Raw genomic sequence first — 144,179 nt, 5'->3', positions numbered from 1 at the left:
CTTTTCTCATTGCAGATGAATTTTAGGAATGATTTCTCTAGGTCTGTGAGGTATGCTAGTGGTGTTTTGATTAGGATTGCATTAAATCTGTACAGCAATTTTGTGAGAATGGCTATTTTCACAATATGTGTTCTTCCTATCCATGAACAAGGGATGTCTTTCTATTTTCTGAGGTCATCTTCAATTTCTTTTCCATAATATTATATTTTTACCTGAATAGATCTTGTACTTCTTTTGTTAGATTGACTCCTCCATATTTCATTATTTTAGATGCTAGTGTGAGGAGTGTGGTTTCTCTTATATCTCTCTCAGTGGTTTTGTTGTTAGTGTATAGGAATACTATTGATTTTTGAGTGCTGACTTTGTAACTAGCTACAATACTGAATCTATTTATTATACCTATGAGTCTTTCAATGGAGTTTTGGTCATTCTCTATGTGGAGTATCAAAACATCTCCAAATAGTGATAATTTAACTTCTTTTCCTTTTTATTTCTCTGTCTTGTCTAAAAGCTCTGGCTAGTATTTCCAGCACTAGATTAAATAGGAGCGGTGATGATGGACATCCTTGTCTTGTGCCTGATTTTATGGTAAAGGCTTTCAGTTTGGGGGCATTTAATATGATGTTGGCTGTTGGTTTGTCATAGCTACCTTTTATCATATTAAGTTAAAGACCGTCTATTCCAATTTTCTGTAAATTCCTTATCATGAATAATTGTTGGTCCTTATCAAAATCTTTTTTTGCCTCTATAGAAATGATTGTGTGATTTGTATTTTTGGCTGTAATTGTTATGATGGATTACACTTTTTGATTTGCATATGTTGAACAATCCCTGCATTCCTGGATAAATCCCACTTTGTCATGGTGTATAATCTTCTTAATGATTTGCTGTATTCCATTTGCCAATATTTTATTAAGAATTTTTGTATTTATGTTCATTAAGGAGATTAACCTGTATGTAGGTTTTCATTTCTGGTTGAGTATCTCTCAGGTTTTAGTATTAGAGTAATGTTTGATTCCAGGAATCAGTTAGGGAGAATTACTTCCCTTTCAGTTTCATTGAATAGATTGAGGAGTGTCGGCATTAAATCTTCTTTAAATTACTTGTAGAATTCTTCAGTGAATACATCTAGAAATTAGATTTTCTTTGTTGGTAAAAATTCTACTACATTTTGTAAAATATTAATTGAAATTTGGTTATTCAGCAGGTTTACATCTTTTTGACACAGCTTTGGTAATTCATATGTTTCTAGAAATCTGTCCTTTTTTGTGTGTCATCAAGCCTATAAGAGTAGAGGTGTTTGAAATAGGTATTGATGATTGTCTGTATTTGTAAGGGGTCTGTAATGCTTTCAAACTTCTCATTTCTTATTGCATGAATCTGAGTTTTTTCTTTGCTTTTTATAATAAGGTTTGCTAGGGGTTTCTCAATTTTATTTATTCTTTTAAAGAACCAACCCTTTGATCCATTGATTCTTTGTATTATTAGTCTCTATTGCATTTGATTTCAGCTTGATTTTCATGAATTCCTCCTTTCTTTTGGCTTTGGTCTTGACCTGCTCTTCTTTTTCTAGAAGCTTGAGGTGTAACATCAGGTTGTTTATTTCTGTTCCTTTTGTTTTCCTGATGTGGGAATTCACCTCAATATGTTTTCCTCTGAGGACTGCTCTCCTGACCCCAGTTTCTGGTAAGATATATTTATATTTTCATTTGCTTGTAGATATCGCTTGATTTCTTCTTTAATTTCCTCTGTCCCACTGATTGCTCAGGAGTGTGTTATTCAATTTCCATATGTTTTGGCATTTCTTTGCAGTTTCTTTTGCTGTTAATTTCTAGTTTCAAAGATTTGGTTTTGTGGTCATGAAGTTCTTCAGCTGTTCTTTGTCATGGAAGTATCTTATTTCTCCATCTATTTTGAAGGACAGTTTTTGAAAGGTACATCAGTCTGCATGGGAAGTTGTTTTCCTTCAGGCACTGAAATACTTCACTCCATGCTCTTCTTGACTTCATGTTTGTATTAAGAAGTCTGCTGTGATTCTGATAGGCTTTCCTTTTAAGTGATCTATCTCTTCTCTCTAGCAACTTTTAATATTCTGTTTTATGTTGGATTTCAGGGATGTTTATTATATGTCTGAGTGTAGTTTTATTTTGGTTATTGTTCTTTGGAGTTTTATATGTTTCAGTGATCTATGTGTCTTAATTCATTCTCATGTTTGGGAAATTTTCAGCTATAACATTTGTGAATACCTTCTTGGTATCATTTGTTTTGTCACTTTCTTTTTCATTTACACCTATCAATCTTAAGTTGTTTTTCTTTGCATCACCTTGCAGCTGTTGAATTGTTAATTCCTGATTCCTTGTTATATTTACAGTATCTTTCCTCTGCTGTTCACTAGCTGCAATCTTCAAAGTCTGAAATTTTATCTTCACTTTTGTTGAGGCAGTTTTGCCAACTTTCAATGGAATTTTTGATCTCATATATATTTATTTGAATCTGCTTCATTCACTCTGTTTGTGTCTTATATTATTCATTCAGGATATCTATCTTTTTGCAATGTTCTTCCAATTTTTACCTATGTCTACTTTAGGTGTTTTCAGCATCTCTTTCATTACATTCATCATTTCTTCTTTTAAATTGGAGATTATTTCTGATCTTAGTTCTTTTGTAGCTTCTTGGAGTTGTTTCTTTACTTCAGTGGTTATCATCTCAGGTGTATGGCTTACATTTTCTTCTATGTCCATGTCTCCTAGGCTTGCTTGTGTTGGGCTGGATGCTTCAGATTGCATTTTGCTCTTTCACTTTGTCATTTTCCTATGCTTCTGGGTTTTTAGCTATATTACAAAGCTTCCCCCATGTGCTGTGAATAACCTGGCTCACTTTTGGCTCCTGAGGTACACTGCAGGCAAATGTTAGCCAGTTGTAGGTCACTGGGCATGGCCCAGTTAGGCCCATGTGGACCTCCTGTGGATCCTCTGGTGATTTGGAGGTCTTACCAACTCGAAGAGAAGTTTCACATCATCCTCCATATCTCAGGAATCAACTCATGTACTTTAGGCTCCCAGAGCTTAAAAGGAAAAATATCTTTAAAATAGCAACAAACTGCAAGATTATGCAAAGGAGGACATATAATTGATTGAAATCAGTGGGAATGATGGAAACAGAGCAAAAGCCATCAAGAGTCTTCACAGAAGTATTTAACTTGGCTGAATAAAGGACACACATTGAAGATTCTGAGTAAATCAACTAAAAATATGGACAATTCAAAGAAATGAAGAGATATATATCCATATACTTAAACCAATCTGAAATGAGGGACTTGTAGTAAAACTTTTGTAAAGAGATAAACCAGTCCTCTGGGCTACCTGTTGGTCTCCAGCTGGCAAAATTTTCATCAGACCAGGAACTGCCATTTCCAGGAAGACTCCTTCCTTCAAAATTGGAGAGATGACAAGGGTGTGGCAAACTCAATCCATACAGAATAGACCTAGAATGTAAGGCCCAAAGCCCTTATAATTTCCTGCAAATAGTGGACACTGAGACATGAAAACAAATTTCACTGGCAAATATAGAGGTGAATGACAGCTCCCGCCCCAATAGTCTACCAGGTTTTTTTTTTTTTCTTTCCACTACTTTTTCTTTACATTTTTTCAAGGAACATAATCATTAATGGGATCTTCCAGGGTAAAAAGAGGGACCATACATGGCATGGAGGATTGGTTGTGAAACAACACAACTAGTCCTGTTCTACCAGTCATGCAAGAACAGAAGAACCATCACATGTCAGCTGGGACAATTACTTCTCTTCTCTTTGAGCAGCAACAGAAACACAAGCACATCTGGGCTGGGAAGTCAGGAACTGCTTCTAACTTGTAATCTGCAGTGTGAGGATAAGGAATGAGAAACCCGCACTTTTCCAACCATGGCAAACATCACAAGCCCTCTTGGGTCAAGAATCCAAACTCCGTCTGAATTTTGACAAGCAGCATCTGAAAAACAAGGTGGAGTGTGAGAGAAGGCAGCAATATGGAATGGGGCAGGCTGTGTAAGCTCTAGGAGGTGTCAATTGTATCCAGGACTGGGAGCAGTCTTAGGCTGAACCTGTTGGAGGATTCCACAACAAATAGGAGATCAAAGCAGAGAAAAACAGGGTAAGGATTGATGAGCAGGTTGAACAGAATGCTGCAGGCAATAGACTGGTCAATCATCCATATTTGGTGGCCAACATCAAACCCATGTCTAATCCAGCAAGAATCTACTACAAAATTGATAGGATAGTGATTGGGACAATATCACAGAGCAGTGGACAACAGAGCAATTTTATTTTTTTTATTTTTGTATGTAGACTTATTATATATGGTCCATTGCTCCCTTTACTTTTCTGCAAATGGTGACATTACAGCCTGAAAACAGATTTTGCTGGCAAACACAGGGGTGTGTGTTTATTTTCCAGGAGTGTTCTGTTTGATTGGCATTTTGATTCCTTGTTTATTCAGGGGCATTTTTCATTTTTTACATGTATACTTTTCTTTTCTATCCTTTTTGTCTTATTTTCACTCTCTCCTCAATTACCATGCTGATTCTTATAGTCTTCATGTGGGTAAATATTGTACAGTAACTTTTATGATTCACTTCAATAAACTTCTGCTTTCTCCATCATTATTTCTCTCCTGCCTTCTTCTACACCTTCCCAAAGCTTGAATAATCATCCCACATCCTCCAGCTTTCCTCTGACGTTTCTTTTCGGTGCTTTTTTCTTTTGCCTCCTATATTTCCTAAAGCCTCCCCAGAAAATAATCACTCTACTCAAAGGAAAGTCATTGTATAATGTTCCCAATTTGTGTTGAGTTTTCTTAGAGAATTTCCCTCCTTGGCTGGGTGGCCTGGAGTGAGTGTCCCTGCACCATCCACCAAGCTCAAGGAGTATGAGATCCTTGCTTAGGCCCCAGCCAGGGAACTTTGCTGCTTCCTGCTGCACTGGACCAACTCAGCGGGTCATCAGCCCACCTGCACCAACTGCCCTGCTTCCTTCCCTGCGTGGAGGACTCTGGGGTTTTGATCCTGCCAGCGCCCTAAATTCTGGAAACTGGGCAGCCTGAGATGAGTTTCCCTGCACCATCCAGAACCAGGGTGTATGGGATCAATGCTCACACGATCCAAGGAACTTCACAGCATCCTGCCACACTCAAACTGCACCATAGGGCTTGGGACTGCCTGCCCCATTCCCAGTGACCCTCTCTCAATCCGGGGAACTGGGCAGAAAGAGTCCAGGAGATGAGCACATAGAAGAGGATTTCCAACAGTCCCTGGAGAAGCCTTGGAATAACACTTGAAACACAGAAATATAGGAAAATGACAAACAAAAGACCAAAATGCAATCTCAAACCTCTAGCCCATCCCAAGAAACCTTATATACACAGAAGAAAATATATGCCATACATAATAAATACCTAACAGAATAGCAACTGAAATAAAGGAATTCAAACCAGAAATAACCTCCCAAGTAAAAGAAGAAATGAAAAAAAATCAAGGAGATGCCGAATATATCTAAAAAAGACACAGTTAAAAAATCCGAAGAACTAAACAAAAAAGTAGAATTCCTGCATGAACAATATAAGAAACAAACAGAATACATAAAGCAGATGCAAAAAGACATACAAGATATCAAAAATTACACTAAAAGTTGTCAAAATCACCTCAGTGAAAGTGAAGGTAGAATTTCAGATCTCAAAGGCAAGACTGCAGCTAGTGAACAGAAAAAGAAACATATCTTAAACATAACAAGAAATCAGGAAATAACAATCCAACAGACACAAGATGACTCAAAAAATACAATATAATATTGATAGGGATAAATGAAAAAGAAGGGGACAACATAAAGGATGTCAAGAGGATAGTTAGAGAAGCAACAGCTGAAAATTTCCCAAAGATGAGAATGGAAACTGACATCAGGGTCAGTGAAGCATATAGAACTCCAAATATCCATAACCAAAGTAAAACTACACCCCAACATATAATAATCATCATTCCAGAAATTCAACATAAGAATAGAATATTAAAAGCTGTCAGAGACAAAAGACAGATCACCTATAAAGGAAAACCTATCAAAATCACAGCACACTTCTCAGCATAAATAATAAGTTCAAAAAGAGGATGGAGTGAAGTATTTCAGATCCTAAAGGAAAATGATTTCCAACCTAGACTGATGTACCCTTCAAAAAAATGGATGGAGAAATAAAATACTTCCATGACAAAGAACAGCTGAAGAACTTCATGATCACCAAGCCAATCTGCAAAGAATACTGGAAGACAGATTAGATACATTTAGGAAAAAAACACCAAGCAAAGCAGACAATTAAACAGAATGAAAAGATAAAGATGCAATAGCAGCAAGATAAAATGTCAACATTAAACCAACATATAACAATTATAACCATTAATGTAAATGATCTCATTGCACCAATTAAAAAAAAACAGACTGGCAGAATGGATCAAGAAACACCATCCAACTATATGCTGTCGACAGGAAAGCCATATTATACAGAGAGTATCACTTTGGGTTAGAATGGCTTTTTATAGACAGCCTTAGTCAAAGGATGGAAAACAACACTTCATGTAATAGGAATCCCCCCCCCTCGACAAAAAAAGCAGGGTAGCTACTCTGTTTAAAAACAATGTGAACTTTAAACCAATAATGATCAGAAGAGATAAAGGTTACTACATACTGTTTAAGGGAAAACTTCAAGAGTAAGAGATAACAATGTTAAATATATGCACCAAATTCCAGGGCACCCAGTTATATACAGCAAGTATTAACAGAAATTAATAGCCAAATTAGCAGTAACACAATTAAAAGAAGAGACATTAACACACTATTGACATCAAAGGACAGATCAACCAGACAGAAAATCAGGAAAGAAATAACACAACAGAATCACACCTGTGAACAAATGGACTTGATAGACATACAGAGTGTTCCATTCCACAACATCAGAGTACATATTCTTCTCAGCAGTACATGGGATGCTTTCTAAAATAAAGCATATGTTAACTCACAGAACATATTTAAATAAATGCAAAAAGTTGAAATTATCCCATGCATGTTTTCAGATCATAGCATCATGAAATTAGAAATTAATGATAAAAGATACTGCAAAATTCCCATAAACAGATGGAAACTGAACAATACACTTGCATAATCAGTAGGTCACAAGGAAAATTAAAGAAGAAATTAAACAACACCTACAAGCAAACAAAATTACAAATACAACTTATTGGAATTTGTGGGATGCAATGAAAGCTGTCTTCCGAGGAAAATTTATTGCATTGAGTTACCATATTGGTAAAGCAGGGTGAATTAAAATAAAAACCCTGATGTTACACCTCAAACATCTATAAAAAGAAGAGCAAGTCAAGCCCAAGGCCAAAAGAAGGGAGGAAATTATAAAAATCAGAGCAGAAATTAATGCAATAAAGACCAAGAAATAAATCCAAAGAATCAATGCCTCAAAGAGTTGGTTCTTTGAAAGAATAAATAAAATTGATAAGCCCCTAGCCAACCTTATTAAAAAAGGGAAGAAAAAGCTCAAATTCATGCAATAAAGAATGAAAAAGGCAAAATCACTACAGACTCTGTAGAAATACAGAAGGTCAACACCTATTTCAAAAACCTCTACTCTCAAAAGTCTGATAACACAGAAGAAATAAACAGGTTTCTAGAAACATGTGAAGTACCAAAGCTAGGTCAAGAAGATGTAATAGTGCTGAAAAACCCAATTTCTACTAATGAAATTTAAAATGCAATTAAGTCTTTATCTACAAAGAAGAGCCCAGGCCCAGATGGATTCACTGCAAAATTCTACAAGAAGTACAAAAAAGAATTAATGCTGACACTCCTCAAACTCCTCATTGAAATTGAAGAGGAAGCAATCCTTCCTAAGTCATTCCTGGAAGCAAATATTACTCTAGCACCAAAACCTGAGAAAGACTCAACTAAAAAGGAAAACTACAGGACAATCTCCCTAATGAACACAGATACAAATATCTTCAATAAAATATTGGCAAATGCAATGCAGCAAATCATCAAGATTATACAGTAAAAACAAGTGGAATTCATCCCAGTCATACAGGGATGGTTCAACATATGTAAATCAATAAATATAATCTACCATATCAATAAAGCGAAAAGTAGGAATCACATGATCATGTATTATAGGTGCAGAAAATGCTTTTGATAAGGTCCAACATTCATTTATGATAAGAACCATACAGAAAATTGGAATAGATCATCTTTACTTCAACATAATAAAGGCCATCTATGACAAACCAACAACCAGTATCATACTAAATGGCCAAAAACTGAAAACTTTTAAGATAAGGCCTTTACTTTAAAATCACACAGAAGACAAGGATGTCCCTTATCACTGCTCCTTTTAATACACTACTGGAAATACTAGCCAGAGCAAGTAGACAACAGAGAGAATTAAAAGGGTTAAAGATAGGAAAAGAAGAAGTTAAATTATCATTTTTTGCAGATGACATGATACCCTACATGGAAGACCACCAAAAATCCATTGAAAGAATTCCAGATATAATAAATAAATTTAGCAATGTAGATGAATACAAAATAAATACACAAAAATCAAAAGCATTTCTATACACCAACAACAAAATGACAGAGAAAGAAATAAGTGAAACCACACTTCTAACACTACAAACACCAGAAATGTAATATTTAGGAATTATTCTCATGAAAGAAGTGAAAGTTCTATATAGGGAAAATTATAATACAGTAAAATATGAGATTGAAGGGAATCTCAAAAAATGGAAAGATATAACTTGCTCATGGATAGGAAGAATAAATATTGTGAAAATGGCCATTCTCCAAAAACAGTTACACAGATTCAATGCAATCCCAATAAAAATACCATTAACACACATCATAGATCTAGAGAAATCACTCCTAAAATTCATCTGGAACCACAGAAGACCTAGAATAGCAAAGACAATTCGAAGCAGCAAAGGCAAGGGCAGAGGCATCGCAATCCCTGATTTAAGTTATATGACAAAGCAACTATAGTAAAATCAACATGGTAGTGGAATAAAAAGAGATCTGAAGATCAATGGAATAGATTATAAGATACAACCACAAATACCAACACACTCAACCACCTTATATTTGATAAAGGGGCCAAACATGTTCACTGGAAGAATGACAGTCTCTTTAATAAATGGTGTTGGTAAAACTGGCTCTTTATATGCAGAAAACTAAAACTGGACCCAAGCCTATCACCATGTATTAAATTAAAATCTAAATGGCTCAAAGTTCTGAATATTAAAATAGAAACACTAAATGTATTGGAGGACAAATTGGGTGAAAACTTTGAAGACATAAGGGTAGGTAGAGAATTCATAAACAGCAATCAAACCGCATGGTAAATACTTCCTAGAATCAATAACTGGGATCACCTCTTATTAAAAAGCTTTTTGCATATCAAAAGAAATCTCCAGCATAATGAAAAGAAAACCCATCACCTGGAAAATGTCTTAATGGACTGTCCCTCATACAAAGGATTTCTGTCTAAAACATATAAAGAATATAAAAATCAGGTCCTAGAAATTCAAAGATCCAATGCAAAAATGATTATCTGAGATTAATACACAATTCTCAGATGAAGAAATAAAAATGGCAAATAAATATATGAAAAAATATTCATCATCATTACTCATTAGGGAAATGCAAATTAAAACCACACTGAGATTTCATCTCACTCCTGAAAGAATGGGCTGGATCAAGAAAACCAACAACAACAAATGCTGGAGAGGCTGTGGGGAAAAAGGAACTCTCCTGCACTGTTGGTGGGAGTGTAGACTGGTACAACCTTTGTGGAGGTCAATCTGGAGATTTCTCAAAATGCTGAGATTGGAAGTCCCATTTGTTCCAGCTATTCCACTTCTAGGCATATTCCCAAAAGAACTGAAAGCATCATACCACAGTGATATGTGCACCTATGTTTATAGCAGCACAATTTGTAATTGCCATATCTTGGAAACAACCCAAGTGTCCATCAACTGAGGAAGGCATAAAAAAGTTGTGGTATTTCTATAAAATGGAGTATTACTCAGCTATAAAGAAGGATCACATTGAGATATTTATCAATAAATGAGCGCAGCTTGAGACCAAACTCATAAGCGAAATAAATCAAACTCACATGTATAAATACCGAATATTTTCCCTAGTGTCAGAAATACTAAGAATACATAAAAGTATGTGGTAATCATGATTCCCCATTTTATTATTTTGAAGCCTTATAATGTTTTCATTCATTAATTGGAATGTTTTTATTCTGGGTTGTTTGATTTTACTGTCTGATAGTATGAACAGTTATTTTGAAGAAAACAAGACATTATAATAGCTAGTGCTGATTTAACGTTAGGTTGTTTTGAAGTCCAATAAAGCTTGTCTTCTTCTATCTCCATCGGTTTTTTCATGTTGTATCTTAATGGATTTTATTATATGTGGTAATATAAACAATATTTTTATAGACAAGGAGATACTATAGAAACTATTGTTCATTTTCTGTTGATTGATTCTAAATACTCTGTAATACTTTCATCCTCTTGAATGGTTTTAACCTGTCTTGTTATGTTTGATGGTGCAGTGTATGAAGGCACACTCAAATATTTCAAGGAAAGAGATACTATGGTAACTACTGTTATGTGGTGTTATTTTGTGGTAAAACACTATGTTGCTTAAATTGTTCTTTTCTGACCTGTGTTGTTATGTCCTCTTTTACCTTAATCTCCTTTGTTTTTAAATAAAAAATTCCCCTCCTTGAAGAACTTGCTGATTCATGATACCAAGTTGAGATTTACCACAATTTGGAAATTTCTAGGGTGTACATGATCATATTGTTATTACTAATTATAATACTTATCCAGTATGTCATATTGTAGTCAGTTGTTCTCCTTTCTATATTAATACTGTGACTATTTATGCTCATAAACATCACCATTATCCAATACCAAGAAACTGTGTTTGAGTCAAATTGATGGCATTTTCCCATCCTTGTGAAATTAGAGAGTTAGGAACCTGCAACAGGCACAAATCCCATGAATTTCCTAAACATAGAAGACCTGTCAAAACAACACACATTTCTTAGGGAGGCTTCAATATTAGTGACAAAACCATCTACTGTAATATACAGGCATCAACACAGGAAAAAATACAATAAAGTAAAATAATAGAAAGTGAATAGAAGCAAAACCCAACCTGAGAGATTCAGCTAAGAAGGAAATGCCCAACTGACAATTAGGTAGAATAAAATGGAAGCCACCTATTTGACAATTCTGAAGTTTGTGGTTGAAGTTCAAAAACACATGCAGAATTCCACAATTGGGATCTGATCAGGTTAAATAAAAGTGGTATCCACAATGAAAAACTTACTCACCAAGGGGAGAGTAAACATAGATTAAAAAAGAAATAGAGCAGCACAGGAAAATAACGGAAATGAATAATACAGAATATAGGAATAAATGGAATCCATGAGACAGATACAAAGAAATATTCAGGAAATAAAAAATTCTATTCAAGATTGCAAAATCTCCTCAATGAAAGTGAACACAGAATAGAAGACCTGGAAGACAAAATTACAGCTAGTGATCATGTAACACATTATCTTTTCAAAATAAGGAGTGGCCATGAATATATTCCAATAGCTGAAAAAAATAGTATCATGTTGACTGGAAACAAAAGTGGCAGGCAGCACAAATGACATTAAAAAACACTGTTTATAGAAGTAATGGCAGAAATCTTCCCAGCTATAGAAAAAGAATTCCACAAAGAATTTAAGCATATTGATTTCCAGTTAGTCAGTGACAAAATTAGTATGCACGAAGCCATATGATAATTACAATGAAAGAAATTTAGAACAATATCTGAAAATTAAAATATAAGAGAAAAGATACAAATCATCTGTAAATTAAGCCCATCAGAACTATAGAAGTTTTCTCAACATAAAGGCTTAAGTTATGGAGAGCTTTCAGTGACATATTCAAGTCCTGAAAGAAAATAACTTCCAACACAGATTGAAGTATCTTGCAAAACAATCTATCATGTTTAATGGAAATATAAGACACATTCATGCCTGAAAACAACTGAAGGAATTCATGACCAAAAACCAGAAGGGCTACGATGTGTTCTGAAAGTTATTTTATAAAAAGATAATGTGCACAAATCCAAAATACCAAATAAAGAAGGCACCACGCAGGGCAAGTGATTAAATAGAGGGGAAAGACAAGAAACCAGCAGCATATAATAATATAACAAGGATGAGTCCATCCATGTCAGTTATAAGCATCTGTGAAAATGGTCTCAATTCACCAATCAAAAATAATAGACTGGCAACATGCATAAAAAATAAGATTCAAAAATATGCTGTGCAAAACCAAAACACTAACTCAAAAAAATAGATGGACTTAAGGCCAAAAGATGGAAAAAATATTCCATGTGGCAGAAATGTAGCAGTAGGACTGTTTTTTGGAGAGAATCTTAATGTCAAACTAAGACAGATCAAAAGAGATTTTTCATTAAAAACGCCATTACATTTTTGTTAAAGGAAAAGGTCAAGAAGAGGAGATAAAAATAATAGGTATATAAGTACCAAATATAGGAAATCACAGGGCCATTCCTGATCAGTTCTGATTGGTTCGGATCAGTTTAATACTACAGTGTTTGGTACATATTCAATGTGTGTAAATATATGGGCAATAATTTGGAAGAAAACAAGAAATAATATAATAGACAGTGAGGACCTTTGGTGCTCTTGCTTTGAAATCTGTGTTTCTTAAATTGATTTCTTATGAATTGTTTTGTTGTGTTTAATTTTACGCTCTTTAAAATAAAAAATATTTTTTAAAGGCCATTACATTTTTGATAAAGAAAAAGGTCAAGAATAGGAGATAACAATCATGGATTTGTAAATACAAAATATAGAAGATTTCAGGTCCACTTCTCCATTTCTGTATAGTCATCAAATTTGTTTGCTAATGACATCCTGAATTCCTGTATTTTGTAGAGGGAGCATGAATTTCTCTGTACAATCAGGCTTGATAGCTTGCTTGTTATATACAGAGAGAAAACTTGGCACTTTCTTATGGCTAATTTGGTACCGATAAACGGAAATTATAGGTAGCCTTTTTAGGAGAAAAATTTTGAGGAAATTAGGCTCAATTAAGAAACTGATTTAGCAAAGAGAAGTGAGCTCAGAAAATCCTGAGGTGTGATCCCATTAAGCAGCGATACTTTCAAGAAAGATTTTCAGGAAGGAAAACAAATAAGAGGCTCAAAAAGTGTTATCAGGTGTCTGTAACCTGTGTGGGTATTGCCATGTTATGGATGAGAGAATGGACTCAGGTCCGCCTAGGGCCCTGTTCATGGAACACAAGCAGCTAGAGAGCTACAGCGTGCCACTTTGCATGAGTGAAAATCCTGCACAACACAGTCCATCTAACTGTGCATCACTGGTGCAACACTTTGAACACGGTAGTGCCCCAGGCAGTGGCCTGAGGCAGCCAGAGAGCTTTGATATGCCACGTGGTGCAAGTAGAAGGCCTGCACAATGTTCTCCACCTAAACTTGCTTCCCTAGTACACCAATCAGAATCTTGTAGGGCACTGCCCAGTGAACCTAAGAAGCTGGGGAACCTAGTCTGACTGTGCAGGGTGAGATAAAAGTTTGCACCATATACTACACCTCGCTGTGTAGCACTGGTGAATCACTCAGAACCTTGTATGGTATCACCCAGAAACCCTAAACAGTGCATAAACATAGTTTCAATAGGCAGGGTGAACTGAAGCCCTGCACAGTGGACTCCACCAAGTCATGTGGTCTTAGTGTGAGGATTGGAACCTGGTGAACTTTCCAAGTGAACCCAACAGTAAGGGAAACTTGCTAGGCCATTGTAGACTTGGTAGTGCCCTGCCCAGCAACCCCAAGCAGCCAAAGAACTTCAGTGCAATAAATGTGGCAAGCAGAAGGCCTGCACCAAATACTTTTCTAACAATGAAGCCTTAGTGCACTGCTTGGAACTTGGCAAGGGCCTACCTACTGACTCCCATTAGACAGGGAGGCATGGTGTGCCACTCTGGACCTGGTAAGGCCCATCTGCTGACATTAAGCAGCTGAAAAACATAGGTGTGTCTATTTGGGTCACTTGAAAGCTTGTAAAGCATACTCCATTTATTTGTGCAGTTCTAGTGCAACTCTCAAGATATCATAGGTTCCTACTTGGTGAACCCAAGGAACTGATGACCACTGTTATGAAACTGGGCATATGCTGAAGCCCTGCACAGCATACTATACTTAGCCATATAATCTTGGTGGCCATTTGGAACTTGGTATGGGCCCACAGAGTGACCAGAAAAAGTGACTGAGAATCAATGTGTCATGCTCAGAATGTTGAAGGGCCAACAAATATACTTTAACCATTTTGGGGATTTCCAAGGGCTACTTGGTACATACTAAGGCCTGCCTAATAAGCTCTACTGAGCTGGAGAACCCATTCCAGTACAGACAGACAGCCTCAATGCAGGAAGCAACTGAGAGTTTAGATTTAGCTGTCTGAGGAAAATACTGGGAAATTACAAAAGGAAAAGTGCAAAATGCAACCTGAAATCTCTAGACTAGCCATTACAAGGCCTTGGAGACATGGGCATAGAAAAAATTATAAGTCAAACACCCAAAACTTCTGATATAATAGAACTAAAGAAACAACTCCATGAATACTTTTAAAAAATCAGATCAGAAATAATTTCCCAGGTAAAACATGAATTGTTAAATAGCATGAAAGAAATATTGAACACATTTAAAGAAGACCTAGTATAAAACATAGAGGGGCACTGCTAAATGATGGAAACCATGAATAAAACATATATTAAAGAAAAAGATTAAAACACACAAAGAGCTACCCAGGAATTCAAAAATTCCATTAAAAGTGGCCAAAACCACACAAATGCACGTGAAGACAGACTTTGAGACTTTGAAGATAAGATTGCAGCTGTTGAACAGGGAAGGAAAGATTTAAAAGCAACAAGGAATCAGGAAATAACAGCAATTTTTTTTTTATTTAAGAGGAAAAAGAGAAAAACACAAAACAAAACAAAGCAGTGTAAGGTTACATATAATACAGAACTACAAAAAAAAGCATAACAGTAAGAAATCACCTGTTAATAGATTACATATTATCATCTTGGAAATAGTTGCTCAAATCACAGTATCAAAGAATACAAAGTAGACATTCAAACAGAGAGACTACAAACAGCTGTGTTCAATGATCCAAAAACATTAATATAGTCAGCTATTCAACATCCCTATACACACTTGCTGTTATATCCGTTAGAGCTCTTTTTTCCCCTTCCTCTCTTTTTACAACAAAATTTACACATTTTAGATTTTATTACTCCTTAGTTCTTATTACTTTTTTTGGGGGGGGGGGAGAATAAAGTCAAATATGGCAGAACAAAGCTGTCAGTGAAAACCAAGGATAGACTTAGCACATGATGTAGAACAGAGTATACAGTTATTAACAATAGTTATCAACGTTGTCTCTTGTTTCCTTAAAAAGATTTGTCTATCTCATTAGATATTATAAAGTTGGACAAAACAGTAGAGAACAAGACCAATAAAACTTAGACATTGTAAACATTACAGGACTTCCAAAGGAGACAATAGTCAAACCAGAATGGGCATCTTAGTGAATCTTACTGCCTTCAAAGTAGTTGCCTATACCCTCGGACCTGATACTATCCCACAGAATGGAACAGAGTCTAATCAGTCAAAACAAGATCGTGGGAGCATTACAGGACTTCAAAACAAGTTAATAGGAAATCGAAAAGAGTTACTATTATATATCCTAATTTTTTAAATTTTTCCCTTAATTAAAATAAACATAAGAAATAACTAAATAATTTTTTTTAAAGAATAATAGTTACCATAGTGTCTGTCTTTTTCCTTGAGATATTTGGATAAAACTTCATATACTATAGCTTCAAATATTTCCATATCAAGAAGCCCGGAATAAAGCCTTTCTAATTAATAAGTGAAAATTTTATAAGGCTTCAAGGCCACATAATGGGAAATCATGATTGCCACATATTTTCATATATTTGAATCATTACTTACATTAGGGAAACTATTCGGTATTCATACATGCGAGATTGATTTATTTCACTTATGAGTATAGTCTCAAGCTGCGCCCATTTATTGATAAATATCTCAATGTGATCCTTCTTTATAGCTGAATAATATTCCATTGTATAGAAATACCACAACTTTTTTATCCATTCCTCAGTTGATGGACACTTGGGTTGTTTCCAAGATCTGGCGATTACAAATTGTGCTGCTATAAACATAGGTGCACATAAATCACTGTGGTATGATGCTTTCAGTTCTTCTGGGAATATGCCTAGAAGTGGAATAGCTGGAGTAAATGGGATTTCCAATCCCAACTTTTTGAGAAACCTCCAGACAGACCTCCACAAAGGCTGTACCAGTCTACACTCCCACCAACAGTGCAGGAGAGTTCCTTTTTCCCCACATCCTCTCCAGCATTTGTTGTTGTTGGTTTTCTTGATCCTGGCCATTCTTTCAGGAGTGAGATGGAATCTCAGTGTGGTTTTAATTTGCATTTCTCTGATGACCAATGATGATGAGCATGTTTTCATATATTTATTTGCCATTTGCATTTCTTCATCTGAGAATTTGCGTATTCATCTCAGATGCCCATTTTTGGATTGGATCTTTGAATTTTGGAGGTCTGAGTTTTTTTAATTCTTTATATGTTTTAGACAAGAGTCCCTTGTCTGAGAGAGAGTTCACTAAAATCTTTTCCCAGTTTGTGGGTTTTCTTTTCACTATGCTGGAGATTTCTTTTGACATGCAGAAACTTTTTTATAAGATGTGGTCCCAGTTATTGATTCTGGGAAGTGTTTCCCGTGCGGTTTGAGTCCTGTTCATGAATTCTCTACCTACTCCTATGTCTCCAAGGTTTCTACCCACTTTGTCTTCCAATAGATTTAGTGTTTCAATAACAGCAATTTTTGAAAGACTATGCAAAGAAAAATAATGTAAGATTGATAGGTGTCTGTGAAAACAAGGTGACAACACAAAAAATGCTATTTGTAGCACAAGAGACTATTTATAGAAGGAATGGCTGAAAATTTCCCAAAGATGGGAAAAGAAACTGACATAGAGATAAGTGAAGCATAGCAAACTCCAATAAGCCATTACAAAATAAATCTTCACTCTGGCATACAATGATCAACATCCTGGAAACGTTATATAAAGACAGAGTATTGAAAGCTATTAGGGAAGAGGAAAGAAACAAATCATTGGTAAAGGAAAGCCCACCGAAATCTTAGCAAAATTTTCAACACAAATATCAAGTAAAGAAGATAATGATGTATTTCAAATCTTTCATGAAAATGAATTTGAACGGAGATTGACATGCCTTGTAATATCGTCCTTCAAAATCAATGCAGAAATAAGATACTTTCATGACAAAGAACAGCAGAAAAACTTTATGAAAAGAAAACCAACCATACAAACAATACTAAAAGATATTAAAGATAGACATGAAAGAACTATTAGTCCAAGAACAAAAACAAGAAAAGCCACCATGCAGGGTAATAAACCTAACAGAGCAGAAAGTTAAAGAACCAAAGCAGAAAGTTAACATGATAAAAATAAGCCAATATAAATTACTAATGACCACTAATGTAACTGGCCTCAATTAAAGAAACAGAAGGGCAAAATGAATCAAGAAACAACATTCATCGCTATGCTATATGCAAGAAACCCATATAACCCATAAGGAAATTCATAGATTGATAGTCAAAGAATGGAAAAGAATGCCTCATGCAGCAGAAACTCAAAGAAATCAGGGTTAGCTACTCTGTTCAAACACAATGTGAACTTCAAATCAAGCAGGATTAAAAGAGATAAAGAAGGTCACTAAATTCTGGTTAGGGAAAATTTTCAAAAGGAAGAGATAACAAGCTGAAATATATATGCAAAAATTTGGAATCATCTACCTATATAAAACAAATATTAGTAAAATGAAAAATCAAATCAGCAATAACACAATCATAACAGGGAAACTTAATACATCATTAACACAAGGAGACTGATCAACTAGACAAAAATCAACTAAGAAATAGAACTGAAACAAAGTGGTGAACAAATAAACTTAGTAATTGTGTACAGAGTGTTCCACCAACAGCATCAGCCTATATATTTTTTTCATCTTCACACAGAATATTCTTTAAGACAGGTCATTTACTAGCACATAGAACATGCTTAAGTAAATGGAAAACAATCAAAATTATCCCATGCATATTATCTGATTATACTGCCATGAAAATGGAAATTAATGACAAAAGAAACTGTAAACACTCCATCAATACACGGATATTAAATAATACTCTCCTGAGAGGTTCACGGCTTTCAGATGAAATTAAAGAAGACATTAAGTGATATCTTCAAGAAAACTAAATTGCAAATACAACTTACTCAAACCTGTGGGATGAAATCAAAGTTGTCCTCTTAGGGAAATTTATTGTGGTAAACTCCCATGTCTGGAAGAAACAACAAACACAAATGAATAACCTGATGCTACATCTCACGCATCTAGAAAAAGAAGAGCAGTCTAAGTTTAAATTCAGAATAAGGAAGGAAACTCTAAAGATCAGAGCACAAATTAATGCATTTGAGACACAAAGAATTAATGAATCAAAGTGTTGGTTCCTTGAAAGAATAAATACAATTGATATGTGCCTATTCATCCTTAAAAACTCAAGTTCATATAATATGTAACAAAAATGGTGAAATTAGTAGACAAATTGTGTAAATGCAGAAGACGATCAATATCTATTTCAAAACCTTTTACTCTCATGGATTTAATAACACAGAAGTAATGGACAGATTCCTAGGAATATATCAAATACAAAATCTTGATCTAGATGTAAATAACTGTGAATAACTCAATTTCAGTTAATGAAATTGAAAATATAGTTAGAATCTTATCGACAAAGAAAAGCCCAGGTCTTAATGCATTCACAGCTGAAGTCTGCAAGAAATGCAAGGAAGACTTAACACCAACATTACAAAAAATCTTCCCTGAAATTGGATGGGAATCAATTCTCCCTAACTGATTCATGGAAGCAAGTATTACCCTGATACCAAAACCAGAGAAAGACTCAACCAAAAAGAGAACTACAGGCAATTTCCTTAATGAACAAAGGAGCAAAAATCCTCAATAAAATATTGGCAAATAGAATGCAGCAAGTTATAGAATGACAAAGTGGGATTCTTCTTGGGAATGCAGGAATGATTCAACATATGCAAATCAATAAATATAATAAATCTTATTAATAGAGCCAAATATAAGAATCACATGATCATCTCAATGTTTCCAGAAAACCTTTTGGTAGAGTCATTGGTTTAACATATACAAATCAATAAACATAATAAATCTCATGAATAGAGCCAAAGATAAGAATCACATGATCACCTCAATAGATGAAAAAACTTTTTTAAAGTCACTCATTCATCATGAGAACCGGGTGGAACATTGGAATAGGAGGTTCTTACTTCGTTGTGATAAAAGCTATCTAGGACAAACCAACAGCAGGCCTCATATTAAATGGTATGAAATCAGGAAGAAAACAAAACTGTCCATTTTCGACACTCCTATTCACAGTAGTGCTAGAAAGTTTAGTCAGAGCAATTAGAAACCAGAGAGAAATAAAAAGAATAAGGATACTTAATTAAGAAGCTAAATGATCATTTGCAGATGTCATGATACTTTACATAGCATACCCCCAAAACCCGACTGAATGTCTTCTAGATGTAATAATCAAATTCAGTAACGTACCTGGATACAAATCCAACACTAAAAAATTAATAGTATTATGATACATAAACAACAAACTCACAGAGAGAGAAATCACACCCTTCACAATATCATCCAGAAAAAGTACTTAGGAATCAATCTAACAAAGGAAGTAATAGATCTATGCATCAAAAATTGCAGTATTCTCAAAAAAGTAATTGAAGTATATTTTAGAAAATAGAAAGACATTCCTTGGACATGGAGAAGAATAAACATCGTGAAAGCGGATATTTTCCCAAAATTTTTATACAGATTTAATGCAGTTCCAATTAGAATGCCAGTAGCATATGTCTTAATACTAGTGAAATCATTCCTAAAATACATCTGGTTCTAGAAGAGGCCTGCAATAGAAAAGGCCATTCTTGGCAACAAATACAAGGCAGGAAGCATCACAATCCCTGACCTGAAGATACACTACAAAGACACTGTGATAAAATCAGCATGGTATTGAAATGAAAATACACCTATAGATCAATGGTATAGTTAGATGATAAACAAACTCAGTCAACTTATATTTGACAAAAGTCCAAGCATTTTCATTGGAAGAAAGATAGCCTCTCTATTATGTGGTGCTAGAAAACCTGGCTTTCCATATGCCAAAAATTAAAACTAGACCCAATCCTATCAATATGCAATAAACTAAAGAAAAAATGGATGAGAGATGTAAATATTTAAACAAAAACACTAAATCTGCTGGAAGACAAAGTATTCAGAAACATTAAGATATATGAGTAGGCAGAGAATTCATGTGCAAAATCAAACTGCACCAGAACTTCTCAATATCAACACCTGGGATCTCATCATATGAAAAAATTTTTGCATGCCAAAAGAAATCTCCAATGGAGTGTGATAGAATTGTGGCGTGGCTGAAAAGAGCAGTATGAAATATAAATGACCTTTATTTTAAGAATGTGGGGAGAGACCCCCTGACCCTGTGGGGTCTCTGGGGGCTGGCATTCTCTCCAGGGTCAGGCAATCTCTCCGTCAGACACGTGGAGTGGGGGCATACATGTAGCTTAGGTTTGGGGTGGTGCCTAAGGGGCATTAGTCATGCGCAGGTAGCCCACTAGTATTCATTTCATGCCACAGGTAAATTCCTAGGGGCAGGGAAGGTAGAGCTCAAGATAGAGCCCCTAGTTCCACCTCCAAAGCTTTACACTGGCTACAGTGTCCAGTCTGGGCCAAAATCCTTTCAGTCCCATTTTTTGAACATTAGGAAAAAGGGCAAAGATTTTTTTTTTGTTGCTTCCTGTTGGAAGGGAGCACTGTACTGGGGTTTAGGAATGTTGACAGGATGAAGTTTGATGCCCATGTGCAAGCTGGTGCCTGGTGTTTTAGCCAGGACAACATTATCCGCAGTGAATGCCTGTATGTTAGACTGGAAAAACAAAAAGACAAGGTGTTATGAGGAGGCATGGCACTGTCATATTTAAGGACCCAGGTGAGGTAGAGGGAAGGACCACTTTGAGATAGAATCATTGCCATGGTAAGGTAAAATTTTAAAAAAATAAATGTGGGGTTATAAGAGGTGATTATTCACCCATCTGAAAGGGTAAAAGTTAAGAGGGTAGGTAGGAAAGACTTGTCTCTGGTATGCATGATGTAGGAGTCTTTAGGAAATACTGTTGAGAGTCCTGCTGTAAAGGATAAGAAATTAGGAACACCATTAGATAACAAAACATGACTTAACCTGAGAGTTGTGGCTGTGAGGCCTTGGTGAGTTGGAGATGAGTAGGCAAAAGGATGGTTAGGTCTAGGGCTGGAAGGGCACCATTTAGCCTGAGTGATGTGAAACCAGGATGGCAGTCTAGCAGCTTTGGCCATTGTTGAGGTTATCAAGAAGACCAGGTATGGGTCGCTTTAATTTGGTTGTAGTCCTTGTGATGATTTGCTGTAACAGGACTTTAGTAAGTATATCAGCAGTCTCCCTGGTTGTGGGAAAAGCATTTATTTATCCTGAAAAAGGATAAACAAAGTGAGAAGACAGAATTTATCTGTCAGTCTTGACCAGGGCTGTGTCTGAGAAATTGGTGAATAAGAAAGGAAGGGGTGGTATATATCACTGAGGAGAGGTTTACTAGTGATAACAGGTGTAAGCTGCTGAGGCCTCAGTGTCTGGGTCAGTCTGTATAAACACAAGTTAGTAAAAAGCATTTCTAAGATTTAGGACTGTAAAGTGCATGGTGGGGGGAAGATTTGGGACTGGGTGGATTGTGAAGAAGCAGTCTGGAACCTGCATGAAAATAGGCCCTGTTTGTAAATGACATATGTTGGCCATCATAAAACTCAGCCTGAAAACCCAGGAAGAACTCTAAGTATATGGCCTCTATGTCCACAAGTATAGAAAAATGTCTTACCTGAGACTTTTAGTGGGACTTAGGACTCTGAGGAGGTCACCTTAAAGGGGGCTGTTGTTGGCCCTGAGACCCCTCCGTATTCAGCAACAAGTTTAAGCAGATCTGTCAGCAATAAATCTGGCAGTGTTGGCATTTCCTGTGAGGACTAGAAGTTAGGATGTCTTACCCACTCTCTGGTGGCTAGGACAGTACAGTAGCCATGGGGTAAGATCTCAAAGGAATGCCAGGATGTGGCACTCTCTTGCCCAATGTCCTTCTACTGCATTTGAGGCATGGTCCATGGGGGGCCCCAGGCAGCTCCACCTTGTGTCAGTTTACCTATCTCAGAGCTCTAAGTGTCACTGTTATCTCTGTTATTGAAAACACCAAAAGCCCTATTAAAGAGATCTCTGTGGGGTTTGAGGGTCAAGTTTTGCCTATTGTCTTGGGATCTGGTCTACAGCAGAAGGTATCTATAGAATTTAATTAAGTATGCAGGAGTCAAATAATATAATCAACAGGGTATTTATGACTTTAGTAACGGCTTCCCATAAGGAGGACAAGGTCCAGGGAATTTTAGGAACTGACATGTTATTTATGTTATATATAAGTATCTCTTTATGTTATTAAAAATGTCTAATGCCATCTGATTTTTGGAGGATGGCCTGTTCCATTAATTTTTACCTTTTTATTTAGGAGAGAGATCAGCTACAGTGTCATTTAATGTTAGTTGAATATATAATTACCTCTTAATTTTAGTTGTTAAACATTTAGGAGATTGGTAACAGTACAGAATAATATAGGCAGTATGCTTAACATAAAACATTAAATGGCTATCAACCATGAGCATTTTAACATTTGAACACCGAAGAAATTTGTGAAACATCTCTAAGCATATGTCTGGATCTGAAAGAAAACATTTGCCATGACTGGAACACAAGAAAAAGGCAGCAGAAACAATCAGAATTTTATACATGAAAGCATGAATACACCATTGGATCAGCAACATTGAGTTGTCTGCTGCAATCTGTTGTGTCTGTCTCTGTGCTAGCAGCCAGAACCATACCTGCAGCCAGAGCTGCACCGGGGCTTGGGGGCGGGAGATGGGACCGCTCTGGTGAAGTGAGCAGGGCGCAGCCCGCAGGGTGGGGGTGGAACATGAAGGGTGGGTGGAGCATGACCAGGCTGGGGTTGGAGTTCACAGAGTGGGTGGGGCATGCACTAGGCATGCAGTGTGTGGGGTGGAGCTGGGACTGCTCTGGAGACGTGAATGGGGGGGGGGTGGAGTGTGTAACTGGGGTACATGTGGAGCTGGGACTGCTCATGGGGCACATGACGGAAAGCTGGGATGGTGCAGAGCTGGGGCACTGCTTGAAGCTGGGACCCCAAACATAGCTGGGGCACGGTGTGAGAGCTCAGAGCAGCTATGCATATCTCCCAATACTGTTTGGGTGCACCTCCTCCATCTCGGCAGGGAATGGGTTCGTGCATGCCAGGGGGAGGGGATGTGGGGAGGAAAGAAAGGGGGTGCTGAGAAAACTCTGAAAGGCTGTCCTCAATGTGGGGAGGGGGAGGGATGATGGAGGAGTGGGAAAAGACATATTCTTAAAATAAAGGCTTAAAGATAGGGAGTTTTGTAAACTTGTCATCAGTGTGATAAACTATAAATAGGTATGGTTTTTGGGGGGAGGAGGGACAGGAAGTGGTCCCCAAGACAAAATCTGGTGTGGGGACAGGCCCACAGAGTCACGGTCAGGTGAGGCAATGGACCATGATGCCTAACCAGTCAGATCATCGCCTTTCCTTGTAGACAAACAGTAATCAGTAATTTAGTTCCAAAGCTCATGATTTCTCGGGCACCAGTCACCGGGACCTTGAGTGGATTTCCTGTGGATTTTAGTAACTGCTCTGCCTGTGAGAGCTTAAAAAGTTCTAAAAGACATGAGAGTTTTCCAGTGTGGGGCCTGGCCCAGCGGTCAAGTATTCTCTGGAGGTTGCTCACCTGTGGTAAATGAATTAGACCGGTGTTGTTTGCAAACCAGCAGTGACAATTTTAGCACCTCGCAAGTGTTGAGAAGTGGGGAATTAATCCAGTATGCAGTCAGTCTGTGAACAGCAGGAGGCTCACTAGCAGACTCTCAGCAGGGGACTCACCAGCAGTCTCTCTTCTGCCATTCCTGGTCAGGGAACCATATGATAGAATTGTGGTGTGGCTGAAAAGATAAGAAGTATGAAATATAAATCAACTTTATTTTAAGAATGTGGGGAGATACCCCCCAACCCACCAGGGTCTCCAGGGGCTGGCATTCTCTCCAGGGTCTGGCAAACTCTCCATCAGACATGTGGAGTGGGGTTAGCTTAGGTTTGGGGTGGTGCCTAAGGGGCATTAGTCATGTGCAGTTATCCCACTGGTATTCATTTCGTGCCACAGGTAAATTCCTGGGGGGAGGGAGATAGAGCTAAAGATAGAGCCCCCTGGTTCCTTCCCCAAGGCTTTACACCAGCTATAATGTCCCATCTGTTCAAAAATCCTTTCAGAGTGAAAAGAAAACCCACACTTTGTGAAAATATCTTGGCCAACTCTCCTCAGACAAAGCACTTCTATCTAGAACATATAAAAAATTTTAAAAATCATCAGACCATAGTGTTCAAACCCAACATCCAAAAATGGGCATTTGACATGAATACACACTGGTCTCCTGAAGAAATAGAAACAGCTCTCTGGTACCAATTAAAAAAAAAAAAAAAAGAAATAGAAACAGCAAATAAATACATGAAAAAATGTTCAACATCTTTGGTCATTTGAGAAATACAAATTAAAATAACACTGAGATTCCACCTCACTCCAGAAAGAAGGGCCAGGATTAAGAAAACAACCAAAAGAAATGCTGGGAAGGTCATGGGGGGAAAAAAAATGCTTGTGCATTGCTGTGGGAGTGTGGACTGGTGCATGCACTGTGGAAATCAGTGTGAAGGTTCCTCAAAAACTGGGATTGGAGTCTGAATTGACCCAGCCATCCTCCTTCTGGGCATGTTCTCGGAGGACCTGAAAATCTCATAGCACAGTGATATATATGCACCCATGTTTATAACAGCATAGTATGTAATAGTCAAATTTTGGAAACAACCCAAAAAGCCATCAACTGAGGAATGGATAAAAGCCATGTGGTATTTGTATACAATGCAGTACTAACCAGCTATAGAGAAGAATCACATTGATGTTTTTATAGGTAAATGAATGTGATGAGACAATGCAACTAAGTTAAATATATCAAGTTCACATTTGAAAATACAGTGTTGTGCCCTATTGTAAGATAGTCAGAGTAAACAAGATCTGAAATTTTTAAAAAACTATTCTGAAAGTGATCGCACTCTGAAATGGCTTTGGAAAAATATAGGAATGCAAGCAGCCAAATTGATGTTAGGTATTTAATTAGCTGAGTTCAGTGACCACCCACATGGACCCATTTCAAAGTGTCACCAAGTGGCCCTGAACTGGAAAATTACAAAGGTTTTCAACAGAGAAACATACAAAAAACATCCTGTTCAAAACAATTTAGCTAGACTCTTACAATAACATTAGGTTGACACCTGTATCCTGCTTCTTTTGCTGAGCAGGTTAGTTTTTTTCTTATGGGTACAACTAATTTTTCTTTTCTCATTGGACTTGTAGCCTGAGTAATTTTCCATTTTCCTGGGTCAAATACAGCCACTGAATAATGAAAGCCTCAAGATTACATCATTTATGCCAAGATGCCACAATTCATCATTGGCAATGTCTACCTGCATATCATATATTTGAGTTACTCTTTTTTCCTCTCTTTTCTACATCACTTCTCATTATGTACACAGATATGCTTCCCTTTTACCATTTTCTCATTTATTCTCTCTTCCATAACTCTCCAATTTAATTTTTGCATTTTTACCTATTTCACAATATCGATAATATATTTTGATATTTACTGGCACTTTCAATTTCTCATAGCAGAAAAGTTTGAAGTTGACACATTAGTGTTGGATTTGTTTTAATGTAGAATATGGTTTCAAGGTGCATATATTTACCTGTAAAAGTCTCAAGGTTTTCCTACTTTATTGCCAAGTAGTACTTAATCATGAAATACAAATTTTTATCAATATCTTGTTTGATGGACATTTCGGTTGTTCCAAGATTTCACTATTACAAAACGTGCTGATATATTTCTGTGATACATTTTTAAAACTTCTCCACAATAGGTACCCAAAAAGGAAATAGCTTTGTTAAAAAAAACCTTTAATCCTGGACCTTCGAGGAATGTTCCTGCGGATTTCCAAATTCCCTGCCCTAGTCTAGACTTCTGTAAAAACATTGGAGAAGGGTTCTGTATTTGTCACAGTACAATAACTCTTACTATTGGTAGATGATCTGATAATAGCTCTATTTTCTGTAGACAAAATATCAGTGTTTTAATTTGCATCTGTTTAATGATCAGAGACATTTAACAATTTTTCACATTTTAATTTGTATTTGTGTTTGTTTTCAGAACTGTTAACTAATTGCAGATGCCCATTTTTTGGTTGAGTCTTTAAATTTGAAAGCATCTAATTTTTATTGATTCTTTGTGTGTGCTATGTATTATTTCTTCAGCTTCATCTCAAATGGCTAGAAATTTTTCCCACTCTAGGATGTGTTTTTACTCTGTTGGTGACATCTTTTGCTGTACCGAAACTTTTAATTAAGCAAGTTTCCAACTGTTAATTCTTTGTATTTTTTAATGTAGTCAGGGCTACTTTTCTTGACAAACAATTGTTTGTCTACAAATATATCTTCAATAGTTCTACCTATTCTCTCTTCTAGCAGATTGGGTGTTTATGCCCTAATATTTAGATCACTGACCCATTATAACTTTGGCTCAGTTCACAGTGATCAACATGGGCTTGGTTTTAGCCTTTGATGTGTGGAAAGCCAGGTTTTACAGATCTATTTACTAGAGAGGATTTTTTCATCCAGTAAGTATTATTAGTTGCTTTGTCAAAGAAAAAACCAAGTGTGTTTCAAGTAGTTTTTACTTCATTTTGTTATCCTCATGTTTTCTGCTTTGATGGTACTTTCCTGCTTTTATCTGTCTTGAACTTTTAAATATGGTAATTTGATGCCCTTTACTTTTGTTGCCCAGAATTGGTTTTGATTTTATAAGGTCTCTTCTGATTCCCAAGTAACTTGAGGAATGTTTGTATTGTCTGGCACTGTGAGGTATCTAATGGTCTTGCCTTTGGGATTCCCTAAAAGTGTATAACAATTTTTGGAGTATACCAATTTTACCAAGTTAGTTCTTCCTATGAAAATACAAAGGTTATCTTTGCATTTCCCCATATCTTGTTTATACCTCTTTTTTCAGAGCACTGTAGTTCAAATGGAGAGCTTATCTGCTTTCCTTGTTAGATTGAATCCCAAGTACTTCATTTTTGGGGACAGCTATAGCAGGGTATGGTTTACCTAACATTGCCCCTGTGAGTTTGTTAGTTTTATACCTCAATGATATTAATTTTTGAGTATTTGCCAGGTGTGAGGTATACAGCTGAAGCTAGTTAGTAAATGTACAATCTTTTGGTAAAGATTTTGTGATCATCTATGTACAGTATCACCTGCAAATAATAATTTAATTTTCTGTTTTTATACTTTATTTATTTTATTTTTGTCTAATTGCTCTAGCTAATGTTTCCAGATCTCTACTGAATAGGAATTTTGATAGTGGATATCCTTGTCTTGTCCTTGGTTTTAAAGAGAAAGCTTTCAATTTTTCACCATTTAATATTGGCTCTTGGTTTTGCATAGGTGGTATCTTAGCTAATTTTCATTTTATGTCATTTTGGGGGAAGCACATGGCACTGAAAATTAACGAAATTTTATTTAGCTCACTATTTGTAGAGGTTTCAGTCCATAATCAACTGGCTCAAAGATAGTGGGGCATGGCACAGGAATATTTCAAGGCTTCTACCATAACAAAAGAGTAGCCAGAGCAAAAACTGAAGAAGAGCAAGCCTTTTTTACTCTCTTAGATTGGAGGCATGATACACTCCCTCTCCAGGGGCAGGCATAGCACTCACAAAATCTCTGTGTCCTCCTTTTGCACAGGATGAGGATATTTACAAAGGAAGAACCCTGGCTCTCTGCCAAACCTCTCAGTTAGACTTTTAAACTTCTCAAGTTGACAGAATGTATCGAGCACAACTGATGGCTTTTACCAGATTGAGATAAAGAACATCTATCAGTTTTCTGTATTTTTTATCACAAATGTCTCACAGTTTTTCAAATTTTGTTTCATGTGTTGAGATGATCACAGTTTTATTATTGTTTCTGTTAATGTGGTGTAGTATTTCTATTGATTTATGTAGGTTGAGCCATTTCTGCATATCTGTGATGAACCCTATTTATTCATGATGTATAATATTCTTGATGATTTTATGAATTATTCTTTCCAGTATCTTGCTGAGAAGTTTTGAATCTATGTTCCTTAGAAAATTTGCCTGTAGTTTTGTTTTCCTGATTGGATCCTTCTCCAGTATTAGGAGTAGAGTAATATTTATTTCCAGGACTTTGGGAATATTGCTTCCTTTTCAATTAATTAAAGAATATGACAAGTAATGGCATTAAATTTTTTCTAATTATCTTGGGAAGTTCTACAGTGAATCCATCAGGAACTGGGCTTTTCTTCATTGCTACATTTTTAATTGCACTTTGAATTTTCAGCCAGGTCTACAGGTACATGTCAGTAATCTCAGAACAGTTAAGTCTGATGGAAGATGATCAATGTTTGAGTCCAAGTTGGAATACATAGTGAGGTTAAATCCACACTGGACTCATCACACCTTACCTTAAAAATAAAAACAGAGAAATAAATTTGTATTTCAATGAATGATATTGAGTCACTTAGCATTTTGATTCAGCCTTGTTAATTTCTATGTACCTAAGATTCTGTCCATTCCTCCATTTTTCAATATTATTTGGGTAACATTTCACAAAATATGTATTGATGTTATTCTGCATTTATGAAGGATCTGTTGATTTCACTATTCTTTTTCTTCTTCTTTTATTTATTATTTTGAAGGTAGTAAAATACAACAGAATAGGACAGAACAATGCCAACTGAGACAGTGTACTGAAATTGGTACAGAGCTTCACAGAAGGTTACTGGGATAACAGTAATAGGTATCACAGTATATCTCATTATCTTCACAATAGTTGTTCTTTCAATCACATATAGCAAAATAAAGTGAAGTACAGAACATTATAGAACTTATCAAAACAGAACATTGAATAAAACAGCACCATTAACTAGAATAAAGCAAAACAGTATTAAAAATATTTGCCTTCAAAACGATGGTAGAATGAAATTCCCCTTATTTGCTATATTGCATATGGTCAGCCTCCCAAGAAATGCTCAGATCTCTGGTTCCCATTTGCTAAAAGAGGGCAGGGGAAGTAGGATGTTTGACTCTCAGCCCTTGCACTGGTAGGCTGACTATTGCTTACCAGAGAGACGAGCTGGTTGTTTGGTTTCCCAGCATCCTACGTTCCATCATAGTGTGGATCCCAGGAGACACTGGTGGCTCTCCACCTGGAGGGGCTGCAGCCAGTCACACCATAGCTGCTTGCCAGGGAAGCCAGCTGGTTGCTTGGTTTCCCAGATTTCTAACATGGCATGGATCTCAGGAGATGCTGGTGGTTCTCTCTCTGGGGTGGCTGCAGCCTGCCACACCATAGCTGTTTACCAGGGAGGTGAGCTGGTTGCTTGGTTTCCCAGAGTATTAAGTTCCAATATGTCATAGCTCTCAGGAAATGCTGGTGGTTCTCCCTGTGGGCAGCTACAGCCTGCCACACCACAGCTGCTTACCAGGAAGGTGAGCTGCTTTGCCTGTTTTCCCAACATCCTAAGTTCCAACATGATGGAGATCGTAGGAGACACTGGTAGTTCTCCCCTGGAGGGGCTGCAGCCTGCCACACCAGAGCTGCTTGCCAGCAAGGCGAGCTGGTTGCTTCTGGTTTTACTGTTTGAGTGAACTTAATCTTTTCTAATCTTTTTTGATATACTGGAATAGAAATACTACATGGCATGTTGGTTATGGTAATAAGTAGAAATATGGGGCAGGAGAGTAATCCACATGTTGTGGGTTGTAAAAATTGACAGTGTGCTCTCATGTATTATATTCCATGAAGTACATAACATAGACATGAAACAGATTTCATGTTAGATGATTCTACAGAACTGACAATTTATCTGTCTATTCATAATTAAGACTCTGGCAAGCTATAATGTTGATTGCATTATGGGTATCTAATGCATTGTTTAATTATTTTTTCCTATCATAGGTTTGCAGCAACCCAGCCCTATCAGACTTTATGCAGCTTTTGTAATAGAAAACACAGTATAAAACACCTCAAAATATTTCCATGTTAAATGTATTGTAAAAAATAGTAACAGGATACCAATAGGGACTCATGCATACACCTTGCTCAAAATATGTTTGAAAGCATTTGCTTTCAACCATACATTAAACATTTATATATATTAAATACTATAGGATTTGGTACCCAGAGCATACGCGGGTTGAAACCCAGCACACAGGGAAGCATTGTAACTTTGCTCCCAGGTGGTAATACCATGCCTTGCATCTGAAATCATCCAAGGAGACATGAGAGGTCCAAGTGGTCCTAACTTGGCCTTGCCTAGTGAACTCCAAGTAGCAACCAGGGGCCCAAATTGAATCCTGGGCCCACTGCATGCACGGGCCAGAGCAAGCATAGGTTGAAACCCAGCACACAGGGAAGGCTTGGAACTGCATTCCCAGGTGGCAAAACTATGCTCCACATCTGAAATCACCCAAGGTTGCTCAGGAGGTTCAAGGGGGCCTAAGTGGGCCACTTTTAGTGAACTCCAAGAAGTTGGCAGGGGCCCAAACTGAGTCCTGGGCCCGGAGCATGTGGGGGTTGAAACCCAGCACAGAGGAAATACTTAGAACTTCACTTCCAGGTGGTAAGATCATGCCCTGCATTTGAATCACCCAAGGAAGCTTGGGAAGTCCAACGGGGCCTATTTGGGCAACACCTAGCAAATGCCAAGCAGCTGGCAGGGGCTCAAATTGAATCCTACACCCAGAGTATGCACATGTTGAAACCCAGCACACAGGGATGCCTTAGAACTTTGCTCTGAGATGTAAGACCATGCCCCATGTGTGAAAACACCTAACAATGCTCGGGAGCTACAAGGGAGTCTAACAAGCAATGTGCAGTGAAATCCAAGAAGCTGGCAGGGTCCCAAATTGAGTCCTTGGCCCAGAGTGAGCATAGGTTGAAACTCAGCACACAGGGAATCCTTGGAACCTCACTCACAAGTGGTAAGATCACACCCCAGGTCTGGAATCACAGGAGGTCCCATGGGAATCCCCACATGCCTAATTAGCCCAAGCCCAGTGAACTCCAAGCTACTAGTTTTTGCCAACTGTCTGCCATGTGAGGCAAAATTGGGCCAGATGATTCTCAACACATGGAGGAAGTCTTGAAACATTGCTTGAAACCCAGAAATATAGGAAAATGACAAAATTAAAGAACAAAATGCAATCTCAAACTTCCAGTCCAACCCAAGCAGCCTAGGAGACATGGACACAGAAGAAAATATAACCCATACACCTGAAATGCCTGAAATGATATCAACTGAAGTAAAGAAACAACTCTGGAAGCTATAAAAGAACTAAAATCAGAAATAGTCTCCCAGTTAAAAGAAGAAATGATAAATGTAATGAAAAAAATGCTGAACACATCTAAAGAAGACATAGTTAAAAAATTAGAGGAACAATGCAAAAAGATGGAAACTCTGAATGAAGAATAAAGAAGCAAACAGAATATATGACGCAGATTCAAAGAGATACACAGGAAATCAAAATTTACATTGAAAATTGGCAAAACCACCTCAGTTAAAGTGAAAATAGAATTTCAGACTTCACACACTGCAGATATAATGAAAGTAAAAGAGAGTGGGGAGGCAGAGCTTTTGCAAAAGTGAGGGGACCAAGAGGAGGAAATGGCACAAAGGAGGAAATGGCACATGAGCCACACCAGGAGAGAAACACAGTCACTGTGTACTGCAACCAGTGATGAAAAACACTGCAGAAACAGAACTTGAGAAGCCAGCACAATGGCCTGAATAGCTGCCAAGGATGCAAGGTGACAGGGCTAGTGTGGCCATCACTTTGCTCACTCACTGATCTGCTCACTGTGCTGACTGAAGAGCTTCCTTCCAGGCCTCCTGTGCCTTGCTGCACACTGCACTGGAGACAGATCAGGTAGTCCCCACCTGCAGGCTCTATAGGGAAACAGAGGCACAGAGGAGTAAATTCCATGGTGCTCACTGTGTGCAGGTCTCCTGTCAAGTCACCAGCTACTATCCAGGTGCTGGTAAGGTCTGCTTCTATGAAAAAGGCTGCATTGCTATTTTCCTATTTAATTTTGGTTGTTCTACTCTGGGAGAACCAACAACTGGCAAAAAGACAAATATTCATTGGAAGGTGGAGGGAAAGAGAACAGGGCTCTGAAGTAAGTTACAGGATGAGAGCAAAAGCTGAAGCCATCTGGGGATTCGTGGCTTGTGACAGGAAAAGCAGGCTTAGAACCAGCCCCTGGGGAAGGTGCTCTGAGGGCACAGGTCCCTGTGGCAGCGCTGTGGTCTCCCCCTCTTTTTTTTTTTTTTCTCTAAAGTGATTTTCTTTCTGGGATGCCCCTCATTCTGTCCCTTGGTTCTTTTATTTTGCATGCTTGAGCCATCTTGTAACCCTTCCTCAGCTGGATTTAAGTGCTGGATTCCATTGGCAATGGCTTCATTTAATGAACTTGAATTAATTTTGCTTTCCCTATGGAGATAACTGTGCTTCATTCTTTGATTTGTGTATAAAATGAAAAGATCGGAAACAAAAAAAAGAATTTCAAACTTCGAAGACATGACTGGAGGTAATAAAAAAGAAAGGAAAAAATTTTTTAAAACAAGGAACCAGAAATAATTGAACAGCAGCAAGATAATGCAAAAAAAAAAAAAAAAAAAAAAAAAAAAAAACCTGATAGGTATAAACAAAAAGGAAGGTGACAACACAAATGATATCAAGGGACTATTTACAGAATAGTTGAAAATTTCCCAAAATTTTGATGGAAACTGACATACAGATCAATGAAGCATATAAAACTCCAAATAACCATAATCAAAATAAAATTTTGCCCATATATATAATAATCAACTTCCCAGAAATCAAACATAAGAACAGAATATTAAAAGCTGCTAGAGAGAAGAGACAGATCACCTATAATGGAGAGCCTGTGTGGATGCTCATCACAAACAATGTAGTCAAGAAGATCATGGAGTGAAGTATTTCAGATCCTAAAGGAAAATGACTTCCAACTTAGAGTGATGTACCCTGCAAAACTGTCCTTCAAAATGAATGGAGAAATAAGATACTTCCATGACAAACAGCAGCTGAAGAATTTCATGACAACCAAACAAAACCCTGCAAAGAATACTAAAAGACATTCTAGACAGACATAAGAAAAAAACCACTAAGCAAGGCAAACAACTAACAGATTGGAAAGTAAAAAATCAATACCAGAAAGATATCCTGTAAAAAGTAAACAAATCTATTATCAGTTATAACCATTAATGTAAATGGCCCCAATTCACTAATTAAAAGAAACAGGCTGGCCGAATGAATAAGAAACAACATCCGACCATATGCTGCATACAGGAAATCAATCAAATCCAAAAGGAAGCTCATAGGCTGAAAGACAAAGGATGGGAACCAATACTCTATTCAACAGGATCCCCCCCAAAAAGCAGGAGTAGCCATTCTGTTTGCAGACAATGTGAACTTCAAACCAAGAATGATTCAAAGAGATAAAGAAGGCCACAGCATAAAAAGAGAAAGAGATGACAATCTTAAATATATATGCACCAAATTTGGGAGCACCCAGCTATACAAAACAAATATTAACAGAAATGAAAAATCAAATAAGCAATAAGACATTTATAACAGAGTTTAACATGCCATTGACATTAAGGGACAGATCAAACTAGACAGAAAATCACTAAAGAAATAACAGAACTGAATCACACCTGTGAATAAATGGACTTAGTATAGGTATATAGTTTTTCACCCAACAATGTCAGAATATACATTCTTCTAAGTGGCACATGGAAAGTTTCTAATGTAGAACATAAACTAGCCAACAAAATGCTTAAGTAAATGCAAAAGAAATGAAATAATCACATGCATATTATTGAATCACAGCAACATAAAACTAGAAACTAATGACAAAAGAAACTGCAAAAAATCCCACAAAAACCTGGAAACTGAATAATACACTCCTGAGCAATCAGTGGGTCACAGAGAAAATTAAAGAAGAAATTAAACAATATTTGTTTGCAGGCAAACAAAATACTAACACATATTCAAACCTGTGGGAAGCAATGAAAGTAGTCCTCAGAGGAAAATTTATTGTGGTAAACTCCCACATTAAGAAAACAGCACAGACACAAATAAACAATATGATGCAACTAATGTGGTCAGTCTGGAGGTTCCTCAGAAAGATGGGATTGGAAGTCCCATTTGAACCAGCTATCCCACTTCTGGGAATATTCCCAGAAGAACTGACAACATCATACCACAATGGTATATGCACAACCATGTTTATAGCAGCACAATTTATAATAGCCACATCTTGGAAACAACTTAAATGCTCATCAACTGAGGAAAGGATAAAAAAGATGTGGTATTTTTATATAATGAATACTACTCTGCTATAAAGAATGATCACATAGAGACATTCATAAGTAAATGGATGCAACTAGTGACCATACTCTGAAGCAAAGTAAATCCAGCTCACATGTCTAAATACCTTATAGTCTCCCTTAGTGTAATAAATGGTAAGAGTACACAAGATACAAAAAACTCAATGATGACAATGAAAGGATAAGAATCTGCTTAAAGGGGAAAATAATATCTAATTGAAAATGAGGAAAAAGAGAATTGGGGAAAGAAAAATGTCTAAAATTATGTAAATACTTAAGATAGCTAAGATGACTGCCCTGTAAACTCTGTAAGTTTTTTGAAACAAAATAGTTAACATTCATAGCATTAGGACAATTGTGCATATTATAGTATAGTGATCTGAGGAACTCTTGAAGATCATTAACGTAAAACAAAAACCCTAGTTATGCCCATACCACCTTGTTTTAAGGCCTATACTTGTCAGTGTTCTGGGATCTTTTCTATTGTTGTTTACATGTTTTGTGTTTTTCTGGGAATTTGTTTTGCTGTATCTTGGTTTGTTTTGTTTTTCCCTCTGATACAGAAAAGATAATTATGCATGTAGAGACTTTATTTCTAAAAAAATTTATGAGAATTGCTAATATAATACATGATGAAATGAACAGCTACTTTGAAGAAAAAGGGACACTAAGGTACCTAGTGCTGATTTGATAGCATCATGATGTGAAATGCAGCAATACTATTATCCTTTGATTAGGCTGGTTTTATTCTGTTTTGTTTCATTTCATTTCAACATACATGAAGGTATGGACAGCTATATTGAAAAGAATGAGAAACATGACAGCCATTGTTGACTTCTTTATTTTCTGGTCTTGAAGATCTAAAACACATTCTTCATTGGGTTCTGATCAGTTCTATACTAGTTTGTTTTGGATAAATTCATTCTATGTGATGATATGGATAACTATTTGGAAGAAAACAACACAATATGATAGACATTGAAGATCTCCACTTAGCTTGCTTTGGAATCTGTGTCTCTTACATTGTTATCTCATGATCTGTTTTGTTCTGTTTAATTTTACCCTCTTTAAAAATAAAAAAATCACTATAGGAAAGACCTTGGAATCAATAAAAAATATCATCATAGAAATGTATCCAAAAATGGTCAAGAACAGAGTGTAAATAACAATGTCAGAGATTTCTCTTTTTAATGAGTTGATTGATATATGTGAGGAGTTTCATTTTTCTTCATGCCAGTATTTTAGCTTCCTATGTAAAAACAATTATTACCAAAGATGTTTTGGCATCGAAGCATTAGGGAATACAATAAAGGCATTGATCTCATAACATTCAGTAACAACTTGGCTCCTGAGAAAAGTTCCACAGATGATGAACATTCCACTCAAAGTGTTGTTATGGGTGTTTTAGCATAATTTATATATTCCACACAGATTGCTGTAAATAGTGATTTCCTGTAAAGACAAGTTATGGTCATGTGGTAAAATGGGACACAGAGTTGAATCTCCTACAAAGTTTTTCCTCTTCTTCTGTAGCTATTTGTTGCTGTTTTGCTAGAGGCAAGATTGACAACTATGTATTGTGAAGAGTTAATGCCATCTTTTTCTTACAGGATTCATAATGTTCTGTCTTCTTTCAAGGCTGTTATAAATTGTTCTGACATTTACCATGCCCATGATTGCCCCCAACCAGTATCTAAATCCCAATCCTTTAGGTCTGATATCTTGAATTCTACAACAGTGGGATTATGGCAATGAAAAACACTGAGCAGCATGGTTTTGTACTTGTTTTTTAAAAACACCAGTGAAGTAAATTAAGCAATGTAACCGTGAAAAATTTTCTGTGAAAAAATAAAACTTTATGGAACTGAATGAATTGAAAGAAAAGTATGCAAGATATGTACATGACACAATATAGAGTGAGGTTGTTATACAAGCAGGGATCTTGTCATGCCACATGAAAAGCAAAATTTACTAATCTACAAGGCCTGAGAACACAATTCAACTTTGTCAAAACCGATGTTGACAAGTCTTTCAAAATAGATATCAATAGAAAATATAGCATCAAATTAAAAATATCCTTTGTTACACAGAATACAGAAAACCCACATAGAAACTAAAGAGCAAAATAGTGCAAAACTGTATTAGTAAAAACTACAAAAGTAAGATTTTTAATGGCCTATTCCTCCCAAAATTAAGGATAAGATAAAACAGCACAAACCCTAACGGTACTTTACAGTAAAAAATACATCTTGATCAATCATGCTTAATTAAGACTTCACAGACTAAGCTCAGACACTCAAATAAAAATATCTCATTCTGGCAGCTCAACATTTTAAAATAGTGCACATAAACAATCTACAAATGAATGTATGTAGTTTGTTATACCTTCATCTGGGATTTGATTTCTTTGGAATATTTGTCAGAAAGCACTGACATAAAAGTTTATATTATTTCTACAGAATTTCACTAAATGAAACATCCTAATGAGATTTTCAACATAGGCTTACATATTTGTTTCCCAGTGATGCTTTTTGACTTGACATAACATATATATAGTCATGTACTTAACATGTGCACTGAATCTTCTTGCACATTGTTTATGACATAGGCATCCTCCCCAATGAATTTCTTAATGTCTGTGTAATGAAGACTTAGAAAATTTCTTTCTACATTGCTTGCATACATAGGGTTTTTACACTATGGCTTCTTTGGCAGATTTGACAATAAATATGTATACTGCAAACCTTTCCAAATTGCACACATGTGCAGTTTCTTTCTATTGTCTTTTCATGTCTTTGACAATAACTGTTTCTGCTGAAAGCTTCCCCACATTTCTTTCATACATAGGGTTTCTCTCCAGTGTGAATTCTTTCATGATTTTGACAATACCGACATGTGCTGAAAGGTTTACCAAACTGCTTAGATACATAAGTTTTATCTCCAGTGTGAATTTTTATGAATTCCACAGTATTCATGGCTACATGCTGAAAACTTTCCCACACTCCTTACATATTTAAGGTTTTTGTGCAGGTTGATTTCTCTCATGTCTTTTAGACATGGCAAATGTGATGAATGCTTTTTCATATTTTTTACATACATAAGTTTTCTCTCCAGCATGAAATCTTTCATGTAGTTTACAATAATTCTGTGTACTGGAAGCTTTCCCACATTGCTTATATACATAAGGTTTCCCACCAGTATGAGATCTTTCATGCCTTTTACAATTCCCCTGTGTAGTGAAAGCTTTTCCACATTGCTTACATATATAAGGTTTCTCAAAAGTGTGAGATCTTTCATGTAGTTTACAATAGCTCTGTGTGCTGAAACCTTTCCCACATTGCTTACATAAATAAGGTTTCTCACCAATGTGAGATCTTTCATGTAGCTTACAATAGCTCTGTGTGCTGAAAGCTTTCCCACATTGCTTACATACATAAGGTTTCTCACCAGTGTGAGATTTTTCATGTAGCTTACAACTTCCTTGTCTAGTGAAAGCTTTTCCACATTGCTTACACACATAAGGTTTCTCACCAGTGTGAGTACTTTCATGTCTTCTACAATGCCCTTGTGTACTAAAAGCTTTCCCACATTGATTACATACATGAGGTTTCACACCAGTGTGAAATCTTTCATGTAGTTTACAATAGCTTTGTGTGCTGAAAGCTTTCCCATATTGCTTACATACATAAAGTTGCTCACCAGTGTGAGTTCTTTCATGTAGTTTACAATAACTCGGTGTACTGAAAGCTTTTCCACATTGCTTACATACATAAGGTTTCTCACCAGTGTGAGCTCTTTCATGTGTTTTACAATTCCTCTTTGTACTGAATGCTTTCCCACATTGCTTACATACATGAGGTTTCTCACCAGTGTGAGTTGTTTCATGTCTTTTATGATTCCTCTGTGTACTGAAAGCTTTCCCACATTGCTTACACACATACAGTTTCTCACCAGTATGAGATCTTTCATGTCTTTTACAATTCCTCTGTGTACTGAAAGCTTTCCCACATTCCTTACATACATAAGGTTTCTCTCCAGTGTGAGTCCTTTCATGTGTTTTACAACATTCTTGTGTACTGAAGCCTTTCCCACAATGCTTGCATACATAAGGTTTCTCTCCAGTGTGAATTCTTTCATGAAGTTTACAGTAACTCTGTGTGCTGAAATGTTTTCCACATTGATTACATAAGTAAGTTTTCTCACCAGTGTGAGTACTTTCATGTCTTTTACAATGCCACTGTGTACTGAAAGCTTTCCCACATTGCTTACATACATATGGTTTCTCACCTGTGTGAGATCTTTCATGTATTTTACAACAACTCTGTGTGCTGAAAGCTTTCCCACATTGCTTACATACACAAGGCTTCTCACCAGTGTGAGTTCTTTCATGTGTATTACAATTGCTCTGTGTGCTGAAACCTTTCCCACATTGCTTACATACATAAGGTTGCTCACCAGTATGAGATTTTTCATGTAGTTTACAATTCCCCTGTGTACTGAATGCTCTCCCACATTGCTTACATACATAAGGTTTCTCACCAGTGTGAGATCTTTCATGTCTTTTACAATTGCTCTGGGTAGTGAAAGCTTTCTCACATTGCTTACATACATAAATTTTCTCATCAGTGTGAGTTCTTTCATGTCTTTTACAAAACCCCTGTGTACTGAAAGCTCTCCCACATTGCTTACATACATAGTACTTCTCAACAGTGTGAGTTCTTTCTTGTTTTTGATAATGGCTATTTTTCCTGAAACCTTTTACACATTGCTTACATACATACTTTTTCTCCTCCATCTCACTTCCTTCATGTTGTTGAGAAATAGTATATGTGCTTAAAGCTTTTCCACATTGCTTACATGCAGAGGTGCTCACTGTACTGTCAATTGTCTGATTCATCTGAACATCATTGGGTTTACTGGAGGCATCCAAATTTTTTGGACACACAAATGTATTGTCTCTAAGACAAGTTCTTTCCCTAAGACCAGAGCAGGATTTTTCACACTGATCATGTTCACATGGTTTCTTGTAAGCCTCTGTCCTTGCATGATTCTGAAATGATTGCAAATCGTAAAAGTTTTTTCTAGTTTCATTACATTTAAACTGCTTCCCTTTAACTTCAAAATACTCATCTGGCTTTAATTCAGTGTGAACTCTGAAGGGCATATTTAGTGAAAAAGGCTGAATCAAAAGCTTTCTACAAGAAAGACTTTCAACTGGTTTTAAACCCTGTGGTTTCATATGGACATTAGCATCTTTAGTGCAGAGGAAACATTCTTTATGCTGATTCCAACCTTTATATTGATGGCATTTCTCAGTGTCTTCATTTCTGTAAAAGATAAAGAAGACAAAATAAAATGTCTCTCAATATGTATGATTTAGTAGAGCACATTCTTATTTGATGCCTGCTAAGAAATTTGATAACAAATTAAAAGAATAAAATGAGGGATCTTTTGAGAAAGATTTTCCCTAAAGAGTGGTATGTTTTGGAAAATTTTCAGTTGGTATACTATATAGTAGAGTAATTTTAGCTTTATTTTGACTAACATATATATATGTATAACATATGTTGATTAATTTTAATACCATTATCCATTCACTCTTCACGTTCCACTCTCACTATTTTCCCCTTCTCTATAATATCACTTTACTTTATCTATCTCCTCTCATCTACAGCTATGCAAAACACCTAAAGACAATGTCATACATATTTATGTTGTTGATGATAAAGGAACATTTTTATTACATATCAGATAGTGTCATTTGTATGATTTCAGTTGTACTTAAACAGTTTCTTATGTTGGAATACTTTTGCTTTTAGTTTTCAGACTGTATATAATCAAGTTGAATATAGTATTGGAGAGTATTTGTGAAATTAATTTAGAGATGGTGTTGGTTTTTCATTTGCATGGTTCTCCTTTTGTGGTGTCTTAAGGAGTACACTTTTTTCTTGAATGTGAAATTACCTTAGAATTTTGAAGTAGTTATTGCAATCTTCTTCCACCTTTTGGTATTCCAAGAGTCTTCCTGAATTATAGACACAGAAGTGTAAGTGGTCACTACATTATTACATAAAAATTAACACATTCCAAGTAGATTCATGATATAATGTAAGCAAGCCAGATTAATTTTTCACATTCTATATAATGAAACTGCACTGAAGAGCAAAAAGCAATTTAATCTGAGTGTATCAATAAGAAAATGATTTCATTCTTACCCATAGTCACAATGTTCTGAAAGGTTTCCTCCATCACATCTCTATAGAGCTTCTTTTGGGATGCACTCAGCAAAGTCCACTCCTCACTGGTGAATTTCACAGTCACATCCTCAAAGGTCACTGACTCCTAGAGGATCATATGTATATTTATTGAAGGAAAATTGTGAATAACAGCCTGGACTCTATGAACCCTTCCTATAAAAAAGTGTAACTGAGAGCAAAGTGTGGTGGTACATGTCTGTAATCTCAGCACTCGGGATGCTGAGGCAAGCAGATCATCAAGACTTCAAGACCATTGTGAGCTACAGAGTGAGATCAAGGTCAGTGTGATATACATGGTGAGACTTTGAAAAGACTGAAAAGAAATGAAACTGAGTAACAAAAAAAGCTGCTTCGTGGTGGCTTATGACTAAAAGGAGTATACATAACTGCAGCTTGAAGAGTCATCATAGTGTTAGATTCTGTACTCTAATGACAGCTATAAAACACACAACTAATCTCTAATTCAGATGCTTATCAAGAGAAAGAAGCCACCAAGAATATTTTTCAAAATGGACACTGCATATTCCCAGTAGCAAAAATTACAAACTTTGGACACAAAAAGTATAATATATTATGCTGAATTTAACTGAGCACTATTATAGTGGTATATTTTTATACACAACTGTGATCATGTCATTCTGTGAGGCTGTGACAGGAGTATAACGCCTTCAAGCTCAGCCTCACCTATGTACTGAGAATAAGTGTAAAAATTCCAAATAATGACAAGTCAAAATGTAAAAGGTAAGATTTTTCCCAAGAAGAAGGTCCTGAGCTAAATTCCTACTGAAACAAAAAATACTTTTTAATTTTTCCTATTTTTGTGGAAAACCATCTCCATTACACAGAGATAATGTTGCCCAAGAAATTTTAAGCTAAAAAACAACAAAAATTACTGTTAACTTAAAATTGATTAGGTGAATTCAGTAATAACAAGAGAATTGCCTATATCATGATTTAAATTTCTACCTATCTTTCAGCCTATATGTCTGTATCACTTTCCAAGTTCAGTAGCATAGAACTCATAGTTCAGTTTCATTACCAGGTGGTTTTCAGAGGGAAATTCCTTGTTCAGGAGCTGATTTTGCCTGCCACCACCATCCACTGCTTTTGCATGTTGTATGTAGTCTCCTGTGCTCTTCCATAGACAGAACAACATTCTCTACTTAATTACGGCCATGTCTGCACACCTACACTTGGCACTTTTCACCTGCTGTAATATTGCTTCTACACTTTGTCTTACCTCATTCAGTATGTCAGGTTTTTGTTTTTAAGACAGGTTATTCCCTTGTAGGTAAGAATGGCCTTGAACTGATTATGTATCCCAGGGTGAAATTGATCCTCCCACATCAGCTTCCTGAGACCTAGCATTGCACCCATGTGGCAACACACCCAGGTAGAATTATCATTTTTTGAAATAATACCTACAAACTATTCATGCACCATGCCAATTATGTGAGACAACTTGGGTTTTTTCTACCTTTCCATGCATATATAAAGCATATGCAGATGCCCTACCTGAGGAGATTCAGTTTGTGTTTACCATTCAATCCCTTATGAAATTTGTGCTTTAGACATTATTTTCATCCTTTTTTTTTCTAGTGAAATCTTTTTGTCCAAACTGATGCTAGATTCTAGGGTGAAAACATAAGATAACATCTCAGCTGATGGTATGAGACTCAAAAAGAATTATAGCTTTGTGGCAGTAAATGTGCCAGCTTTTCCCACATCAAATTATCTCTTGCACCACTAATTGGGAAGCCTCTTTGCCTGGTGCAAGACTGCTTTGTTTGTCTAATACAAGCCATGCCTGTGAAGGTTTCCATCCATGCTCTCTGCTATAACCCATGATTAACTCCCCAATCAGTACTGATAAAAGTCTAGGACAGTATGATTCATGGTCTATTTTCCAGTGTCAACCAGTGGTAATCCCACATCTCTGGGAAATGCAGATCTTTCTGTCTGTCTTTCTTTCTTTCTTTTTTTTTTAATCTCTGGGCTACATTGCTGGATGGGAGACAGAATACTATTCACAGTTTTCAGTAGGATCCTATATCTAAATTTTTAAATAAATTTAGCATACTATAACTAGGTGCCATAGTTCCTCTTCTTTTACTGAGACAAAGTACGAAATACTCTCAGAAGAATATATATAGCCCTACAAGTTCAAAACCTTGCCCACTGGATGCAAGGACCAAAGTAGTTGGCAAAATAGAAAAGTGAAGGCAAGATGTTTAAGTCATGGTAGAGTTGATTGAGGGAAAGTTGGTAGGACCTGTAAAGAAGAATACACTTTTCCAGGTCCTGTCCTTTGTGATATGACTCCAAAAATTCCACACCTCATAAAACCACATTCTAATACTGAAATCAACAGGGAATGAATTCATTGAAGAGGCCCATTCAAACCAATCAACCTGCAAGCAAATATGTTATTGAGAAGACATGGTAGATATGATACCCGGTAGCTGGTTTGTTGTTGGGAGAAAAATCAGGGCACATAGTGCAGCTGTATCACCCACACTGAAACCTCACATATATATCATGAGTCTCAAATCAATCCTTGCATTGACTGCATGGTGAGGAATGGGACTTTACATGCACTTCCCATGTTTATTGTGTCCCATTTGCTTCCACTATCTGTGTCTTGTAAAACAATCATGTGCAATGACAGTGTATTTGAGATCCAACTGATCTTTTATGGTCTACAGAAACAAAGGCTAAGAAGCTGACTGGCCTAGAGTGCACCAACCAGCAAAATTATTTTTATAAATTAGATTACCCAAATGAATGTATCAGGAACACATTTGACAGTGAGGCAAAGATCCCTTGTTTGACAGCCCAGTCTTTGCTAAGACAGCATTTGTCCTGCATTTGCCATACAATAAATAAACTTTGACAACTCATTACTTTAATCCTAAATTTTTCTGATTTTCTATGAGATGCATTGGTTTTGAGACAAGGGTAGTGCTTTTGCCTCATTTCCTCATTTCTTCAATATAGAAAGAGCAAAGTATCCAGAGAAAGGCAGGAGAACCAACAATAGTATGGCAAGATGAACTAGTTTCTGTGTCTCTTGGATTCCTACCTGAGTTAGAAGGAAAATTTGAATGCTCTGATTCATGCAGCATTACTCTTCCCTCTCTTATCAGACTATTGGTACTACATGGCCTGTATTCCAACACTCCAAGTTAATTTTAGCCTTTTCATCAGAGAAGGCTTCATAACTCTTCTACACTTGACCATTTAATTCCTCTTTAACCCTTCTAGTGACAAACCCTGCTGGGAATGTTTTTCTTATCAGCAACGGTTTAAGCAGGTTTTCCAGATACACATGAAAATATATTCTCACACATGGCCACCTTTATGGGCACAATTTTAGAATCTATGCCTCAGCCTGCTGACTAGTTCCAATGGTAGAGCTTTTAGGGTGAAGAACTCTCAGTTCAGGGGATAGGGGACATATTATATTATGGATACGTTAACTTCTATTTATCAACTGCAGGTCCAGAAAATCTTTATTTGTGTGTCTGGGGGTTATCTATTAACTTCTGAATTTGTTACTGTCAGTAGCTTGTCTCCTCATTTACTCCAAAGACACTCACTCTAAACACTTAACACTTTAATACGAGACTCAAGTCACCCTTAGGACACTTCTTTAAACCTATGGCCTGTTCCTGAGTTGAGGTAAATTTCAGCGACACATTTTTTAAAATTCCTGAAACCCACCAATGCACTTTTGTAGAGGCAATTCTTGTGCAATCCCTGGATAACTCTTGTTCTTACTATGACAGAGGTTATCTAATGTTTCCCTTGCTAGGATTACAAATGGACCCTACTATATGGAAAGACGAAGGGAACAGAACTGTCATTCCTATCTGGATTCATTGAAAGGTCTTTTCTACTAGTTATACTCATCATCAAGAGCTTCAGATGGACTACGAAATGTTATCTAAGGACCTATAATACTGAGCCCTCTTAGAGAAAAAAATCAGTTTTTATAACAATCGTATTATTGTGGTAACAAAAGGTCCAAACCTAAGAAGACTGATACAGGACGTCCACCTCATTAATGCAATGTTACAAGTTATTCACCTTAATCCTACCTTCATGCAAATGGCTCTGTCATAGATATGAAAGATGTCTTCTTTATATTCCTTTAGAACTAAGGACAAAAATTATTTGTCTGTGAAAACTTTCTTACTGACTTATCAGCAGTCCTTCTCTGTTTTCCTAAGAGCTCATACCAGTTTGGGTTGAGGTACAAGTAAATACCAAAGACCCAAAGTGGTTTTAAGTTAAGGAAAGGTAAATTGTATTCTAGGAGTGTATTTGCTGTCCTTTAGCAATTGATTCTTCAGATGGCAGCCAAACTAAAGCCACAGGAAAATACAAGAACAACTAAAGAGTGAAAAATCTAATTCACAGTGTGGAAGATTTCTTTTCATTACAATTCAACCTTAATTTCAAAATGTGGCAGAGACACAATTTTCAGCTGCATTTAGATTCACATAAGCCCAGAAGAACAATTACTAGTGTCATCAAGATCGTATAAGTGAAAATATGTATCTTCAGCAACTTAATCAAAATTGATAGACAATTAGTTATGCCATAAATTTAGAAGGTATTAAAGTGCTTTGCTTCAAATTTTATAGAATTTTCAGCCCAGAGGTGGAGGAACAGTAAGCAGCAGTGTAAACAGCCTCTCTGAAAGAAAAAGTCCACATTTTGGAATATAGCATCATTGGGGAAGCAAGAAGGAAGGAATTGGGTCCCCTTGACCCAGAAAGATGCTACTTAAAATTGAAGCCCATCGAGAGAATAAAAAAAAGAAAAACTTATTAAAGAGAAGACCATAGGTGGCAGCACACTCACCTGGAGCCAGAAACACCATGTTAGAAAAGCTGTTGAAACCAAGGGATACACAGTCATAGTGAATATGATGGCTGGCCAACCCAAATGCTTCTACAGGGAGATATGATTGCAGAGGGGAGCAGCAGACTGGAGAACTGCACTGGCTGGCTGTGAGTGTGGGGGACTCACTCCTCCCCCAAGAGTGGACAATTGGCTAGGGGCTATCTTGGAATTGGCCAGGGAAAGCCTGGAGCAGAACTGTAGCTGGCTTCATTCAGCCACTCTTTGCTCTGAGAAGACTGGTAGAAATTGATTGGAATGAGAATTGCCCTTGTAACCATTCCAACAGCCATCACAGAGGTTTTCCTGAAGCTACCACCAATCAGCTCTGCCCCACTACATGTGCTATGTGTTGTGAGGGTTTCCTGCTGGAACCAGCCTGGGAGCAAGGCAGCAGACTTCCCCACACTGTTAGCTTTCCAGCAGCCACAGATAAGTCAGAGCATTCTGGGAAAAACAGCAAAAACATGTACACCAGCACACCCAATGATCACCACCAGATATTCCTAGACAGCACAGGCTACAAAAAACAAATAGTCTGGCTTCAGAGCAATTGTAGACAACACAGGAAGAGCCAGGGACCCTACTATGCACTTGTCTAGAAGAAACAATAAACATGAGAAAAGTAAGAAGCAAAAGGCAGTCTCTAGGCTACAACCCAAGCAGCACTGGCCAAAGAGATGTAAACACAGAAGTGACAGGGAGTCACACACCTGAAGTTTCTGAAGTAACAATAACTGAAGTAAACAATGAGCTTTAAGAGGTTACTAAAGAAATTAGAAGGAAATAATATCTCAGGGGGAAAAAAGAAATGAGACACATAATAAAAGATATGTTAAGCACCACTAAGGAAGAAACACATGGAAGAGTAGAGGAGCATAGGAAAGTGAGGGGAACCTTCAAAGGTGAATATAAAAACAGACTTAGAGATTATCAGGAAATTAATAGCTGGCAAACCTGCCTGAAAGAAACTAAAAATAGACCAGGAAACCTTGAAGACAGGTTTGCAGCTTGTGATTGTGAAAGAAAAGATCTCTTCAAAATAACAGAACCAAGAAGTTACAAAACAAATGCTACAAGATGACACGAACATGTATAATTTAGGAATAAAAAATGTGAGGGAAAAAGCAGGGGTAAACACAAATGAAATACAAAGCCTATTTACAGAAATAATTAAAGAAAACTACTCAAGACTAGGAAATGATATCCAAAGAAGTGAGATATACAAAACTCCAACCAGATATAACCAAAATAAATCTACACCCAGATATATAATAATCAAGATCCCAGAAATTAAACACAAGAACAGAATACTAAAAGCTTTTAGAAAAAAATAAACAGATCATCTATAAAGTAAAGCCAATATGAATCATGACAGACTTCTCGACACAAAAGATCAAATCAAGAAAAGCTGGGAGTAAAGTATCCCAAGTCCTGAAAGAAAATAACCTCCAACCCATGTTGATGTACCCTGAAAAACTGTCTTTCAAAATTAATGGAGAAACAAGAAACTTCCGTGACAAAGAGCAACTGAATGAAATCAATTTCACAAAACAAACCCTATAGAAAATACTGAAGGACATTCATTCTAGAGAGGAAGAAAAAAGACCAGGGATTCAGGAACAGTGCATGGGGTGCTAATTGAATGGGCAGACAGTGAAATGAATGGAAAAAGTAGACAACCAATGGCAGAAAAATAGCATGGCGGAGATGAGGCAGAAAAAGTTGGCTATAATTACTAATATAGATGGCCTCAATTTTCCAACAAAAAGCAACACAGGCATAGCAGATCTAGAGACAGGACTTATAAATATGCTTTATATAAGAAATACATTTATCCCAAAAAAGGTATTTACAGACTGAAAGTTAAAGGTGAGACATTTTTACACAATGGAAAACTACTCAGCCATAAAGGAAGATAACTTTGTGGCACTTGTAGTTAGATACAACTTGAGATCATGTTCAGGATTAGAAAGGTTCAGAATCACTTAGATGAATAGTGGGTTATCTCCCTCATGTAAAAACTAAAGGAATTAGTATGATCCAAAATGTATAATACATCCTGTCAAAGTGGGTGGGGAGGAATTGTCTAAGGGAAGGCAATGGCCATTATTAATCTATTATCATGATTTCAAACACATTGTTTTCATTGCTCAGATTAGTTTGGTTTTATTCTGTTTCAGTTTGTCTACTTCTCTTAGATCAGTCTTTCCAAAGGTAGTGGGATATATTATGATATCAATTTTTGATTTCCTATTAGCTTCATTTGAAGTTCTGTTGTGCTTTCATTGCTTTGCTGTGATCGAGTTTATTCAATGTTTTGTTTGATAGTACCAAGTCCGATGGTATAGGCAACTACTTTGAAGAAAAAGAGATGCATTATGATACCCATTTTCATTTGACTATTATCTTCTATTGAAGTCCTATAATTTCTCCATTGTTTTGTTTTAATTGGTTTTGTTCTGTATTGTTCTCTTTGATTTATTATGCCTGTTGATACAGGAAATTCTTTTGAAGATAAAAAGAGGCATTACAGTAGCCAGCATACATCATCTTGTATTTTAAGTCATGTACCATATTCATTCTTTTGTTTTGATTGATTCCATTTTGTTTTGTCTCATTTGGTTTTATTCTCTTCAAATAAAAATAAAGAATTTTCAGTTCATATCTTGCTGAGTCCAAGGCAGGGTGGCTTGGTAGAAGAGAATGGAAAACAAGATACTTGTGAATGGCATGACACAGGGAAGCAAAAAGTCATCAAAGGAGGAGGAGTAGAGATATAGATAAACTCATATAAAGTGTATCCACAGGAACTCATCTCTTTCACCAGGTGTTAGCTCTGAACATCATACGCAGCTATAGGATATTTAAACATCATGTATCCATGATATCCAAGACTCGATCACCTCCCAATTTCCCCATCTGTGAGTGCATGAGTCTCTCATAGAACAACTATATGTCAGTATAAATGTACAATAAAATCATCACTGCATGTGCAAGGCTACAGATTTTAACACAGGCTACAGATTTTAATACAAAGGTAAAGACAGTGGGCTGAATCTATAACCATGGACAAGGGTTGATTGTATGAAAAGGTGGAGAAAATGTAATTAGTTTATGCCACATATGTGACACAGTTGTAGGAGCATAGCAGGTTGAAAGTGTTTCATTATGACACTGAACATTATTTCTGAGGTACACAAGCTATACAGTAGGTACATATTGTGTGTAGCATACATTTACTCCACACAATGCCCTCATGTGTGAAGATGAACTTCAGCAAGTGTAGCACAAGGAGCACTGGCTGGAACTGCTACAAGAAAGATAAAAAGCCAAAGAAAATCAACTGAGGTTGGGTACAATATTTCTAAAAAACGTAACTGTGTTGGTACTGGGATCTAAAATGGAATGAAGATGCTGCACAAGTGAGAACTTAGGCTGCTGGGGCAGCTCAAAGGGCAACCTAGCTATATGTAACTGCACAAGGTGTTACAACTTAAGTGTCTTTCAAAACATCTATTTACAAATAAATTTCTTAACATTTTCCATGGAGATAGAGCATATTAAAAACTGAAGCCTCTATTTAGCAACTAGGTATATTTTATTAATAGAGACCACAGGGAAGTGAAGTTTTAGAGTCATTGCCAATAGGAATATATGAACAGGGATGATAAATATCACATATTTTAGGAATGATATTTGAACATAATGTATAGCATAAGAGTCTGTCTTATCTCAGTAAATTAGAATGAAGTGATTTACATTTTTTAATTCGGATTTTTTTGTCACTCATTAAAAAATCAGCCTTAATATTTTGTAGGAAATGTAAACAGGAAAGATACTACACATTTGCAAATGCTGGTCATCAAAGATAAACATGTCTCAACATTAGAAACTTATTCTTCATCTGATTACTTCAATCTTAGTATAAACATTATTATCTAATATTCAATTTCTATTCATTATTTCTCAAACATTTCTACAGAAGAGAATCTTAAATGAAACTTCCTAACCAGATAAAACACAGGGATCACATAACAAACACATGGGCTCCTGAATGAAAACACTGTCTAGTTACACTTTTAAAATCAGAAATGCAGGTATTCACTGTCTCCAGTGTTGAGTCACATTAGACCAAAAGTCATATGACTTGTTGCACAGAAAATGATACAAAAGAATGACATGACTATTGAGGTGAAAGGGACAAAATCACTAACATCTAAAAAATGAAAATGAAGAAGGATTGGATTTTGACATTTACCACACGAGACTAATCAAATGTACACTCATGAAAAATAATGCATGAGAAAAGGAAATGATGGATCTTAAAGAAAAGGGTGTATTGAGCAAAACAGAATTCAAATAGGCAGTACATAATTATATAGAGACAATTAGGCAGTTATTTTAATAATGCAAATGTGGTGGAGATAACCACAGAGAAAATCTTAAAGGCAAAAACATTTCCATATAATCATATCTGCAAAAATATAAACATCAAAAGACAGTACCAAGGCTATCCCAGTGCAGAGAAAAATACAAAAATCAACCTTTTGGCACAGATTCTACTATGTAACAAGGAAACTATGTTCAAACTGATGCTTACTATTAATTAATTGCAACATGGGTGACATAAATGGTGCACAAGAGAGAAAACACTTGTGAATCTGCTAAAGTACAAAACTATCTCTGAAACAATAGGACATTTGAAACAGGCTTGAGATTAGTGGTAAATAGATATGGCTAACATTCTTATGAAGAGCTACCGCACTAAGCATAAGATTACTTTAAAACTTTGTACACACTAACCAACTCTGTAATGATAATGTGAGACATGACACCCATGTCTTTTTACAAACATCTCAAATAACATAGTCGTGTCTATTTCTTTGTGGATGTTTACATTAACTTGAAAGAGAGCATCAGTGAACCTCCTAATACACAGTTCCTTTTGGAAAGCTGTCGTTTGCAAGATTATTTCATTTCTTTCTTCCTAATCCAGTAATTCTACTTCCAAATTTCTTGGCATTCAAAATATTGTAATGGAAAGTTTTCTTTACTTTTACTTCTTTCATCATTGTTGATTTCACAGTGAAATTTTACAAGCTTAGATATTGCTCAAAAGCTGAGACTTATTGTGACCGATGTCTCTATTTTTTTTGGATTTCCTCAGATGTTATCAATACTACTCAGAGAGTTTAAAGTGTATAAAAGGACACCATACACTTGTGTCCTGATGATCTGACTATGCCATAGGGGCTTCCTAGAGGCTGCTTGAGCTGCACTGTCCAAAATTAGTCAGTTTGGTATTCACTGTTGCCTCAAGATTGAACTAGTTAGTAGTCTGTACTGAGAAGTGCTGTGTGTGTAAAATACAGTACACACCGGCTTTACAAGCTCATCTAGAGAAGTGTACAATAGCTAAGTAAAAGTTGCTGATGGATATTCCCAAGAAGATGGCAGAGTGGCAGGCAACAGAGAAAGAGCAGCTGTGAGAGTGGCTGTCCACGCACTGGAACACAGCAATACAAGGAAGACAAGAAGAGGGAAGTGAGTCTCCTCTATCCAGGAAGGAATGGAGTGAGAAATGGAGCCCATAGATAAGAGTGTAAAGGTAAATTTCAATAAAGGAGGTAGCCAGCAGAATCCTCTCCCTGAGTTGGGACTCAGCATGTGGGAGAAATTCAGGCCTGGTTATACATGGGGACTGATGGCATTCCACAAGCCTCCATGGAGAGATGCAATAGTGGAGGGGAGAAGTGGATGTGAGGAGAGCATTGTGTAGGGGTGAGTGCTGAGGCCTCAGTCATTTTTCACAAGACAGCAACTGGCCAGGAGCCATTTTGCAGAGGGCCCAAGTAACTTCAGAACTTACAACAACAAACTGGTGCATCTAGGGGTTCCCAGATAAGCTCTAGACCAGAGAAGGGTCACTGACTGCTCCAGCCTGAAGAGTTCTGCCCTTGGTGCCTTCCTCCAGAATACAACCTAAACTCCAAGGAAACTAAAGATGTAGGCTTGCTGAGATTGTCCAATACTCAGCCATAAAGTTACTGCTGGCTTGTTGGGATAAATCAACACAGATCTGGATTCTGTCTCCACACATTACCTAATAGTGACAGCACAGACAAATGTGGAAGTGGATTTTTACTTGTTCTGATCCATTGTTTGATTTTATTTTTATATGAGTGTGAATGTGGTTTCTAGTCTTTATGTAGTTGTTTTTCTGTTTGTCTTTTCATTCCTTTTATTTCTCTTCCCTTTCTGTCTTCTGGACCTGTTTCCTGAAATTAGCAAGATATTCCTTAGTCTTGTAGCTTTACTTCTAATCTCGCCCTCATATTCTGCATCTCTGTTTTTCTAACCATTAAATGTCAATCTCTTAGGATAAAGTTGACATATTAAGAATGTACACTGCATAGCAATTTCTGGTTTGTTTTAGATTTTTTTATGTAATAAATCATTGTTATGGAGTTAAAGGTGGTAGAGAGTTGATTACTTCAATTGTCAATTTTTAGGATGTGTTTGTTGGTAATGTTTTGGCTGGTGGTTCTCCTTTAGCAAGGGCTGTTGTTCCTGGTGTTCCAAGCCTGAGATTGACTAGGATTCTTAGAAGGCACTGTGGGACAGTGCCAGGGAAACATGGAACAGGATGATTAGGTACCAACTTCTCATTATTCCAACACTGAAGATGGAGAATTTTGCCATGGACTTAAAATCTTGAAACCAGCTGCACATGGAAGACATATTCTCATTGAATAAGTGGTTTCAATACTAGCAATAAAATAACTCTTATAGGCAATTTACAAGAATCAACCCAGGAAACAAACTTTAAAAAATAGAAATGAAGATGAGAAAACATAAATGAGATGAAACCCCAGGCATTGAGCTCACCAAAGGCAAACTCATGGGCCAAAGACCTGGGACAATCTGATTGCCACCCAACTTGCCTCTCTGAAATGGTAAACAACAAAACAATTGAAAGAGGCTAAAAAATCAGAAATAACTTTTCAGATACCTGAAGAAATGGTAGGCATAATGAAAATCAAGTTTAATAATTCTGGAGTAGAGGCAGATCAAAATAGTACAATAACATAAAAAAATGATGCTACTTATGAGTGCTCAAGATAGAAAAAAAAAAAAAACAAGTTCAGAAGACAGATTCAGGTACAAGACAAGGATGTCCACTGTTTCCACTCTTAATTCAACATAGTTCTGGAAACCTCAGCCAGAGAAATTAGGCAAGAGAAGCAAATAAAAGAATCATAATAAGAAAGGAAGAAGGTAAAATATTGTGGATCACATGATTCTGTATACAGAGGATCCAATAATGCCACTAAAAGACTGCTGCATTTAATCAGAAAATTTGGAAATGTAGCTGGATATAAAAAAAACCCTCAAAAGTCAGTAGTCTTCCTGTATATGAATACAAAACCCACTGGAAGAGAAATTAGGCAAGTAACAATTTTTATTATATTCCTTAAATAAACAAAACACCTAGAAATACATCCAGTGACTTCACAAGAATGTAAAAGATCTCTACAGTGAAAACTACTGTACTTTGAAAAAGGAAGTTGAAAAGGATCTCAAAAAATGAAAAGATATTCCTTGATCTTAGCCAGGAAGAACCAATATAGTGAAAGTGGCCAGAGTTCCAAAACTGTTAAACAGATGTAATGCAATTTTGAATCAAATTTCAACCACATACATCAAAGAATTAGACAAAATTGTTCTTTAATTTATTTGGAGCCAAAAGAGACATAGAAAAGTAAATGCATTTCTTGGTAGCAAAGGCAAGCAGGGGGCATCAAATTGAAAGTATATTATAAAGGTACCTTGACTAACAACAACATGGCCCTAACAAAAAACAGACACCTGAGGATCAATGGAACAGATTCACAAGATGCAGAAACAACTGCCAGCATACTCAGTCACCTTATCTTTGACAAAGGTTCCAAATATATTCACTGGAAAGAAAGCCTCTTTAGAAAATGGTGCTGGAAAACCTGGCTTGGCACATGCTAATGATTGCATTCATATCTCACATCACACAGTAACCTAAATTTGAGATGGACTAAAGATCCAAATATTAAAACAGAAACTTTGAATCTGTTCAGAATATACAATTGGTAATATTCTTGAAGACAGTGATGTACACAAGACTTTAAGAATAAAGCTGATTGCACAATAACTATCACAAAGAGTAAACAACTGGGATTTTATTTTACCAACAAGCTTTTTCACAGCAAGAGAAACAATTAATCTAGGTTGTCAAAAGAAAACCTGAAATCTGGGAAAAAATGTTTTCTGGCTGTTCCTTAGAAAAAAGATTACTAGAGAACTCAAAAGTCAAGCCTTTAAATTTAGCAATCCAATCCGTAAGAGAGCATGGGATGAATACACAATTCTCAGAAATACAATGTGCAAACAATTACAATTGCAAAGAAACTCTAGCCTTTCAAAACATGTGAATTAAAACAACTGTGAGATTCCATTTCAACCCAGAAAAAATGGTTATTGTAAAGAAATCAGTTAAGGATAATATTTGGAAGGGCAATAGTTTACCTATTGGAGCCTTCTTCACATTGGGAGAACTGTAAACTAGTGAAACTTTTGTAGAAATCAGAGTATATATATTTTTTTAAATCTAGTATTTATGGTCCCATTTGACCCAGTTATTCCTCCTCTGGGCATTTTCCTAGAAGAATTAAAAATACAATACCTAGTGAAATGTATGCACCCATGCTTGCAGCAGCACAATTAGCAATGGTAGAATTTGAAAATGAACCAAATGTCCATCAACTAAGGAGTGGATAAATAAGATTTTTTTTTAACAATGGAGTATTATTAAGCCATAAAATGGTGAAGTGCAAATTTTTAAAAATAAGTGCATGCAACTCTAATCCACAGTTATAAGTGAAATAAAGCTTTCTCATATCCCATTTATGGATATGTTCTGAGTGTTCTTTTTCAATTATGGCAGTGTTTTTGAACGTATTTTTGAGTTTTTCTTTCAGATTTAGAGACCTACAGATAAAGCTCGGGGAAAATTTCTTGGTGAGCCACCAGCAGAGTGTAAGAAGGACACATCATTTGATGTTCAAAGAGTTCTTCAAGGTGAGAAGTGCATCTGTCTGGAGCAAGGATAGCTTGGGGTCTGTACCTGAATCACAATCTTTAGGATGGTGTATGGGAAAGGCATTTTAAAGGCAAGGATTTAAGGATCTGAAATGGAGGATTGTTCTTTGCACTCACAAAGGAGAATAAGTACAAGTTAGAAGATGAAAATACAAGAGATCTAAATGGCAACATGACTTTGGTGCAGTATTACAGCTTAATGTGTTTTGTAAGATGAAGGAAGAGTGGACAAAAATACCATGTATCTAGGTTTTTGTGGCCCTAGGTGAAGATACAGTATCTTCACATAAAAGATGCAGTTTGGAGTTTACACAATAAGTTGTGTCCACATACCAATGGTGTCACATAGAACAATTAGGCCCCAATGAATTCATGGGTCAATTTCAGGCTCTGGTTATAACATGCATTCTGGCTTGAACATATCTTAAAGTACCATTTTCTACTTGGCTGCTGACCTAAAATGACAGCCCACATATGAAGCACAGCACATGTTATGACCACCAAACTGCATGTGCAAAATATTATTAGGGATGCAGATAAAGTTGCGGTACCTGATAGGAATTCTGACTGACAATTCCTGACTAAACATGATAGCCAAAGATACACAAGGAAAATATTCATTTAATTGATACAAGCAGAAGGCATATGAGTAGGTCAGTCAGTAATGAAAAGATAAGAGAAATTACCCAGGACGAGTAAGAAATAAATCCTTTATTTCTGGGGTGCTTAACTGAAGCCTTCCACAAATATACTAAAGTTAAGCCCAACTCACAACTGAAAGATGATTTATTAGCAACAAATTATATTGGCCAGTACATCTCAGATACTCACAGCCTCTTCAAAGATTTTTCACCTCTCAGCGTTCTCAATCAGCAATACTCCATATTTTAAGGCCATTTTCCAGCCAGCTCTCCTGTCAACATGTGTGACAGTGGCTTATTTTAAAGGCATCACAATTTTCAGATCCTATAAGCATTAGAAATGGTGTTGCAGAAAATGCCACCCAGGACGCAGCTAATCTCTCCTACCACACTACAAAAGGCAAACACCTTGCCCATTCATGCTTCACTTTAGCCTACTTGCCCTCTGATCATTAACAATACCACAACAACCTCAAAAAGGACAGGTGATTTCTAGCTCAAGGCAGATCCCTCTCTCCCACCTCATACACCTACTCTATCTCTTCATTTCTCCATGAGATATTTCATTATCATAAAATGGGTTACAATCTTAGAGTCTGGCTGCTTGAGCCACTTATTTCCTTCCCTTCTGGGAAGACCCCCCTTATGACTCTTACAGCTCAATACACTGTCTCTGTTACTCAGAGCTCTGAGTACTCTGTTACTCAGAGCTCCCTGAATCCCTCTTCTTTTCCCACAGTTCAGACACAAGGCTTTTCCCACACCAAGATTGGTAGATTCATTTCACTCACATGCACAGTGAGAAAGATGACATTACTTTTGGTCTGGATTGACGTCTTTACTGATTGATTAGAGGCCTTTCTTACAGTTCAAGAAATATTCAGCACTCACAAATTTTCTGCTAACTGATACACTCTCCTGACTTGCTCTCCTCAGCTGCATTCAATCAGGTACTGACTGGCCTGCTTGCTTTAGTTAGATTACTCAGGAGGTGTCCAGGTCACTTGATATATAAAAGATACTTCACTGCCTGCTGCACCAACTTTTCAGCTTCCTGCCATGGTCAGTCAGCTCCAAGGATTTGGGCCTGCATGAACGCTCAATTCTAGAGACTGGGTGACCTGGGATGAATGTCCCTGCACCATTCGGAGCCCCGGGGCAGGGGGGAGTTTAAGATCATTGTTCCCACCAGCCAGGGAACTTCATGGCTTCTTGCCACACTGGACCTGCTCAGGAGGGCTTGGGCCTGCCTGCCCCACCCCCATTGACCCTCTCTAAATCTGGGGAACAGGGCAGCCAGAGTCCCAGGGGTTGAGAGCTTAGAAGAGGATTTCCAAGAAGCTCAAGGAAAGCCTTGAAATCACACCTGAAATATGGAAATATAGGAAAATGACAAAATGAAAGGCCAAAATACAACCTCAAGCATCCAGTCCATTCCAAGAAGCCTTAGGAGCTATGTACATAGAAGAAAATATATGCCATATACCTGTAATAATAGCAACTGAAATAAAGGAGCAATTATGGAAAGCTTTAAAGGAATTCAAATGAGGAATCATGTCCCAGATAAAAGAAGATATGATAAAAGAAATGAAAGAAATTCTGTACATATCTAAAGAAGACACAGTTAAAAAACAGGAGGAACTAAACAAAAAGATAGAATTTCTAAATGAACAATATAAGAAACAAACAGAATACATACAGCAAATGCAAAGAGATATACAGGAAATCAACAATTCTATTGAAAGTTGTAAAAACTGCCTCAATGAAAGTTAAGATGGAATGTCAGATCTTGAAGACATGATTGCAGCTAGTGAAAAGGAATGATCTTTTAAAAATACCAAGGAATCATGAAATAATTCACCAGCTGTAATATGATGCAAAGAAAGACAACATAAGATTGATAGGAATAAATGAAAAAGAAGGTGACAATATAAAGGGTGTGAAGAGGATGTTTAGAGAAGTAATAGCTGAAAATTTCCCAAACATGAGAATCGAAACTGACATCAGGATCAGTGAAGCATATAGAATTACAAATAGCCATAATCAAAATAAAACTAAAACCAGACATATAATAATCACCATCCCAGAAATCCAGAATATTAAAAGTGGTCAGAGAGAAAAGACAGATCACCTATAAAATAATACCTATCAGAATCACAGCAGACTTCTAAACACAAACAAAAAGATCAGGAAGAGATGGAGTGAAGTATTTCAGATCCTAAAGGAAAATAATTTCCAACCTAGATTGATGTACCCTGCAAAACTGTCCTTCAAATTCGATGGAGAAAAAAGATATTTCCATGACAAAGAACAACTGAAGAACTTCATGATCACCAAGCCACCCCTGCAAAGAATACTGAAAGAAAAGTTAGATACACTTAGGGAAATCCACTAAGGAAAGCAGACAATTAAACAGAATGGAAAGATAAAGATACAACAGCAAAAACATAACATGTCAACAATAAACCAATATATAAAAGTTATATCCATTGATGTAAATTATCTCAATGCACAAACTAAAAGAAACTGACTGGCAGAATGGATTAAGAAACAACATCCAAATATATGCTGTCTACAAGAAACCCATCTTACCCAAAAGGACTCTTACAGACTGAAAATCAAAGGATGAAAAACAATTCTTCATGCAACAGGAATCCAAAAAAAGCGGAGGTAGCTATTCTGATTGCAGACAATGTGAACGTCAAACCAAGACTGATCAGAAGAGATAATGAAGTCATTACATACTGGTTCAGGGAAAACTTCAACAGGAAGAGATAACTATCTTAAATATATACGCACCAAATTCCAAAGCACCCAGTTATATAAAGCAAGTGTTAATAGAAAGGAAAAACCAAATCAGCAATAACACAACTATAACAGGAGACTTTAACAAATCATTGACCCCAAGGGACAGATCAACCAGACAGAAAATCAGCAAAGAAATAACAGAACTGAATCACACCTGTGAACAAGTGGACTTGACAGATATGCACAAAGTTTTCCATCCAACAACATCAGAATACACATTCTTCTCAGCAACTGATCTTTTATGGTCTACAGAAAGAAAAACTAAGAAACTAACTGGCCTGGAGTGCACAAACCAGTAGAAGTTATTTTTAGAAACTACATTACCCAAATCAATATATCAGAAAACCATTTGGCAATGAGAAAAAGATCCCTGTCTTACAACCCAGTCTGTTGCGAAGACGGGATTTGTTGTGCATTTGCCATACAACAAATAAAACATTGACACTCATTACTTTAATCCTAACTTTCTGATTTTCTAGCAGATGCGTTGGTGTTGAGACAAGGGCAGTGCTTTTGCCTCTTTTCCCCATTTTTTCCTTTCAGGGTGAAAAAAGTATCCAGAAAAAGGCAGGAGAACCACAATAGTACAGCAAGATGAATTAGTTTCTGTGTCTCTTGGATTACTACCCGAGTTAGAAGGAAAATTTGAATAGCTCTGATTCATGCAGCATTACTCTTCCCTCTCTTATCAGGCTATTGGTACTACATGCCTGTATTCCAACACTCCAAGTTAATTTTAGCCTTTTCATCAGAGAAGGCTTCATAACTCTTCTACACTTGACCATTTAATTTCTCCTGAACCCTCTTAGTGACAAAGCCCACTGGAAATGTTTTTCTTCTCAGCAATGGTTTAAAAAGGTTTTTCAGATACACATGAAAATATATTCTCACATACGGCCAACTTTTGGTGTAGGAGTTTAGAATCTATGCCTCAGTCTCCTGACTAACTCCAATGGTAGAGTTTTTGGGTGAAGAATTTTCAATTCAGAGGATAGGGGGACACATATTATGGATGCTTCAACTTCTATTTATCAATTGCAGGTCCAGAAAAATCTTTATTTGTGTGTCTATTAGCTTGTCAATTTGGTACTGTCACTAGCTTCTCTCCTGATTTACTTCCATGGCACTCACGCTAAACACTAACACCCTTATAGGAGTCTCAGGACACCCCTTAGAATACTTCTGTAAACCCATGGCCTATTCCTGTGTTGAAGTACTTTCAGTCACACAGTACTTAGAATTCCTGAAAGCCCCGCTACACTTTTGTGCAGACATTCTTGTGCAAGTCCTAGAGAACTCCTGTTCTCACTAGGACAGGGGCTATCTAATGTTTCCCTTGCTAGGATTAAAAATAGACCCTTCTATGTGGAGAGATGATGGGAACAGGACTGTCGTTGCTATCTGGATTTATTGAAAGATCCTTCCTACTTCTTATCCTCATCATCAAGAGCTTCAGGATGGACTAAGAAATGTTATCCAGGCACTTATAATACTGAGGCCTCTTAGTGAAAATAAGTCAGCTTTTATAACATTCACATTATTGGGGTAACTAAAGGTCCAAAACTAAGGAGGTTGGTACAGGACTTCCATCTCATTAATGTAATGTTATAACTTAATTCACCCTAATCCCAGCTCCACGCAAATGGCTCTCTACCATAGATATCAAAGGCCCAAAGGAGTTTGACGTTCTGGGTAGGTAAATTGTACTCTAGAATATCTGCTGTTCTTCAACAGTAGACCCGTCAGATGGCAGCCAAAATAAAGACATGGGAAAATACAAGAACAACTAAAGAATTAGGAAATCTGATACACAGTGTGGAACATTTCTTTTCATTACAATTCAACCTTAATTTCAAAATGTGGCAGAGATAAAATTTTCAGCTGCATTTGGATTCACGTAAGTCCAGATGAACAACTACTAGAGTCATCAAGATGCTATAACTGAAAAATTAAATCTACAGAAACTTTATCAACATTGGTAGACGATTTACCATGCCCACAATTTAAAAGGGATTAATGTGCTTTGCTTCAAATTTTGTAGAATTTTCATTGCAGAGTATCTGGCAAGATGGAGGAACAGTAAGCAGTAAACAGCCTCTTGGAGAGAAACAGTCCACATGCTGGAATATAGCATCATTGGCAAAGCAAGAAGGAAGGAATTGGGTCCCCTTGACCAGGAAGATCCTGAAGTCAAAATTGAAGCCCATAGAAAATAAAAAAAGAAAAACTTATTAAAGGTGGCAGCACACTCACCTGGAGCCAGAAACACCATGTTAGAAAAGCTGTTGAAACCAGGGGATACACAGTCACAATGAATGTGATGGCTGACAAGCCCAAATTCTTCTACAGGGAAATGTGATTGCAGAGGGGAACAGCAGACTGGAGAACTGCACTGGCTGGCTCTGAGTGTGGGGGACTCACTCCTCCCCCAGGAGTGGACAATTGGCCATGGGCCATTTTGGAGTTGGCCAGGGAAGGCATGGAGCCAGAACTGCAGCTGGCTTCATTTAGCCACTCTTAGCTCAGAGCAGACTGGTGAAAATTGCTTGGAATGAGTCTTATCCATGTACACATTTCAACAGCCATCGCTGAGGTTTTCCTAAAACTATCCCCAACTAACTCTGCCTGCCTGTATGTACTATGTGTGGTGAGGGCTATTTGCTGTAACCAGTCTTGCAGGTAGGCACAGACTTCCCCATCCTGTTTGCTCTCCATCAGCCACATGTAGGCCACAGGATTATGGGAAAAATAGCAAACAGACCAACACGAGCACACCCAATGGTCACCACCAATACCCCTAGCCAGTTTGGGCTAGAAAAAGCAAATAGTCCTGCTTCAGAGAAATTGTAGACAGCACAGGAAGAGCCAGTGTCTGTACTATCCACTTGTCCAGAAGGAATCAGAAACATGAGTAAAGGAAGAAGCAAAAGGCAGTCTCTGGCCTCCAACACAAGCAGTACTGGTCAAGGAGATGTGAACACAGAAGATACAGGGAATCACAAATCTGGAGTATCTGAAGTAGCAGTAACTGAAGTATGGAATCAAGTTCATGAGTCTAGAAAAGAAATTAGAACAGAAATACTATCTCAAGAAAAGAAGAAAAGAGAAAAACAATAAAAGAAACGATAAGCACATCTAAAGAAGGCACAGATGCAAGAGAAGAGGAGCGTAGGAAAATGAGGGAAAACTTCAATGATGAATATAAAAAGGACTTAGGATACATGAAACAGATTCAAAGACATTATCAGGAAATTAAATCTGGCAATACTGCTTGAAAGTAACTAAAAATAAACTATCAAGCCTTGAAGATAGGTTTACAGCTTGCGATCCTGAAAATAAAGTTCTATTCAAAATAACAAAGAAACAGGAAGAGGCAATTCAAAGGCTACAAGATGACACGAACATGTATAATTTTTTTTTTGGCTTTTTCATTTTTTTACTGGTACCAGGGATCAAACTCACAACTGCCTGCTTTCGAGGCAGGTGCTTATGCCACTGAGCTAAATCCCCAGCCCCATGAAAATGTATAATTTAAGAATAAAAAAAAGTGGAACTTCTGGGAGAACATGGTGGATAGATAACAGCAGCTACAGAGGCTCTCTGAGATAGCCAGCTTAGATTCCAGGAATAGTGCAGTGTGGGGAGTCTGAAGCAGGGGAAGATATACCCTGCCGAACCAGGAATGAACTAAGCTGAGAGAAACCAATTGGAAATGCAATCCCAGTGCTATGACTGGAATGGCTAAAGTCTCAGTGCCAAATCTAGAACCTGTGCCCCTGGAAACCATGGCTTGAATTTCCTGCTGCTGCCTCTGCCTCTGAATCGGCACAGCAAGGATAGAGACTGAAAGCTCTGAGGGCGGGAATCAGCAAACTGAATTGAGAGCAGAGCTGGTGGGGATTCCTGCATTGACCTGTGGTGAGTGAGAGGAATGGGGACCCTTTAATAGACTAGGAAGGTCCAAAAGAGGACATTCTGGGACTGGGCAGAATAGGTGGAACTGGATGCTGCAGTGATTTCAGTGACAAATTTCCCTCCCAAGTGGGATTGATGGGGAGCGCTTGACCTGGGTGATGCCATGGACTAAGACTAAGTAGGCTAGCTCAAACCAGGTCCCTGTGCCTGGCAGTGCACTCTAATGCAGTGAAGCCTTCAGCAGGTTGACTGACCTGGAGGGGCAGGCCCAGCATAGGCTGCCCAGGTCTGTCTCCCTAGTACACTGCAGTGGGTGGGAACACCAAGCTGGCATGATTCAAACAAACTGTAACTGACAAAGAAAGAAACTGGGCTTCCTATATACTCTTGTATGGAAGGAACAAAAGTATGGGAAGAGGGAGCAACAAGAAAGGGTGCTCAGTCCCCAGTCCTGAGAACACTGACCCAGGAAAGGTAAATGCAAAGGAGAATGAGGACCGAAAACATGCAATATCAGACATGGCACCAATAGACTTAAAGCAATATCTCCAGGACCTCATAGACAAGTTCACAAGTGAAGTATTTAACCAAGTAAAGCAAGATATAAGTAGAATAGTTAAAAATGCTAAGCACCTCCCAAGAAAAAACGGATGGTGGAATGGGAGAACAGAAAAAAGGAGAAAATTGTTTGATGGAGAAAACAGAGGAAACATAGAATACATGAAGCAGGTTCAAGAGATTACCAGGAAACTAAAAACTCTAATGAAAGCTGGCATAACAGCTTGAAAGAAACTAAGGGTAGATTATCTGAACTGGAGGACAGATTTGTAATGTAGGAGCATGAAAGGAAAAACTTCTTTAAAATAACAAGGAAACAAGCACAAAGGTTAGAAGATGACAAGCAGACCTATAACTTAAGAATTAAGAATGTAAATGAAGAAGCAGGGATACAAAAACATGAACTGTAAAGGCTATTCACAGAAATAATCAAGGAGAACTTCTGTAATATGGGAAAAGGTAAAGGTACTCAGATCTATGAGGCATACAGGACCCTACCCACCTACAACCCAAACAGAACTACACCCAGGCATATAATAATCAAAATTCCAGAAATCCAATGTAAGAACAGAATATTAAAAGCTGTCAGAGACAAGAAACAGATCACTTACAAGGGAACACCCATCAGAATTACAGCAGACTTCTCAGCACAAATCCTCAAATCATGAAGAGCGTGGGGCAAAGTAATTCAAGCTTTGAAAGACAATAACCTCCCGTCAAGCTTGATATATCCTGCACAACTGTCCCTAGAAATTAATGGAGAAAGAAGGTGCTTCCAAGATAAAGAGGAAATAGGGGAATTCACAACCACCAATTCAACTCTACAGAGAATACTGCAGGACATTCTAAAAAAGAATAATACCAAGATTCCAGAAACCATGGCAGAGAGGTCACAATGAATGGAGGAGAAAGCAAAATGAAGACAAACTGACAATGAATAACAGAAAAAGAGCTCAACAGAAATGAGGCAGTGAAGGTTGGATGGTAGGAACAGATATGTTGGAGAAAACAAGACATCATAATAGCTAGTGCTGATTTAATATCATCTTGTTTTGAAGTCCCATCAAGCTTTTGTTCTTTTGTCTCCATCGGTCTTAACATGTTGTATCTTATTGGATTTTATTGTATATGATAATATCAACAAAAACGTTTACAGACAAGGAGATTATAAAGAAACCACTGCTCATTTGCTGTTAGTTGGTTCTAAATACCCTATAATACTGTCATTCCCTTGAATGGTTTTACATTGTCTTGATATGTTTGATGCTACAGTATATGCAGTTATGCTCAAGGGTTTCAAGGAAAGAGACACTATGGTAACTACTTTTATGTTGGGATATCTTGTGGTAAAACACTATGTTGCTTAAATGGTTATGTTCTGACCTGTGCTGTTTTGTTGTTATGTCCTCTTTAATCTCAATCTCCTTTTTTATTATTTATTTTTATCTTTTTAATTAAGGGAAAAATAAATAAAACATAGCAGGATATATTATAGTAACCCACTTTGATTTCCTATTAACTTGATTTGAAATCTTGTATTACTCTCACCATCTTGTGTTGACTGATTTTCCTCTATTCTGTTTTGTTTGATAGTACAAAGTTTGAGAGTATAGGCAATAATTGTGAAGACAATAAGATTCACTATGATGTGCATTCTGGTTTGACTATTATCATCTTTTGAAGTCCTGCAATGTCTCCAATGTTTTGGTTGTATTGGTTTTGTTTGTTACTGTTTTGTTCAATTTTATTATAACTGATGATGTAGGCAATTCTTTTCAAGATAGCAAGAAGCATTATGGTAACCATTGCTGACCACCTTTTAATCTGTTTTTACATTATGTACTATGTCCATCCTTTTGATTTGACTCTGTTTTGTTATGTCACATTTAGTTTTATTCTCTTCAAAAAAATGCAGTAAGAACTGTAGGAGTAATAAAACCCAAAATGTGTAATTGTCATTGTAAAAAAGAGAGGAAAAGAAAGTGCTCTAAAGGGTATAACTGCATGTTTTATTATGACACTGAACATAATGTCTGAGCTACAGAAACCATACAGTAGGTACATAATGCCTATAGTATACATTTACTCCACACAGTGCCCTCATTAGCAGTGTGAAGATGAATATCAGCAAGTGTAGCACAAGGAACACTGGCTGGAGCTGCCAGGAGAAAGCTGAAACACCAAAGAAAATCAACAGAGGTTGTATGTCTAAACAAGTGTGACTGTGGTGGTACTGGGATCTAAAATGGAATGAAGATGCACAAGTGAGAACTTAGGCTGGTGGGGCAGCTTGAATGGCAACCTAGCTGTATGTAACTGCATAAGGTTTTACAACTTAAATGTCTTTTAAAACATCTATTTACAAATAAATTTCTTAACATTTTCCATGAAGATAGAGGATATTAAAAACTGAAACATATACTTAGCAACTAGGTGCATTTTATTAATAAGGAAATGCAGTTTTGCAGTCATTGCCAATATGAATGGATGAACAGGGATGATAAACATCACAGTGCACATATTCTAGGAATGGTATTTGAAAACATTTATAAAATGTATTGCAAAAGAGTCTGTCTTCTCTCAGTTATTTAGTATGCAGAGATTTATATTTTTCAATTCTGATTTTTCATTACTCATTAAAAACAGCAAGCTTCCTATTGTGTAGAAAATTTAAACATCTAGGAAACATACTACACCTCTGGAAATGGTGGTCATCAAATATAAGCATGTCTCACCATTAGAAACTTATCTTAACACTAATTACAAAAAACAACAAAGAAACCCTCATATGATTACTTGAATCTTAGTATAAACATTATTTCCTAAAATTCAATTTCTATTCATTATTTCTCAAAGGTATCTAAAGAAGAGAATCTTAAGTGAAACTTCCTAACCAGATAAAGTACAGGGATCACATAACAAATACATGGGCTCCTGAATGAAGACACTGCCTAGTTACTTTTTTAAAATCTGAAAGATATGTATTCACTATCTCCACTGTTGGGTCACATTATACCAACAGTTATATGATTTATTGCAGAGATAATGATACAAATTAATGACATGACTATCAACATGAAAGTGACAGAATTACTTACCTCTAAACAATGAAAAAGAGGAAGGTTTGCATTTTGACATTTACCACAAGAGAATAAACAAATAAACACTCATAAGAAATAATACATGAGAAGAAGAAATGATGGATCTTTGAGGTAAAAGTGTATTGAGCAAAACAGAATTCAAATAGGCAGTACATAACTACATAAAGTCAAGCAGGCCATTATTTTAATAATGCAAATAGCCAAAGACAAAGATCTTAAGGGCAAAGCATCTCTATATAATTATATCGGCAAAGAGGTACACATTAAAAGATAGTACAAGGCTATCCAAGCACAGAGAAAAATACAAAAACCAATTTTTGGCACAGATTCTATTGTGTAAGAAGGAAACTATGTTCAAACTGATGCTTACTACTACTAAAGTGTAACATGGCTGACATAAACTGTGCACAACAGAGAAAGCACTTGTGAATATGCTAAGGTACAAAACTATCTCTGAAACAACAGGACATTTGAAACAGGCTTGAGATTAGTGGTAAATAGATATGGCTAACACTCTTATAAAGAGCTACCTCATTAAGCATAACATTACTTTAAAACTTTCTACACACTAACCGACTCTGTAATGATAAAGTGAGACGTCACCCATGTCTCTTTAAAAACAGATTCAAATAACATAATCATGTCTATTTCTTTGTGGATATTTACATTAACTTGAAAGAGAGCATCAGTGAACCGCCTAATGCGCAGTTCCTTTGGAAAGCTGCCATTTGCAAAATTATTTCATTTCTTTCTTCCTAAACTAGTAATTCTTCTTCCAAACTTCTTGGAATTCTAAACATTCTAATGGAACATTTCTTTTATTTTTACTGCTTTCAGCCTTGTTGATTTCACCATGAAATTTTACAAGCTTAGAATTTGCTCAAAAGCTAAGACTTATTGCCACTGGTGTCTCTACGTTTTTTCAGGATTGCTCAGTTGTTATCAACATCACACAGGGATTTTAAAGTGTAAAATAGGACCCCATACACATATATCCTAATGATCTGGCTGTGGAATAGGGGCTTACTAGAGACTGGTTGAGCTGTACTGTGCAAAAGTAGCCACTTTTGATACTCATGGTTCCCCAATGATTGAACTAGAGTTAGTAGTCTGCACTGAGAAGTGCTGCATGTGTAAAATACAGTTCACACCAGCTTTACAAGTTCATCTAGAGAAGTGTACAATAGCTCAGTAAAAGTTGCTGATTGAGATTCCCAAGAAGATGGCAGAGTGGCAAGCACAGAGAAAGAGCAGCAATGAGAGTGGGTCTCCACGCAATGGAACACAGCAATACAAGGAAGACAAGAAGAGGGAAATGGGTTGCGACCACCCAGGGAGGATATGAAGTCAGAAATGGAGCCCACAGATACAGTGAAAAGATAAACTTCAACAAAGAGCGTAACAAGCAGAACCCTTTCCCTGAGTTGGGATTAAGCAAATGGGAGTTTCAGGACTGGTTATGCAGGGGGACTGTTGAATGTGCCACAAACCTCCATGGCAAGATGCAGTACTGGAGGGGAGCAGTGGATGTGAGGAATGCATTGTGTGGGGGTGAGTGCTGAGGCCTCAGTCATTTTTCACATGACAACAACTGGCCAGGAGCCATTTTGCAGCAGGTGAAAGTAACTTCAGAATTTAGAACAACTGCTTGGTGTACCTAGGGGCTCCCAGATAAGCTTTAGACCACAGAAGGGTCACTGACTGCTCCAGACTGAATAGTTCTGATCTCAGAAACTTCCTCCAGAATACAACCTAAATTCCAAGGGAACTAAAGGTGTAGGCATACTGAGATTATCCAGTACTCAGATGTAAAGTTACTGCTAGGTTGTTGGGATAAATCATCACAGACCTAGATTCTGTCTCCACACACATTATCTAATAGTGACAGCACAGACAAATGTGTAAGTGGATTATTACTTGTTCTGGTCCATTGTTTGATTTTATTTTTAATATGAGTGTGAAAGTGGTTTTTAGTCTTTCTGTGGTTGTTGTTCTGTTTGTCTTTTCATTCCTTTCATTTATCTTAGCTTTCTATTTTCTGCACATGTTTTCCAAAATTAACAAGATATTCCTTAATCTTGTAGCTTTACATCTAATCTCTTCCTCATATTCAACATGTCTATTTTTCCAATTCCTATTAAATTTCAATTCCTTATTGTAAAATTGACATATTAATGATGTATGTACTGCATATCAATTTCTGGTTTGTTTTTGATTTTGTTATATAACAACAAATCATTTTCATGGAGTTGAAGGTAATAGAGAGGTGGTTACTTCAGTTTGTCAATTTCTAGAATGTGCTTTGTAGGATGGTAACGTTTTAGGCAAGGGTGGCATAAGTGTTTTAAATGTATATTGTTCTTGGTGTTCCAAGTCTGATATTTACTTGGATTCTTGGAAAGCATGGTGGAACAGTGCCAGAGAAACATGGCACAGGGTGCACAGGACAAACTTCTATTTATTCAAACATTGAAGAGGGGGAATATTTCAATGATCTTAAAACCTTGAAACCAGCTACACAAGGAAGACATATTTTCATTGCATAAGTGGCTTCATTACTAGCAAAGAATAATTCACTATAGGCAATTTACAAGCATCAATCCAGGAAATAAAACTTTAAAAATAAAAATGAAGTGAGAAAACATGAATGAGATGAAACCTCAGGCACTGAACTCATCAAAGGCAAACTCATGGGCCAAAGACCTGGGAGATTCTGAGTGCCACCCACCTTCCCTCTCTGAAGTGGTAACAACAAAGCAATTGGAAGAGGCTAAAAAATCAGAAATAACTTTTCAGATGCAAGAAGAAATGGTAGGCACAATGAAAACCTTGTTTAGTGATTTTTGAGTAGATACAGATAAAAAAAATAAACAGTAACTCAAAAAATAATGCAAATTCCGGAGACTGGGTGGCCTGTGTTGAGTGTCCTTGCACTATCATGAGCCCCAGGAGAATAAGATCTTTGCTTCTGATGGTCAGGGAACTTCACAGCTTCCTGCCACACTCGACTGGAACTGCAGGGAATGGGACTGCCTGTACCTTCCATAGTGACCCACTCTCATTTCGGGGAACTGGGTGGGCAGAGTACCAGAAGCTGATGGCATACAAGAGGATATCCAGCTGGCCCAGAGGAAGCCTTGGAATAACACTTGAAACACGGAAATATAGGAAAAGGACAAAACAAAAGACCAAAATACAACCGCAAATCTCTAGCCCATCCTAAGAAAAGGTAGGAGCTATGTACATAGAAGAATATACATACCAAACACCTGAAATACCTGATATAATAGCAAGTGAAATAAAGAAGCAACTCTGGGAAGCTTTAAGGAGTTCAAACTAGAAATAATCTCCCAGGTAAAAGAAGAAATGATAAAAGAAAGGAAAGAGATGCTGAACATATCTAAAGAAGACACAGTTACTAAACAAAAAGATAGAAGCCCTGGATGAACAATATAAGAAACAAAGAAAATACATAAAGCAGATGCAAAGAGATATACAAGAAATCAAAAATTCCATTCAAATTTGAAAAGATTGCCACAATGAAAGTGAAGGTAGAATTTCAGACTATGAAGACAAGATTGCAGCTAGTGAACAGGAAAGCAAAGATCTTTTAAAAATAACAAGGAATTGGTTTTGAGTGACAGCTTTGTTTTGCCATATTTGACTTTATTCTCTTCAAAAAAAAGTAATAAGAACTAAGGAGTAATAAAATGCAAAATGTGTAAATTTTGTTGTAAAAAAGACAGGGAAAAAAGTGCTCTAAAGGATACAACTGTAAGTGTGTTTAGGGTTGTTAAATAGCTGATCATATTAATGTTTTTGGTTGGATCATTGAACACAACTGTTTGCAGTCTCTCTGTTTGAATGTCCACTTTGTATGCTTTGATACTGTGACTAGAACAACTATCTCTAAGATGATAATGTGTAATCTATTAACTGGTGATTTCTTACTGGTTTTTTTTTTTTTTTGGTAGTTCTGTATTACTTGTACCCTTACACTGCTTTGTTTTGTTTTGTTTTTTCTCTTTTCCCTTTAAAATAAAATTTAAAAAAATACCAAGGAATCAGGAAATAACAATTCAACAGCTGCAAGATGATGCAAACAAAAACAACATAAGATTGACTGAGATAAATGAAAAAGAAGGGGACAACATATAAATGTCAAGAGTATATTTAGAGAAATAATAACTGAAAATTTCCCAAACATGAGAATGGAAACTGACATCAGGATCAGTGAAGCATACAGAACTCCAAAGAGTCCTAACCAAAATAAAACTACACCCAGACATATAATAATCAACATTCAGAAATCCATCATAAGAATAGAATATTAAAAGCTGTCAGAAACAAAAATACAGATCACCTATAAAGGAAAACCTATCATAATCACAGCAGACTTCTCAGCACAAATAATAAAGTCAAAAAGAGGATGGAGTGAAGTATTTTAGATCCTAAAGGAAAACGATTTCCAACTTAGACTGATGTATTCTGCAAAAGTGTCCTTCAAAATCGATGGAGAAAAAAGATACTTCCATTAAAAGAACAGCTGAATAACATCATGATCACCAAGCCAACCCTGCAAAGAATACTGAAACACAGTATAGTTACACTTAGGAAAAAACCATTAAGCAACAGAGACAATTAAAAAGAATGGAAAGATAAAGATTTAACAGCAGAAAGATAATATGTCAACAATAAAACCGTATATAGCAGTTATAACCATTAATGTAAATGGACTCAATGCACCAACTAAAAGAAACAGACTGACAGACTGGATCAAGAAACAACATCCAAGCATATGTTGTCTATAAGAAACCCATCTAACCCAAAAGGATATTCACAGACTGAAAATCAAAAGATGGAAAACAGTACTTCATGCCACAGAAACCCAACAAAAAGTGAGGGTGGCCATTCTGCTTGCAAACAATATGAACTTCAAACCAAGAATTATCAAAAAAGATAAAGAAGGTCATTACATACTGGTTAGGGAAAAACTTTAACAGAATGGGATAACAATCTTAAATATATATACACCAAATTCCAGAGCATCCAGTTGTACAAAGCAAGCATTAATAGAAATGAAAAATCGAATAACCAGTAACACAATTAAACTTAACAACTTAAAACACCACTGACACAAGAAACATAACAAACAGACAGAAAATCAGCAAAGAAATAACAGAACTGAATCACACCTGTGAACAAATGGACTTGATAGACATGAACACAGTGTTCCATCCAAAAACATCAGAATACACATTCTTCTCGGCAGTACATGGGACCTTCTCTAAAATTCACCATATACCAGCCCACAGAACATATTTAAGTAAATGCAAAAGAGTTGAAATTATCCCAGCACATTATGGGATTATAGCACAATGAAACTAGAAGTTAGTGATAAAAGATACTGCAAAAATCCCACAAACACATGGAAACAATAACACACTCTTGAGTGATCAATGGGTCACAGGGGAAATTAAAGAGGAAATTAAACAATACCTACAAGTAAACAAAAATATAAATACAACTTACTGGAATCTGTGGGATGCAATGAAAGCAATCCTCAAAGGAAAGTTATTGCACTGACTTCTCACATCAGGAAAACAGAATGAATACAAATAAATTACCTGATGCCACACCTCAAACCTCAAGAAATAAAGAGGAAGTCAAACCCAAAGCCAAAAGAAGGGAGGAAACTATAAAAATCAAAGCACAAATTAATTCAATAGAGAATAGGGAAACAATAAAAAAAAAATCAATGAACCAAAGATTTGGTTCTTTAAAAGAATAAAGGAAATTGATAAGCCCCTAGCCAACCTTATTAAAAAGGGAAGAAAAAGGTCAAATTCCTGCAACAAGGAAGGAAAAAGGCAAAATCACTATGGACTGTGTAGAAATACAAAAGATCATCAACCCCTAAATCAAAAACCTCTACTCTCATAAGTTTGATAACACAAAAGAAATAGACAGATTCCTAGAAACATATGAAGCACCAAAGCTTTGTCAAGAAGATTAAAACTGCTGAATAACCCAATTTCTATTAATGCAATTGAAAATGTAATTAAGTCTTTACCTAAAAAGAAGAGCCTAGGCTCAGATGGATTCACTGCAGAATTTTGTTAGAAATACAAAGACTTAATGCCGAGACTCCTCAAACTCTTCAATGAAACTGAAAGTGAAGCAATCCTTCCTAAGTCATTCCTGGAAGCAAATATTACTCTAGTATCAAAACCTGAGAAAGAATCAACTAAAAAAGAGAACTACACACCAGTCTCCCTAATGAACACAGATTAAAAAATCCTCAATAAAATATTGGCAAATACCATGCAGCAAACCATCAAGTAGATTATACACCATGACCAAGTGGGATTCATCCCAGGCATGCAGGGATAGTTCAACATATGTAAATCAATAAATGTAATCCACCACATCAATAAAGCAAAAAGAATCACATGATCATTTCTATAGATGCAGAAAAAGCTTTTGATAAGGTCCACTGTTCGTTCAAGATAAGAACTTTACAGAAAATTGGAATAGATGGTATTTACCTCAATATGACAAGGCCATCTATGACAAACCAACAGCCAGTATCATACTAAATGGCCAAAAATTGAAGGCCTTTACCTTAAAATCAGGCAAAAGACAAGGATGTCCTTTATCATTGCTGCTGTTTAATATAGTACTTGAAATACTAGCCAGAGCAATAAGACAAGAGAGAGAGATAAAATGACAAAAATTGGAAAAGAAGTTAAATTATCATCATTATGTGGATGACATGTTACTCTACAGAGAGCACCTCTAAAACTCCACTGAAACACTCCTAGATATAATAAACAAATTCAGCAATGTAGCTGGATACAAAATCAATAGGCAAAAATCAGTAGCATTCCTGTACACTGACAACAAAAATCACAGAGAGAGAAATAAGAGAAGCCACACACTTCACACTAGCAAACAAAAAAAAATGAAATACTTAGGAATTATTCTCACAAAAGGCATGAAAGATCTATCTAGGGAAAATTATAATACAGTGAAGAAAGAAATTGAAGAGGATCTCAGAAAAAGGAAAGGCATCCCTGCTCATGGATAGGAAGAATAAATATTGTGAAAATGGCCATTCTCCCAAAATTCTTACACAAATTCAATGCAATCCCAATAAAAATACCATCAACATACCTCAGAAATCTAGAGAAATCGCTCCTAAAATTCAACTGGAGTGAGAAGAGACCTAAAATAACAAAGACAGTTGTAAGCAGCAAAGGCAAGGTAGGAGGCATCAAAATCCCTGACTTGAAGTTATACTACAAAGCAACTGTAGTAAAATTCACATGGTACTGGAATCAAAACAGAGCTAAAGATCAATAGAATAGATTAGAAGATACAACCCCAACTACAAACACATTCAATCACACTATCTTTCATAAAGGGGCCAAAGATGTTCGCTGGAAGAAAGACAGTCTCTTTAATAAATGGTGTTGGAAAAACTGGCTCGTCATGAGCTGAAAACTAAAACTAGACCCATGACTATTACCATGTACTAAATTAAAGTCTAAATGGATCAAAGATCTGAATATTAAAACAGCAACACTAAATCTATTGGAAGCCTCATTAGGTAAAATCCTTGAAGACCTAGGGGAAAGTAGAGAATTCACAAACAGGATCAAACTGCATGGGAAATGATTCCTAGAATCAATAAATGGGATCACATCTTATTAAACAGTTTTGTATGTCAAAAGAATTCTTCAGTATAGTGAAAAGAAAACCCGCAAACTGGGAAAAATCTTAGTGAACTGTCCCTTAGACAAAGGACTTCTGTCTAAAACATATAAAGAATTTAAAAAATAAGACCCTCAAAATACAAAGATAAAATCCAAAAGTGGGCATCTGAGATGAACACACAGTTCTCAAATGAAGAAATTAAATGGCAAATAAATAAATGAAAAAATGTTCATCATCATTACTCATTAGAGGAATGCAAACTAAAACCACACTGAGATTCCATTTCACTCTTGAAAGAATGGCCAGGACTAAGAAAATTACCAACCATGAATGCTGGAGAGGCTGAAAGGAAAAAGGATCTCTCCTGTACTGTTGGTGGAAGTGTAGATTAGTGCATCCATTGTGGAGGTCAGTCTGGATATTTCTCAAAAAGCTGGGATTGGAAGTCCTATTTGTTTCAGTTATTCCACTTCCAGGCATATTCTCAGAAGAACTGAAAACATCATACTACAGTGATATATGTACACCCATGTTTATAGCAGCACAACCTATAATAGCCAGGTCTTGGAAACAACCTATGTGTCCATCAACTGAGGAATAGATAAAAAGATGTGCTATTTTTATAAAGTAGAGTACTACTCAATAATAAAGAATGATCACATTGAGATATTTATAAGTAAATGGACACAGCTTGAAACCATACTCAAAAGTGAAATAAATCAAACTCATATGTATAAATACCAAATACTTTCCCTAGTGTAAGAAATGATAAGAATACATAAAAGTACATGGTAAACATGATTCCCCATCATGTTTCTTTGAAGCCTTATAAAGTTTTTGTTCATTAGTTGGAATGATTTCACTCTGATTTGTTTAATTTTATTGTCTGTGATTGTATGAACAGCTATTTTGAAGAAAACAAGACATTATAATAACTAGGGATGATTCATTTTCATCTTGTATTATTTGTGAATCACATGATCCTTTATACAGAAGACTCAAAAATGCCACTATAACTGTTGCAAATAATCAGAGAATTTTGCACTGTAGTTGGATATAAAAACAACCCTCAAAGTCAGTAGTCTTCCTGTACATGAATAAAAAAACCTACTGAGTGAGAAAATAGGCAAATAAAACTTTTTATTATATTACTTAAATGACACACCTAGAAATCCATCCAATGATTTCATAAGGACATAAGAGATCTCTACACTAAAAACTCTTGTACTTTGAAAAAGAATGTTTAAAAGGATATCAGAAAATTAATAGATATCCCTTGATCTTGGACAGGAAGAACCAATATAGAGAAAGTGGCCAGAGTTCAAAAACTGTTAAACAGATATAATGCAATTTTGAATAAAAATTCAACCACATACATCAAAGAATTAGACAAAACTATTCTTTAATTTACTTGAAGCCAAAGAAACATAAAAAAGCAAATGCATTTCTTGATAGCAAAGGCAAGGCAGCGGGCATCAAATTGAAATTATATTATAAAGGTACTGTAATTAACAACAGCATGGCACTAACAAAAAACAGACACCTGCGGATCAATGGAACATATGACAAGATGCTAAAACAACAGCCATCATACTCAGTCACTTTATCTTTGACAAAGTTTCCAAATATATTTACTGGAAAGAAATGCTCGTTGGCAATTATTGCTGGAAAACTGAGCTTGGCACATTCAATGACTAATTTGGATTCATATGTCACATCACACAATACCCTAAATTTGAGAAGGATTAAAGATCCAAATATTGAAACAGAAACATTGAATCTGCTGGAATATACAATCAGTAAAATTCTTGAAGACAATGGTGTAGACAAAACTTTAAGAATAACGCTGATTGCACAAGAACTATCACAAAGAGTCAACAACTGGGATTTTATTTTATTAATGAGATTTTCACACCAAGAGAAACAATCAGTGGAGAGTATCAAAAGAAAACCTAGAATCTTGGAAAACATATTCTCTGGCACTTCCTTAGACAAAGGATTACTAGTGAGAATATACAAAGAACTCAAAAGTCAGGCCTCTCATATTTAGCAATCCAATCCATTAAAAGAGCATCTGAGAAGAATGTACAATTCACAGAAGAATAAATACAAAGAGCAAACAATTACATTTGGCAAAGAATCTCTAGCTTTTCAAAAGATATGAATTAAAACAACCAAGAGATACTATCTCAGACCAGAAAAATTGATTATTATATAGTATTCAGTTAACTATAAAAATTGGAAGGGCTATGGGGTAAAAGGTATCCTTCTTTGGTAGAAGTATAGACTGGTGCAACTTTTGTGGAAATCAGAGTGGACATTAAAAAAAAAAAAACTAGTATCAATGGTCCCATTTCACCCAGTTATTCCTCTTCTGGGCATTTTCCCAGAAAAATTAATAACATTATACATAATGAAATGTAGGCACTCATGTTCTCAGTAGCACAGTTTGCAATAGTAGAATTTGAAAATAAGCCAAATGTCCATCAACTAAAGAATGGATAAATAAGATTGTTTTCTAACAATGGAATATTATAAGCCATAAAATGGTGAACTGCAACTTTTTATAAATGAAGTGCATGCAACTCTAGTTCACAGTTATAAGTGAAAGAAAGCTTTCTTATATCCCTTTTATTGATATGTAATCAATGTTCTTTTTATGGGGATCAGTCTGAAGGTGTGTTTTGAGTTGTTTCTTTCAGCCTTAGAGACACACAGGTCCATCCCATTATATATTTCTTCATGAGCCATTAGCAGGAAGTAAAAAGGACATCATTTGAAGTTCAAAGGGGTGTTCTTCAAGTTGTGAAGTGCACCTCGCTGGACCATGGGTGGCTTGGGGGTCTGTCTCTGAATCCCAATGTTTAAGATGGGTTGTGGAAAACTGTGGCCATTTTGAAGGTGAATATTTGAGAATCAGAAAGGGAGGATTATTCTTTGGAGCTCACAGAGGGCTATGCACAAGTTAGATGGTGGAAAGGCAAGGGATCTGAATGGCAACATGACTTTCATGTACTACTTCAGCTTAATTTGTTTTGTAATATGAAGGCAAAATGGATAAAAATACCATGTGTGAAGATTTTTGAGGCCCTATGTGAAGACACAATATTACAGAAATCTTGCACGATAAGTTGTGCCATGTACCAATGGTGTCACATAGAACAGCCAAACCCTAATGGATTCATAGATTAATTTCAGACTTTGGTTATAACATGTGTTCTGGCTTGACCAGATCTTCATGTACCATTTTCCAATTGCTGCTGCCCTAAATAGAAGGCCCAGATATGAGGCACAGCACACACTATGACCACCAAACTGCGTGTGTGAAGTAATATCAGGGACATGGGTAAAGTTGCAGTATCTGATATGAACTGTGACTGACAATGTCTCACTAGAGATGATGGCCAAAAAAAAAAAAAACACAAGGAAATGATTATTCATTTAATTGATGCAAGCAGAAGGCATATGAGTAGATCAGTCAGTAATGAAAAGATAAGAGAAATTGCCTAGGACAAGTAAGAAATTTATTCATTAATTCTAGGGTGCTTAACTGAGGCCCTCCACAGATATAGTAATGTGAAGACCAACTCACAACTGAAAGATGATTTATTAACAACAAATTACATTGTCCAGTATGTCTCAGATATTCACAGCCATCTTCAAGGTTTTGTCACCTCTTAGGGCTCTCAATCAGCAATACTCCATATTTTAAGGCCATTCTCCAGCCAGCTCTCCTGTCAACATGGGTGGCTTTGGTTTATTTTAAAGGATACCAGGATTTTCAGATCATATAGGCATTAGAAATGTCTTTGCAGATAATACCACCAAGGAGACAGCTAATCTCTCCTACCACACTACAAAAAGTAAACCCTTTGCTCTTCCCTGCTTCACTCCTGGCTACTTGCCCTCTGATAATCAACTATACTAAAACAACCTTACAAAGTACAAGTGATTTCCAAGCTCACGAAAAATCCCTCTTCCTGACCTCACACACCACTCTATCTCTTCATCTCTCCATGAGATTTTTCATTATCATAAAATGAAATCATAGGCAGTCTCCCTGCCTATGTCCAAAAGTTTGTATACCACAGAACAGGTTACCCATACCTTACTCAACTGGCCTAATCACATTCTGGCTAAGGTGTGTTGGAACTTGTTCTCCACATATGCAATCAATTGTGGAACCACATCTATTTTGCCCCAGGTATGAGCTAGCAGAAATTTCAGCATCACCACACTCAAACAGAGTCTTCATTTACATGTAGTAACTAGCCTTTGGCAAATGTAGCTCTCTTTTTCTCTTTGTGATTTCCACTCTTTGATGCTGTTCGAAGACATAACGCATCAGCCTGAAAAGTCTACTTTTACAAACTTATTTGTCATGTGTCACTCGTATAAGATTCAAATACGACTGATATGGCTGAATAACCAATAGCTTTGATCTAACTTTTCATGATCCCCTTTTATAAAGTGCAATGTCTTTCAGGTATCTGTTTGGACACCTTGCCTCCACCAGTGCAACTGTATGCTAATCTTGTTAGTCTACATTGGTCTTGTTAATAATTGAACAACTTAAAAATCATCATTAAATCAGTTCTTTTTCTTCTCAGCCACCAACCCCACCCCCCCAGACTGTCACTGCTTCACTGCTTAACAAACATTCTGGTTTAGACAATGGCTGTCAATGCCACTATGCAGCTATGCATCAAGGAAGGTCTGCATTCAGACTCCTACCAACTCTCACTGCCTCCTTGTGCTCACTTTCAATCATTTCTCTGAGTAGCTGGTAGGTATCAAAATGTTTCCCCATTGGAAAAAAATCACAGCTGCTCCTCAGATTTCTCTGACCAGAAGGCATTTTCAACCACTTACAGCTGCTATATTGTCAGGTAAATTAAACATCTGGTACAATTAATAAAGGAGATTTAAATAGCTTTTTGGAATTCATAATCATTTTTGTCCACTCACTCAAGGCATCTTCTTCCTCTGTGGCATCTCTGTCTCTCTGTGCCTTTCCACCAACCTGACATGGACATCTGCACAGTTATATGATTCATCACATATAGACATAGGCCTTGGGAGCCAGAGCTTGCCTAGTAAAGGGAAAGCCCAAGTTCAACAGCGCAACATGATTTAGTTAAACTCTTTTCTTTATGGCCTGAAAATCACTGCTGCAATGGGAACAGGAATAGCTGAACTGGCAACCTTTCTCTTACCTATCATTCCTTATTTGAAGATCTCTCTTAGGAACTTAAAGAGATCCCCCAAACCACTGTGGACCAACAATCACAAATTGCTTCATTAGAATCAGTGATTGTCCAAAACCAAAAAACTTAGACCTCTTAATGGTGATAAAAGGTGGTTTAGGTATCATTCAAGAAAAGGTTATTGTTTTTACACAAACCAATCAGCTATAGTACAAGATACAATTCAAAGACTTAGTGGAAAGTTCTTAGAAATTAGACAATATGTGCCTGCCTCCTGCACTAATGTCTGGGGATGGACCTTATGGCTCCTTCCTCAGCAGGACTGTTGGTCTGTATAATCCTCCTTCTCGTCTCTGGCTACTGTGTTTCCAGAGACTTGTCACAATTCATAGAACACCAAAACAGACAATCACTAGCTGGCAGCTTTTTCTCTTCCCCTCTATCCAGTATGAAATTGTTCTCCAAGGCTCTCCTTCCCACTGGGATGCCCACTCAGCCCATGTACCCTGAGGAAGTGGCCATGAGAATCAGCATCCATCTCTCCTTTACCTCTTTTTCCTTTTTGTTTATAATAACAAAAAGGCAGGAATATGCAGCTCCATTTGGAAGTGACTGTCTTAGTAGCCAACTTATCTGCCAGCAGAGGCACTGTTCTCATCTCAGAATCTGCATTTTCAGCAAACACAGGATAATGAAATCCATGAGATGGAATGCAAGCATCTGGATATCTGAAGACATCCAAGCACTCACACAAGATGCCTCAGGACTTTGCCCACTGAGGGATGAAACAGTCAGAGAGTTTTGCCCACTGACATTTACTAAGCTCTTTCCACTGAATGACCCTTACCTTCTTTTAAGCCCTGTTAAAAAGATCCATTTATCTTTGTTCCCTCCAGTTGACATTTTTTACCCTCTGTATACCTGTGCCCAGGTCTCAAACCATATGCTTACTTACTTTCACACACCCTGTTGAGTGATCACTGCTTTGTGTTGATCCTACACTTTAAACATTATCTGGTAAAAAACAAAACAAAACATGGATTTAAGTGCCTGAGTTCCCAATATTCATTTTAAACTACACTGAGTCACTTGGGATACATGACATTAAACTCACACATGATGGTTCTATGGAATTAGGGAGCAGTATTCTTCATTTTTCTATTTTTCTATGATTCTCCTTTGCTTTGTGACCTAACCCCACATTACCATGAAAACACAATCTCTGTTTTTATTGCTATCAGTAAATTAGGGCACAAATCATTAAAGTGACAAAGTTTTGGGTTGCTGAGTATGCAATGCAGGAAGACAACTGCTAACTTGGCAAAAGCGCCACACTGAACTCAGCTCACCTGTGATGTTAAAACTTTCTTTAAAGTCTCACTCCACTTTTATATGGATAACAATGTGAGGAAATACTAGAAACTTAACAATTTGACATGAGTGTAAAAAGACAGAGGTCTGACATGAGTTGTGGATGGGAGACCCTGCACTGTAGACATTTCTGAATCTCAGAGCCTCTAAGTCTGCTGTTGCTGAAAGGAAGTAGACCAGGGATATGGCACAACACAAATACACCAAACTCCTACAGACACCAGAGTCAGTCACTACAGCTACTCTCTCCAGACTGGCATAGATGTGGCTGTGCCTGGTGCCATCCAAGACAGCATAATATTTTGGTAGTGATACTACTTGGGACACGATGCATGAAACTCTGAACACTGATTTAGAAATGAGAAAAGTGAACAGAAGCATGAAAGACAAGGAGAACCTCAGAGTCTGTACCTAGGAAAGGAGGCTGTATTTCCCTATGGCTACTTCTAGGTGCTTCCTATCAGACCTCATCTCAATTCCATACAGTCCTCTCCTTCTGTCACACAACATCACCTCTGCAGGACCATGGTGCATTGAGTCCTCTCCAACCACGCAACAGTTTGCAGAAGTCAAAGAAAGCAGTAGGTGGGGATCTGGGTTGACTCTGAGCAATGTGCTAAAGATGCAGTCCTTTGTGTGAAGATAGCAGGAAGAAACTTTCTACTTTGGTCTACATGATTGGGCATTTAATGCAGCCTGACTATTGCTGATTCATGTTTGCTCTATTGCTCTCCCTCAGAGAGAAGAGTGACAGGAGATACAAACCACTACTTGAAAGACAGAGGCCTGAATATATGATTGTAGTCAACAGATTTCTTTTCCACTATGTGCACCTTGCCTCCCCTGGAAGGTAACTCTGGGCTTTGATCCGGGCTTTTCAGATCTGCCCCTATTTTCTTAATGGATTCTGTGGGTTCTTTGTGCAAATGAGTTGCACAAAGCTCCAAAAGTTCTAGTGTCAATGTCCTAGCAAACACTCAATCTTCTAATGTTAGAAACCATGCTGAGTCCTGGTCAGGCCAGAACATAATGGAATATAGGGAGGGCAGGCAGTTTGAAAAGCTAGTATTTGGGAATTAGGCAAGCTCCATTATCAAGATTTTCACTCTTCATTTTAAACCAGGAGATGAATTTGTACCCCTCCAAAAGAAACACAATTATTTCATAAAGAATAACTTAAAGTATAGTAGTATTCTGCAAAAGTGCAAAGAGGAAAGCCACACATTGCAACTCACTTAAGACAAGTTTCTTACATCATTCAGAGTCATAAAGAGCCCTGAAATTGAAAGATAAGCATATGGCCAGACATGGGGGCAGACTAGATGCTACCATAGAACCCCATATTTCATCAAATTGGTCACTATCCAATGATGAAATGGGACACATAAAAACTTGAGACTGTAAGCTCTGAATGCTAGTAGTTTTCTCTTCACAGACTGTCTGCTCTTCAACACAAATATTCCTGAAGGAAAAATAATGTGGAGTTGTGTGATACTCTCCACTTAAATTTATTGGGTCAAAAAATACAGAGGATATTTGTAAAGCCCACTTCTAAATGTCTGGTTGAGTCATGCTAGTGTGACTTCAAAAATCAAACCTATCCCTTTGATGTTCCTGCTCTACACTCCCCAATTCCTGCTTCTCATAATGTAGACATTCCTTTCCTTGTATTTATCATGTTTCTACATTAGAAAAAAATGTATGTCAATGCTTTTTCAGAAAAAAACTCTAACATCCCATAATGCACCAACATGATGGAACATCATGACAGGTTTATCTGCATGTACATAATAATTCATATGCAGAATCTTCTATCTGGAAGTCATTTTTCTAGGTCACTTTTTCATCTGCATCATAAACACACATTTCAGGTCTCATTTGAACAGTGCCACTTACACACATTAAATGTTACTGAAAACCTAAAGACACTTGTCTTAATTTATCACATTTTACTGCTGTCTTCAATGTAAGAGAATTTCTCAATCTGAGCTCTGAGAAACTGAAGGCTGAGAAGAACTCTGTTGTTAGTCATTGTTCTCTTCAGGCAGGTACAATTATTTCCATATCAAATGAGCACAAAGCCCACAATGATAAAGAAAACTGATGAAATAGAAATGGGAAAGTTGCTATGGAACATGAAAAAAGTAGCTAGAAACTAATCACTACAACAGAAGTGTGCAATTTTTTGTAGAAGTGCTTGAGATACACAAAGGAATTCCCCAGGTAATGTTAAATGAAACACTAATAGCAGTAAAATCAGTTTGAAACAAAGGCATGTGGGACTCCTGAACAGGGAGAGTACCCATCATTAAATGCTGTCTGAATGTCAACCACGATGGGACAGAAAGTCTCTGAGAAATTTAATTCATTTTTGCCTATATGAGCCCTGTAAAATATTTCAGCAACATTTAGAGGTTGATGGGAGATTCTAGATGGAATAAGCAGTAATTTTACTTCAAGTCTTATAAATTTCAGATACTTCTATACTACTCTGCTAGTGAATTTTGGTGAAACAGTGTCTCGTATATATTGTGACAGAAGCAAAAACCTGTCAAAGACTCAAGAGTGAGCTGCAAACTGTTGGTTAATAAAACCCAAAATTGTCTCTATGAGCTCACACATTATTGATAATCCAGATAAAGCCAGATCACAAAAGTTTGTTTCAGGTTCTGATACGGATTTCAGGAGGTATTAGATCATATCATTGTGGCTCCTAGTATAACTAATTCTTTTCCTCTATGAAAACCAGAGCATAATGATTTGTTAGTGATGGAGAATTTCAACAATTTTCTAAATCAATTTCTTTTTGTTTCTCATAGGCTTCACTATGTGAAAAGTAAGTGATAACATTAGGCTGGGGAAAAAACTTGATCAGGTCTCAAGAGAGACACAACATTTCTTTTTCCAGCACAGTATAGGTTTATTCTTTGGAAACATTGATCCAAATAAAGACCTAGTATCATCTTATATCAAACAGTAGTTATTTGGCCAACCTTAAACAACTGTAGAAAAACTTGAGGCTCATTAACAGGAAATGATCAGACACAAGAGACAATACAGTTCCCACATTCTCTTGGACAGCACCTCTGATTGGAAAGAACTATGCGTGCTTTTTTTTTTTGGTTCCATGCCATAATGTCCTCATCTATAGGCATTAACATCAATCATGAGACACTCTGTGCATTTGGATAGTCACATATATGCTAAGCATCACTTTTGACATGATAAAATATTCAGAACATGAACACATCAAGGATGTCAAAGTATCTGTCAAGAGAAACCATTTTTCTCTCCATGACTGTGCATTTCCACTAATCTGCATACAACACTGAAACATTTATTTACTGTGATACTACCTCAGAAAGGTTTCATGGGTTACAGAAATAAGCTAGATAGTTGTCTTACTGGTCATCAGTATTTGATCTTCAGGACCCAGTGAAACAGCTCAGTGGCACAGTGCCTACTAGCAAGTGCAGGGTACAGAATACCATTCCAGATACAAAAACAAAAACAGAAAAATTTGATTCTCTTGGATCAGCTAGCTGAATGGTGGATTACAGATTTCTAACACTATGCCTGGATAATCAAGGGTATTTTAAAGGAAATAAGAATTATAAAAGAATTATCATGTCATAATTTTAGAAAGTAGATAAATACAAATATACAGAATTAAAAATATGAAAATAGAATAGGCAGATGAGGGGGTTAAAAATAAACTATCAAACAACTCAAGTGACAGTCAAAATTTTTTTTCTTATAAATGGATCTTTCAGTATGTTTTCAAATGACTCACTGAAACTTTTGGGAAACTCATAAAGACATCATCTGTGCATGTACTGATTCCACAGGATGAACATATTTGTTTTGTGCAGCAAAAATAGAGAAATAAAAACATTGCAAAGAAAAGTTATAGACTCATCTGGCCATAGTCTGAAATACAGTCTTCATAATACAATAATGGGTAAGAAATCTCTGCAGTTTACATCACCAGGTTGATGCAATCTTTACCTAAATCCAGATGACGTATTTATAACTACAGTCAAATATATGGCCATAGAGTTTCAAAGCCAGTAAAGATCATTACTTAGCAAAATCTCATTTTTGCATGTACCTGACTGGTAGCATGGTTCCCTAGCCTGATATCCCTGAGCTCAGCCTAAGCACCAAACACAACAAAAATGTGACAATATGATAATTAAGTTTTTGTTCATGTTTTCAATTTATCAAAGAACACTTTTCTTGGATTTTCAATTTATCAAAGCATAGATAATACCACTTTTGTGTTTAACATAAGAGAAAACTCCATATGCCATTAAAAACTAAGACAAAGGGGGCTGGGGATTTAGCTCAGCAGCAGCATAAGCACCTGCCTTGCAAGCAGGCAGTTGTGAGTTCGATCCCCGGTACTGATAAAAAGGAAAAAGACCAAAAACAAAAAACAACAACAACAACAACAAAAAAAAAACCTAAGACAAAGACAATGAAAATGAAAGTGATAAAATTTAAATTGTACCAATGATAACAAACAAAGATTGAAAAAGGGAGGAAAAAAAGACAGGGACACCTATGTGGCCAAAGACAAGATTAACTGGAAAATGATGTTTTTAATAGTTCTATTGCTCATTAAAACCAAGTCAATATAATAAAGCTACATTATGTCTAACAAGAATAGAAACTGTAAATAGCTCTCAAGGTCAGCACACACAAAATTTACAGAGAAAGCTGAATATGTACTACAAAATAATTTGTAGAGGAAATGGCAAAAATGAATACCTGAGACTGGAAACATAGAGAAAAACTATAGAGAAACAATTAACTTTCATTATGAATCCAGGAAACTCATCAAATTTGAAAAGATCCAGTGTGGACTGTTTGAAGAAACACAAAGTAAAGCCCACTGGCTGTGGAAAGTATGAATAGTGCATAGTAAGATTTTAAGCAATACAAACTCTATGCATCAGCAAGGAGGCTTCTGAGTATTCAAGATATTTTCTCAAATCTTGCTCCCAGAGAAGCAAGTCAGAGCATGTTCTTTGTGGCATCTATAACAATGACAGCAGTGGAGAAGCCTGCTCTGCCCTAACAAAGGCAAGTAAGATGCATAAAATGCTATGGAGACAAACAGTGGAGTCTCTGTGATGAATTACACCTACACACAGCAGTGAAAAAGTAGTATTGAAACAATTACAATACAGGATGAAGAATCTAAAACATTCCATTCTGAGCAGTAAAATATATACATGAGATTGGAGTACAGCTCTGTGATAGAGTACATGTAGAGGGCTTATTCATATCCACGGCCTACAGCCAGTGCAAAAATGTACATGAAGCCATGGGGTATGATCAAATCACGATGGTAAGTTGCACAACATGGAAAGGAAATTCTTCTGTAGCAGGTTCCTTAAGCACAGTACTAGTGATATTTAGGCACAAGATTTCTTTCTAAAAGTTCTGTTTCATGTCTTGTGTGACATTATTCAACATCTTTGGCTGCCACTCCTAAGATGCTTCTAAATCTTCCTCATGACCTATGTCATGATTAAAAGTAAAAAAGCTGAGACATATTTATAGCTTTTCTCATGTGCAGAATTAGCACTGACAAAAATGACGGACAGCAGATGCAGTGGACACAGCTCCTGAAGGACCAGGTACAAGAATGAGCAAAGACCCAAGAGCTACCACATTTCTACCTCTGCACCTCAAACATAGGCTCAAAGACTCTGTCCAAAGTACTCTCTGCTTGTTCTTGCACACCCTCCTCATGTCCTTATCACCTGCACTACATTTCAAATGTCACTAGTGTGAAAATATACAATGGCCTCCACTGTTTGATGCTTCATGATGACATACACAGGAACCTTCAGAGAGACTAAATGCTGCCTTGAACTGAAGCAGAAGCTGTATCTCAGCTGTATCACATGCTGTTCTTCATTGCTGTCCTCCATGAGCAAGCATTGCATTATACATCACTAGTGCACAAAAACAATAAAATTGAAAAGTAAAGTAAGCTTTGCATTAGATAATCTTGCTGTATTTTTCAGAAAATTTTTTTCTGGGCCTAGAGAAAGTTAAACAAGTTGCTAACTATTGGACATAAACCCCAGAATTCATATTTTGTATTGAAAGAGGGTCATTCTCAATTTTTCAGGTCATTTGTAACTTTTGTCACAATCCCCAAGTGACTGAGAGTAAAGGTGTGAACTATCATACATCACTTATGTTTACATTGCCCAAGCATTCAAACCTTGGTACATCTTGGTGTAAAAAAGCATCTCAAACTGAAACTGGCTTAGTGACACATACATATTATGCCTGCATTAAAAGAGTTACAAACACTATTAAAAATTCACACCACAGAGGGCAACTTAGTAACACATGATCTCCAAAATTTTTAGAAAATTAAAAACTTAGACAAAATTCCACAGATTAGTCCCTAAATAAACAAACATAAAAAAACCAAGTATGCTGACCATGGTGGTGTATAGCTGTAGTGCAAGCTCTATGCAGGCTCAGGGAAAAAGATTGTTGTGAATTTGAAGCCAGCCTTCACAAAAGAGGAGGTCCAATCTTAAAAAAAATTAATAGATTGATTATCAAGAATACTTGTAAATCTTCAGTACACTGGAGAGATAGCCCCTGGCATTCCACTTCAGCTATGGTGTTTACATAAAATTTAAACCTATAACAGGGCCAGTTTCCTAATTTTGGATTTTGCCTCAAAAACGATTCCATAAACTGACCAGTAGTAGTAGAAGGCATACTTCTCTATTATTAAATTTCCTTCCTGTCTTCAAGCCTGTGAGCTTTACTCACCACACAGAACAAGCAAGCACACAAATGTGCCTTCATACTTACCCAAAGAACAACCTAAATTGCAGAAATCTTTTATATGGTAAACACTATTATTTGCTATACAAAAACTCTTTATATCTAAATATTGATATGCAGCACATCTTTCATTTCAGGCTTCTACCCTACTCCAGTACTCCTTTGAAAGTCTAACTAAAGCAGCATTTTTGTATTTAAAGAAAAGTAACAATCAGGCCAACAACTATAGCCCTTAGAACGGAGAAGCCACCAGGGCTCTATTCTGCTTGTATGTATATTACATAAATATGTCCATGTATATCCCCCAATACAAGATGTCTCTCAATGTAGGTTTAATAAGCAGCCTCTTTGGGAAATTGTTTCTGGTAGCTGTACTTTCCCCTTTCCTTGCTAAGACTTTGACACTCACTACATCTTCCTTAGTGTTCTAACTCTGTGGCAGAATGCATTTAAACTAATTGTGAGTGGAAGTGTCAACTACATTATCAAAAATTAAAATTTCTTTGCCATTGCTCTATACAGGACTCCTGAGTTCACTGGGTGTTTGGCAGGTGCTCCTCCACTGTGGCATATCACCACCCTTTCATGAATTCTCAGGACCTTTTTAAATACCTAATGTGCCTAGAAATGTAGAAAGATAGTAGAAGTTGAGATCATTACAAAGATTTAAAGCAAATGTTTGAGGAGGAATTGTGTGTATGAGACCCTGCATCACAGACATTTGAAGCATTAAGACCCTCCATCTCTTCTGCAGGCAGGTATGAAACCAGGGGGAAAAGGACAGATTTGGACTCAAGATTACAACAGGATCTCACATTACATCAGGATCTGGAGCTAACGTGGGGGACCCCAGAAACCACAATTACGGTGTTTTGTTTTGTTTTGTTTTGTTTTGTTTTGTTTTTCCCATGTTGTACCGGGCTTCAAACTCAGGATTGTCGCGCTTTTTCAGTCAGGCTCTGTGCCGCCGAGCTATTTCCAAATCTCTAACCAACCACAGTTTGGACCAATTCTAATTGGACCTCTTTCAGATTCTGTCCTACTTCATAGTTCCCATCCCAAAACGTTACCATTGCGCAGCTTGAGGGTCTCCTAGAGTCTTTCCTATACAGGCTGTAGCTTGTAGAAGTCACAGAAAGCAGCTCATCCAGCTAGGATCCTCTCCACAATGTGCTAGGGGCTGGCATTTTGGTGCCATGACACCGGAAGAGCCTGCCCCCGTTGCTGTCTCTGATTGGACAGTTTATACAGTTTTCTCCATTTTCATTGATTGACGCATTCTATTGAGTGCTCTCCGAGCCAACTGGAAAACAGAAACAAATCTTTACCTGCAAGAGTGGAACTTGGGTGCAACACTGTAATACCAGAGACTTTTGGACCGAGTTCTCTTACGAAACGTTAATCTCATCTCACCTGCCTAATAACACTTGCATTTAAAGACTTTACCCTACAATATGTAACTTAGAGACCAGCGATTTCTTGCCGTTTGTTTTTCAGTAGTTTTGTATTATTTCTACCCTTTTTTTTATCTCCATGTATTTTTTTTTGTTTCCTTTTCTTTAAATAAAAAAAAAAAAAAGACGTTACCCTGAGGTCTCAGAGTTGACACTATTTTCTAAGAGGACTCAGTGGAGACTCTTTTTGAACATTTCTAAACACAAAAATGTGTTTAGAAGATGGTGATATGCGGGAATGAAACGCCCAACTGATAGAGTTTTCCGCACGAGGAAAGAGAATAAAGAATATAAAGAAACAGTAGCCTTTATTTTAAGGACGAGGAAGAGCACCCCACAACCAAAGACAGCTGAACTTCTTCTGTTCAGGACGTGGGGTATGGGGGACATACATATAACATCTGACCAGGGTTTGCACTTAGGGCAGGAACTGATGATGCGCAAGCAGCTGGTTGGGACTTTTTTCGCCCCGTTGGAAGAAGGAAAAAGACGTTGTCATAGGGGCAGAGGCAAGTGACCTCAAGGTAAACATCCCCTGGTGCCGCCGCCCACTGGGGTAATATTGTATCTAGGGCTAAATCCTTTCACTAACCTACTTCATGACAAATATGAGTTCACGTTCTCTAAAATTGAAGAATAAATTTTAAGAACAATGGAGGTTAATAGTGAAATATATTTCATTATGACTAAATAAATAAAGAAAGCTTTCTATGAGATAGAGAAGGGGTCCTGAGCAGATTGCCAAAATCTGTCTTTTCTAGAGACTACCCTTTTTTGATACTGTTAATCAAGTTCACAACCTCACTCTTGTCAGATAAGCATTTATGCCACTGAGCTAAATACCCAGCATCTTCTATAGGCTCTCATAAAATGAAGTCCTGAGGTTAAATAGTTCCAAAGTGGGGGAAAAAGGGAACTCACAAGGTGGGCAGAAGGCAGAACAAAATTTTGGTCAACCAACATTAGTGGCTCAGGTAAAACTGATTAAATGAGGAAAAAACGGGGGAGTGACTAACATAGTAAGTAAACACAGCAGTGGCTCTTCTTGTATGAGTCAGAGTACTGTCACCTGTCTTCCTCAGAGTCATAAAGAGCTATTTGGATTGTTGATCCTTAGGATGTGGTTGTGTTGTATGAGCCTTTTAACTTGAAGTCTGGAGCAAAGTGGGAGGTGATTGTCTCTACCAAGGCTGCAAGGTATCTGAACTTCCATTCCTTCTCCTATGAGGGATCAACCCTGTTTGACTACCTATTAAGTAGTCTAGTCAAGAAGCAATTCCTTTATGTCAGAAAATAACCTGACTACAGGCCAACCCAGGACACAGTCAGTAAAGGAGACCTCGTTGTTTGAGAGATCAATATTTGGCAATGACATAACTGGCTTTGATCTGAAGATTTTCACACGATTTCTTTCCATCTATTAATTTTCAGCTAAGAAAATGAGTATCAGCCCTATAAAAGGAAAAAAAAAGCATTCAGAATAAATCAAAGAAATATTCTGCAAAAGAGCAAATATGAAAAGAACAAACATTTGACCTCTTCCACACAAATTTGCTGCTCATTGAAAGTCAATCCAACCAGACCAGACTTTTCAACATAAGCATACTGCCAAGCCTGAGGGTCAGAAGTGCAGCCCAACTTCTCATCCACTGAACTATTTCCTTGTGATGAGCAGGAAATCATAAGGGCTTCCCACTGTAATTTTTCTGTTCTCACAAATTGAAATATTACCCCTTTCAAGACATTAATCTTCCTAGAAAGAACATATTGGCTCATGCCATGTAATATATTTGTTTTGTTTTGTTTTGTTTGTCTTTTTCGTTTTTATCAGTACCAGGGATCGAACTCACGACTGCCTGCTTGCAAGGCAGGCGCTTATGCCGCTGAGCTAAATCCCCAGCCCCTCATGCCATGTAATATATTTGTTAACACAATTAGCTTAAGAGATGCATAAGATATTAAAAGAGCATAATTCTAGGTATGTCTGGTGGGTTTCCTATGACCCACTAAATCTGGTCCCTGGATCCTTTCTCTTTGGCTCCTTCTGTAGTTTCGTGCCTGGATGTCATAAAGCAGTTACCAGTGTTTTTACTTCTATTTGTCAAGATGTTTCTACATTGGAAACAACCAAAAGCAAACTACAACCTGAAACAATGAGACAAAGTGAGCCGACATTTCTTAAATTCTGTGTCTCAGGTAGTTCATCCCTGTAGCTAAGTAACTCAATACATAAATAACAGAAAAACCTAATAAAATTCGGTTAGGTGTCTCTCCTAAGTAATCTTCCAAATACATCAATTGCTTTAATCATATAATTGATTGAATAATGTCTTCTAATGTATCATATATATATATATATATAAGAAGGAAGTCACTGGAGGTGTGCTCTACCAAAGAGGATACCATTCATAATGCTGTGTGTATTACTGATTCCTGGTTGTGAGGATTTGACCAGGTGTTGTTTTTTTTTTTTTTTTTTTGCATGCTTTTCTGTAATTCCAATTTTGGGTAACCCAACTTTAATTCCAAATATTTGTAATCATTTCAATCTTTCTTTTTTTTCTGATTTCTTTTTGATATTTGGAACAGGACACAGAAACCATTAGCTCTCCCTGTATCCTACTTTGTAGATTCTTCTGCACAATATTCAGGAATACAAAAAACTATTGCAAAACGTTCAAATTTACAATTATACTTCTACATAGAATTATAGAAGATGGACTAAATACACAATGAATTAATAACTTTTGGATGTGATGATTTATGTTATAATATCAGTTCTTCATACTACATCTTTAGTATGGCAGCAACTTGAAGAAACAAGACATCATGGTAGCCACTGTTAATTTTCCAGCCGTGTAGTTTTGAAGGCCTGTACTGGTATGAGTTTTCTATTTTGATCACTTATATACTATTCTGTTTTATTTGAATAAATTTTGTGTGAAAATATAGACAACTATTTCAAAAATGAGAAATTATGATAGCCACTGTTGATCTCCTATTGTCTTGCTTTGAATTCTTGCATCACATGCATTGTATTCTCCTGATCTGCTTTGTTCTCTGCTATTATGTCTTGTTTTGCCCTCTTTAAAGTAAAAAAAAAATGTATCTTCAATATAATTGTATTTCTGATATCAGAGAAAGCATAGAGAATTGGACAAAGATTCTCCTAAATTTCTAGGGATAAACAGAGGTTAATACTGTAGTACAGAAATTTTGGATAAAAGAAGAAAAGAGAGGATGCATTCCCTTTGCCTAATTCCTTGGCCCCACTTAAAATCAATTATTTAAATGGTAACCTGGAGCAACAGGCACATATATCAAACTGACAACAAGAACTGAGAAATACTTCTGCTGGATTCAAAACCAAGGCTTGATAAGACTGCCAGCATAAATGCAAAGAAAGTGGCCTTAGAGCCATTTTGAAAAAACAGCTACTTATTTTTAGACCAATTACATCTCATTTCTAATGAGCACACAAGGAAATGTTCAGTGCAAACAGATTCAGCACAAAATATGAAGTACATATCTGCTAGCTGTACAAAATATATGGTAGAAACAACTTGCTAATCTAGGATTAAGCAAAATTTCAAATATAAGATTGCAAATCTACAAAAGATAAAGAGATTTTAAATATATATGTGTGTGTATGTGTGTGCATATATATGTATATATACACATTCACATAGGCTTATACACAGCAAACAAAATAATGATTTAAATTTGCTTCAGTTGGAAAAGTATCATTGAGTAATGATGGAATATATAGAGCAAGCCAAAAAAATCAATTATATCAAAATAAAAACCTTCAGCACAAAAATAAACATAAGATATAAGCAAATTACTTAGGAATGTTCACATATGAAAATAACAGGTAAAGTTAAGGAAGACAGGCAAGTGAAAATGAGCAATGGAATTTAACTTTCTCTTTATAGAGTTCGTCAGATTAGAAAATGGCCAGTGTACGTAGCCTAGAAGTAGATAATATCACACACAACTAAGAGGTTGGAAGGTGTGAATGAAGAATAGCATGGTGAGTGCAGTACCACACACCTGTAATCTGAGCTGTTGAGAATGGTAGGTCATGAGGATTACATGTCTCAGCACTGTCTAACCAAAGTAGTGACACCTTGTTTTTGAAAAAATTAAACACATATTTTTTAAGTGTTCAATTGCATACAATGTCTGTAGACCTGTAAAATACCACAAATGTCTATAATATTTTCTCAAATCCTCTACATCACCCAAAACAAGATGTCTGCAGAATTTATTTGAGTGAGAGAATTGGAAAAGGCTGCTTTCCCATTGCAGGAGAAAATACATATTAAGTGTTTTGAAGGCAAGTAGTGATCCTGGCAGGAGTGAGGTGTGCATACAGTAGTACACATACAGAGGTAAGTGATGCTATGTAAATTGAGATGAGCATGCTACTACTTCAATTTTGGTAGATGAAAAATTTGAGGTGATTTCTGAGTAAAACTCATGTATAGTGCTGTGAATATTCTATGTTCAGTAGGCAAGATGATAAACATGTACATTAGACAATGGCCTATAATCTGATAATGAGGAGGAACATATTAACAGCACAATAAAAACTCACATACAACACTGTTCCTAGTTACATGTGGGCAACTATTTTCTTTGGACAGAGGTATCTCATCTGTTGTGTGATACTAAGCATCATACATAATACCACCACTACCACAAGATGCTATAGGGAACCAGGCCCAGAGTCCTGATTGATAGTATCAAGAAAGTGATGAGGAAAATTTAAGTAAAGGATGTCTAATATTACAACAATGGCTGAGAAGTCAATATCTCTGGATTCAATCTCCTCATTCCCATAGCAACCACTTTATTTGGGGTATACATTGATAGGTAGGGCAAATAAAGAAGTGCAGTTCAACCTAATTCTCAGACACAAGAAAGTGTTGACAATCTTATACTCAGAAATATCTTGACCTTAAGTATAATACTGAGATGACTCATGAACTTGTAGAGGATCTTACGCTCATTAAGATTCAATGGGAAGTCTCAGATGTGTGGTACCATTAATCCCAATTCTTCTGTTTATCCCATAGAGAAATATGTAAAATTAGCTATACTGTATTTGTTGTATGCAATAAGATGCCAGTAAAATTCACTCATAATCTGACATGACAGCAAAAAGAACATTGAAACAATTCACATGTTTTGTAAGATTATGACTAGTCACTGAAGGCTACTGACTTAGCAAAGTTTTGGACATCTAAACTGTCTGTATGAATAGGTTTTTGAAAGGAGACAACTAGGCAACTTGAGATCTTATCTGGGAGAAGCTTCTATATCTTTATCTCTGCAAATGAACAATAAGGTATGAGAGTCTGTCACGTTGTCTAGCACCCTCCCCTTCCTAGCTCCTCAGAATCTTGGCTGCCCTGCATTAGTAAGGTAAAAGTGCTTCAGTGAGTAATGCTAAGAATTGAGACAGGCTGCAAAGTGTGCAGGAATTTCTAAGAGGTTCCTTAAATTGAAGACTCATTGTTTATTCCTTTTGCACTTTTCTGTGTAGGCCATTGCCATTGTTGTTTATGAAGATGCCAACAGGGAAGGATTCTCTTCAGGCTATGGTAAATCCAGGAGGTATGCAAGGAGATTGCAGATACTACAGGCTCTAAGCATTATATAACACATTGAAAAGCTTTGTGCACAACACTTTAATGTACTGTTTTGGATACTAGACTCTCATTTCTGGGACAAAATAAATGATGTGCAAAATTAAAGATGGAAAGATTTATTTAGCTCAGAGTTTGTGGAGATTTCAGTCCATAATCAATTAGCTCTAATGCTGGATGGAATAGTACAGGGGAAACCACTCAATGTGACAGAAGACAAAAAAAGCAAAAGAGCAAACTTGCTTGGGGTGGAATTCCAACTTGATTTCCTCCCTTAAATGGTAAGCATATAAGCCCTTCAAATGACATGTGCAACATTCACACAATGTCCATGCCTGCCTGTTGCACAGGATGAGGATGCTTACAAACTAAGGACCCCAGCTCCCTACTGAGTCAGTTAGTTAAATTTCTAAACTTCTCAACTTGACACAGTTTATCAACAGATACCACAATTCTCCAGCAGAATATTGTAGGCCAGAATTTTAATACATACCCATGAGTTATCACAGTACTGACAACTTCAGACCTCAGTCCTGGTACTATATACTACTGCAAGCGCAGATGACTGTTCAAAGCCTGGGCTGTTGTCTTTCATCATGAGTCACCATCCTAATATTTTCAAAAGGTGGTACACCAAGTCAGCCAATTAACAATAATAAATGTGCTGCCTCCACATAACTTATGATGAGTAGCAATGTTCTTTGCTGTTACTGAGGAAATTAAGATCGTCTGATACTCTCTGTTCAAAACCCAAGTGGAAAGAACTACATTTCAAAAACTGTAACCTACAAATAACTAATCTCAAACTTATAAATACTTACCAAGTGCCGAAGATTCCAATGGTGTCTTTCAGGCTTGCCTTCATGCGTTCTCTATGGACACGAATTTACACATTTCTTGACATGCAAACCAGTAGTGTTGTTGAATGTGTGAAATTTCAGTATAGGAGTGAATATAAAACCTTCCTGGTATCTTGAAAGACAGAAGCAGGATGCTCTCAATTTTAGTCTCAGCCTGGGCAACATAGTGAGACCCAATGTTAATGTTTAAAATAAAAAAAAAAATCAATGTCCCAGTTTCACTCCACAGTACAAGAAATACACAGGATTTCAAATCAAGAGAACAAGAAATCAACAGTGGCTACCATAATTTCTCTCATTTTCTTCAAAATAGTTGTGCATATCTTTACACACAATGCATTCAAACAAAGCAAAATAGTATAAAACTGATCAAAACAAAAGAATGAAACCATTATAGGCCTTCAAAACCAACAGTAGACAAAAATTAACAATGGTTGCTGTGATGCCTCTTGTTTTCTTGAAAATATCTGTCCATCGCTCATTCTATTGCTGAGAACAGCAGTTTCTTGCCACCTCTGGGTCTTTACCGAAGAAAATGAAAACACGTGTCTACACATCTGTGTAACCACAAATGTTCATAGCGGCTTTATTCGTAAGAGGCAAAAACTGGAAACAACTCAAATGCCCACCCACAGAGGACTGGCTCTAGATACGATGGAATATCACTCAGCAATAAAAAATGAGGTGCTCTGGACAACACACCATAGCCTGGATGATCACCAAGATAATTAGGCTGAGTGAAAAAAATCAGGCCCTCTCCCTGAAACTTCATGCTCTGTGGCCCCATTTATGCAACATTCTAGAAAATACAAACTCATCTCTAGTGACAGAAAGCAGACCACTTTTGAGGGGATGTATAGGTTTGTTATCTTGATTGTGACTATCAGTTCACAGTGCAGACTGTCAAAGTTTGTCACGTTGGGCTTTTTAAATACGTGCAGGTTATTGTCCATCAGTTATGCCTCAATAAAGCTGTAAAACAAAACAAAAAAAAAAAAAAGAAAATATCTGTCCATGCCTTCAGATATATTAAAATCAAATAATAGAAAACAGATTAAACAAATCACAAGAAAGAATACAATGATTATAGGACTTCAAAAACAATATGATTAGAAATCCGCAATGGCTACCATATGGCCTCATTTTCTTCAAAAAAGATATACATACCATCACATATAACAAATTCAGTTCTTTTAAGTAATTTAGGAGAAATTCTGGGCCTCTATAAACTTAAACATGAACACTTATCTTTTCCATATTAGAGGGAAAAACAAAACAAATAGTAAAAAGAAAACCATGAAGCAAAAGGATAAATAAATAACAATAAAAAAGAAGCCAAATCCATAACAATATAGGCTTTCAAAACAAGGTAATAGGAAAGTAACAAAGGTTGTTATTTTGCAGTTATCTTCAAAAGTGTTACTCAGATCACAAAATATAGAATAAAATTTGATCTATTTCTATGAATGATACCTGTTTAGTTCCAAGAATTGATAGAACTATTAGTATAAACATTTTACCCATCTTAAGTGTATATATTCACATTTATATTTTTCTTTCCTCTACATTCATTTTGCCTTATCCCTGCTCAACTCCTTAAGTAGTTTCTTATACTGTTGCAAAATTTATTGAGATTTTTTGTTTAGTGAGAAAATGAAAACAGAAAAGTTTAGAAATATTACAGAATTTCACATACAGTAAGAAATCACTAGTTGATAAATTATACAATATTTTAGAAGTAGTAGTTAAATTTATGAAATCAAAGCATAAAAAGTGAACAGAACATCAAACAATGACAGGATACACTATTCTGTTTGAAGAATGAACAAAAATGGATTATTATAGTTATCAATCTTCCATACTTAAACAAACATACAGTTATATCATTTAGAGCACTGTCCCTCCCTTTCATTATTATAGTATCTATTATACATTTTGAATCTATAACGCTATCAGCTTTTTATTACTCTTTTTAGACTAGACATACAATACATTTACAAATGTGAGTCTGATTTATTTCACTTACATGGGTACTCTAAAGTTGCCTCCATTTACCTATAGAAGCCTCAAGATCATCCTTTTTATACCTGAGTAATGTTGAATTGTTTAAAAATACCAAATTCTTTTCATCCATTCTGCAGTAATTCCCATTTTTGGAGAGGATCTTTGAATTTGAGGATTTTATGCTTTTTAATTCTTTGTGTTCTGGATATAAATCATTTGTCTGAGAAAATGCTGGCTGAGATTCTTTCCCATTCTATGTGATTTCTTTTCAAATGCAATGAATTTTAATAATAGGGGATCTGAGTTGTCGATTCTTTATAGTATTTCCTGTGTGGTTTTCATTTTGTTCATGAATTCTTTGCCTAATGTATGTCTCCAAGATTTTTGCCTACCTTTTATTCCAGTAGATTTAGTGTTTTTGTTTTAGTATTTAGAATCTGTGATCCAGTTTGACTTTAGTGCATAGTGATAGACATGGTTCTACTTTCTGTCTTCAGCATGTGGAAAACCAACATTTCCAACAAAATTTATTAAAGAGGCTATCTTTCCAGCAAACATGTTTAGCCCCTTTGTCAAATATAAGGTTGCTGAGTGTCTTTGTAGCTGTGTTAGAATCTTCTAATCTGTCCCATTTGTCTTTGGGTCTATTTCTTTGTGAGTACCATGCTAATTTTATCACTGTAGCTTTGGATTATACCTCCAAGTCAGGAATTAGGCACTGCTTGAGTGTTTGTTGCCCAAAATTGCCTTTGCAATTCTATGTTTCTTCTGTTTCCAAATAAATCTTAGGAATCTTTTCTTTATATCTCTAAGTAAAGTTAATCTTATTTTGGTTGGGTTTGCATTAAAGTTGTATAACGGAATTGTGAGCATGGCTGTTTTCATAATGTTGGTTCTTCCAATTATGCACAAGCAATATTCTTTAATGTTCTGATATCTTTTTCAATTTACAAATCGCATCCACCCTCAGTTTCCCCACTGCACATCCCAACACCACTGCTACAAATGTCAAGGAAGAATTCTGGCATTCCAGATACCTCCTCAGTGACACAGCCTAAACCACTGCTGTAGTCACTGCATCTAGGGTACAAACATCATGACTGAAACAGCTGCTGCCACCCCTTCTCCTACAATCTGTATTGCCACTGTTGTCACCACAAAAAGGCATTTTTCAGGGCTAATATTAATTCTCTACTGCTCCAACTGTAGAGACTCATCAGTTCTTCTTGATTTCACAGGACTCATGCCACATGACCAGGCCTCAGCTGAAAAATTTCTCTCATTGTCTGGATGGCTGCACGAGCCACCCTTCTCATCCAAGTCCCAGGCTATGTCACCTGCTGCCCACCTGGAGCTCTGACTGCTACTCCTCACTCCACAAATCCAATGACTAAAAATACTGCAACACCTACTAAATCTCAAACTGATTCCTTATCACACACTTTCAACATAGACAAAAGCCCTGAGAGGCCTATTGACCATTACCTCAACACTTCAACAAGCTCAAACCTTCAATTCATCTCCACCTGACAGTTTGTGTCTACTCTGCAGCCAAGGGAGGTGCACTCAACCAACCCCTCCCCTTGATTTCTTAACAGCTATTATTTTGAATGGGCTTTAAGAACTGGAAACACCATGACATGTCCTTAATGGACTTCACTGACCTCCTTTTTTAAAAAATTTATTTAAAAGGAAAAAGAGAAAAAACAAAACAAAGCGTTGTAAGGGTAAAAGTAATACAGAACTACAAAAACAAAAAAAAACAGTAAGAAATCACCAGTTAATAGATTACACATTATCGTCTTAGAGATAGTTGTTCAAGTCACAGTATCAAAGCATACAAAGTGAACATTCAAACAGAGAGACTGCAAACAGTTGTGTTCAATGATGCAACCAAAAACATTAATATGGTCAGCTATTTAACACCCCTAAACACACTTGCAGTTGTATCATTTAGAGCACTTTTTTCCCTCTCCTTTTTACAACAAAATTTACACATTTTGGGTTTTATTACTCCTTAGTTCTTATTACTTTTTCTTTGGAAGGGAATAAAGTCAAATATGGCAAAACAAAGCTGTCAGTCAAAACCAGGGATAGACATAGTACATGATGTAAGAACAGAGTACAAGCTTATCAACAACAGTTACCATAATGTCTCTTGTTTCCTTAAGAAGAATTGTCTATCTCATTAGGTATTATAAAGTTGAACAAAACAGTAGAGAACAAGACCAATAACACTTAAACATTGTAAACATTACAGGACTTCCAAAGGAGATAATAGTCAAACCAGAATGGGCATCTTAGTGAATCTTATTGCCTTCAAAGTAGTTGCCTATACCCCCAAAATGGATCCTATCATACAGAATGGAACAGAGTCTAATTAGTCAAAACAAGATAGTAGGAGTATTACAGGACTTGAAAACAAATTAATAGGAAATCAAAAAAGTTACTATAATATATCCTAATTTTTTTAATTTTCCCCTTAATTAAAATAAACCATAAAAAATAACTAAATAATTTTTAATGAATAAGGGAGAGATTGAGATAAAAGAGGATATAACAACATAACAATACAGGTCAAAGTATGACTGTTTCAGCAACCTAGTGCTTCACCACCAAAAAACCTGACTTGATAGTACTTACCATAGTGTCTGTCTTTTTCCTTAAAATATTTGAATAAAACTTCATATACTATAGCTTCAAATATTTCCATATCAAGAAGCCCAGAATTAAGCCTTTCGAATTAATAAGTGAAAACTTTATAAGGCTTCAAGGCCACATAATGGGGAATCATGATTACCATATACTTTTATATATTTGAATCATTACTTACATTAGGGAAACTATTCGGTATTCACACATGCGAGATTGATTTATTTCACTTATGAGTATGGTCACAAGCTGCACCCATTTATTGATAAATAACTCAATGTGATCCTTCTTTATAGCTGAGTAATACACCATTGTATAGAAATACCACAAATTTTTTATCCATTTCTCAGTTGATGGACACTTGGGTTGTTTCCAAGATCTGGAGTTACAAATTCTGCTGTTATAAACATAGGTGCACATATATCACAGTGGTATGATCCTTTCAGTTCTTCTGGGAATATGCCTAGAAGTGGAATAGCTGGAATAAATGGGACTTCCAATCCCAGCTTTTTGAGAAATCTCCAGACTGACCTACACAAACGTTGTACCAGTCTACACTCCCACCAACAGTGTAGGAGCGTTCCTTTTTCCCCACAGCTTCTCCAGCATTTCTTGTTGTTGGCTTTCTTGATCCTGGCCATTCTTTCAGGAGTGAGATGGTATCTAACTGTGGCTTTAATTTGCATTTCTCTAATGACCAATGATGATGAACATCTTTTCATGTATTTATTTGCCATTCGTATTTCTTCATCTGAGAAGTGTGTATTCATCTCAGATGCCCATTTTTGGATTGGATCTTTGAATTTTGGGTGTTTGAGTTTTTTTTTAATTCTTTATATGTTTTAGACGAGTCCCTTGTCTGAGAGAGAGTTCACTAAAATCTTTTCCCAATTTGTAGGTTTTCCTTGCACTATGCTGGAGATTTCTTTTGACATGCAGAAACTTTTTAATAAGAAGTGGTCCCAGTTATTGATTCTGGGAAGTACTCCCGTGTGGTTTGAGTACTGTTCATGAATTTTCTACCTACTCCTAATGTCTTCAAGGTTTCAATCTAATTTGTCTTCCAATAGATATAGTGTTTCTGTTTTAATATTCAGATCTTTGACCCATTTAGATTTTAATTTAGTACATGGTGATAGGCATGGGTCTAGCTTTAGTTTTGGGCAAATGGAGAGCCAGTTTTTCCAGCACAGTTTATTAAAGAGACTGTCATTCTTCCAGTGAACCTGCTAGGCTCCTTTATCAAACATAAGGTGGTTGAGTGTGTTTGTAGTTGTGGTTGTATCTTCTAATCTATTCCGTTGACCTTCAGCTCTGTTTTGATTCCAAAACCATGCTGATTTTACTACTGTTGCTTTGTAGTATAACTTCAAGTCAGGGATTGTGATGCCTCCTGCCTTGCCTTGCTGCTTAAAAATGCCTTTGCTATTCTAGGTCTCTTCTGGTTCCAGATGAATTTTAGGAATGATTTCTCTAGGTTTATAAGTTATGTTGTTGGTATTTTTATTGGGATTGCATTGAATCTGTATAACAGTTTTGGGAGAATGGCCATTTTCACAACGTTGGTTCTTCCTATCCATGAGCAAGGGATGTCTTTCCAATTTCTGAGATCATGTTCAATTTCTTTTTTCAGTGTATTATAATTTTGCCTGTATAGGTCTTTCACTTCTTTTGTAAGAGTAATTCCTAAATATTTCATTTTTTTGCAGTTTCTTTTATCATGAATTTCTAGTTTCATTGTGCTATGATCTGATAACATACATGGGAGAATTTCAGCTCTTTTGCATTTATTTAAATATGTTCTGTGAGCTAGTATACAGTGTACTTTAAAAATATTCTGTGTACTGCTGAGAAAAATGTGTATTCTGATGTTGTTGGATTAAAAACTGTGCATATGTTTATCAGGTCCATTTGTTCACAAGTGTGATTCAGTTCTGTTATTTCTTTGTGGATTTTCTTTCTGGTTTGTCTCACCATGTTATTTTTAAAAGATTGTTTCTTTTGGTGTCATTGGTGTGTTAAGGTCTCCTGTTATAATTGTGTTATTATTAATTTGATTTTTCATTCCTATTAATACTTGCTTTGTATAACTGGGTGCTCTGGAATTTGGTATACTTTAAATATATATCTAGGATATATATTTAAGATTGTTATCTCTTCTTCTTGAAGTTTTCCCCTAACCAGTATGCAATGACCTTCTTTATTTCTTCTGATTATTCTTGGTTTGAAGTTCACATTATCTGCAATCAGAATACCTGCCAGTGCTTTTTGTTTTTTAAGTTTCTCTTGTATGAAGTATTTTTTCTCCATGCTTAGACTTTTCAGTCTGTGAGTTTCCTTTTGGTTTAGAATGCTTTCTTCTAGACTGCATATGGTTGGATATTATTCCTTGATCCATTATGACATTCTGTTTCTATTAATTGGTGCATTGAGACTACTTACATTAATGCATATAACTGTTATAAATTGGTTTAGTGTTAACATGTTATCTTTCTGCTGTTGTATCTTTACCTTTCCATTATGTTTAATGGTCTGCTTTGCTTAGTGGTTTTTTCCTAAGTGTATGTAGACTGTCTTTGCAGGGGTTGCATGGTGATCATGAAGTTCTTCAGTTGTTTTTGTCATGGAAATATCTTGTTTCTCCTTTCATTTTGATGGACAGTTTTTAAGGATACATCAGTCTAGGTTGGAAATTTTTTTCCTTTAGGATCTGAAATACTTCACTCCATGCTCTTGTTGAATTTATTGTTTGTGCTAAGAAGTCTGCTGTGATTGTGATAGGCTTTCCTTATAGGTAATCTATGTTTTTTTCTCTGACAGCTTTTAATATTTTATTCTTATGATGGATTTCTGGGATGGTGATTATTATATGCCTTGGTGTAGTTTTATTTTGATCATGGCTCTTTGGATATCTCTAGGCTTCACTAATCCTGATTTCAGTTTCTATTCTCATGTTTGGGATACTTTCAGCTATTATTTCTCTAAATATCCTCTTAATATCGTTTGTGTTGTCCCCTTCTTTTTCATTTATCCCTGTCAATCTTATGTTGTTTTTCTTTGCATCATCTTGCAGCTGTTGAATTGTTATTTCCTGACTCCTTGTTATTTTTAAAAGATTGTTCCTTTTCTGTTCACTAGCTGCAATGTTGTCTCAAAGTGTGAAATTCTATCTTCACTTTCATTGTGGCAGTTTTGTCAACTTTCAATGGAATTTTTGATTTCCTGTATATCTCTTTGAATCTGTTTCATATATTCTGTTTCATCCTCATATTTTTCATCCAGAGAGTCTATCTTTTTGTTTTGTTCCTCTAATATTTTAACTGTGTCTTCTTTTCATGTGTTCAGCATCTCATTCATTTCTTTTGTCATTTCATCTTTGACCTGGGAGATTATTTCTAGTCTGAATTTATTTATAGCTTCCCAGGGTTGCCTCTTTATTTCAGTTGCTATTCTTTCAGGTATTTCTGGTGTATGGCATATATTTTCTTCTAGGTATATAGCTCCTAAGCGTTACTCAGTTGGACTGGAGGATTGAGATTGCATTTTGATCTTTCATTTTGTCATTTTCCTACATTTCCATGTTTCAAGTTTTGTTCCAAGACTTTCCCTGGGCCTGTTGGAAATTGTCTTCCACACCCTCAGCTCCTGGCACTTTGGCTGCACAGTTCTCCAGATTGAGAGAGGGTCAATGGTGGTGGGGTAGGCAGGTCCAAGACCTGCAGAGCCGGTTGAGTGTGGTAGGAATCTGGGAAGTTCCTTGGCCAGTATGAGTGATGATGTTAAACTCCCAGGGCTCAGGATGGTGTGGGGACAATCACCTCTGTGTGCCCAGTTTCCAGAATTGAGGGCACACTCAGACTCAAGAACCCAGGAGCCAGCCAAGCACTGCAGGATGAAGGGAAGTTGGTTCAGGCGGCCCCAAGATCTGCAGAGCTGGTTGAGTGTAGCAGGAAACTTGGAATTTCCTTGACTGGTGGGAACAATGATCCCAAATTCCTGGGGCTTGGGATGGTGCATGGACACTCACCTCCCATGTTATTGCTTTTTGATATTTCATATCTGTTAATATGTATTTTGTATAGCTCGGTGCTCCCAAATTTGGTGCATATTTTTTTTTATTTAAGAGGAAAAAGAGAAAAATACAAAACAAATCAAAGCGGTGTAAGGGTACACATAATACAGAACTACAAAAAAAAATAACAGTAAGAAATCACCTGTTAATAGATTACATATTATCATCTTGAAAATAGTTGCTCAAATCACAGTATCAAAGCATACAAGGTGGACATTCAAACAGGGAGACTGCAAACAGCTGTGTTCAATGATCCAAAAACATTGATATAGTCAGCTATTTAACACCCCTAAATACACTTGCTGTTATATCCGTTAGAGCTCTTTTTTTTCCCTCTTTTTTTTAGAACAAAATTTACACATTTTGGATTTTATTACTCCTTAGTGCTTATTACTTTTTTGGGCGGGAGAGAATACAGTCAAATATGGCAAAACAAAGCTGTCAGTCAAAACTAAGGATAGACATAGCACATGGTGTAGAACAGAGTACAAGGTTATCAACAATGGTTATCAACGTTGTCTCTTGTTTCCTTAAAAAGAATTGTCTATCTCATTACATATTATAAAGTTGGACAAAACAGCAGAGAACAAGACCAATAAAACTTAGGCATTGTAAACATTACAGGACTTCCAAAGAAGACAATAGTCAAACCAGAATGGGCATCTTAGTGAATCTTATTGCCTTCAAAGTAGTTGCCTATACCCTCAAACTTGATACTATCATACAGAATGGAACAGAGTCTAATCAGTCAAAACAAGATCGTGGGAGTACTACAGGACTTCAAAACAAGTAAATAGGAAATCAAAAATAGTTACTATTTATATATCCTAATTTTTAAAATTTTTTCCCTTAAGTAAGACAAACATAAGAAATGACTAATTTTTTTTAAAAGAATAAGGGGGAGATTGAGATAAAACAGGACATAACAATATAACAATAGAGGTCAAAGCATGACTGGTTCAGCAACCTAGTACTTCACCACCATATAGCCCGACTTAATAGTAGTTACCATAGTGTATGTCTTTTTCCTTGAAATATTTGGATAAAACTTCATATACTCTAGCTTCAAATATTTCCATATCAAGAAGCCCAGAATAAAGCCTTTCTAATTAATGAGTGAAAACTTTATAAGGCTTCAAGGCCACCTAATGGGGAATCATGATTACCACATATTTTTATATATTTGAATCATTACTTACATTAGGGAAACTATTCGGTATTCACACATGCGAGATTGATTTATTTCACTTATGAGTATGGTCTCAAGCTGCGCCCATTTATTGATAAATATCTCAATGTGATCCTTCTTTATAGCTGAATAATACTCCATTGTATAGAAATACCACAACTTTTTTATCCATTTCTCAGTTGATGGACACTTGGGTTGTTTCCAAGATCTGGTGATTACAAATTGTGCTGCTATAAACATAGGTGCACATATATCACTGTGGTATGATGCTTTCAGTTCTTCTGGGAATATTCCTAGAAGTGGAATAGCTGGAATAAATGGGATTTCCAATCCCAACGTTTTGAGAAATCTCCACACAGAACTTCACAAAGGCTGTACCAGTCTACACTCCCACCAGCAGGGTAGGAGAGTTCCTTTTTCCCCACAGCCTCTCCAGCATTTGTTGTTGTTGGTTTTCTTGATCCTGGCCATTCTTTCAGGAGTGAGATGGTATCTCAGTGTGGTTTTAATTTGCATTTCTCTAATGACCAATGATGATGAGCATTTTTTCATGTATTTATTTGCCATTTGCATTTCTTCATCTGAGAAATGCGTATTCATCTCAGATGCCCATTTTTGGATTGGATCTTTGAATTTTGGAGGTCTGAGTTTTTTTAATTCTTTATATGTTTTAGACAAGAGGCCCTTGTCTGAGAGAGAGTTCACTAAAATCTTTTCCCAGGTTGTGGGTTTTCTTTTCACTATGCTGCAGATTTCTTTTGACATGCAGAAACTTTTTAATAAGAAATGGTCCCTTTTATTCATTCTGGGAAGTATTTCCTGTGCGGTTTGAGTCCTGTTCATGAATTCTCTACCTACTCCTATGTCTCCAAGGTTTCTACCTAATTTGTCTTCCAATAGATTTTGTGTTTCTCTTTTAATATTCAGATCTTTGACCCATTTATATTTTAATTTAGTACATGGTGATAGACATGGGTCTAGCTTTAGTTTTCGGCAAATGGAGAGCCAGTTTTTCCAGCACCATTTATTAAAGAGACTGTCGTTCTTCCAGTGAACCTGCTTGGCTCCTTTATCAAAGATAAGGTGGTTGAGTGTGTTTGTAGTTGTGGTTGTATCTTCTAATCTATTCCATTGATCTTCAGTTCTGTTTTGATTCCAAAACCATGCTGATTTTACTACTGTTGCTTTGTAGTATAACTTCAAGTCAGGGATTGTGATGCCTCCTGCTTTGTCTTTGCTGCTTAGAATTGCCTTTGCAATTCTAGGTCTCTTCTGGTTCCAGATGAAATTTAGGAGTGATTTCTCTAGATCTATAAGGTATGTTGATGGTATTTCTATTGGGATTGCATTGAATCTGTATAACAGTTTTGGGAGTATGACGATCTTCACAATGTTTGTTCTTCCTATCCATGAGCAAGGGATGACTTTCCACTTTCTGAGATCATCTTCAATTTCCTTTTTCAGTGTATTATAATTTTCACTGTATAAGTCTTTCACTTCTTTCGTAAGAGTAATTCCTAAATATTTCATTTTTTTGCTTGCTAATGTGAATAGTCCAGTTTCTCTTATTTCCCTCTCTGTGATTTTGTTGTTCGTGTATAGGAATGCTATTGATTTCTGAGTATTGATTTTGTATCCAGCCACATAACTCAATTTATTTATTGTATCTAAGAGTATTTCAATGGAGTTTAGGGGGTCTTCTATGTAGAGTATCATGTCATCTGCAAACAATGATAATTTAACTTCTTCTTTTCCTATCTTTACCCCTTTTATTTCTCTTTCTTGCCTAATTGCTCTGGCTAGTACTTCCAGTACTATATTAAATAGGAGTGGTGATAAAGGACATCCTTGTCTTGTGCCTGATTTTAAAGCAAAGGCTTTCAATTTTTGGCCATTTAGTATGATGCTGGCTGTTGGTTTGTCATAAATGGCCTTTATTATATTGAGGTAAAGACCATTTATTCCAATTTTCTGTAAAGTTCTTATCATGAATAAGTGTTGGACCTTATCGAAGGCTTTTTCTGCATCTATAGAAATGATCATGTGATTCTTAATTTTGGCTTTATTGATATGGTGGATTACATTTATTGATTTGCGTATGTTGAACCATCCTTGCATTCCTGGGATGAATCCCACTTGGTCATGGTGTATAATCTTCTTGATGATTTGCTGGATCCTATTTGCCAATATTTTATTGAGGATTTTTGCATCTGTGTTCATTAGGGAGATCGGTCTATAGTTCTCTTTTTTAGTTTGGTATTTCTCAGGTTTTGGTACTAGAGTAATATTTGCTTCCAGGAATGACTTAGGAAGGATTGCTTCCCTTTCAATTTCATTGAATAGTTTGAGGAGTGTTGGCATTAGGTCTTCTTTGCATTTATTGTAGAATTCTGCAGTGAATCCATCAGGGCGTGGGCTCTTCTTGGTGGGTAAGGACTTAATTACATTTTCAATTTCATTAGCAGAGATTGGGTTATTCAACAGTTTTACATCCTCTTGATCTAGCTTTGGTACTTCATATGCTTCTAAGAATCTGTCTATTTCTTCTGTGTTATCAAACTTTTGAGAGTAGAGGTTTTCAAAATAAGTGCTGATGATCTTCTGTATTTCTATTGGGTCTGTAGTGATTTCACCTTTTTCATTTCTTATTGCATTAATTTGAGCTTTTTCTTCCCTTTTTTAAATAAGGTTGGCTAGGGGCTCATCAATTTTATTTATTCTTTCAAAGAACCAACTCTTTGATTCGTTGATTCTTTGGATTGTTTTCTTAGTCTCTATTGCATTGATTTCTGCTCTGATTTTTATAATTTCCTCTCTTCTTTTGGCTTTGGGCTTGACTTGCTCTTCTTTTTCTAGCTGTTTGAGGTGTAGCATCAAGTTATTTATTTGTATTCGTTCTGTTTTCCTGATGTGATAACTCAGTGCAATAAATTTACCTCTCAGAACGGCTTTCATTGCATCCCACAGATTCCGGTAAGTTGTATCTGCATTTTCATTTTCTTTTAGGTATTGTTTAATTTCTTCTTTACTTTCTTCTGTGACCCACTGATTACTCAAGAGTGTGTTATTCAGTTTCCATGTGTTTGCGGAATTTTTGCAGTATCTTTTATCATTAATTTCTAATTTCAGAGTGCTATGATCCGATAATATGCAAGGGATGATTTCAACTCTTTTGCATTTGCTTAAATATGTTCTGTGAGCTAATATATGGTCTATTTTAGAAAATGATCCATGTACTGCTGAGAAGAATGTGTATTCTGATGTTGTTGGGTGGAACATTCTGTATATGTCTATCAAACCCATTTGTTCACAGGTGTGATTCAGTTATGTTATTTCTTTGCTCATTTTCTGTCTGGTTGATCTGTCCCTTGGTGTCAGTGGTGTATTAAGGTCTCCTGTTACAATTGTGTTACTGATAATTTGAGTTTTCATTTCTGTTAATAGTTGTTTTATATAACTGGGTGCTCTGGAATTTGGTGCGTATATATTTAAGATAGTTATCTCTTCCTCTTGGAGTTTTCCCCTTACGAGTATGTAGTGACCTTCTTTGTCCTTTATGGTCATTGTTGGTTTAAAGTTCACGTTGTCTGCAATCAGAATGGCTACTCCTGCCTTTTTTTGATTTCTGCTGCATGAAGAATTTTTTCCATCCTTTGACTTTCAGTCTGTGAGTATCCTTCTGAGTTACATGGGTTTCCTGTAAACAGCATATGGTTGGATTTTGTTTCTTGATCCATTCTGCTAGTCTGTTTCTTTTGATTGGTGCATTGAGACCATTTACATTAATGGTTATTACTGTTAAATGCTGGTTAATTGTAGGAATGTTGTCTGTCTGCTGTTGCATCTTTATCTTTCTGTTCTGTTTAATTATTTGCTTTGCTTAGTGGTTTTTTCCTTTGTGTATCTAAACTGTCTTTCAATATTTTTTGCAGGGTTGGTTTGGTGTTCATGAAGTTCTTCAGCTGTTCTTTGTCATGGATGTATCGTATATATTTAATATTTTAGCTGTTCCTCTTGAAGTTTTTCTCTTATTAGTATGTAGCGACCTTTCTACCTCTTTGGATCATTCTTGGATTGAAGTTCACATTGTGTGAAAACAGAAAAATTGCCCCTGCATTTAAGAGGCATCCTGTTGCCTGAAGTATTGTTTTCCATCCTTTGACTTTCAATCTATGAGTTTCCTTTGGTTATAGTTTTCTTGTAGACAGCATATGGTTGGATGTTACTTCTTGATCCATTCTGCCAGTCTGTTTCTTTTAAGTGGTGAATTGAGGCCATTTACATTAGTGGTTATAACTGATACTTATTGGTTTACTTTTGATATGTTGTCTTTCTGCTGTTGATTTTTTTAGCTTTCCACTCTGTTTAATTGTTTGTGTTACTTATTGGCTTTTACCTATACCTATCTCGAACATCATTCTGTATTATTAGCAGTGTTGGTTTGGTGGTCATTTAGTTCTTTAGCTGCTGTTTGTCATGGAAGTATCTTATTTCTCCATGCATTTTGAAGAACAGTTTTTCAGGGTTCATCTGTCTGTGTTGGAAGTCATTCTGCTTTAGGATCTGAAATAGTTCACTCCATGCTCTTCTTGTGTTCATTGTTTTATTTTGAAAAGTCTGCTATTATTCTGATAGGCTTTCCTTTATAGGTTATCTGTCTCTCTAGCATTTTTTAATATGTTAGTTTTTATCATTTCAGGGGTTTCGGGTGTTTGGATTACATTTTCTTCTATGTTCATGTCTCCTAGAGTTGTTTGGGTTGGGTTGGATGTCTGGAATGGCTGTTCTCAAAATTGGAGAGATGACTAAGATGTGGCAAACTCAATCCATATAGATTACAATTAGAATATAATGCCCAGCAGCACTTTTAATTCCCTGAAATTAGTGGACATTGACACACGAAAACAAATTTCACTAGTAAATATAGGAGTGAGTGACAGCTCCCTCCCCAGTAGCCTGCCAGTTTTTTTCTTTTCTTTCCTCTACTTTTTCTTCACATTATTTATCAACAATATAACCACTAGTGGGATTCTGTCATGCCAAAAGAGGGACCAGTGTTTGAAATCCTTTATTGTCCTTTTGCTTGCAGAACCCCTACATTGGATATTTGTTAAGCTTACTTCTAATTGTCTGGTTGAGTTATGTTAGTGTGTCCTAAAAGCCAAATCTGTACTCTTCCTTTGAAGCTCCTTCTCAAATCTCTCCAATTCTTGGCTCTCATAAATTAGCTAGGCTCTTCTTGTGTTTACTATGTTTCTGTATTAGAAAAACATGTATGTCCATGTTTTCTGGGGAAAAACTCTAATATCTCTAAATGTGCTAACATGATACAATATGATGGCACATACCTCTGCATATAAACAAAAATTCATATGCAGTCTCTTCTATCAGGAAATTATTTTTCTAGCTCACTACTTCACTTATATCATAAACTGACATGATTCACATCTCATTTAAAGATTAAAATTTCCACACACCTCAAATATTACTGAATTCATAAGGATGCCTGACTTACCTTGTTACATTTTATTCTGACCTATCATGCTCACCATAAGAGATTTTCTCTATCTGAATTGCAAAAAACTGAAGGCACAAAAGAGCTTTATTTTTAGTCATTGTTCTCTCCAGGCAAGTACAACATTGCTATACCAAATGAGCACAAAACTCAGTAGTGAAAAAAGACTGAGGAACTAGAAAAGGAAGTTGCTTTAAGAATATGAAAGAAAGAAATGAGAAACTAACCACTTCAACAAAAGGGTGACATTGTGATTAGAAGTGCTTAAAACACAAAGAATTTCCCAGGCAAAGTTAAAAGCAACAGTGGTGGTAGAGAAATCAGTCTGAAATAATCCTGACCTTGGGGAGAAGCCATCATCAAATATTATATGAATGTAGACTACAATGGAGCTGAAAAGTTCTGTGAAATTTAATGCTTTTGTTCCTGTAGGAGCCTTATAATAGGTTTTAGCACCATTTAGAGATTAATAGGAGATTCTAGGTGGAATAATGTGGATTTTACCCCACTTTTTATAAATTTCAGATACTTCTGTTCTGCTCTACAAATGAATTTTGGTGAAACAAAATATGTCTCCTTTGTTTCCTGACAGAAGCAAAAATCTGTCAAATACCTCAGAGTAAATTGCAAAGTGTTAGCTACTAAAATCAAAGATTGTCTCTATAACCTCACACTTTATTGATAATTTGGGTTCAGGGTCCACAGTGCAAAAGCATCAGTTTCAGGCTGTGATATGGAGTTCATGTGGTATTAATCCATATCATAGAAGCTCCCATATACTTAATTCTTTTCATCCATGAAAACCAGAGTATAATGGCTTATTATTGAGAAACAATCAAAACAATCTTCAAAATCAACTTCTTTCTGTTTTTCATAGGATTCACTTTATGTGAAAATGAAGTGACAAGATTAGATGATCAGGTCTCAAGAGAGACACAACTTAACTTTTCCCAACAAAGTAGGAGTTTGGTCCTTCGGACATTTCAAACTAAAAAAAGACATAATATCATCCCATACCTAATAGTGTGATAGGCAGCTGAGCTAGTGACAAATATTATAGGCAGTCATAGCACTAGGCTCTCAAAGAAGCTGTCACAGATCCCCAAATGTCTGATGACCTTGCAAGGGACATCACCTCTAGCTGTGGGACAGATCTCGGGACAGAAAGCAAAGCAAATGCAACTACATCCTTAAGTATGTTTCTTAGTGATTAAGTCTGTATCAGTTTGAGAAACCAAAAGTCACCATCTCAACATCTTATAGGAACACTAACTGATCCTCAAAAAATGCACACTTGCTATGTGATTGCTTCCCCGTTTGTGACTGATTGGTAAATTTTACTTGAACAATTGAATTTATTAGTCGGCCATAGCTCTGTCCCACCTCGTGCCCCTCTGCCTTTTGAGTTTCCATGTTTTCTCCAATTTTGCACCCAGTTTACCTCATGATGTTACTCTATAAAAATCCCAAGAAAATACAGAATCTTTGACAACTTGCTTGGGACACCTTCTGTATGTCTGTCTCTCTCTCTCTCTCTCTCTCTCTCTCTCTCTCTCTCTCTCTCTCAGAAGCTTAATTTCTCTCAATAAGCATTTCTAATATTATCCTCCATTGTTCCTAAATTTCATTTTTAAGATTTTAGAGAATGTGAACTTGTTCTGGACATATAGTAGTTTCATTCATATCAATAGTAGTTGATAGTCAACCTCACACAAAATAGAAAAATCTGAGGTGCTTTAACAAGAAATGATCAGACACAAGAGACAATACAGTTGTCCCATTCTCCTGACAGCACTTCTGACTTGGAGACCTATGTGGGCTTTTTAATTTTTGTTTTTGGTCTATGTGCACTTGTGTCCTCATCTATGGGCATCAGCATGAATCAGGAGATAGCTTTGTGCATTTGGACAGCAACGTATCTGCTGTGCATCACTTTTGACATTGTAAAACACTCAGGACATGAACAAATCAAGTAGAGTTGTATATACACCAAGTAGAATATGTCATATCAAATGCTGGAAAGATGGTGGTACAGTAAGCAACAAAGTAAAAAGTCTCTCAGAGAGGAACAACCCATTTTCTGGAATATAGCATTCTGGAGAAGAAAAGCAGGAAAGACATAGGTCCTCTTTACCCAGGAAGAAACTAAGGTGAAAATTGAACCCCCCAGAAAGAAATTTAAAAAAGAAAACCTTGAACAGAAGAAGACAGGGATTGGCAGCACTCTCACCAGAGCTGGTCTCACTGTGCCAGAAGCACTGTTGGAACCTGGAGAAGCATGGGCACAGTGAAGTTGGTGGCTGGCAAGCCTGAAAGCCTTCATGAGGAGATGTAAGGACAGAAGTGGCCAGCAAACCAGGGAACTGCACTGGCTGCTGTGCATGAACACGTGCAGCTGAACTTGCAGGACTGTGACCCATTGATATGCCCAAATTCCCACATTTTGACTCTTGGGGAACCACATCCACATTGCAGTGCAGGCTCACTGAAGTTGAAGGTCGGTGAGATCAATGGAGATAGTCGGCAAGGGACCTGAATTGACCTGTGGTGAGTGCTGGCAATAAAACCCTTCCATGGGAAAGGAGGCAACATTGTGGAACTGAGAAGGATGGGCAGAAACAAGGTACAGTAGAGACTTCAGTCAGTTGTTCCATATCTAGAGGACATTGGTGGGATTTGCTAAGCCTGAGTCATGCCCCTGGCTGAGACCCAATAAGCTGTCCCAAACTAATTCGGTACACAAGGTGCACAATAATGCAGTGAAGGCCTCAGCAGGTTGACTAACCCAGAGGGGAGGGACCAGCATATGCTGCCCCTGTGTGCCATCAATAACACACTGGAGTAGGCAGGATCACCTAGTCAGTGCACGTCAGAAGAACCAGAACCAACAACAACAACAACAACAAAGGAGCCGGGGCCTACTTTATATGCTTGTATGGAAGACACAAAAAATACTAGAAGATGAAGTAATAAGAGAAAGACTCCAGAGGTTTTCAGCCTGCCTGCACCACCCCCAGTGACACTCTCTGATCTAGGCAGCTGGAGGTGAGTGTACAAACACCATCCGGAGGCCCAGAGTTTAAGATCATCACTCTCAGCGATCAAGGAGCCTCCCAGCTTCCTGCCACACTCAACTGGCTCTGCAGGTTTCAGGCCTGCCTGGGCCATGAAGTGGAATTCTCTTAATCTAGGGAAGTGGGCAGCCAGAGTCCCAGGAGCTGAGTGATAGAATTGGATTCCCGGTCAGGGAATGGCTGAAAAGATAAGTATGAAATATAAATGACCTTTATTTTAAGAGTGTGGGGAGAGAACCCTGACCCTCTGAGGTCTCCTGGGGCTGGCTTTCTCTCCATTGAACACATGGAGTGGGGGCTTACATGTAGCTTAGATTTGGGGGGGAGCCTAGGGGGCATTAGTGATGCACAGGTAGCCCACTGGTATTCATTTCATGCCACAGGTAAGTTCCTATGGGCGGGGAAGATGGAGCCCCTTGGTTCCACCTCCAAGGCTTTACTGGCTACAGTGTGCCGTCTGGGCCAAAATTCTTTCACTGAGGTCATAGAAGCTGATTTCCAACACACCAAGTGGAAAACTTGGTACTACACTTGAAACACAGAAATAGAGGAAAATGACAAAATGAAAGATGAAAATATAATCTCAAACCTTCAGCCCATCCTAGGAAAGCCCAGGAGCCATGTACATAGAAGAAAATATATGTCATATACCAGAAATGCCTGAAATAATAGCAACTGAAATAAAGAAGCAACTCTGGGAATCTTTAAAGGAATTCAAACTAGAAATAATCTTCCAGGTAAAAGAAATGATAAAAGAAATGAAAAAGATGCTGGACACATCTAAAGAAGACAGGCAAAAAATTAGAGGAGCAAAACAAAAAGATAGAATCCTTGGATGAACAATAAAGAAACACACAGAATACATGAAGCAGATTCAAAGAGATATACAGGAAATCAAAAATTCCTTTGAAAGTTGAAAGAAAAAGCCCCCAGACCCCAACCATGAGAACACTGATCCAGGAGAGGTAAATACAAAACAGACTGAGGACAGCAAATATACAATGTCAGACACAGTATCAGTGGACATAAAGAGATATATCCAGGACCTAATCGATGAGTACAAGTGTGAAATATTTAACCAAGTAAAGCAAGATATAAATAGATCAATAAAAGAAATGCTAAGCATCTCTCAAGAAGACACCAACAGAAGAATGGAGGAACACAAAACAAAGGAGAGGACTGTTTGATGAACAATATAAAGAAAATACAGAATACATAAAGCAGATTGAAAAAGATTACCAGGAAATTAAAACCTTCATTGAAAGCTAGCAGAACTGCTTGGAAGAAACTAAGGATAGATTATCCAAACTGGAGGACAGGTTTGCAATGTGGGATTATGAAAGGGAAAAGCTTTTAATAACAAGGAAACAAGCACTAGTAACACAAGGCTAGAAGACAACAAGATGATCTATAATGAGAATAAAGAATATGAATGAAGAAGCAGGGGTACAAGCAAAGGAACTACAAAGGCTATTCACAGAAATAATTAAGGAAAACTTCCCAAGCATAGGAAAAGGAAAGGATATTCAGATATATGAGGCATACCAAACTCCAGGCAGCTACAGCCAAAACAGAGCTACACTCAAGCATATAATAATCAAGATCCCAGAAATTCAATATAGTAACAGAATACTAAAAGCTGTTAAAGACAAGAAACAGATCACCTATAAAGGAAGGTCCATCAGAATCATGGCAGACTTCTCAACACAAACCATCATGTCAAGAAGAGCTTGGAGTGAAATATTCAGAGTCCTGAAAGAAAATAACCCCCAGCCCAGAAATATATAACCTGCAAAACTGTCTCTAGAAATTAATGAGAAACAAGATGCTTCCAAGACAAAGAGGAACTGGAGAAATTTGCGACCATCAATCCAACTCTATAGAGAATACTGCAGGGCATTCGAGAGAGACAGAAGAGTTCTAGGATTCCAGGAACAGTGGCAGAAAGGCCTTAATGAATGGAGCAGAAAGCAGAATGAAGAAGACAAGCAGAAAACTGCTGGCAAAAAAAGATTATAACAGAAATGAGGCAGAGAAGGTTGGTTATAATCTCTAATTCAGATAGACTTGATACACTAACTTAAGAAAAAACAGAATCACAGGTGGAGTAGATCAAGAAGTAGGGTCCATCGAGATGCTCTTTATAGGACATACAATTAACCTGAAAAGGGTACGTGGACTGAAAATCAAATATTAGAAAACAAAGCTCTATGTGACAGGAAACCAGAGAATAATAGGGACAACTAGACTAGTATTTACCGATAGGCTCAAAAGGCAGGATTTAATAGGCAAAGGAATACAATTAGAGAAAAAGTCAAGGAGGGAGAAGGTTCAGAACCACTTAGGTAAATAGCAGATTGCCCCCCCCAATTTGAAACCGAGGGTCTTGGTGAGACCCAAAAATGCAAGTGCACCCTGGGGAACTGAAAGGACAGTGATAGTCTTAGAAAAGATGGCAGAAGATATTGTTAATAGTATATCAAGAATTAAAATCCAAATTACTCACACCATTCCCATTAGACAGATTTTATTCTGTCCCAGTTTGTCTACTTGCATTACATTTGACGGCACAAACAGTTGTCTGAAAACATCAGAATATAGCACAGTAATCATTTTAAATTTCCTATTAACTTAATCTGGAGCCCTGTAGGATTTATACTGTTTTATCATAACTGATATTAGTTAAATCTGGTTTGTTTGATTGCTGTTTTGTATTAACAGATTTTCTTCAAAATTCATGTGATTGAAGTATCAAGTCTGAGAGTATAGGCAACTACACTGAAGATGACAAAGCTCACTGTGATACCCATTCTGGTTTGATTACTGCCTGTTTTTAAAGTTTCATGCTACATACATAGTTGTGTTTTTATTAATACTGATGTACTGATATATTCAATTATACTACATTTGATGATATAGCCAATTCTATTGAAGATAACAAGTTAGACAACACAGTAACCATTGTAAAACCCCTTGTACAATTGTCTTATATGTCTTTTTCATTTCATGTGTTTATAGGAATATGTTTTGTTTTGTCTTGCTTTGTTTTGTTTCTTCCTCCAATACAGAAAGGATAGAAATACATGTTAAGACTCATGCATGGGTAGAACCTATGAACAGTTTAGGAGATATCATCTTATGACACATAATCAAATGAAGAAATACTTTGAAGAAAAATAGATACTGCAGTACCCAGTGCTGATCTCGGAGTGTCATAATGTGAAACCCAACAATAGTATTATATTTTATTCAGAGTGATTTTAGCCTGCTTGGTTTTGTTCAATCTCAACATAAATGTAGATATGCATAACTGCATGTATGTTTCCATGTATGGGATTGATAACCATATTACTAAGTTTTTGTTGGATAGTTGAAACAAACTGGTTACAGTCTCACTGTTTGAATCCCTTTATATGCTCCATTTTTGTATCTTGAATAGCTGCTATTTGTAGGAGGACAATATGTGATCATCATCTAGTGATTTTTTTACTGCTTATTTTTTCTTTGAAAGTGTGTATTATTTCTACCTATTTTCTGTTTTGTTTAGTCTTTCTTTGTTTTTTAAAATTTTTTTAGGTAATCTACAGTACTTACTATGTTTTCTCTTGTTATTTTCAATAGAATTGTCCACAACATCAGGCATAATATAATTGCACATAGCATTACATAGCTATTTTTATAAAACCACAACTTTGTAGACATTTTAGGACTTCAAAAGCAGTTAATAATTAAACAGAATGGGTAACTTATTACATCTTGTTATCTTCAGAATAGTTGCCTCTACTCTTAGACTTGATACTATCAAGCATATCAAATTTGAATAAAATCAGTCAAGGCAAAAAAATGGTCTAACAAACCAGCTTCAAATAAGATTAGTCATAGTAAGGCAATGTAAGTAATACAGGGCTTCAGTTTAAGTTAATAGGAAATTAAGAATAGTTACCATGATATAGCCTGCTATTTTGGGAATAGGTGTCTGTGCCCTCAAAACTAGTATGAGTAAGACAGACGGAAACATAATAAAATCAAACTAAGCAGAGCAATAAGACTACTGTGACTTTTAAATCCTGATACACTATTAATAATGTTGTGTGCCTTCTTTTTTTATGCAATTCCTCACCTTATCTTTCTCAAGATGCTTTGCATATTTTGGGTCCCACCAGCTCCTTTAGTTTTTAGATTAGAGGATCAATTCATTATCTATCTGAGTGTTGCTGAACCATTTCATCCATATGCTTGATCTTGAGCTGTACTACTTTACTTACTAAAGCCACGAAGTTTTCCTTCCCTCTCGCTGTGTAGTTCTCCACTGCACAAAAGTGTTATAACTGTCCAATCTATCTGGAGCTGCTGGATGAGTTGTCCCTATCTTTCTCTGGTTCTCTGCCACATAGAGCATTGTTTTCTCATCTTGTACTTTCAGTTGATTAACCCCTTTCAGGTTGAGTATATTTCCTATTTAAAGCTTCTCGATAGATACTGCCTCCTAATCTACTCTGCTTGTGCTTCTTTTTGTTAGTGTATCAAGGCTATGTCTACTAAAGCCTACCTTCTCTGCTATTTTATTTTTCTGCTATTATTTGTCCACTTTTCTCCTTCATTCCACTGTCTGCCCCATTCATTAAGGCTCCTCTGCCACTGCTGCTGGAATTCTGGTATTTTTCCTCTCTATATATATATAATGTTCTTCAATATTTTTTGTAGGGTTGGATTGGTGGCCAATATGGGAAGTTGGTGAGTCCTGGGCCCTTGGAGGGAGGACATGGCAACTCCCACAGTTGCTGCTTGTCTTGGAAACATCTAATTTCTCCATTAATTCTGAGAGAGACTTTTTCGGGGTACATCAGTTTTGGTTGGAAGTTATTTTATTTCAGGGCTTGGATTATTTCCCACCAGGCTCTTTTGATTTGAGAGTTTATGTTGATAAGTCTGTCATTCTTTTGATGATTTTTCCTTTGTAGGTGATCTGCTTCTTTTCTCTAGCCACTTATAATATTTTGTTCTTGTGGTGGATTTCTGGAATCTTGATTATTATATGTCTAGGTGTAGATCTGTTTTGGTTGTATTTGGTTGGAGTTTTGTATGCCTCATTATCTGGATATCATTTCTTTTTCCTATGCTTGGGAAGTTTTCCTTAGTTATTTCTGTGAATAGTCTTTGTGTTTCATTTGTAGTTATGCCAGAGTCTTTGTTCATGTTTTTCATTCTTAAGGTATAGATTCTTTTGTTATCTTCTAGCCTTTGAATTGTTTCTTCCTGGTTCCTTGTTATTTTTAAGAGACCTTTTATTTCATGATCGCACATTATAAATCTCTCTTCAAGTTTTAAAAGCTAAATTTAGCTTCACACTTTGCCAGCTTTCAATGGATTTTTTAGTTTACTGGTAATCTCTTTGGATCTGTTTCATGTATTCTACATTTTGTTTATATTCTTCACCAAAGGTTTCACTTCTTTTTATGGGTTCCTCCATCCTTCCATCTGTGTTTTCTTGGAAGGGGCTTAGCATTTCTTTAATTAATCTTTTTATATTTTGCCTCACTTAGATTAAAATTTTAGTTTTAAGTTCATCTATGAGGTCACAAATGTATTTCTTTATGTCCACTAATGTTGTGGCTAATATTCCATGACTGCTGTACTGGTTCTGTTCTGTATTTACTTCTCCTGGGCTTATTTTCCCAGAGTTAGCAGCTGGAGGTTTTTTTTTTTTTTTTTTTTTTTAAATTTTTATCTCTTGTCATGTTTCGGGTTTCTTTCAGACAGGTGTGTTGTAGAGGTCTCAGTCCATTTCATATTGCTTATGGTTTGTCTGAAGCTTGCTGACTGGGGTTTTGCTGCCCTCTCCAATTTGCTGAATGGATGCAGGGACAATGCAGGCTAGCACCTCGCCTCTGAGCCAGGCAACTGGCAAGTGCCTTCAGCAATGTAAGCTGTGCTATAGCAGACATCACATGATCATGACAGTTTCATCCCTGGCTATTGGGTCCCAACCAGGGGTGTGGCTTAGCCCAAGCAGATCCCACAAGGCTTCTCTGGGCCAGGGGTGGCTGACTGACACCATCATGGTGCCAGGCTCTGCCTCATTCCAAGTTGTCTTCCAGCCAGTGACACCTGCTGCAGGACCCAATTTCCAGCACTCAATGAGAGAATTAATGCAGCTCTCCACCTTGGCTTCACTCCATTCTGCACCATGTCCTCCCTGCAAGGGCCCAGGATTCACCAACTCCTGGTACTGGCAGCTGTTGCTTTAGCATGACCTTGAATTGCCTGACTCTAGAGCACTCCCAGCACAGCGTGGGACTAGTCTCAGTGAGTGCATCAGACTCCAGTACTCCACTTGCATTTTTCCTTCCTCTTCCTATTTTCTATTTCTTTCCGTTTCCTCCTGGGTTTGTGAGAGTCCCTCTCCACTGATCTGGCCCTCTCCATGTTGTCAAATTCCAGTGTCTGAGTTGTTTTTCCAGAGAGGCTCTGGACAGCTACCTAGTAAGCTTCCATCTTCTCACCTAGTCTTTCTTTTTTTTATTTTTATTTAAGGAGAAAAAGAAAAAAAAAAAAGCAGAGAAAGGGTACAAGTTATACAGATTTACAGAAAAAAATAAACATTAGGAAATCACTAGTTAATGGATTACATTTTGTCTGTTCAAGTTACAAAATTAAAGCTTATAAAGTGGACATTCCAACAGTGAGACTACAAACAGTTCTGTTCAATGATCCAATAAAACTCAGTAATATCATTATCTATGTTATACATTTAAATATACATACAGTTATATCATTTAGAGCACTTTCTTTTCCTCTCTTTGTACAATGACAATTACACATTTTGGGTTTTGTTGCTCCCACAGTTCTTATTACTTTTTGACATAACAGACCAGTCAGTCAAATCAAAAGGGTGGACGTAATAGATAACGTAAAAGCATAATACTAGGTGATCAACAATGGTTACCATAATGCCTCCTGCTATCTCTAATAGAATTGCCTATAAAATTTGAACAAAACAGTAAAGAACAAAACCAACAAAGCCAAAACATTGAAGACATTATAAGTCTTCTAAAGTAGATAATAGTCAACCAGAATGGGCATCATAATGAACCCCACTATCTTCACAGCTGTTGCCTATACTTTGGAAACTGATACTATCAAGCAAAACAGAGTAGAGGAACATCAGTCAAAACAAGATGGTGAGAGCAATACAGGGCTTTAAATCAAGATAATGGAAAGTCAAAGTGGGTCACTATAATATATCCTGCTATTTTTAAATTTATTTTTCCCTTAATTAAAAGGATAAAAAAGTAAATAATAAAATGGAGATTGAAATAAAAGAGGGCATAACTGCAAATCAGCGCAGATCAAAACATAACCATTTAAGCAAAATAGTGTTTCACCACAAGATTATCCCGACATAAAAGTAGTTACCATATTGTCTCTTTCCTTGAAATCTTTGAGTATAACTTCGTATACTGTAGCATCAAATATATCAAAACAATGTAAAACCATTTAAGAGAATGACAGTGTTACAGGGTATTTACAATCAGCTAACAGAAAATGAACAATGGTTTCTGTATAATCTCTTTGTCTATAAACGGTTTTGCTTGTACTATCATATATAATAAAATCCAATAAGATACCACTTGTTTAGACCAATGGAGACAGAAGAACAAAAGCTTGATGAGACTTCAAAACAAGATGATACTAAATCAGTATTACCTCTTAAGATGTCATTTTCTCCAATATAGCTGTTCCTATCATCCAATCTTCTCTGACTCATTTCTGTTGAGCTCTTTTTCTGTCATTAGTTGTCAGTTTGTCTTCTTCATTTTGTTTTCTGCTCCATTCATTGTGGCCTCTCTGGCGCTACTTCTGGATTTTTCGTACTTTTCTTTTTTAGAATATCTTGCAGTATTCTCTGTAGAGTTGAATTGGTTGTTGCATATTCCCCTAGTTCCTCTTTATCCTGGAAGCACCTTGTTTTTCCATCAATTTCCAGGGATAGTTGTGCAGGATATATCAATCTTGGCTGGAGATTATTATCTTTCAAAGCTTGAATTATTTCCCCCCACGCTCTTCATGATTTGATGGTTTGTGAAGAGAAGTCTGCTGCAATTCTGATGGGTGTTCCCTTGTAAGTGATCTGTTTCTTGTCTCTGACAGCTTTTAGTATTCTGTTCTTGTATTGGATTTCTGGGATTTTAATTATTATATGCCTGGGTGTTGCTCTGTTTGGGTTGTAGGTGGCTGGGGTCCTGTATGCTTCATACAACTGAGTATCTTTACCTTTTGCTAAATTAGGAAAATTCTCCTGGATTATTTCTGTGAGTAGCTTTTGTAGCTCATTTGTTTGTGTCCGTACTTCTTCTTTTATGTTCTTAATTCTTAAGTTATAGACCCTCTTATCATCTTCTAGTCTTTGTATTATTGCTGTTTGTTTCTTTGTTATTTTTAAGAAGTTTTTCATTTCATGTTCCCATATTACAACTCTGCCCTCCAGTTCAGATAATCTGTCCTTAGTTTCTTTCAAGCTGTTATGCCAGTTTTCAATAGACTTTTTAGTTTCCTGGTAGTCTCTTTTAACCTGCTCCACGTATTCTATGCTTTCTCTATTTTCTTCACTAAACAATTCTCCCCTCTTTTTGTGTTCTTCCATTCCACCATCTGCTTTTTCTTGGGTGGTGCTTAGCATTTCTCTAACTATTCTGCTTATGTCTAGCTTCAGGTCATTAATAACTTCATTCCTGAACTTGTCTATGAGGCTTTCAAGATAGCACTTTATGTCTATTGGTGCTGTGTCTGCTGTTGTCTCTTTCTCAGGATTGGGGGCCGAGGACCCTTTCTTGTTGCTGCCTCTTCCCATATTCTTTGTTCCTTATATATGCAAGCATATATAGGTAGCCCAGCTTCCTTCCCTGTCAGCCACAGTCTGATTGAATTGCACCGTCTAGGTGTTCCCACCCACCACAGTGCACCAGGAAATTGCAGACTGGGCAACCTATGCGGGGCGCGCCACTCCAGGTCAATCTACCTTCAGGAGCTGGGACCTGGGCTGTGCTAGCCTACTGGATCTCAGCCAGCAGCATCACGTGGGCTAGGCACTGCTCACAAATCCTGCTTGAGAGGGGGATACATGACTGAAGTCACTGCAGCGCCCTGTTCCCGCAAGTCTGCCCGGTCCCAGAATGTCCTCTGTTGGAGTCTCCTGGACCATGGCAGAGTCCCAGTTTTCCCTCACTCACCAGAGGTGGGTGCACGGCTCCCCGCTCGTCCCACTCTCAACTCCGTTCACCAATTCCCATTCTCAGAACTTCTGCACGTCTCTCTCCCTGCCGAGCTGATGCAGATGCAGCGGCGGCGGCGGGAAACCCAAATCGTGGCTTCCAATGGCGCGGGCTCCAGCTTCCACACTGAGGCTTTATCTGTTCCTGTTATAGCACCAGGATTGCATTCCCAGTTGGTTTCTCTCAGCCCAGTTCTTTCTTGTGTCACTGGGGCATATCTCCTCCTGCTTATGATTCCTTATTCAGCACCATTCCTGAATTCTAAGCTGGGTGTTTCAGAGAGTCTTTGTAGCTGCTGCTATCTGTTCACCATGTTCTCCCAGAAGTCTCCTAGTCTTTCTTTAAATAAAATTTTTTAAAAATTAAAAAAAGAATATGTCATATCAGTATTCTGTCAAGATAGACCATTTTTCCCCTGTATTGTACATTCCTATTAACTATGATACAACACTAAAGCATTCATTCTACAACTTTTACTGTGATACTACCTTGGAAAACTTTCATGGGTTAAAAAAATTGTGAGTTTTAATATTTCAATGCAAAGACAGAAGAATATAGACAAAGGCACCTCACAATGGCAGCCATAATGAGGTATGGGTAGACTTTAAACATAATATAATCAAATGACAACTTATTTTCATATCAAGAAAGCTGGATATTTCCAGGAAATAACTGGAACTAGAGGGATAGACCACAATGGAATAATAAAAGCCAAGGGTCCTGAGCCTGAGAAAAGCCAAAAGGGGCCAAAGAGAGTGGAATTACAGGCAAATGCTACAGTAAAGAGAATATTGAGAGACATCTTCAAGCATCAAATTGAATACAATGCACACTACATTTCATGAAATACTATTCTACAAAATTTTATCGTACCAAAGGCTTAATAAAGATGCAATGAAGAAAAAAATTGATATTGTAGTCTGTTCATATTCCATGAGAGTGCAATTCATACTGTTTAAAGCTGTTTGAAGTCACTCATTAAAAAAGACCTTTTGATAATGAGAAAAGCACTCTTAAGTGGTGTACCCTGGCTCTTTCATTGGACCATTCCTAGGATCAGTTCTCAACACAGACCTACTCTCACCCAGTCACTTGAAGGTTGACCTGTGTCTTTTCTAAACAGTTTTTATCAGAACACAAAACAGTGTTGCTTGCTGAACATTAAAAATTTCTCAAATGGGAAATTGCAGGCTCAAAATTTAATGTTTACTCCACTAAGAATTACAATTACGTCAAATTCAGTGCCAAGTACAAATGATCTCCCTAAAATGTAGGCTGCAGTGGAAATCATGTACAGTTGTGTTTGTCATGAATCATCATCCTGAACGAATGAAAGAATGCCACACTGAATCACCCTGTTACCCAAAATAAAGATACATTCTTCAGCAGACACACAAAAGGGTTGATGTAGTTAATATTCAGAAAATTACAATAGTCTTAGATCTCTGTTCCAAAATTTTTTTAAAATTTTATTTAAGAGGAAAAAGAGAAAAACACAAAACAAAACAAAGCGGTGTAAGGGTACACGTAATACAGAACTACAAAAAAAAAAAAAAAAAACACATGAGAGTAAGAAATCACCTGATAATAGATTACATATTATCATCTTGGAAATAGTTGCTCAAATCACAGTATCAAAGAAAACAAAGTGGACATTCAAACAGAGAGACTGCAAACAGCTGTGTTCAATGATCCAAAAACATTAATATAGTCAGCTATTTAACACCACTAAATACACTAGCTGTTATATCAGTGAGAGCTCTTTTTTTTCCCTCTCTTTTTTACAACAAAATTTACACGTTTTGGATTTTATTACTCCTTAGTTCTTATTACTTTTTTGGGGGGGAGAGAATAAAGTCAAATATGGCAAAACAAAGCTGTCAGTCAAAACCAAGGATAGACATAGCACATGATGTAGAACAGAGTACAAGGTTATCAACAATGGTTATCAACGTTGTCTCTTGTTTCCTTAAAAAGAATTGTCTATCTCATTAGATATTATAAAGTTGGACAGAACAGCAGAGAACAAGACCAATAAAACTTAGGCATTGTAAACATTACAGGACTTCCAAAGGAGACAATAGTCAAACCAGAATGGGTATCTTAGTGAATCTTATTGCCTTCAAAGTAGTTGCCTATACCCTCAAACTTGATACTATCATACAGGATGGAACAGAGTCTAATCAGTCAAAACAAGATCATGGGAGTATTACAGGACTTCAAAACAAGCCAATAGGAAATAAAAAAGAGTTACTATTACATATCCTAATTTTTTTTAATTTTTCCCCTTAATTAAAACAAACATAAGAAATAACTAAATAATTTTTTTAAAGAATAAGGGAGAGATTGAGACAAAACAAGACATAACAATATAACAAGAGAGGTCAAAGCATGACTGCCTCAGCAACCTAGTGCTTCACCACCAAACAACCTGACTCAACAGTAGTCACCATAGTGTCTGTTTTTTCCTTGAGATATTTGGATAAAACTTCACACTATAGCTTCAAATATTTTCATATCAAGAAGCCCAGAATAAAGCCTTTCTAATTAATAAGTGAAAATTTTATAAGGCTTCAAGGCCACATAATGGGGAATCATGATTGCCACATAATTTTATATATTTGAATCATTAATTACATTAGGGAAACTATTCGGTATTCACACATGCGAGATTGATTTATTTCACTTATGAGTATGGTCTCAAGCTGCGCCCATTTATTGATAAATATCTCAATGTGATCCTTCTTTATAGCTGAATAATACTCCATTGTATAGAAATACCACAACTTTTTTATCCACTCCTCAGTTGATGGACACTTGGGTTGTTTCCAAGATCTGGCGATTACAAATTGTGCTGCTATAAACATAGGTGCACATAAATCACTGTGGTATGATGCTTTCAGTTCTTCTGGGAATATGCCTAGAAGTGGAATAGCTAGAATAAATGGGATTTCCAATCCCAACTTTTTGAGAAACTTCCAGACAGACTTCCACAAAGGCTGTACCAGTCTACACTCCCACCAACAGTGCAGGAGAGTTCCTTTTTCCCCACAGCCTCTCCAGCATTTGTTGTTGTTGGTTTTCTTGATCCTGGCCATTCTTTCAGGAGTGAGATGGTATCTCAGTGTGGTTTTAATTTGCATTTCTCTAATGACCAATGATGATGAGCATTTTTTCATGTATTTATTTGCCATTTGCATTTCTTCATCAGAGAATTGCGTATTCATCTCAGATGCCCATTTTTGGATTGGATCTTTGAATTTTGGAGGTCTGAGTTTTTTTAATTCTTTATATGTTTTAGACAAGAGGCCCTTGTCTGAGAGAGAGTTCACTAAAATCTTTTCCCAGTTTGTGGGTTTTCTTTTCACTATGCTGGATATTTCTTTTCACATGCAGAAACTTTTTAATAAGAAGTGGTCCCAGTTATTGATTCTGGGAAGTATTTCCCGTGCGGTTTGAGTCCATGAATTCTCAATCTACTCCTATGTCTCCGAGGTTTCTACCTATTTTGTCTTCCAATAGATTTAGTGTTTCTGTTTTAATATTCAGATCTTTGACCCATTTAGATTTTAATTTAGTACATGGTGATAGACATGGGTCTAGCTTTAGTTTTTGGCAAATGGAGAGCCAGTTTTTCCAGCACAATTTATTAAAGAGGCTGTCGTTCTTCCACTGAACCTGTTTGGCTCCTTTATCAAAGATAAGGTGGTTGAGTGTGTTTGTAGTTGTGGTTGTATCTTCTAATCTATTCCATTGGTCTTCAGCTCTGTTTTGATTCCAATACCATGTTGATTTTACTACTGTTGCTTTGTAGTATAACTTCAAGTCAGGGAATGTGATGCCTCCTGCTTTGTCTTTGCTGCTTAGAATTGCCTTTGCGATTCTAGGTCTCTTCTGGTTCCAGATGAAATTTAGGAGTGATTTCTCTAGATCTGTAAGGTATGTTGATGGTATTTCTATTGGGGTTGCATTGAATCTGTATAACAGTTTTGGGAGTATGACGATCTTCACAATGTTTGTTCTTCCTATCCATGAGCAAGGGATGACTTTCCACTTTCTGAGATCATCTTCAATTTCCTTTTTCAGTGTATTATAATTTTCACTGTATAAGTCTTTCACTTCTTTCGTAAGAGTAATTCCTAAATATTTCATTTTTTTGCTTGCTAATGTGAATAGTCCAGTTTCTCTTATTTCCCTCTCTGTGATTTTGTTGTTCGTGTATAGGAATGCTATTGATTTCTGAGTATTGATTTTGTATCCAGCCACATAACTCAATTTATTTATTGTATCTAAGAGTATTTCAATGGAGTTTAGGGGGTCTTCTATGTAGAGTATCATGTCATCTGCAAACAATGATAATTTAACTTCTTCTTTTCCTATCTTTACCCCTTTTATTTCTCTTTCTTGCCTAATTGCTCTGGCTAGTACTTCCAGTACTATATTAAATAGGAGTGGAGATAAAGGACATCCTTGTCTTGTGCCCGATTTTAAAGTAAAGGCTTTCAATTTTTGGCCATTTAGTATGATGTTGGCTGTTGGTTTGTGATAAATGGCCTTTATTATATTGAGGTAAAGACCATCTATTCCAATTTTCTGTAAAGTTCTTATCATGAATAAATGTTGGACCTTATTGAAGTCTTTTTCTGCATCTATAAAAATGATCACGTGGTTCTTATTTTTGGCTTTATTGATATGGTGTATTACATTTATTGATTTGTGTATGTTGAACCATCCTTGCATTCCTGGGATGAATCCCACTTGGTCATGGTGTATAATCTTCTTGATGATATGCTGGATCCTATTTGCCAATATTTTATTGAGGATTTTTGCATCTGTGTTCTTTAGGGAGATCGGTCTATAGTGCTCTTTTTTGGTTGGGTATTTCTCAGGTTTTGGTACTAGAGTAATATTTGCTGCCAGGAATGACTTAGGAATAATTGCTTCCCTTTCAATTTCATTGAATAGTTTGAGGAGTGTCGGCATTAGGTCTTCTTTATATTTCTTGTAGAATTCTGCAGTGAATCCATCTGGGCCTGAGCTCTTCTTGGTGGGTAAGGACTTAATTACATTTTCAATTTCATTAGCAGAGATTGGGTTATTCAACAGTTTTATATCCTCTTGATCTAGCTTTGGTACTTCATATGCTTCTAAGAATCTGTCTATTTCTTCTGTGTTATCAAACTTTTGAGAGTAGAGGTTTTCAAAATAGGTGCTGATGATCTTCTGTATTTCTATTGGGTCTGTAGTGATTTCACCTTTTTCATTTCTTATTGCATGAATTTGAGCTTTTTCTTCCCTTTTTTAAATAAGGTTGGCTAGGGGCTCATCAATTTTATTTATTCTTTCAAAGAACCAACTCTTTGATTCGTTGATTCTTTGGATTTTTTTTTAGTCTCTATTGCATTGATTTCTGCTCTGATTTTTATAATTTCCTCTCTTCTTTTGGCTTTGGACTTGACTTGCTCTTCTTTTTCTAGCTGTTTGAGGTGTAGCATCAAGTTATTTATTTGTATTCATTCTGTTTTCCTGATGTGGGAACTCAGTGCAATAAATTTTCCTCTCAGGACGGCTTTCATTGCACCCCACAGATTCCGGTAAGTTGTATCTGCATTTTCATTTTCTTTTAGGTATTGTTTAATTTCTTCTTTAATTTCTTCTGTGACCCACTGATTACTCAAGAGTGTGTTAATTCAGTTTCCATGTGTTTGCGGGATTTTTGCAGTATCTTTTAAAATTAATTTCTAATTTCAGAGCAATATGATCCGATAACATGCAAGGGATGATTTCAACTCTTGCATTTGTTCAAATATGTTCTTTGAGCTAATATATGATCTATTTTTGAAAATGATCCATATATTGCTGAGAAGAATGTGTATTCTGCTGTTGTTGGGTGGAACATTCTGTATATGTCTATCAAACCCTTTTGTTCACAGGTGTGATTCAGTTATGTTATTTCTTTGCTCATTTTCTGTCTGGTTGATCTGTCCCTTAGTGTCAATGGCATGTTAAGGTCTCCTGTTACAATTGTGTTTCTGATAATTTGAGTTTTCATTTCTGTTAATAATTGTTTTATATAATTGGGTGCTCTGGAGTTTGTTGTGTATATATTTAAGATAGTTATCTCTTCCTCTTGGAGTTTTCCCCTTACGAGTATGTAGTGACCTTCTTTGTCCTTTTTGGTCATTGTTGGTTTAAAGTTCACATTGTCTGCAAACAGAATGGCTACTCCTGCCTTTTTTTGGATTCTTGCTGCATGAAGAATTGTTTTCCATCCTTTGACTTTCAGTCTGTGAGTATCCTTCTGGGTTAGATGGGTTTCCTGTAAATAGCATATGGTTGGATTTTGTTTCTTGATCCATTCTGCTAGTCTGTTTCTTTTGATTGGTGCATTGAGGCCATTTACATTAACGGCTATTACTATTAAATGCTGGTTAATTGTAGGAATGTTATCTCTCTGCTGTTGCATCTTTATCTTTCTGTTCTGTTTAATTGTTTGCTTTGCTTAGTGGTTTTTTCCTTTGTGTATCTAAATTGTCTTTCAATATTTTTTGCAGGGTTGGTTTGGTGTTCATGAAGTTCTTCAGCTGTTCTTTGTCATGCAGTATCGTATTTCACCATCTATTTTGAATGATAGTTTTGCAGGATATATCAGTCTAGGTTGGAAATCATTTTGCTTTAGGATCTGGAATACTTCACTCCATGCTCTTCTTGACTTTATTGTTTGTGATGAGAAGTCTGCTGCCGAGATTTTGATAGGTTTTCCTTTATAAGTGATCTGTCTTTTCTCTCTGACAGCTTTTAATAATCTATTCTTGTGTTGGATTTCTGGGATGGTGATTATTATATGTCTGGGTGTAGTTTTATTTTGGTTATGACTATTTGGAGTTCTATATGCTTCACTGATACTGATGTCAGTTTCTGATCTCATGCTTGGAAAATTTTCAGCTATTACTTCTCTAAATATCCTCTTGACATCCTTTATGTTGTCTCCTTCTTTTTCATTAATCCCTATCATTCTTGTTATTCTTCTTTGCATCGTCTTGCAGTTGTTGAATTGTTGTTTCCTGATACCTTGTTATTTTTAAAAAATCTTTCCTTTCCTGTTCACTAGCTGCAATCCTGTCTTCAAGGTCCTGTTCACTAGCTGCAATCCTGCAATCTAATCTTCACTTTCATTAAGGCAGTTTTTACAACTTTCAGTGGAGTTTTTTATTTCCTGTATATCTCTGTGCATCTGCATTATGTATTCTGTTTGTTTCTTATCTTGCTCGTCTAGGGATTCTATCTTTTTGTTTAGTTCCTCCAATTTTTTATCTGTGTTTTCTTTAGATATATTCAGAATCTCTTTCATTTCTTTTATCATTTCTTCTTTTATCTGGGAGATTATTTTGAGTTTGAATTTCTTTAAAGCTTCCTGGAGTTGCTTGTCAATTTCAGTAGCTATTGTGTCCAATATATGAGGTGGATGGGATATATTTTCTTCCATATACATTGCTCCTAGGGTTTCTTGAAATGGGCTGGAGGTTTGAGGTTGTAATTTGGTCTTTTGTTTTGTCATTTTCCTATATTTCTGTGTTTCAAGTGTTATTTGAAAGCTTCCTCAGGATCTGTTGAAAATCCCCTTCTATGTTTGGAGCTACTGAGACTCTGGCACCACGGTACCCCAAGCCATTGGGCCTGCAGAACCAATGGCCCTCCTCTGGCTGCTCAGAACTCTGCAGTTTCAGACAAGCTGGGCCTCAGGGACACTGTGCGCCCACCTGCCCGTTGGAAGTTCCACAGCTCTTCAATCACAGCCGGGTTAGGGTACTCACCACAGGCCGTGGTGCCTCAGGAACCTGTGATCCCTCCCTGCCTGCAGAGATATCCACAGTCCTCCAGACACACAGAGAGGCCAATTCAGGCACCCCAGATCCGCCCAGCTCCTCCTCTTCGCACTGATGGCAAGGTGCAGCAGCAAAACAGGCTGGGCTCGGGGGATAGTGTGGGCCTGCCCACCCGTCAGGAGCTCAGCAGTTCTCCAAGTGCAACCAGGGTGGGGAGGCGGATGTAGAGGCCTCAAACCCACCTCTCCCCTTCTCTGCACCTGGAAGCCTGGAGGGACCCAAACAGTCTGGGCCGAGATATCCATAGTCCTCCAGACAAACGGAGAGGCCGATGCAGGCACCCCAGATCCGCCCAGCTCCTCCTCTGCTGAGAAGTTTTGAATTGGTGTTCCTTTGGGAAATTTGCCTTTAGTTTTGTTTCCATGGTTGGATACTTCTCTGTTTTGGGAGTAGGACATTTCTCAAAATAGGTATTGATGTTCTTCTGCATGTATGAAGGAGCTGTTGATTTCACTATTCTCATTGGTGATCGAATGAATCTGATTCTTACTTTTCCTTTTTTAATATACTGGCTTAAAATATACTGGCTTTCATGTTGGTTATAGTAATAAGTAGAAATAGACTTCAGGAGAACAAGCCACAGGTTTTGGGTTGTAAAAATTGACAGTGTGCTCTCCAGTGTATTACATTTTGTGAAGTACATAACATAGTCATGAAATACATTTAATTTTAAAAATCCTACAGGACTGACAATTTATCAGTCTATTCATAATTAAGACTTGAGCAAGCTATACTGCTGATTGCCTTATAGGTATCTAATGCTTTGTTTACTTATTTTCCTATTATAGGTTTGTAACAACACAATTCTATCAGATTTTAAGCAGCGTTTGAAACAGAGAACACATGTAAATATCTCAAAAATATTTTCATGTTAAATGTATTTTAATAAATAGGAAGAGAAGACCAACTGGGACTCATGCATACACTTTGCTCAAAATATGTTTGCAAGCATTTGCTTTCAACAATACATTAAATGTACATACATTAAACCATAGAGAATGGGTTACCCAAAGTGTGTGTGGATTGAAACCCAGCACACACAAAAGCCTTGGAACTTTGCTCCAAGGTGGTAAGACCATGCTCCATGACTGAAATCACCGAAGGAGGTGCTCAGGAGGTCCAAGGTGGCCTAACTGGCATTGTGCAGTGAAATTCAATCAGGTGAGAGGGGCCCAAATTGAGTCCAGGGCCCAGAATATGCACTGGGTGAAACTCAGCACCTAGGGAAGCCTTGGAACTTTACTCACAGGTGTAAGACCACACCAATCATCTGAAATAACAGGATGTCACAAGGCAGTCCCCGCAGGCCTAATTAGCTCAATCCCAGTGAACTCCAAGCTACTAGTTGTTGCCTACTGTCCATCCTGGGAGACTAAAGGAGGCTGGGTGATTCTCAGCACATGGGGAAACTCTTGAAACATTGGTCAAAACTCAGAAATATTGAAAAATGACAAAATGAAAGAATAAAATGCAATCTCAAACTTCCAGGCCAACCCAAGCAAGCCTAGCAGACATGGACACAGAAGAAAATATAACCCATTTACCTGAAATGCCTGAAATGATAACAACTTAAGTAAAGAAACAACTCTGGGAAGGGATAAAAGAACTGAAATCAGAAATAGTTTCCCAGGTAAAAGAAGTGATAAATGTAATGAAAGAAATGTTAAAAACATTTCTAATGAAGAGTGGTTAAAAAATTATAGGAATAATGCAAAAAGAGCAAAACTCTGAATGAAGAATATAAGAAGCAAACAGAATGCATGAATCAGATTCAAAGAGATATACAGAAAATAAAAAAATTCCATTGAAAGTTGGCAAAAGCACATCAGTGAAAGTGAAGATAGAATTTCAGACCTCAAAGACATGAATGCAGATAGTGAATAGGAAAGAAAAAGTATTTTAAAGGTAACAAGGAACCATGAAATAAAAGTTAAACAACTGCAAGATGATGCAAAAAGCCAAAAACAAACAAACCAAAAAAAAAAAAAAAGCCCACAAAATCCAAAGTAAGACTGATAGGGGTAAATGAAAAGGAAAGTAACAACATAAATGATATCAAGAAGCCATTTACAGAAGAAATAGCTGGAAATTGCCCAAAACTGACATACAGATTAATTAAGCATATAGAATTCCAAATAACCATAACCAAAATAAAACTATGCCCAGAAATATAATCAATATCCCAGAAATCCAACTTAAGTACAGAATATTAAAAGCTGATAGAGAAAAGAGACAGATCACCTATAATAGAAAGCCTATGTGAATCACAGCAGACTTCTCAACACAAACAATAAAGTCAAGAGACCATGGAGTGAAGTATTTCAGATCCTAAAGGAAAAAGACTTCCATGCTAGACCAATGTACCCTGCAAAACTGTCCTTCAAAATAGATGGAGAAATAAGATACTTCCATGACAAACATCAGCTGAAGAATTTAAAGACAACCAAGTCAACCTGGCAAAGAATACTGAATGACAGAATATTCTAGACAGACATAGGGAAAAAAACACTAAGCAAGGCAAACAATTATTCAGATGGGAAATATACACAATCAACAGCAGAAAGATAACGTGTGAAAAGTAAACCAATCTATTGGTTATAAATCAATCATTTATAACCATTAATGTAAATTGCCAAAATTCACCAATTGAAGGAAAAAGTCCAGCAGAATGGATCAAGACACAACATGCAACTATATGCTGCATACAGGAAACCCATCTAACCCAAAAGAAAGCTCATGGACTGAAAGTCAAAGGATATAAAACAATATTCTATTAAATAGGATCCCCCTGAAAAAGCGAGAGTTTGCAGCTAATGTGAATTTCAAATCAAGAATGATCCAAAGTGATAAAGAAGGCCACTATGTACTAGTTAGGCTAAAAAGAGGAAGAGCTAATCATCTTAAATATATATACACCGAATTTGGGAGCAGCCAGCTATACAAAACAAATATTAACAGAAGTGAAAAATCAAATAAGCAAAAGCACAATTATAACAGATTTTACCATGCCATTGACACAAAGGGACAGATCAACTAGACATAAAATCAGCAAAGGAATAACAGAGCTGAAAATCATACCTGAAAACAAATGGACTTAGTAGAGGTATAGAGTGTTTCACCCAATAACATCAGAATATACATTCTCAGCAGCACATGGAATATTCTCTAAAATAGACCATATACTAGCTGACAAAATATGCCTAAGTAAATGCAAAAGAAGTGAAATGATCACATGGATATTACGGGATCACAGCAACATAAAACTAGAAATTAATGTGAAAAGAAACTGCAGAAATCCCACAAGCACATGGAAACTGAGCAATGAGTGGGTCACAGAGGAAATTAAAGAAGAAGTTAAACAATATTTGCATGCAAACAGAAATACAAATACATCTTATTGGAACCTGTACGACACGATGAAAGCAGTCCTTAGAGGAAAATTTATTGTGGTCAACTCCCAAATCAGAAAACAACAAAAACCCAAGTTGATGCTACAGCTCACATATCTAGAAAAAGAAGAGCAAGTCAAGCACAAAGAAAAAAGAAGGGAGGAAATTATAAAGGTCAGAGCAGAAATCAATGCAATAGAGACTAAGAAAACAATACAAAGAATCAAAGAAACAAAAAGTTGGTTCTTTGAAAGAATAAATGACTGGCCTCTAGCCAAACTTGTTAAAAGTAGTGAAGAAAAATCTCAAATTCATCCAACAAGAAATAGAAAGGGTGAAATCACTACAGACACTGTGGAAATACAGAAGATCATCAATACCTCTTTTGAAAACCTCTACTCTCATAGGCTTGAGAAATAGACTCAGAAGAAATAGACAGATTCCTAGAAACATAGGAATTACCAACGCTGACTCAAGATGATGGAAAACTGCTGAATAACCAAAATTCAGTCAATAATATTGAAAATGTAATTACATTTCTAACAATAAAGAACAGCCTAGGTCTAGAGATTCACTGTGGAATTCTACAAGAAATTCAAAGAATATTTAATGCCGACCCTCCTCAAACTCTTCAATGAAACTGAAAGGAAAGCAATTCTCCTTAACTCATTCCTGGAAGAAGACATTACTCTAATAACACAACCTGCCAAAGATCCAAGCAAACAAGAGAGCTACAGGCCAATCTCCCTAATGAACATAGATGCAAAAATTCTCTAAAATTTTAGCAAACAGAATGCAACAAATCATCAAGAAGATTATACACCATGATCAAGTGAGATTCATCCCAGGAATGCAGGATCGTTCAATGTATTCAAATCAATAAATGTAATCCACCATATCACCAAGCCAAAATTAATAACTATATGGTAATTTCTACAGATACAGAAAAAGTTTTAGATAAGGTCCAATACTTATTCATGATAAAAACCTTATAGAAATATGGAATAGATGATCTTTACCTCAGTATGATAAAAGCTATCTACAACAACCCAACAGGCAGTATAATATTAAATGGCCATAAACTGAAGCTTTTACCCTAAAATCAGAAACAAGACAAGGATGTAAATCAACACCACTCTATTCAATACAGTGCTGGAAATACTAGACAGAGCAACTAGACAAGAGAAAGAAATAAAAGGATTAAGGATAGGAAAAGAATTTAAATTATCATTATTTGTAGATGACATGATACTCTACATATAAGAATGCCAAATTTCCTTTGAAAGACTCCTAGGTATAATAAATAAATTCAGTAATATAGCTGGATACAAAGTTAACACTTAAAAATCAATAGCATTCCTATACACTAACAAAACCACAGAGAAAGAAATAAGAGAAGCCACTCTCTTTACAATAGCAGTCAATGAAATGAAATAATTAGGAATTAATATAACAAAAGAAGCAAACAATCTATTCAGGAAAATTACAATACTCTGAAAAAAGAAATCAAAGTGGATCTCAGAAAGTGGAAAGACATCCCTTGTTCTTGGATAGGAAGAACAAACATTGTGAAAATGTCCATTCCCCCAAAATTATACAGAATTAATGCAATTCCAATCAAAATACCACTAGCATATCTCACAGGTCTAGAGAAATCACACCTAAAATTCTTCTGCATGGGGAAGAGATCAGATTAGAAAGGCAATTCTAAGCAACAAAGACAAGGCAAGAGGCATAACAATCCTTGGCTTTACGTTATACTACTGTAATAAAATTAGAATGGTACTGGAATAAAAAGAAACCTGAAGATCAATGGAGTAGATTAGAAGATACAACTACATTGATAAACACTCTCAGCCATCTTATCTTTGATAAAGGGGCTAAACACATCCAATGGAAGAAAGATAGTCCTTCAATAAGTGGTGCTGGAAAATTTTGCTCTCTATATGCTGAAAGCTAAAACTAGACCCATGTCTACCCATACCGTGTACTAAGCTAATATCAAAATGGATCAAAGATCTAAATATTAAACAAAACACTACCTTTGTTGGAAGACAAACTAGGTAAAAATCTTGAGACAGGAGTATATAATAAATTCCTGAACAAGAATCAATCTGCATGCAAAATACTTCAGAGAATCATGAACTGGGATTGTGCCCTATTAAACAGTGCTTGCTTGTTGAAGGAAATCTTCAGCATAGCCAAAAGAAAACCCACAAATTGGGAAAAACTCTTAGTGAATTGTCCCTGAGACAAAGGACTTCTGTCTAGCATATATAAAGATTTTAAAAAATCAGATCCCCAAAATTCAAAGACCCATTCCACGAATGGGATCTGAGATGAATACATACTTCTTGAAATACAAATGGCAAATAAATACATGAAAAATGTTTATCATCAGTGGTAAACAGAGAAATGGAAAGTAATACAAAACAAAGTTCCATCTCACTCCAGAAAGAAAGGCCAGGATTATAAAAACTAGCAACAACAATTGCTGGAGAACCTGCGTGGAGAAAGGAAGTCTTCTGCACTGTTGGAGGAAGTGTAGAGTGGTGCAACTACTGTCGAGGTTATCCTGGAGGTTCCTCCAAAACTGGGCTGGGAAGCCCCATTTGATCCAGCTATCCCACTTCTAGGCTTATTCCCAGAAGAACTGACATTATACCACAATGGTATATGTGCATCCCTGTTTATAGCAGCAAAATTTGTAAAAGCCAGATCTTGGAAACAACCTAAATGCCCATCAACTGAGGAATGGATAAAATGTTGTGGCATTTTTATACAATGGAGTACTACTCTGCTATAAATAATGATCTCATTGAGATATTTACAAGTAAATGGGTGAAACTAAAAATCATACTCATAACTGAAATAAAACACATGTATAAATACCTTATAGTCTCCGTAGTGTAAGAAATGGTAACAATGCATAAGATATAATAAAATTCAGTGATTACAGTGAACGGATAAGACTCTGCTTAAAAGGGAAAATAATATCTCTCAGGGAAAAGCAGGGAAAAAAAGGATGGGAAAAGAAAGAATGTCTAAAATTATATAATCACTTTTAGCATAGCTAAGATGATTTTGCTTACAAACTGTATATGTTCTTAGAACAAAATAGTTAACATTCATAGGGTTGGAACCATTGTGCATATTATTGTATAGTGATCTGAGGAACTCTTGAAGATCATTGTGTGAAATAAAAACCCCAGTTATGCCCATACCACCTTGTTTTTAAGGTCTAAACTGTCAGTGTTTTGGATGCTTTATTATTGTTCTTTACATGTCTTTGTTTCGTATATGTCTAGGAATTTGTTTTTGTGTCTTGGTTTGTTTTGTTTTTCCCTGTAGTACAGAAAGGATGGGTATACATGTATACCTATGCATCCCTAGAACTTTTAAAAAGTTTATGAGAAGTGATAATATAATGCATGATGAAATGAACAGCTACTTTGAAGAAAAAGAGACACCAAGGTATCCAGTGCAGTTTCCATAGCATCATAAGGTGAAATCCAGTGATGCTATTATCCTGTTTTCAGAGAGATTTAATCTGTTTGTTTTGCTTAATTTCAACATACATGAGGGTATATACAGCTATTTTAAAAATAATGAGAGACATTAGGGCAGCTATTGTTGACTTCTTTATTATCTAGTCTTGAAGATCTAAAATGCTTTCATCTTCCAGTTCTGATCAGCTCTATACTATTTTGTTTTATATGAATTCACTGCATATGAAGATATGGACAACTATTTGTAAGAAAATAAGAGACAAATTGATAGTGAAGATCTCATTTTCTTGTTTTGAAATCTGTCTTTTACATTGTAATCTTATGATCTGCTTTGTTATGTTTAATTTTACCCTCTTTAAAAATATAAAAAAAAACGCTAGAGGATTGACTTTTCAATTAGTGAAAAACATCATCATAGAAATGTACCCCAAAATAGGCAAGAACACAGTACATATAACAATTTCAGATATTTGTGTTTTTAATTAGTTGATTTATATATGTGAGGAGTTTGGTTTTCCTTCATGTCAATATTATAGCTTCAAAACAATTATTACCAAAGATATTATGGCATCAAAGCATCATGGAATAGAACAAAGGCATTATTTCATTCAGTAGCATTATCTCATTCAGTAGCAACCATGATCCAAAGAAATGTTCCAAGAAAATGAACATCCCATTGAAATTGTTGTTATGGGTGTTATACCATAATTTATATATTCTTGACAGATTATGGTAAAGACAAGTTATATATTCTTGACAGATTATGGTAAAGACAAGTTATGGTCATGTGTTGAAATTGGACTTAAGAAATGAATCTCCCCCAAAATTCACCCTCTTCCACGGTATCTATATGTTGTTCTGCTAGAGGGAAGATTGAAACTTACGCATTGTGAAGAGTTTATGTCATCTTGCTCTTACAGGATTGCTAAATTATGTCTTCTTTCAAGGCTGTTATACATGGCTGATTGTTTCCATGCCCTTGATTGCCTCCAGCCAGGATCTAAAGTCCAGTCCCTGAGGTCTGATATCTTGAATTCTACAACAGTGGAATTCTGGCAATGAAAAACACTGAGCAATACAGTCTATATTTGGTATCTGTGTTTAAAAAATGCCAGTAAAGCAAATTAAGGCATTGCAATGTAAGCATAAAAAATTGTATGTGAACAAATAAAACTTTATGGAAATGATGTATTGAAAGTAAAAGATGCAACATTTGTACATGACACAATATACAACACTGTTGGTATAAAAGCAGAAACCTTGCCATGTCATACGAAAAACAAAATTTGCTAATCTACAAGTTGTGTGAACACAATTCAACTTTGTAAAAAACTCATGCTGACATGTCTTTGAAAATAGATATCAGTAGAAAATACAGCACCAATTTAAAAATATTCTTAGTTACACAGAATATAGAAAACACACAAAAATTAAAAACAAAATAGTGAAAAATTCTAATGGTAAAGATGGCAAAAGTAAGATTTTTAATGGCCCATTTTTCCCAATATTAAGGTTAAAATAAAACCAGCATGAAACCTAAATGGTACTTGAAAGTAAAAAATACATTTGGATCAACCATGCTTCATTAAGACATTACAGACTAAGGTCAGATACTCAGATAAACAAACCTCATTCTGGAAACTCAATATTTTTAAACAATGCACATAAATAATCTATGTATATGATGTATTAAAAACCACACAATGTATGTAGTTTCTCATATCTTCATCTGGGATTGTTTTCTTTGGAACATTTGTGAGGAAACATTGACATAGAATGCTTTGTATTATTTCTATAGAATTTCACTAAATGAAACATCTTTATGGGGTTTTTGAAATTAGCTTACGTATATAGTTTTTTCCCATGATACTTTCTGATTTGACATAAAATATATATACTCATGTACTCAACTTGTGTACAGTGACTCTTCACCAACATTGTTTATGGAGATAGGGCTTCTCCTCAATTAGCTTTATAATGTGTATGTATTAAAGACTCAGAAAATCTCTTTTTACATTGCTTGCATATATGGGTTTTTTAAAACTTTTATTTTAAAAAAGATTAAGATAAAAGATATAACAACACAGGTCAGAACAGAACAATTTAAGCAATGTAGTGCTCCACCACAAGACAACCCAACATAAGAGTAGCTACCATAGTGTCTCTTTCCTTGAAATATTTCAGTATACCTTCATACACTATAGTATCAAATGTTAAAAGTCAGTGTAAAACCACTCAAGAGAATGAAAGTGTTATAGGTTATTCAGAATCAACTAACAGAAAATGAAAAATGGTTTCTACGTTATCACCTTGTCCATAAAAATATTGTTTATACCATCACATATAATAAAATCCAATAAGATAAATCATGATAAAACCTAGGGAGACAGAAAAACAAAAGTTTGGTGGGATTTCAAAAGAAGACGATATTAAATTTTCACTAACTACTATAATGTCTTGTTTTCTTCAAAATAGTTGTTCATATCATCACAGAAAACAAAATCAAACAGCTGAGAATAAAACCATTGCAATTAATAAGTGATAACATTATAAAGCTTCAAAGCAACATAAAGGGGAATCATGATTACCACATACTTTTACAAATTCTTACCATTTCTTACACTAGGGAAACTGTTCAGTATTTATGTGTTAGTTTGATTTTTTTCACTTATGAGTATGGTCTCAAGCGAAGTCCAGTTATTTATAAATATTTCAATGTGATCATTCTTCATAGCTGAGTAGTATTCCATTGTATAAAAATACCACAACATTTTTATCCATTCCTCAGTTGATGGACACTTAGGTTGTTTCTAAGATCTGGCTATTACAAGGTGTGCTGCTGTAAACATGGTTGCACATATATCACTGTGGTATGATGTTTTTAGTTTTTCTGGGAATATGCCCAGAAGAGGAATAACTGGAATAGGACCTCCAATCCCAGTGTTCTGAGAAATCTCCAGAATGATCTCCACAATGGTGCACCAGTCTACCACCAACAGTGCAGGAGAGATCTTTTTATCCTACAGTCTCTCCAGCATTTGTTGTTGGTAGTTTTCTTGATCCTGGCAATTCTTTCTGGAGAGAAAATGAATCTCAATGTGGTTTTACTTTGCATTTCTCCAATGAGCAATGATGATGAACATTTTTTCATGTATTTATTTGTCATTTATACTTCTTCATCTGAGAAGTGTGTATTCATCTCAGATGTCCATTTTTGGACTGGATCTTTGAAATTTGGGGTCTGATTTTTTAAATTCTTTATGTTTTAGACACAAATCCTATGTCTGGGGGAGAGTTCACTAAGATTTTTGCCCAGTTGATAGGTGATCTTTTCACTGTGCTAGAGATTTCTTTTGATGTGCAGAACCTTTTAATAAGACATGATCCCAGTTGTTGATTCTGGGAAGCATTTCCCGTGTTGTTTGAGTCCTGTTCATGAATTCTCTACCTACCCTTCTGTCTTCAAAGTTTTTACCCAAATTTTCTTCCAATGGATTTAGTGTTTCTGTTTTAATATTCAGATCTTCGATCCATTTAGATTTTTTTTTGTCTTCTTCGTTCTTTATCGGTACCAGGGATTGAACTCATGACTGCCTGCTTGCAAGGCAGGCACTTATGCCGCTGAGCTAAATCTCCAGCCCTGATCCACTTAGATTTTAATTTAGTAATGGTTATAGGCATGGGTCTAGTTTTAGTTTTCGGCATACAGAGAGTCAGTTTATCCAACACCATTTATTAAAGAGATTGTCGTCCTTCCAGTGAACATGTTTGGCCCCATTATCAAAGATAAGGTGATTGAGTGTGTTTGTAGTTGTATCTTGTATTCTATTCCATGGATCTTTGGCTCTGTATTCCAGTACCATGCTGATTTTATTACATCTGCTTTGTGGTATAACTTCAAGTCAGGGATTGTGATGCCTGCTACCTTGCCTTTGTTGTTTTGGATTGCCTTTGTTATTCTATGTCTCTTCTGGTTACAGATCAATTTTAGGAGTGATTTCTCGAGATCTATGAGGTATGTTGATGGTTTTTCATTGGGATTGCATTGAATCTCTAAAACAGTTTCGGGTGAATGGGCACTTTCACTATATTTATTATTCCTATCCATGAACAAAGGGATGTCTTTCCATTTTGTGAGATCCTCTTCAATTTCTTTTCAGTGTATTATAATTCTCCCTATACAGATCTTTGACTTCTTTCATCAGAATAATTCCCACATATTTCAAGTTTTTGGTTGCTAGTATAGTGTATAGAAATGCTAATGTTTTATGAGTATTGATTTTGTACCCAGATTCATTGCTGAATTTATTTATTATACATAGCATTTTTACACTGTGGATTCTTTCATGTATTTGACAATTATGTGTACTGAAAGCTTTACCAACTTACACACATCTGTATAGTTTCTCTCCAGTGTGAGTCTTTTCACATATTTGACAATTACTGTGATTGCTGAAAGCTTCCCTAACATTTCATGTATTCATAAGTTTTCTCTCCACTGTGATTTCTTTCATGTATTTGACAATCCTGGCTTCTGCTGAACCCTTTCCCACATTGTTTACATGTATAAGATTGTGGGGGATGAGGTGTCACTTTGTAGGCCCAACCCCCTCTAACCTGCAATTTACAATAGCCGCCCTGGTATGCGAGAAGGAGGTAGAACGGAAATGCCTGTTCTCAGTGAGCCCTCACCCTCTGGAATCCATACTGTGAGCTGGCTTTGTTTTGCAGAAGTCTTGAGGAAGTGGCTGGCCACCCTTTGTGACACTAACAGCAGACAAATTAACAACATTCTTGAGCTAATGAATTTCTTCCTGGGCTAGAGAAGTTGTGAGAACTGGTTGTGATTATTTACTTCACTTAGATAGTTTTAGAATAAACATTGTAGTCTGTCACGTTGTAGCTTGCCACAAAGAATGCCTTTTCACTACTTAATTATCTGGGCTCTGTGAATTGATCGGGTTTACTATATATGAATCCTAAAATAAAGATTGTGCGTACAGTGCAGTGCAGTGCAGTGTAACGCGGTGCAGACAGCAAAGGTGTCTCTCCTGTCTTTCTTTTCCAAGCGCTGTACCCCCCGTGTCCCGACAAGGCGTGCGTGTTTACCTTGCCCGGAGTTCAGAGTGCTCTAGACACTCACGACAAGTGGCGCCCGAATTCAGGGACTCCGAAGGTCGCTTAGGAAGGTAAGTATAATTTTATTACGGGGAAATGGGACAATCTGCTTCCTCTCCTTTCTTAAAAATTCTTAAACATTTATTATCTATATATGGCATATCGCTCAGGTCAGCTGACTTGGATATGTGTATTGATACAATTAAAGAATATAATCCTTGGTTTCCAGATGAAGGAACTTTGGATGTAGAAGTATGGAGGAAGGCAAGGGTTAGTATAGAAAGGGCTATGCAACAGGAGGAGAAGATTCCTTTACGTTTTTGGGCTATTTGGTCGGTTGTGTACTCTTTATTAAAAGCTATGGAAGATGAACATATTGTAGAAAATCTTCAACTAGAAATTAAGCCAGTTATTCAGGAATTGCCCCTCACAGAGGAGGAGCAGAATGTAGTTCAAAATGACGCTATCGCTTTAAGTAGTGAAAAGGCGTCCAAACTAAAAGTAAAATCCACTACAGCCGACTCAGCTTTAGCTGCCGCAGCAATATCAAATTATGACAATCGCCCAATTTTACAGGCTATACAGCATTTAACACAAGAGGTGAAACAACTCTCCGTTAAGCAAAACCCGCCTATAATTCCCTCTGCACCTCCTCCATCTAACCCTAATTGGAGTAAAGCCAAGCTAGCTTTGGCTGATCTACCAAAATTAGGGGATTCTGATGAGGAAAAGCCTGCCTTTGCTTTCCCTGTAATCAGGCCTCAGCCAATAGATGGAGAGGCAGTTCCCCCTAGATGGGAAGCATTTAATATGGATGATTTAGCAAAATTAAAAAAGGCTGTAACCCTTTATGGCCCTCAGGCTCATTACACTAGAGAATTAATAACATCAGTAACAGATCAGTATGGTAATCTTGCTCCTTATGATTGGAAAGCCTTGACCAAAATTCTTTTAAAGGAGCCAGAATATTTACAGTGGCACATGTGGTTTATGGAAGG

The 144,179-nt window shown here is 36.5% G+C and overlaps 1 protein-coding gene across 2 annotated transcripts; it reads right to left on the bottom strand.

Moving 5' to 3' along the window:
* Positions 1-23,713: 23,713 nt before the first annotated feature.
* LOC100724248 (zinc finger protein 345-like) lies at positions 23,714-88,740 on the bottom strand. Of its 2 annotated transcripts, XM_063233837.1 has the most exons (5): positions 88,604-88,740; positions 41,301-41,427; positions 41,050-41,110; positions 40,378-40,412; positions 23,714-24,495 (listed from the first exon to the last, which is right to left on the bottom strand). In XM_063233837.1, the coding sequence occupies exons 1-5, from the start codon at positions 88,604-88,606 to the stop codon at positions 24,464-24,466; spliced, it is 258 nt and encodes an 85-aa protein (XP_063089907.1). In that variant the 5' UTR covers positions 88,607-88,740; the 3' UTR covers positions 23,714-24,463. The 2 variants fall into 2 exon arrangements, with proteins under 2 accessions (XP_063089907.1, XP_063089906.1); XM_063233836.1 differs by lacking the exon at positions 23,714-24,495 and having other exon boundaries at positions 35,911-40,412.
* Between the last annotated feature and the right edge of the window lie 55,439 nt (positions 88,741-144,179).

This window comes from Cavia porcellus, unplaced genomic scaffold, assembly GCF_034190915.1.
Source record: "Cavia porcellus strain 051 isolate PalLab524CR breed Dunkin Hartley unplaced genomic scaffold, mCavPor4.1 scaffold_23, whole genome shotgun sequence".
Taxonomy (NCBI): domain Eukaryota; kingdom Metazoa; phylum Chordata; class Mammalia; order Rodentia; family Caviidae; genus Cavia; species Cavia porcellus.
The sequence above is the reverse complement of the archived record's forward strand: the minus strand, read 5'-3'. Positions and strand labels throughout refer to the sequence as shown.

What these genes read in the sequence shown, in the direction of transcription:
- LOC100724248 (XM_063233836.1), bottom strand. An exon ending in TCAGAACATTGTGACTATGG is followed by an intron (nt 41,111 to 41,300) that starts GTAAGAATGAAA and finishes TCTATAATTCAG; the next exon opens with GAAGACTCTTGGAATACCAA. An exon ending in AACTACTTCAAAATTCTAAG is followed by an intron (nt 40,413 to 41,049) that starts GTAATTTCACAT and finishes TATCTTTTACAG; the next exon opens with AAATGAAGACACTGAGAAAT.